Source organism: Triturus cristatus, chromosome 2_2 (assembly GCF_964204655.1).
Source record: "Triturus cristatus chromosome 2_2, aTriCri1.1, whole genome shotgun sequence".
Lineage (NCBI taxonomy): Eukaryota > Metazoa > Chordata > Amphibia > Caudata > Salamandridae > Triturus > Triturus cristatus.
This window is the reverse complement of record NC_140582.1, coordinates 962,621,272-962,765,450: the sequence shown is the minus strand read 5'-3', so window position 1 is coordinate 962,765,450 and position 144,179 is coordinate 962,621,272. Positions and strand designations below refer to the sequence as shown.

The following is a 144,179-nucleotide window of genomic DNA, read 5'->3' as shown; positions in this document are numbered from 1 at the left end:
GTCCAACTAACTATAACGTCCCTAAAACCTATGTTTTTTTCCAGCGAATTTCAAAGGTTTTGTAAAAATGCTAATTTGTAACTATAATGTCACTGAAACCTATGGCTTTTTCAGTGAATTTCAAAGGTTTTTTAAATGCTATTTTGTAACTATATCCTCCTTGAAAGCTACTATTAATAATATTAGCAGATACTTGTGTAAGTAGCTACTCCATTCCATAAGTACATGACTAGTAACTGGAATAATCACAGTGCTGCAAACAGTGCATGGTGAATTTATAAGTGCTTACGTATTGCCTGGATGGGTAATTGGAGAAGTGCATCGGACTCACAGGAGGATTCCTACTCTGCATGGGTAATAACTGCGTATTTAGAGGTGTGTATTAATCAATCAATCAATCATAGCATTTGTAAAGCACACTACATACCCGTGAGGATCTCAAGGTGCTAGGGGGGGGAACGCTGCTACTGTTCAAAGAGCCAGGTCTTGAGGAGTCTGCTGAAGGTTAGGAGGTCTTTGGTCTGCTGTAGTTGGATGGGGAGAGTGTTCCACATCTTGGCGGCAAGGTGGGAGAATAATCTGCCGCTGGCGGTCACTCTTCGGATGCGGGGGATGGTTGCGAGGCCACGGTCTGTGGAGCGGAGCTGGCGGGCGGGGGTGTAGAGGCTGAGTCGGCAGTTGAGGTACACTGGTCCGGTGCCTTGGAGTGCCTTGTGTGCGTGGGCGAGGAGCTTGAAGGTTATCCTCTTGTTGATGGGGAGCCAGTGCAGGTCTCTCAGGTGGGGTGTGATGTGGTTGCGGCGGGGGATGTGGAGGATCAGGCGTGCGGAGGCGTTCTGGAAGCGTTGGAGCCATTTCAGGAGTTTGGCCGGGGCTCCTGCGTAGCGTGCGTTGCTGTAGTCCAGTCTACTGCTGACGAGGGCCTGGGTGACCCTCCTTCTAGTTTCGGTGGGGATCCACTTGAAGATCCTGCGAAGCATGTAGAGGGTGTTGAAGCAGGTGGAGGAGACGGTGTTGACCTGCTTCATCATGGAGAGTGTGGAGTCGAGGATGACCCTTAGGTTTCGTGCATGGTCGGTGGGTGTATGGGGTGCTCCTAGTGCCGACGGCCACCAGGAGTCGTCCCAGGCCGAGGGGGTGGAGCCGAGGATGAGGACCTCTGTCTTGTCTGAGTTCAGCTTCAGTTGGCTGTTCCTCATCCAGTCGGGGACGGCCTTCATTCCTTCGTGGAGGTTAGTTTTGGCAGTGTGGGGGTCCTTGGTGAGCGAGAGGATCAGCTGGGTATCGTCGGCGTAGGAGATGATGTTTAGGTCATACCGTCAGGCGACGTGGGCGAGCGGTGCCATGTAGACGTTGAACAACGTTGGGCTGAGGGATGAGCCTTGGGGTACGCTGCAGATGATCTCGGTGGTTTTCGAGTGGAAGGGGGAGGCGGACTCTCTGGGTTCTCCCAGAGAGGAAGGAGGTGGTCCCGTCCACGGCCTTCTCTTGGATTCTGATGTCGTGGAGGCGTGCTCTTAGTGTGTGGTGGCAGACTGTGTCGAAAGCGGCTGACAGGTCCAGGAGGATGAGGGCCGCGGTTTCTCCGTTGTCGAGCAGGATCCTGATGTCGTCGGTGGCGGCGATGAGGGCAGTTTCGGTGCTGTGGTTGCTGCAGAACCCGGACTGGGACGGGTCCAGGATGTTGTTCTCTTCGAGGAAGCTGGTCAGTTGTTTGTTGACGGCCTTTTCGATGACCTTCACCAGGAACGGGAGCAGGGAGATGGGTCGGAAGTTCTTGAGGTCCTTGGGGTCCACCTTGTTATTTTTTAGTAAGGCGTTGATCTCCGCGTGCTTCCAGCTCTCCGGGAAGGTCGCTGTCTCGAAGGAGATGTTGATGGTTTTTCGGAGGTGGGGTGCGATGGTGCTGCTGGCTTTGTTGAAGATGTGGTGTGGGCAGGGGTCTTCCGGGGATCCGGAGTGGACGGTGTTCATGATCTTGATGGTGTCATCATCATTGATGTTGGTCCAGGCGAGCAGGCGGTTGATGCGGGTGGTGGTATATAGGTGGTTAGAGGTTTTTATGGACAGTGTACAGAATATTGTAGCTGTACTTATATTCATAATTGGGCCATTCCATAAGTACGTGACTAGTAACTAAATGATTATAGTGCTATAAAGAGAGTACATAGTGTATTTATAAGTGCTTGGGTATTAGTGGACAGATTGCATTAGTATATAGTACTGGCTGGGTGACTGGAGATGGGCATGGGGAGTGACAGTGTCTTTGATAGACTGCAGGGGTAGTACCTGGGTGAATTAATCTTACCTGTTTCCAAGAGTATATTAAATTAATAGTAATATATATTCAATTATTTTATTTAATGCAAATTTAAAATATTTTAAACTTTAGTAATAAGGTCTGTAAAAGACAAGAAAAAAATTCTGTTATTACATATAGTTTTATACTTTTTACAACACAACATAAGTATACAATTATTTCAGATATTCAATTTGCCTTTTTTTACTGTCTTCAGAGTCTATTGAATTTCACCATACACAGTGATTTCAATTTTGATCATCAGGAGACAGCGGGCAAAAAAATACAATCAATAAGATTGTTAAAAAAAAACCACATATATCTTCAAAATATCTACTACAAACTCAATTCTCTATTTCCATTTTCACAAATGAACATCCTTATTAACATTGTATATAACACAAAGATTAGATATATGAGCACCTTCTTTCGAACACATTTTTCAAAATGCTATATGAAAAAACAGAATCAATTATTTAAACTGTAATTCTGAACATCTTTCCAAAAGGCCAAATGATGTTTCTGAAAACATTTGCATTGAGGATATCCAAAATAAAATAAACTTCTGAATTCATATTAACACCTTCCCAATAGGCTGAATGATGTTTGTGAAATTATTTGTTGTGAATATATCCAAAATATACTGATTACTACATGTTGACATCTTCTCAGAATTTTGGCATCAAAAATATTAAATATGAATTTGCAACTGAAATGTATACTCTAAATGTGCATCATTACATAGTGTCCATCATTTATTGCATTTTAAATATACAGTATAGTGTCCAGATGTTGAAGTAGTTCCATCGTGGAAAACAATAGCCACTTGTTTTAAAAGTTCTTCCTGAAATTGAAACTTGACCTGCCACAACATTTTTAATTTTGGTTTCCACTTTTATTCCATCTGAGTACATTTCATTTGTTGATTAGCTGATTTTACTAAATCGTTAAAAGACACTGTTTTCAAATCTGGCATTATCAAATATATGAATCGTTCAGTGTCTATTTTAGTAGTAGATGAAAATGAACAGCTGTCATATCTATGATCCATCTGTAACGTAGTCCAAACAGATTTTCAATTTGTATACCTTCATCTTCTAATACTGCAAGCATAAACATAAGAACTTTCTGAGCATCTTGCTGTACATTCTGTGTAAATTGTGAAGATCCAGAACATATATCCAGAAGATTCCGCACATCGGAAGCAGTATGGACTTTCAATTTATCAGTTTTCAACTTCTCAAAAATATAATGTAACAAAGAACAAAATCTTTTTTTCGATTTTCCATAAATACATGCTGTAGATTTTCTAAAAAAAAACACAACGTTGACGATTACATTAGCATAGCAGTTGATACCTGAACTATTTTCAAACTGATATCCTACAATATTAGCAACCGTGTTCTCTTCTATTTTCTTTCCAGACTCATCATTCTTTTCAACCTCGGTAAAATCTTTATCATATTTTTGTTTTGGACATATTAAACGTTTTTCATAAATAGGATATTCACCTAAACTGGCAGCATAGAGTCTTCTTAACCTATTGTATTCTTTTACACAATTTACATCTGCACTAACCTTTTCTTCATCAAAATCAATCAAATGCAATCCGGATAACGTTCTTACTCGAGACAATGCAACATATACCATACCCTCCTTAAACACAGAACTTCCAATATTTACAAAAGCACTGTCTACACTAAAACCTTGAGATTTATGAATAGTCACTGCCTAAGCTAAGCAAAGAGGAAACTGTTTTCTACGAACATACAAATCTTTTACAAGCAAGAAACAAACAGAACAGCATCCAATCTGTTTCGCCTCTTCCATCTGATCATATTTAATCTTCAAAAATTCAATCCTATCTCTATTTGCATAACTAACAAAGTCAACAACTTTCCCCATTGCTCCATTTACTAAACCTTTCTCAACATCTAAATGATGCCGCAATATTACGCGGCAGTTTAGAGATACATATAAGGTTTTTTCCAAACCAGCAGTCTAAGATATTGATTTTTCCAAAGAGTCTAATTTTAACTGCAATTTCTCTGACAAAAGAATAGTTACTCCTTCATGTTCTATTTTATCAATAGCTACCATTTTCATTATCGGTTCATTCTCCAGTTTCAACAGTTCTTCATTCTTTCAGTGTTGGCATAAGGCAAATTATTGATTTCTTTTCTGCAATTCTTCGGTAGATTGCTTCAGCTGCAACATTTTGTTTTGGAAACAAGTTTCTTAGTAGCCGACTTTCTAAAGCATTTTTTCCATCCTTTGTTAAGACACCAATTCTAATATTTTGAAGAATATTTCTTGATAAGTTCCTTATATTCAAAATACCTCCAAATGTTCACATTTCAATACTTCCCAAAGATTTGTTAGTGTCTTCATGAAGAAGGGTTTTAAAAACTGGTTGGCCTTTCACAGGTGTGTGTTGTAGTAGATCACCAGAAACAATTACGTTTTCCTCCAAATAAAACATCATAATTTGTTTTTGAAATCTGCTGCATCCTCAAATGAACAAATGCAAGCATTAAGTTTGAGACCATGCTTACTTCATCAATTACCGGAAGTTTCATTTTCTTCAGTTCTCTTGAAACTTCGAAACAAGCTTCTCCAGATAGCTTGTGGTATTCCAACTTATTTTCATGTTCTACCGGTAACATAAGTAGACGATGTAAAGTAATCTCTTTAATGTTGTGTGCTGCTGACCCAGTTGGAGCAGTTACAACATAAGACAAATGTGAATCCATTGTTTTCTGTAGATAACTTGACAAACATTTAATCAAGAAACTTTTCCCCATTCCAGCTTGTCCACTGATGTACATAAGAATAGGTCTAAATGATGTACATTGGCAATTATTCTTTTCATGCAGTAATCCATGTTGTATCTGTTGTGTAACTTGGTGATATATTTCTTTCTGTTCAGTATTCAGACGTTCCTCCAAATTTTACAAATCAATATTGTCCTGTTGTGCTTGCTGCATCACCGTTTCCACTTCACTCATTGCTATTGCCGCTTCATTTTCAAGTATGGCTTCTCCTAGTGGATCTTGACTTTGTGGAGCAGAACTCTGACTATCTTGTGAACTATCTCTAGCAATTTCAGCTGCAATAGTTTTTTCTTGATTAATCTCTTCATTCAACATCTGGAGATAATTTGGAAAAATTGTACATTCAATGCTATCTTTACATCATTTGAAAGAATGTTCATAGCAGTCAAAATCTCCAAGTAATTCCATTTCAGTCCACCAAGGTTTGAAGAGTTGCAGAAGAACTAAATAGAAAAACTCTCTCCTATCTGGAGTACCACAACTTAATTTCCTGTGATTAATCAAATTTCCTTTGGCATGCTTTACCAAACATCCATCAGGTCCAATTACAGCATATTTTCCTTCATTTATATTTTCTGTACCATTTTTTTTAAAACTATAATGTTGCAGTATTTTATATAGACATATGTTTTCCAGGTATGGGCTTCTATTTGTATTGTATGTATCCAACATATTTGATTTCAGAATATCTGTACTTTCTGGTTCATTCAGTGCCAAGTATTCAATTTCTTGCACAGATTTCAAAACTCGATTTTGTGCAGCAGCCAGGCCTAGACTTATCCAGATGATTCCTCTTTACTTTGAATATAAACTTGCAAATGTCGATCAATCCAAACATTCGTAGGATCCAATTTCCCGATGTGAAAGCATCTCTTCAAGCTGAAGCTGTACAATTTTTTGCTAAGTGTCTTCTCCTGTGAAATTTCCTCCCAAATTTGTTTCAATTCTGTCTTCTCAGACTTGGTAATATATGACGTGACATAGCGAGCAACAGCAATTGAGTTATCTGCAACATATTGTATGTCCATATTTGCATTCCACATCTTCAAAATCACCGGATTGTAATCATTAATGTACTTCGATTCTTCTGTTCTTTTTATATTATAAGTATTTTTGGGTGATTTTCGAGTGATAGTATGCCTCACTGCTGACATAAAACTGTTCACTCTTCCTTTGGAAATTACTGGACGTGGAAAGCCAAATCGACATTTTGTGTAAAATGTATCCTTTGACTTATATTTCCGTTGACAATATTTTCCACATCAATGACTCTGAAACCATAAAACTTGCTGTCTTAAGATATTTTGTCCTCCTGTTTTCGGAATTGCACAGGTAACATACTCTTCAATAAAAGATAAAACAATCTCATCCGAATCAGTTCCAAATTTGGGTGCATCCTTGATCCATAAAAGCATATGTATATGAGGAGCACCTCTAGCTTGGTATGCTTTTCTCCCAATAAAATCAATCGCTTCGCCAATAAGTGGATTTTTTTTATTACAGATGAAAGACATCATAGCTTCAAATCTATGATTAAAATATCAGCAGACATTTATAGGATCTAGGGAACACAGTTCTCTCTGTGTCTTCAATTCAATATTTTCTATATTTGAATTTGCTTCTCGTAGAAAATCCAGTAAATCATCCCATGCGTACTCAGCACAGCTAAGTGTAACAAACCAGATAGGAGTGCCAAGGTTTCTTAACATTCATTTTAATTCCCCATGACGTCGATACCAATATTCATTAGTGCCACATTGACATGCCATCAAATTAATTAACTGTGATTCTAAATATTCGTCTCTTTCTTCTACTTTGTCCTTAAATTCCTTTGCAGAAACATGTGAAAGATGCGTTCTAGTTTTTAATATATGGTTGACTGCATATGAAAGTGCAGACAGATCACTCTCAAATAAAAGATGAAACAAATATGGAATACACTGATGAAATCTTAGTTCTTCTGATTAGAGTCGTAAAGTACGATATTCTGAAGCTGGAATCTGAACTGGTCGTTCATCATATCGTCCACCTTTTCCAGTAAGGAACAGCAGTGGGAAACAACAAGCTTCCAAACTTTTTTCCCACACACTCATGGGAGTTCCTTTTGCTTTTTTCATCTGGAACAAATCAATAGTATCTCCTATCAGTTCTTTTGAATGTAGAGGGTGTATAGTATAATGTTCATAAATTTCTTCTTTTCTTGAATTCTCCACTTTTTCTATTTGTCCACTTGAAATATCTGTTTTATCATCTAAAGTCATTTCCTCTTCTTCTACATTTGCATTTTTATAGCAAATATTGTTTTGCACCAGATAAAATGTAGCCTTTTGGACTTTCCTCACATCTACCAACTCTTGCCATATTTTCCGACTCTTTGTGGGTACACCATTAACAAGAATGACTACTGGTTCAGTATCCTCTCTTTCTACACCAACAGTTTCAAAATTGTTCTTAGAATCTAAAGGTAAATACACAACTCTTCCTTTTAAACCTCTTTGTAGATCTGTTGGAGGCAACTTACATGTTTTAGGCTCCATACAAATATAGCCTGAAAGGGGTGCACAGATTGAATAAGGATGGCCTCATATGTATTTGAATCTTTAAGTTCAGGCGGTATAACTACTAATTCTAAGTCATTATGGACAGCTTTAGCTGGCATTTTGTTTTCTTCTAATTTATTGTAACAATATCTACAAATACATTGTACAGTACCTAACTTAAAACGACCTTCCACATACAGATAAGCAGCAAATTCTTTCCATTTATCATTGTTTTTGTTTTCACCTTTTAAAAACACATCTACATTCCTAGTTTGAATTTTATAATGAGTACGTCGACAACAAATACAAACATAGTTGGGATTTTCACCAGACACTACTTTAAACTTTGTTATTTCTTTTTCAAACTTCACTTCAGTACTATCTTCCATCTCTTCTTTAACACCTACACTTATCAAACTCTCACTTTCTCTACACTCCTCTTGACCAGCAAAGAAACGTAACTCTATATCATCACAAACTTTTGTTGCATCCAACACTGAACCATGCAAAAGAGCTGTATTAATTTAATTTAAACATAATGCAGGACTTTTCACGTAGTATAATCTTCTAACTTTCGTATTTCGGAATGATGTACTGCTAACATTCTTAAATGATGAAAATGACTTTGACACACTTTCCTAGAAGGACAAGCCAGAAAATGACCTTGCAACCCTGTATATTTTCTCATTTTGCAAGGATCTAGTCCTTGTAATATCTTAATCATCTGTTTCACAGTTTTTCTTATATATTCTCTTAAGAAATCAAGTAAAATATCAATAGATTGTTGACGTATACTACAAATACTACTGCAATCCCATGTAAACACTGGAGCCTGGGTACGTCTCCCTTGAACTTCCTCAGCTATTACTTGTTCAACATTTCTAGGAACTATCTTTTCTTTTTCAATTGGAAAGCCATTTTTTACTTCATAAGAACGACCACAGGTATCAACTGCATGCAGTAATCTATTTTCTTGAAAATAACTTTCTTCATTAAAAAAAGGTTCCGTACTAGAAGTATGCTTCTATTCCCTGGAAAATATTTTACAAAAATTAGTTCTGTTTACAATTCTTTTCCTTTTACATTTGTCCTTCATACGCTGCATTATTGTATTTAAAGTCTTCAATCTTTTTATAATGAAGAGAAATAATTTTCTTTTCAATTCAAAGGCTTTTTCAATTTCACTTAGAATCTCCTTTTTTGGCTGTAAAATGCTGATCTCCTTTTATATATTTTAAATTTTTTAGTACATTTTGGAGTACTCTACTTTATAGATTCTTTTTTGAATTTCTGAAAATTGTTTTTTCCTGCCTCCAACATAATTCTTTTACCGATAATCCAATTTTCCACTTTTTTGTACATTTTTCTTTTCCTTTTGTTTCACTGTCCTTGTTGTATATGTCTGTGTTTTATTTTTAAAATTAGAAAATGTTTTTACAAGTTTAAAAAAAAATCTTTACTTTTCTTACCAGGAAACTTTTTCTTTAAAGATCCATGTTGTAGTTGATCTAATTTCTCTTTTCCTTTTTGTTTTAAATCAATCTCTTTTCTGTGTTCTCTTTTTCTTTGCTCTTTTCTTGTCATTTTTACTCGTTCTTAAAAATTATGTAAAATATCTGTAAAATAAGAAGAGTTTTGAAAACAATGTAATATAATTAAAATAATTATATATAAATATTCACATATATAACTATAAAAATACATAGATAGAAACTAGATCAATGATTTCAGCAATGGAACAGTGCTACCTGCATAATTGTAGCAGTGTATGAGTAGTGTGAAAGATACTAGAGCACAGCATTAATAGTACACATCTAATTATGGAACTGCATGGTAACAACCTCTATCATTCATGAATACATGGCTAGTGATTAAAAGATTACAATACTACAAGGAGAGTGCATGAGTGCATTTATAAGTGCTTAGATATTGGCGGAGTGATAGGATAAGTAAATAGTGCTGCATGGGTGATTGGAGAAGTGTATAAGAATGACAGGAGGATTCCTATACTGCATAGGTACTAACTGGATATTTACAGAAGTGTACCAATAGTATGTAGCTGGTTAAAGCTCTGCATGGATAGTGCACAGAATATTATAGTTCTGCTTGTATTAGTGGCTAGGCCATTCCATAAGTACATGACTAGTAACTGGAATGATTACAGTGCTGCAAAAAGAGTGCATACTGAATTTATAAGTGCTTAGGTATTCGCGAAGGGATAGGATAAATAGATTGTGCTGGATGGTTGATTGGAGAAGTGCATGGGACTGACAAGAGGATTCCTACACTGCATAGGTACTAACTGGGTATTTACAAGACTATATCAATATTATGTACCTGGTTAGACATCTGCATGCAAAGTGCACAGAATATTGTATCTATAGTAGTGTTAATGGCTTTGCCATTCCATAAGTACATGGCTACTAACTGGAAGGATTACAGTGCTGTAAACAGACTGCATGTTGAAATATAAGTACTTAGGTTTTGGTGCAGTGATAGGATAACTAGAGAATACTGGATGGGTGATTAGAAAAGTGCATGGGACTGACAGCATGATTCCTACCCTGCACAGGTATTAACTGTGTTTTTATAGCAGTGTACCAATAGTATGCAGCTAGTGAAAGGTGTGCATAGATAGTGCACAGAATATTGTAGCTGTACTTTTCTAACTAGCTACCCAATTCCATAAGTGCATAGCTAATAACTAGAATGATTACACTGCTGCAAACAGAGTGGATGGTAAATTTATAAGTGCTTAGATATTACCGGAGTAATAAGATAAGTATATAGTGCTGGAAGGGTGATTAGAAAAGTACATGGGACAGACAGCATGATTCCTAGACTGCATGGGTACTAACTGGTTATTTATAGGAGTATACCAATAGTATGTAGCTGGTTAGAGGTGTGGATAGATACTGCACAGAATATTATAGCTATACTTGTCTTAGTGGCTAGGCCATCCATAAGTACATAACTACTAACTAGAATGATTACAGTTCTGCAAACAGAGTGCATGGTAAATTTATAAGTGCTTACGTATTGGCAGAGTGATAGGGTAAGTAGATAGTGCTGGATGGATGATTGAAGAACTGCATGACACTGACAGCAGGATTGCTAAACTACATGGCACGCAGAGGGAGAGCTGCGTGCCGGCTAACAGAGGAACAGCTGCAAGCCAAATACTATAGTGAAAAGTAAGGGCTGTCGCCTTGCAAAGAGATGGCTACGACCGCTAATGTTGGAAGAGGGAGCATGAAGGAGATATCGCGCAGACAGAACTACGGTATATTTCCAGTGTTGGCTTGCAGAGGTACAACTGCGGGCCCTACGGCTTGCAGACGAAGAGCCCAACTATGGTTTGCAGAGGGTCAGCTGCGAACTGTCGGGCTGGCTTGTAGAGGGACAGCAGCAGCCCGTGGGCTCGCAGAAAGAGAGATGCGGGCCAGGGTGCACAGGAACAGCTGTGGGCCGACTGCTATAAGAAAAGGTGCAGGCCGTCGGCTTGCAAATTATGCGTGTGGGAAGGTGATACGGGGAGAGGAAGCGTGAAGGTGTTATCTCGTAGACACACACCTGAGGTATATTTCCAGTCTTGGTTTGTAGAGCTACAACTGCGGGTCTGACGGCTCACAGAAGAAGAGCTGCAAGCCGACTACTGGTTCGCAAACGGAGAGTTGTGAGCTGGCGGGCTAGCTCGTAGAGGAAGAAGTGCGAGATCACCAATAATTCGCAGAGAGAGAGCTGTGGGCCGGCAGGCTGGCTCGTAGAGAAAGAGCTCCAAGCCGACTGACTGACTCGTGGAGGGAGAGCTGCGGCCCGTCGGGTCACAAAGGGAGAGCTGTGGGCCGGCTAGGAGAGGAACAGCTGCGGGAGAACTAGTATAGGGAGAGGTGCGGGCCGTCAGCTTCCAAACGGACAGCTGCGGTACGGTGTTGTAGAGAAAGGAATCATGAACGGAGTATCTCGCAGACAGAGAGAGCTGCAGTATATTTCCAGTGTTAGCTTGCAGAGATACAACTGCGGGTTGGCTTGCAGAGAAAGAGCTGTGAGCCGAACAATGCTTTGCAGAGAGAGATCTGCGAGCCGGGGGGCTAGCTTGTAGAGGAAGAGCTGCGAGCTCACCAATAGTTGGCAGAGAGAGATCTGCGGGCCGGCGGGCTGGCTCGTAGAGAAAGAGCTCCAAGCACACTGACTGGCCCGTCCAGGGAGAGCTGCGGCCCGTCGGGTCACAAAGTCAGAGCTGCGGGCTGGCTCACAGAGGAACATCTGCGGGAGAACTGGTATAGGGAGAGGTGCGGGCCGTTGGTTTCCAAACCGATAGCTGCGAGACAGTGAAGTGGAGAAAGGGATCATGAAGGGGATATCTCGCAGACAGAGAGAGCTGTACTATATTTACAGTGTTGGCTTGCAGACATACAACTGCAGGTTGGCTCGCTGAACAATGGTTTCCAGAGGGGGAGCTGCGGGCCGGTGGGCTGGCTCGTAGAGAAAGAGCTCCGAGCAGACTAGCTGGCTCGTAGATGAACAGCTGCGGCCCATTGGCTCAAAAACAAAGAGCTGTGGTAAATTTAAATTACCTAGACTTAATTTATGCGGTAAAATTCAATAAGAATAACTCAGTAAAAATAAGAGGCAGAATCCGTGGTATTTGAGGTTATAAAAGGGAATTTATTCCTTACAAAGGAATGATGGTTCGAACCAGGCAATCGAGTTCCGTCACCACGAAGGTTCAGGAAGGGATCAGCAATACATTATTGACAGGTTATTATATTTATAGTAAAATGCATTACAGTAAAGACATATGCAGAAGGCGTTACAGTTGAGAAGAGAGATAAGAATACACATACGTAATGAAAAAAGGCGTTATAATAGGCGTGCAAAAAGGCGTATACTAGAAACGTCATTATGATGATGACACAAGTGGGTGGATCCATAAGAGAATCCTGCAAAGTCAGCAGAAATACATGGCAGAGATGCGCGTGCAGCCGCATGACGTGTGATTGACGTGTAACTAGAGGGTGAAGGGAACTTGACATTTAGCCCTACATGAGGAGACAGAAGTCTGGGATGTCAGGACAACCTAGTCCCAAATCGTATCTAATATCTTGTGTTTAAGGAACTATATTATCTGGAAGGAAAGGTCTTTTCGGACAGAGCCTATTCTATACTGACTGCTAGTGCGTGTACAAGCGTCTAAGTGTCTAAATGAGATGCGAGGGGGCATGGGCCTACCATGGTAACGAAAGTCATGAATTACTTGCACGGAGACAGTAAGGCCGGGCCCTTTGCTCTGCAGCTGGAGGGATGTTTACCTAAGCTACTAGACAGGAATGCATTTCTCGAGGAGCGGAGCAGATAACTTGAAGGCTGAATACAGTTTTGGCAGGCAACAGGCCGGGCTAGGCACCGTTAGCCGCGCAGGGAGTAAGACAAAGTTCATGGATACAGATGCAGGTCCAGGCTGGAGCATTCAGAGGCAGGAGCAGGAAAAGCTCGATGGCAGAATTCAGGGCCTACCTTGCCAGAGCTGGAAAACGTGAAAAGTATACCATATAAAGACGGTGGCAAGGCATACTTAGGAACGGAATATCTGACCCATTCATGGCAGATCTGAAAGAGGACATATTAACGTTGGACACAATTGTATTTGCGTCTTCATAGCTGGAAGTGGAGGGAACATACATGTACTTGTAGCATGTACATGGAGCCGTTGGGGTCTAGATAGGGGACACAATTGATGATAAAAATTCATATTTCCTCATTCCCTCCTTGTCCCCTACGGACCCTTCATGAAATATCGATCTTCAGGAATCCATCAATCTGTTCATGTAACATCATTTGCTCTTCTTTCTTCTTCCGGGATTTTGAATGAGAACTTGAACGTGGAATACACGATGTGGCACACAGGCCGCAAATCGCTGGACCACATTGTAGACACAGGCAACAACTGAATACTATGAGAAGGCCAATACCTAGGATGGATAGGACTTTCCATCCCCAGGCTGACAACACGCTCCAGAACCAACCGGACCATGTCCAGGTGCCTGGATTCTGATGTATCTGGTTTGCAATCTTGTGAAGACGAGTTATGGCTTTATATACGGATGGCGCGTTTTCTGGAATGAAAACACAGCAACTTGATCCGATGACCCTACAGGCTCCGCCCCTATCGGCTAGGATGAGGTCAAGGACAAGACGATTTTGGAGAACAACAATCCGCATCGCAGACTGCTCCTCTGTTAAGTTGCCTAGGGCAGAGGTAGTTTCATTCACTACTGCTTCAAGGGTTCTGGTTAATCTACGTATCAGTTTACTGTTTGAGACAACACCTATGTAAGGAAAGAGACCTTTATTGAAGTCTGTATATTGTTCCCATGCTGTTTCAGTGTAGTCAACAATCGGGATATCTCTCTGGGGTCTATGGTGTACTAGATTGGTATTTCTATGATAATCAGGAGGGGCTAGGAAAACAGGTGGCAGAAGGAATGCAATGTAACAGGTACCATCCCAATCTAGAGGTAAACGTATATATGCGGTATGACCACATATGAAGTAGGAATGACGGGAAGCTCTAAATGTAGACTTGCCTTTATCACTGAATTCGATCACAGTAGTACATTTACTATGACCCAGGTGTACTGAACCATTCTTTCTTACACATAATTCACCTTTGACTGGTAATACTGACATAGCAGGCAAGACTAGTGCAGCTTCAGATTCAACATTCAGAATCATGAGGTTAAGTGTAAAATTACCTAATCCATATACTTCATTTTCTAGGTCAGTTCCTGTTCTTTTGGGAAGTCCCTCCTTGTTAGGATAACAGGCTTTAAGCAAAACTAAGTTCAGGTTTCCCCATACCCAGTTGCTCTGGTAAACTGCAGTGTTTGAATCTAAAGAGTTAATCAAACTAAACCATGCTCCACAGGAACCATTGTGTGTGAACGGGTACGGAAAGAGAGGCAGAACTCCTTTGTATTTCTGATAGGGAGGGAGTCGGCCACATATCCAACAATTTGTAACATTGCTGGTCTGATGGAAATGGTGTAACATACTAATGAATGTGTTGTTGCGCAGCGCAAATCTATAGGACAACTCATGTGGAGGTAGTTCACTAAAAGAATGTTCGGCAGTAACATTGTAAGCAGAATGAGCACGCTTGAAAATAGGATAGTACATGTGCAACAGTATACTTGCAGCAATAATAAAAAGACTTAGAAAAAACATAATCAACAATGTCACTATACAGTGACTATGAAGTGATTTACAGTATGCATGTTTCTTGAGCTGTTTCTGTCTATTTCTCTCTCTCATTCGGTCTAGAGGATACATGTCAGAGACTTAATTCAACCGATTCACCTTGAAGAGGACTTAAACAATCGAATTGTCTGACTTACTAGACCTTAGTTTCAGTTTATAGTTTTGAGATTCGGTCTTTTCAACCAGGGAGAGTTTTGAATCAGTCTCTGGAAGGGGGCAGGGCTGAGAGTTCAAATCAGATGGTAGTCCATGAAATTTCTTGATATGGCTCGAGTGTAACCAACCCTTGCGACCCTCGACCTTCACTGCTGTCCTCGTGGTTAGAAGTACCAGTTTTGGCGTTTGCCAGCGAGGCTCCAACGGGCTCCTCCTGTCAAAGTTTCTTATGAAGACCAAGTCTCCAGGAACCACTTCATGGGGCTTCACCTCGGTGTTGTCGGGAAAGGCTGCAGCTACCTGTGAACGGCAAGATTGTAGTGCAGACATCAAGGAAGCAAGGTAATCTGTCAGCATATTACAATCAACATCAGTGATTTTACGAGGTATAGGCGTCCCCCACATATTTGGTGGCCTACCGAAGACCACCTCGTACGGGGATAGCCCTGTGCGAGAATGTGCTACCATTCTCATGTAAAAGAGTGCAACTGGTAAGGCTACTATCCAGTCGACACCTTTCTCTCTACAGATTTTAGAAAGTCGTATTTTCAGGGTCTGATTATGACGTTCCACGAGACCTGCTGCCTCGGGATGTCGGACACAGTGGAATTTCCATTGATAGCCTAACAAGAGTGAAATGTGTTTCATTAGCTCGGATGAGAACGGCTGGCCATTATCTGGGTACACGATACGGGGCAAACCATACCGTGGGAAGAATTCACGAACTAACTGTTTGGCATTAGTCGGGGCAGTGTAATCTGAGACGGGATATGCCTCTGTCCAACGGGAAAGAGCGCATACAACTACGAGGACATATTTGAATCCTCGACATTGTTCCATCTGGATATAATCCATCTGGAGGACTTCAAAAGGGTGATCGGGAGGTTGAAATCCACCCTGCTCTACAGGTACGCCTTTACCTGGATTGAACTGACAACAAATCATACAAGTTCGGACTTTCTGTTTGGCTGCAGCTCGTAAGTGTTTGTTGAACCAAATGTGTTGAATACTGTCTAACATAGCTTTTTCTCCTAGATGTGCTGGACTATGTATTGTGTTAATGATAACTTGAACCATTGAGTCGGGGAGAAACCATATAGATTTTCCCTTCGTCATCCATCCCTGATCTGTTTGGATCCCTCCTAATTCAGTCCATTTCTTTATTTCCTCTGGTGTGGCATGTGTCTGTATGTCAATTACATCAAGGGCGGGATCCCTAACTGTCATGCAGTGTGTCGGCATCGGAACTATTGTCTTTGTCAAGTCAGTTGCATGAGTCCTATTCTTTGCTGTTTGCTTAGCTGTTCGGTCTGCTAGGTCGTTACCCTGGGAAATAATATCGGTGACTTTTGTATGGGCCTTACACTTCATGATAGATATTGAAGTAGGCAGATGTATTGCATCTAACAGAGCTTGAATGAGGGGACCGTGTTGAATGTTGGCACCGTGAGAAGTCAAATAACCTCTCTCTCGCCAAAGGACTCCGAAGTCGTGTACAACTCCGAAAGCATAACGTGAATCTGTGTATATGTTAACTTTTCTATTCTTGGCTTGAATACAGGCTTGTGTCAGAGCAATAAGTTCTGCTGCTTGAGCTGATAATGTGTCAATACAATTTGTTTCAATGACATCGGTGTCTGTCGTGACTGCATAAGCGGCCACTAACTCTCCTGTACTTGTTCTCATACATGAACCATCCACATTAAGTGTCAGGTCTGGGTCTGGTAATGGGACATCTGTCAAGTCTTGTCTGGGTTTCGTCGTAATAGTAATGACTTCAATACAATCATGTGCCAATGGGTCTGTTCCACTTAATGGCAAGAGTGTGGCAGGATTTAATGTACTACAACGTCTGATTTCTATGTGTGGCTGAAACAATGTTAGTTCGTAACCTGTCAGTCGTGCTATAGTCAAGTGTTGTGTTTGTGTCCGGTTCAAGAGAACCTCTACTGCGTGTGGTACTTGTACTGTCAATTGATGTCCTAATACTATGGAATCGCTTTGTCTGATCGCTAGAGCTGTCGCTGCGACTGATTTCAGGCACGCAGGAAGAGCTTGAGCTACGGGATCTAATGTGCTAGAAAAGTAAGCACATGGCTTGTGTGATCCTGCTTGTTCCTGAGTGAGTACTGACAAGGCAGTACCTTCACGTTCTGTAACAAAGAGTGTAAAAGGCTTACTGTAACATGGTGTCGCTAAAACAGGTGCTTGGCATAAAGCTTTCTTTAAGTCTTCAAAAGCTTGTGTATGTTCTGGAGTCCAAGGGAGGACAGTCGATGTCGCTGCCTCCTGGGTTGTCAACTGAATGAGTGGTTTTGCTAGAAATGCATATTGGGGGATCCACTGCCTACAGTACGAAGTGAGGCCTATGAAGGCCCGTACCTCCTTTTGTGTCTTGGGTGGTGGCATGTTTACAATTAACTGGATGCGGTCAGGTGTGAGCTGTCTCCCCCCCTTGGACAGAAAGTGCCCTAGGTACACAACTTGCTGGGCACAGAATTGCAGCTTCGAAGGGGACACCTTGTGCCCCTTGTCGGCCAGAAAATGTAAAACCGTCAGTGATGCTTTTTCACATTCGGGTTCGCTTCGGCCGGTGATCAATAGATCATCGACATACTGAAGTAGTGCAGTGTTAACTGGCATGTGGATACTGTCAAGTTGTCTTTTCAGTGCTTGGCTGTAGATGCTAGGACTTTCTGTAAATCCTTGAGGTGAGCGTGCGAATTTAAAACTTCGTCCATTTAAACTAAATCCGAACAAATATTGGCTTTCCGGATCGATTGGGACGCTAAAGAAGGCGTTCTTGAGGTCAATTACAGTAAAGAACGTTGCTTCTGAATCAATAGCTGTCAGTAATGAAGAGATATCTGGGACCACGGGATATTGTGGTACAATGCATTTATTCAATTCGCGTAGATCAATAACTAATCGATATACTGGGGGTGCTTTTGGATCAGTTCGTTTAAGAATCGGAATGATCGGAGAATTACATACATTGGAGTCGGTTTCTACAACCACTCCTTGTGCAATGAGCTTATCAATGATTTGCAGTAAAGCCACTACAGCATCTGGAGGTAACTTGTATTGTCGCATTCGTGGTAATACCACTCCTGCTTTGAGTGTGACTCGATATGGTGTAATGTGCATACAACCTACATCAGTGGGGCCTTTTGCCCATAAATGTGCAGGTAGATTCTGTAACCGGTGATCCATGTCTCTTGACACGTAGTGACCTTTAAAGTCACGCAAAAATAGTCGTACTCCGTCCGGAGAACAACATATTATAGCTCCTAGAGCTTTCAATGTTTTTATACCTAACAAGTTTTCTGGGCATGATTTTGTAAGCAATAGATCTGTAGTCCATGTCAACGGACCAACTGTAAATGCAAGTGGTTGCGATACTTCGTTAATAGTAGGCTTTCCTGAGAAACCAAGGGAAATATTTTGTGAGCCTGAGAGGGGTGCCCCTGGGACTTCGTCGTGACTTATAGTTGTTCTGCTTGCCCCTGTATCAAGTAGAAACTTTCTGTCTTTCCCTAATACTTGACTCTGTACATAAGGACCCTCTTGATCTACAGGAACCTCAATAAGGGGTAAGCCAACTTCCCTCTCTAGGCTATTTCATGTGTAGCACTGATAATCTGGATAGTCATTTTGTGCATACTGGTACATCTGTTGTGTCGTGTTTTGTGTTGCGGCAATAGGCTGTGGCTGTGGTACCACTACGGTCTGTTGTGGAACCGGCATAGGCTATACATGTTGAGGTGCTTGTTGTTGGATCTGGTCCTGTCTAGGCGGACGTGGTCTCTCCTTGGTTTTACCCGTAGAGATATTATGTTTCAGAACTGCACAGTCGTTTATATAATGACCTGGCTGTTTACAATAGTTGCATGTCCCTTTAACGGGAACCGCTGAATTACTGGACTGTGTCGCACCCTTTTTATGACCGTCAACTGGAACTGACTGAGCGACTAGCATTTTCATTTTCGTGTCTTTCATAAGTCTTTGTTCATGTTCTTGTTCTTCTCTAATTCTATTCTGGTGATACTGTAACATTTGTAACATTTGTGAAGGAGTGTTAGCTTGCCAAGTGCTCTCAACTTTCAATACTCTGTTTTTAACCTGCGGCAGGGAATTCTCGACTAGTTTTGTTACAAAAAGATGTGGATATGAATCGCTACTTGCTTTCAGGCCGCTATTAATACCAAAACATTTTTCAAATCGGGAATAAAAATCACTAGTGTCTTCATCGGGTTTCTGTTTACAAGCTGAGATTGCTCCCCAGTCTTCCTTTTTCGTAGTTAATAAACGTGGCAATACTTGTACTAATAATCCTGGCAATGCTTTAGTTTTGTCCCCAAGCCCTACGCCTGCAGTTCGGGCATTTTCTTCGTTTTCTAATGCGGTCCAATCAATCTTTTGGTCTCCCACTTCCCACTCTTTTTCTTTAAGTTTCTCATAAATACCGGCAGGCAATAATACTTTCAATATTTTCATAATGTCAGGATAGGTATAATCACCCATGAGTAACATGTCTTTTAGTTCACGGTGAAACGCTGCTGGATCTTTGTCATGGCTGGGCACTAATTTTTTCATTTCCAATAGTTCTATTTTAGTTATGGGCGTGTACACAAACACGCGTCTAAACGTATTATCATCATTTCTAACTGGGTGTACTTCGCGTAAGGGATTCTGTCTGTCTATGTAATACGTTTTTCTCTCCATGGAAGGAGCTGGATCATATTCTGGACACAAAAAGGCACTCTATCTATGTCGGTATTCTAGAATTACTTTAATTAGATCGGTACCTAGACCTCTCCATTTGTTCATGAGTAGTTCTATCAGTATATCAGGTAGGGGACCAGGATCGGAGTGTTGGCCTTTATATAATATAAGGAGATGTTGTATCATGTATGTACTAGCTAAACGCTGTTCATCTGGGGTGAGATTCAGAAACGTGTGTGCTAGCGCATCATCACTGTATTTTTCAGAGCTGTCAGCCCATTGTACTGCTGACCTGGCTAATTCTTGTTCATCCATAGAATCGAGCACATGGTACCCCCTTCGTTCTCGAAGTAATTTATCAGTAGCCTGGAATAAGTGTTCAGGGGTCCTTGGATTTGAGATAACTGTTTGAAAAATTCTGTTACATTCTGGACGTATCGGACGCATTGGATTATTGAAAGATCTTCCTTTTCCTACATAAGCTATCGTTTGTCTAGCTGGTAATTCTAATTGTCCTGTGTTCATTTCTGACTGTTCCTCCTCCTCTTCCTCTGATTCAGTTTTATCTGCTTCTAATCTTCTTTCATGTATTCGTTCTACTTCTTTTCTGATCTTTCGGCACATGACTTCTATATACTTCTGTTTATCATGTTTTCCGTCTGCTATATTCTGACCCCATCTGGTAAGTACTTGCATTTCCTCTGGATCTACCTCAGGCCTATCTCTGTTTCTGATCAAGCAGTTTATGAAAAAGCGTAACAATAATTTCTGCATATCTACTTTCTGGTATTCCATGGCCTCGCCAATACTTTCAGGACCTTGCCCTGTTTGGACAAAGCGATATATTTTGTCTAGATGTTCAACCATTCCTGGTAATGTCATTAAATAGTTTGCAACTCATCGTAAACGTACTGAAGATAGCAACATTCTGTCGTGTTTACCTGGCACTGGATCATATCTACAATCTGTAAGAGGCTCATTTAATATATTGTCATTAGCTCTTTGGGGTGTACGTTGGTGTGCTAAATCCCTATAAGTCAATCTAGTTGCTGGCGGTGGCGTGGAAAAACCTCCTGTCGCACCTCCTGAGGTGCCAAGTCCAAAAGGATTTGTTGGGTGTAGGGTAGAGAGTGTGGATGCAGGAAGGACTGTAGAAACAGATGGAATGTTTAGAACGTGAGGAGGAGTTTGTTGCTGCGGAGGTGGGTGCAGCTGATCTTGGGGTTGAGCGTCGTTAACAGGTGGTGTGCGTGGCTGCGCACCATTAGCATATTCGGGGGCTGCATCATCTAAATAGGAAGAAAGGAAAATGTCCTTTGCGGTCTTGGGATGTACTTTAATCGGGAGTAATGGAGGTGGCAGATCTTTTGGTACCTCCATGGTGGCCTTAGGCAAACCCTCGGCCAGAAGGGGATACATACCATTCATAAGAGTGTTTCGTTGTCTGTCTACTTGTTCTGTTTTTACTCGGATACCTTCGTCAATTAATATGTTTTCTCGGGCTCTTTCTGAATCTTCCCTACTTTTCTCTTCCTTTCTGAGCGCTTTCTCTGTGCGCCTATGCGATTCTTTACGCCATAGTTCAATGGCATCTTTCTGTGACTGTCTGGCTTTCTTTTTCCATAATACTTCCTCTACTCTCATGATGCAATCTGCATCCCATGTCCCAGCAACGGGCCATCTCTGACTCTCTGCTAAATCCTTGGTGTAGTACACCCATAGATCAAGATATAATACGGCATCTAGGCCATGTTTATGGTACATAAAGTACACCGGAGTGTCCCTAGGTGGAATGGGAACAGCTTCCTCGAGTATCCCTTTTCTAGTTTTTATCTGTCTTAATTTTGAAAATAACGGCATCTTGACCCTTGCTACTTGATTCTTACTCGGTCTTGAACACAATAATTACAATAAACACAATAATGAAGATCGAACAATCACTCATACCACGACACTTAAAACATATCAAAAAACTTTTTTAGAAACGAACAATAATAATTAGAATAAAACTAGTTAACTGCATAATACTAAATATACTGTATGTACTGCTAAACAGTACAGATACACTGCTAAAACAGTGCAGACCAGGTCTGTGTACCCAAACCCGTCTTGACCGGCACAAACTAATGTGCACGTCTAGATGCGTCCCCAGCAACGGTACTCACCGGGAAGCACGGAACGGAAGGCCTCGGAAGTCTGGACTGGACTAGACCAAACTGGACTGGACTCGACTCAGATACTTCGGAACTTCGGAATCAGGTGGGCCTCTGTATACCTCGGATCTTGCTCTCTCAGCTAGGCTCTGGTCGGGATTCTCCGCACTCCTCACCGCCTCGTCTGGGTGCTGATCGCAGCCTCAGTCGCCCCCATTGGCCTGAGGGAGATACAGGAAATCCTGCGGGTACGCGTAATTGTCCGTCCGGCTGTGGCAGGAGACCGGGTCTGCAACGCACCTCCGGCGCGTGGGGAGTGAGAGGTGTCCCTGTTCGGGCGCCAATTATGTGGTAAATTTAAATTACCTAGACTTAATTTATGCGGTAAAATTCAATAAGAATAACTCAGTAAAAATAAGAGGCAGAATCCGTGGTATTTGAGGTTATAAAAGGGAATTTATTCCTTACAAAGGAATGATGGTTCGAACCAGGCAATCGAGTTCCGTCACCACGAAGGTTCAGGAAGGGATCAGCAATACATTATTGACAGGTTATTATATTTATAGTAAAATGCATTACAGTAAAGACATATGCAGAAGGCGTTACAGTTGAGAAGAGAGATAAGAATACACATACGTAATGAAAAAAGGCGTTATAATAGGCGTGCAAAAAGGCGTATACTAGAAACGTCATTATGATGATGACACAAGTGGGTGGATCCATAAGAGAATCCTGCAAAGTCAGCAGAAATACATGGCAGAGATGCGCGTGCAGCCGCATGACGTGTGATTGACGTGTAACTAGAGGGTGAAGGGAACTTGACATTTAGCCCTACATGAGGAGACAGAAGTCTGGGATGTCAGGACAACCTAGTCCCAAATCGTATCTAATATCTTGTGTTTAAGGAACTATATTATCTGGAAGGAAAGGTCTTTTCGGACAGAGCCTATTCTATACTGACTGCTAGTGCGTGTACAAGCGTCTAAGTGTCTACATGAGATGCGAGGGGGCATGGGCCTACCATGGTAACGAAAGTCATGAATTACTTGCACGGAGACAGTAAGGCCGGGCCCTTTGCTCTGCAGCTGGAGGGATGTTTACCTAAGCTACTAGACAGGAATGCATTTCTCGAGGAGCGGAGCAGATAACTTGAAGGCTGAATACAGTTTTGGCAGGCAACAGGCCGGGCTAGGCACCGTTAGCTGCGCAGGGAGTAAGACAAAGTTCATGGATACAGATGCAGGTCCAGGCTGGAGCATTCAGAGGCAGGAGCAGGAAAAGCTCGATGGCAGAATTCAGGGCCTACCTTGCCAGAGCTGGAAAACGTGAAAAGTATACCATATAAAGACGGTGGCAAGGCATACTTAGGAACGGAATATCTGACCCATTCATGGCAGATCTGAAAGAGGACATATTAACGCTGGACACAATTGTATTTGCGTCTTCATAGCTGGAAGTGGAGGGAACATACATGTACTTGTAGCATGTACATGGAGCCGTTGGGGTCTAGATAGGGGACACAATTGATCATAAAAATTCATATTTCCTCAGAGCTCCAGGCCGGCTCGCACAGGAACAGCTGTGGGCCTACTGCTATAGGGAAAGATGCGGGTTGTCGGCTTGCAAATGCATACATGCGGGACAATATTATGGAGAGAGGGAACGTGAAGAGGATATCTTGTAGAGAGACAGCTGCGGTATAATTCCAGTGGTGGCTTGCAAAGGTACAACTGTGGGCCCCATGGCTCGCAGACGAAGAGCAGGGAGCCGACCGGTGATTCACAGAGGGAGACTTGCAAGCCATTGGACTAGGTGATAGAGGAAGAGCTACGAGCCAACTGGCTGGCTCGTAGAGGGAGAGCTGTGGCCCGTTGACTCGAAGAGGGAGAGCTGCGGACCGGCTCACAGGCGAACAGCTGCAGGCCTACTAGTATAGGGAGAGGTGCGGACCATCCAGTTGTAAAGAGATAGGTGCAGGACAGTGATGTGGGGAGAGGGAGCGTAGAGGGGGTATCTCATAGAGAGAGAGCAGCGGTATATTTCCAGTGTTGGCTTCATGAGATACAACTGCGGGCCCGAGAACTCGCAGAGTTAGAGCTTATTCCTAAAACCATGTAATCTTTCAAACATATGTCACGTCACTTTTGTACCATCGAAACTGATTTCGACCTTCTCATTACACCACACATCCCACAATCCTGCCAATAAAAGTATAACTACTATTTTCATACTAGATAAAGCTCTATTACTTAATTTTTACAAACATTAATGGAAGTGTAATTCCTAAACTTTTATTGTACCATTCCTTTAATATACATATATTCATGGCTTTAAGTGGGATGAAAAAAATGGTGGTTGTCTGAAAGGGGTAGCAGTGTTCAGCACCGGTAAGACCTGGTCCACTTAAAGGCCTGCATATATTCAGCATAGAGACACAACCTAACAATTTTCATCACTTATAATCACAGTTAGTTTACTAGTGTGAAAAAATCGCACCGAAAATTTACTAAGAACATTTGTTTTTCTTTTTTATCTCTCACACATTTATAAAATATCTCTTGAAAGAAACACCCTATTCCACCTTTATTTCATAAGAAGGAGCATTAAATAATCCCTTTAGCAGCATCTTGTCACTAACTACTAACACGGTGCAGTGTACCCAATTATCAACCACAAACACTGTTTAGATTATATCTCAAAGTATCATCAAATGATTCTAACCATGCATACATACAGAAAACAACGTGCACATTCTGAATGGGTTTGCAGTATAACACCTGTCTTCACTTATATTCAAATGTACCTCACAGTATAAAATATAACATCACAACTTATACATATGTAATGTTTCCAACATTACACAGTGCAGTTTTATACCATTAAAACTGATTGCAACATTCTCTATATAGTACAAACCCTACCAATATGGCAATAAACTTAGAACTGCTATTTTTATAGTACCGCTGGGGGCACAAAATGGTGGTGGGAGCTGGACAGAATAAATAAAGGTGTACTTCGCAAACTTTTTATGTATCGTCCCTTTACTATACGTATAGTAACAGCTTTAAGTGGAAAGAAAATTTGGCAACTGTCTTAAATGGGTGGCAGAGCGCAGTAGCGACAAGACCAGGACCACTTAAAGGCCTGCGTATATTCAGCAGACAAACACACTCTGACAATTACCTTTACTAATAATCACATTTACTTTAGCACTCTGAACAAAATCGTACTGAAAATATACATAGAACATTTTCATTTATTTTTTTATCTCTCACATATTTACAAAAAAATATCTTCTGAAGAAACGCTCCCCAACAAATTCCATTTGATAACAACACCAAAATTCAAAGCCTCCCAGTAACACACTTCACTGATATTGAAATCTACCTCTCAGTATAAAAAATTAGACCACAAATTGTCCACATAACATTTCTGTTTTTTGTTCCATTTCTGTTAAGTCAATAACACATGCATTTTCTACTCTTACCCCTTCCCCATTATTTCCACACTAAGCATAATTTAACTTACGTTTGTATTTGGTATGCAGATTCCAAATGTCACAAACGCATGTAATTCTTTCTTTGTCAAACAGTACATGTAATGCACCGCTCTCATCAAGAATGGAACAGTAATGGCACAATTTCCCTGTTGCTCCACACATAAATACATGTAAAGAACAAATCAGAATAGTTCCTTGATTTTTTTCAAATTGCAAAACTTCTCTCTAGTGGTTATTTTTCAACTTTCCATATAAACAGTTTAACATTTTTTTTAAGAACACATACAGATGAGACGTTGAACGAATTCTATCAACACACTTTCTAGAACATTCTACGACACCTGCAGGTTAAAAGTTCATAATTTTTTCAAACCTGCCAATATTTTTTTGCAACATTTTCTCAAACATTTAACGCACCTGCAGGTTAAAAGTTCACCATTGTTTTCAGTTCAAACAGTGCCTTCCAAATGCAACTAGCAGGTGTGGTTGAACTGAGCAAATTTTATCCTATCATATGTACTCCACTTTGGAACTGCTTTTTATTAACCAATGACAAAGATGCTTTTCGACAAACTAATATGCACCCTACTTTTTAGTAAACAATGCTTCATCACCCAATCAGTTATCCTCTTGTATGAGACTAAAAACTAGTTCCGCATCTTTACACTTATCTCTTATTCTACGAATGGACTGCATGAGCTACAGACATCTATCCATATCTTCCAGCTATACCTTCAAAATGCTAGTGTGGATCGTAGGACATAGCTATGTTTTCTGGTACAAGAGTTATGCAGAAAAGAGATATATTGACTTAGACCTAGGTTTACAAAATGTGGACATTAAATGGTTTGGACAAAGAGGATTAAAGTGTCACCAATTGCTCCCTTTGGGTAAAACCTGTTTGCATCTCCAACACCCTGACTTCATGATTGTGCACGAAGGTAGTAACGACCTAGGCACATTGACTGGGGTAGGTTTGGAAATGCTAATGAAGGACACCTTTAGACAATTGATGTTGCTTTTGCCACAAACTGTCTTTGTATATTCCAATATATGCCAAAGACAGAAGTGGAATTGGTCAAACCAATTTTGTCCTCAGATTGAAAAATCTAGGAAGAATGTCAACAAAGCTGTCTCTGCATACCTCAGAGACCATAGAATGGGATCGATCTACAACAACAACATACATTTTCATATGGCTGATATCTACAGAAGTGATGGAGTCCACTTCACATGTCAGGGAAATCGAGTTTTTCTGAATAACCTGAAGCTGTGCATCCGCACTTATATGTAGCTCCAACTAATAAACACAAAGGCTCTTTTTAGAGCTGCCTTATATTCCCAATATTGGTTTGCAGAGTGACAGCTGAGATCCAGCTACCACAGGGAGACCTGCGGGCCGTCGAGCAGCCTCGCAGAGGGACACCTGCGGCCCGTGGGCTCTGCTCGTACACAGAGAGCTACGGGCCGTCGGCTCCCAAACGCAGAGCTGTGAGCCGGCGGACTGCTAGTGTTTTATGGTTTAGGGTAGTGCAGTGGTGTTCGGGTAGTGTAAGGGGTCGAGCTGGGGGTAGATTTAGGGTTTACAGCAGTGCAGTGGTCTGTAGTGTAGGAGATCGTCCTGTGGTTACTGTTTTAGGGTTTAGGATGGTGCAGTGGCGTTTGGGTAGTGTACGGGGTCATGCTGGGGATAGCGTTTTATGGTTTAGGGTAGTGCAGTGGTGTTGGTGTAGTGTAGGAGATCGTGCTGGGGTAGTGTTTTAGAGTTTACGGCAGTGCAGAGGTGTTTTGGTAGTGTAGGCGGTCGTTCTGGACCACGACCTTTCTCCCTCCCAAATTTGGCGTAATTCCGTTCAGCAGTTTGACGTGTAGCCTTGTCTAAAGTTTCCTATGGAAAATCCATTGAGAAAACACATTTTGGTACTCCCCTTTTTTCTCAGCCCTCCCTAGACCAATCACCCCTAAACTTTCAAGATAGGAGCTGATCAAAAAAGAGAAACTTTTTGGAAAATTTCGTAAAGAATCGTTAAACGTTATAAGCAGATGGAGGGCTCCAGGAGGGGGGCCGTGCAACCCCCCTCCCAACATGAGTGAAGCCCCGAGACTGCGGGGACCCCAGCGGGCCCCCGTAGCTCCAACGAGCCCCCGCTATTATTTTTTAAGAAATGCCCCCGAAACCTAGCCCACTCCGGGGTCTCATTAAAATAAAACACGGGAACCTGCGACCCCAGCGCGAATTGCGCTGATTTTATTATTTTTTAAAATGTTTTTTTTGGCCCTGGGTGTCCTTCTGGGACCCCCTGAGCAGGCCTTGGGGTTAGGGTTTTTCTACCCTGCCCCCTTCTCTTGTTTTATACCTTTGTTTCTCTGTTTTCTAGTGACTCGATTCTACAAAGCCACAAGATGGCTGCCAACACTTCCTGGTTTGGAGTATTGACAGCCAATCACAGTGAAGCTTGTGCACGGGACTTAGGCTCTGCCCAGATATCGAACTTTTATTTTTCTAATTTCTCAGCAACTACTGAACGGATTTACACCATTTAAAAAAAAGGTCGCTTTCTGATCCAAGCACTACCTTTTTGCCAAATTTGGGGTAATTCCGTTCAGTAGTTTCGGCTCTAGCCTTGCACAAAGATTCCTATGGGAAATTGATTTTTTGACTCTTTCTTTGAATTTCTCAAAAACTACTGAACGGATTTACACCATTTAAATAAAAGGTCGCTATTTCCGTTCAGCAGTGCGGGCTGTAGCTCGTCGCAAAATTACATATGGAAATTAACATGGGGAAAACGCGTTTTGGGACCCCCCTTTTTTCTCAGCCCCTGCTTGACGAATCACCCCCAAACTTTCAAGATAGGAGCTAAGCTAAAAAGTGGAACTTTTTGGAAAATTTCATAAAGATTCGTCAAACGACGCCAAAGTTGTTAGCAAATCAAAAAATGCTTTTCCTATGGAAACTAGGTTGTAACTATAACTACCAAGTGGCGACCGCCAGTAGGTAATATATATATATATATATATATAGATAGATATAGCTATATATATATATTATCTACTGGCGGTCGCCAGTAGATAGTTATAGTTAGGACCCTGTTTCCATAGGAAATCCGCAACATTCTATTTGGAATAACTTTGGCGCCGGTCGATGAATCCTCGCGAAATTTTCAAAATAGGTGGGGCGCTACGCTACGCTCCTACCCTGAAAGTCTCGGGGGGATTCGTCAAGCGGGGGCTGAGAAAAAAGGGGGGTCCCAAAACGCGTTTTTCCCATGCATTTTTCCATAGGACCTTTAGACACAGCTACAGCCCGAACGGCTGAACAGAGTTACTTGAAATTTGGCAGAGAGGTAGTCCTCAGGTCAAGGAAGTGCCTTTTGTAGGTCTGGTGTAAATCTGTTCAGTAGTTCCTGAGAAAATAGCATTTAAATCAATATATATATGTGGGCGGAGCCTAACCACACATCTCATCCTGAGATCTGATTGGCTGTCAGCACTTCATCCAAGAAGTGTTGGCAGCCATCTTGGGACCAATATACATGATAGCACCTCATTAAAAAGCATTGCAGTTAATAGAAGATTTTAAGACTTTAGTTACATTATAAATCATTTGTTGATGGTACCATACTCATTTTAGGAATTGTGGTATGTTCTAAGGTGATTTCACCATGTGAAAAAGCCTTCTGCTGGGATATCATGATTGAGAGAAAAATATTTTCTCATGCTTTTACCACAGAGGTTTGGAAGGTGATCTATAAGCTAAACTGAGAGCTTATTTTCTGTAAATTCACATTATCTTTCTCAGTCATGTGAGAATGAAGTCTGACATTCTCAGTAAAACATGTACATCCAACAAGGGCAGAGACTGTCAGTTGATTCCTTTGTGTTCTACTGCAGCTTTCCAGAGTGTTCCAAAGAACTACTAGAGCGCTAACCGTCCTACTTATGATAAATGTATGGCACACCTGAAGCCATCTTGCTTGGATTAAAGTGGTAACTCTTAAAACATTTAATTTAAAAAGGAACAAAATGAGGTGGTTCATTTTTCCATAAAAAGTATGATTAGTGCTGCATAAAGAAAAATTAGGGCACATTTTGAGTGACTTCTCAAATCCTGGCATGCAGACTGAAACATGCACTTTCAATACCAGCAGCAGTTTTCCCTGGTGAGCAGTAGCTTTACTACAGTGATCTAATGAGCAAAAAGAGTGCTAACATTCTGATTTTATGGCAAATGTGTGACACATTTGAATGCCTTCTTGATGGAATCAAAGTAAAAAACTGAAAGTATTTCCTTCTGAGGAGACTGCAGTAAATGAGGAAATTAGGAAACTTCATAACAAATAAGTCTCCCAAGATGGCCACCAGAGACAAAAGAGCCCAAATGTAGCCCAAATATCACCCAGATGTAGCCCAAGTATAGCCCAATGACAGAATGTCCAAGAATGTTCTTAAAAAACAACTAGAGCACTTACTGTCTTCATTATGACAAAAGTATGGCACACCTGAAGCCATCTTGATTGGAATAAACTGGTAACACTTAAAACATTTAATTTAAAAAGGAACACAATGAGGGGGTTCATTTTGCCATAGAAATTATGATTAATGCTGAAGAAAGAAAATGAGGGCACATTTTGAGTGACTTCTCAAATCCTCTTCTATTTCATTAAAAAATTCTGACATGCAGACTGAAACATGCACTTTTAATACCAGGAGCAGACTTCCATGGTGAGCAGTAGTTTTACTACAGTGATCTAATGAGCAACTAGAGTGCTAACATTCAGAATTCATGGCAAATGTGTGACATATCTGAATACCTTCATGATGGAATCAAAGTAAAAAACTGAAAGCATTTCCGACTGAGGAGACTGCAGTACATGAGGAAATTAGGAAACTTCATAACAAATAAATCTCCCAAGATGGCCACCGGAGACAAAAGAGCCCAAATGTAGCCCAAAATCACCCAGATATAGCCCAAATATAGCCCAATGACAGAAGTGTGCAAAACACTTATTATTTTGTGTTTTTGCAGTGTTATATAGTGCAGACTTGTCAGGTATTGGAGTGCTTTACATGAGCATTGGTTACATCACACAAGAACAAATTCATTTTGGTTGTAGACATGGGGAGACTAAGTGATTTGACCAGAATCACAGAATGTCGAGCTGAAGCAGAAACTTCAACCTGGTTCCCCAGTTGCAAAGTCTGCAGTTCTGAAAGTAACACCACATCCTCTCCCCTAAGTGCAACATTTAATCAAGTTGTCAACTAGATAAAAAAACATAAAGATAACAAATAATTTAAAAGTGCTTTGTCGCTATTTGAAAACTCAGAAAATATGTCCTTATTTTAGTCTTTTAGAGCACTAACCATAATTTTGATGCAAATAAGACCCTCTCATATATGTAATTTCTAAAGGAATGCTCTAGGTATTACAGTTTTGATTACATCAAGATGATGTCAGGCGCTCCACACTTTTGTAATAAATATAGAATGTTAGCAATCTAGTTGTTCATTAGGATACTGTTGAGAGGCAGAGGCCAGGGGCACGGACTCTGAAAATTGAAGGCAGGTAGGAGGGTGCAAAGGCAACAATTTAACCACACTGAGCAGGCAGGAAGGGCCGTGGAAGCACAACAGACTATGGAGGGCAGTGGAAAGGGGGGCAGGGGCAACAAACCAACAATACAGGACTTGCAAGAGAGGCTGTTGGAGGGGAGATCTATTACGGGTCAAGGAAGCTAGGGGCGGTCCCCAGAGCCCCGGGAGCCACCACAGAACTGAGCAGGAGAGTGAGTCAGGGACAAAAGGGGCACCTTAATTTGAGCCGGGGTGCCTAGGAACGCTTGCTCCAAAAATGAAGAAAACAGACATATGAGACATGGAATTGGAGGCAGAATACAATGGCAGTTTAATGAGAAGATGCAACTTCAAAGAAACCGCAGAATAGAGACCTAAAGTACAAAATACAGAATCCAGATAATCATACAGCTGTCATGATATTCTCTGTATCTCAATTAATGGACTGACAGAGAGAGAGAGAAAACACATCTATAAATGCATCATGAGAAACAAGTTACACCAAGGAAAATGTTACCTAGGGACACTCACATTTACTCTTAGAGCAAGCATTCCTGCAATTACAATACAACATCTTTTAAATGCAAAAGTAAAGAGAACAATGGTTAAACATAACATGACATTTCATATAGGTAAAATAGAATAAGATACTTCAAGCAAAGCCGAGCAAGACATTTTAAGCAAAGGAAGACAAGAGCTCCCAGTTCTTGGGGAAAACCTGCACAGCCTGTTAACCTACATACAGACGGCGAGGTTGTCCGTCGATATCTGTGGGTGCTCCCTTTTTATATCATTTTGTGGGCTCCTTTGCACGCTACATCTACCTACGTATGCTACCCAAAAGCTTCGTCTGCAGATTTTACCAGACATTTCGTCATTTACCCACTTAATGCTGACAATGGACTGGGTGAAAAGGTCAGTCTCTCAGGCCAATCGCTTATCGTAAGTTCCATAGAGCAAGCAGAAAATAATGGGTATTGTACAGGAATTGAATATATTCATGTATAAAATCTCCTCAGTTCTCCTAACTTGACGCTCTGCGGTTGCCACTTCCTTAAAAGCGGGAAACCTGCCCAGGAAGCAAGTACCAGTCCAGGATGCAGCCTACTGTATGTCGACAGCTTCAGGGGGATGTTGAACTTTGATACCGAGCACGGAGCACTCGGGTAGGGTGGGGGCTACTAGTTTGGAGCAGAAGGCCTCGCAGACCTGCCTTCAGACTGCTATACACTAAAATTGCAGAGCTATGGTCAATTTAACAAAGAGGCCTACATATTGAACAGAAGGGCCTACACAGGGGTTTTATGCTGGCTGAGTGGTAAGGATGTCTCAGGATAATTATATAGCAACACAGGACCCGCTGGTCAATTTAATACGGCCTACAAATGCGGCTGGCAGGGCAAGGACAAGGGTCTCATACTTCAGGTGTGGACAGAACGGGCCAGGGGCCCCCTGTGATACAAAATCTACCCTCCTTCAAGGCTGTGGCAATGTAATAGACCATTGTGGGCAGAAGGAAGAGGCAATGGTAGTACAACCATACATGCCAACAGACCCGATTCAGCCAGGAAACGTCCAATGTTTTTAAGCTCAAATGGGCTTTATTTGATCTGTCTCCTGTCTACAATATCCTCTTTTTCAATGTAACTCAAAGGGGAAAATCAATACCCCAGTTTTTTTTCAAAATCTCCCTCTTACCAAGTTCAAAATGTTCGCAAGTATGGTACATTGGATCATGGAAGGAAATGGGATAGGGACATGGACTTGGATAACAGAGGACAGGAGAGACATGGAGAGGTGCACCAAACTGACCCTGCAGGGCAGGCATCAGGGTTTGCAGCAGCACAATACACCACACAGGGCATGCAGGACGGGAGTGCAGCACAACAATCCATAGAAAGCAAGAGGGAGGGGACAGGACCATGCACATGGACAACAGAGAACAGAGGGGCAAGAGGTAATGGTAGCTAGCTGACCATAATGGACAGACAGGAGAGAAGGCTGCAGCATAACAGACCATAAAGGGCAGGAGGGACGGATCAGGGGCATTACAATGGAACAGACAAGCCAGGAGGGAGGGAGTAGGGGTCTGCACATGTAAACAGAGGGCTGGGGGCAAGGGGGCAGGGCAGGAGCAGCAAGATGGCCATGGAGGTCAGGCAGGATGGGCACTAGAAGCAAGACACAACATGAAGAGCAACAGTGAGACTGTGATGGCATACACACAGACCATGGAGGGAAGGTGGGAGGGGGTCAGGGGCAGCTAACTGACCACACAGGGAAGGTGGGAGGGGCCATGGCAGCACAGAAGACCATGTATGGCAAGTGGGAGGGTTAGTGGCAGCACAATGGCTATGATGGGCAAGAAGGAGGGTGCAGGGGCATGCACAAAGGACGATGGAGGATAGAAGGGAGGGTCAGGACCTGTGCACAGACAAGAAAGTTCAGGGGAAGGGGCCTCACAACAGACCACACGGGGCAGGCAGGAGGAGCAGTTGCAGCACAACAGACCAGGGAGGGCAGAAGGGTGTGGCAGTACAATGGACCATGTAGGACAGGAGGAAGAGGATAGAGGCATGGCATGTGGACAGGCAGGGTGGAGGTGGCAGGGACAGGTTACAGTCATCTGACAATGCTAGGCAGGTGGGAGGGGAGTGGCAGCTCAACAGAACACTTAGAGTAGATAGGAGTGGCAGGTCCATGGGACATGGTGGGCAAAAAGGATGGAGCAGGGGCATGCACAAAGACATCGGAGGGCAGGGGGAAGGAGAATAGGGGCAGCAAGCTAAGCACAGAGTTTAAGCAGGAGGTCAATGATGGGGCATAGAATTGGGCAATGGAGGGCAGGAGGAGTGGACTGGTACATCATACTAAATTGAGGGCAGTGGCAGCACATCAGACCATGCATGGCAGGAGGGAGGAGGCTAGTCCATGGATTCACACAACAGAGGATAGGGAGGAGGGGGATGGGGCAGCAAGCTAACTGTTCAGAGAAGGCGGGTATTAGAAACTTTATTGTTTTTAAAACATTTTGTCTGTGCAAACTACTTAAAATATGAACAAGTATGCAGCATAATCTCACTTTTATTCAGGAAGAAGAAGACGTTAGTGACTGTGACTCCGGGCTCACTTGGCAAAAACACCCCCTGACCCTCCACCCCCTATCGCAAAATGTAATGCCCGTAAAAAGGGTAGGTGAACACAGTGTTATATAGAACATAGTCCTGAGAGCACGATTGAAAATGAAAACTAGATATAGTGTATGGTATAAACTATGCACCAAAAAGTGTGATGTAAGATGAACCAGGCGTGAAATATAATATGCAATACATTGTGCGCAATGACAGATTCATTGGAGAGCGCGAGATAGCACAGGCACTAGCGTGTGCTATGCGATATGCGCCTTGGAGTGTAATATGCACAGGTCAGTGTTGTGTAACCTAACTAGTCTCTAAAGTTGTAATATAAAATATGTGCTGGGGAGTGTAACGTTGCATATGCACTGTGACAAAGATATGGATCCCAAATTGTAATATGTATGGCATAGCACTGTGCGTTATAACATAGGTATCGAGGAAGGCACGTTAGATGGGGCAATATAACCCGTGCGAAGACAAGTGTGGCATGACATTTTCACGGAGTGGTGTTACAGTGCACATGGGCTAGAGAGTGTCATAGCATATGCACTAGCTAGTGGAATACAATACAGAGGTGTGTGGCACTCGGCAGGCAATGGTGGGTGTAACACAGCATTGGGCTCTGTCAGGAGCGCGCTGTGACTCGCAAGTGATGTTCGTCCCCTTTCCAGAGAGTAAAATAAAAAGTATTACACATCCGGCAGTGGATGTGTGTTTTATTAACTGTGAGGGGGGTTTCTTGCATAGTTTTGGTCGAATTTTTGTCGAATCCCCTTTGAATGGCTTGGTGTGCATGTGTATTAAATGTGCCCGTCAATAGCTACCCATGTTTGTATAAATAAACGACAAGGGTGTCTACCGGGAATAGGCACGGTAGAGCATCAGACATGTCAGAGCTTCACTAGTGGTGTAAATACATTCCACGTGGATTAATTGCATGCATAGTCGCCTTTTAATGAATATCACGCAAATCGTCATGGTGATAGGTACGTACGGTTTGTCCAGCATGTCCTAGGTGTGTCTATAAATATATATTTTTTAAAAATAATAAAAAACAGTGGCCGGCCCTGGGGATTGGGGTCAAAAAAATATAATTAGGAGACAGGCCCTGGGGGATGGGGTCATCAGGGCCAATAAATTAGAATAAGAAGGGGAACCACACAGCCCCCCTTCTTAAAAAAATAAAATAAATAAAAGACTGGCATCGTGCCGGGGGCCATGCCCCCTCCATGCAGCACTCTGCAAACGCGCCCCCAACAGGCATCTCCAGTATGCGCCAGGGAGCTGCGCTGCAGACAGGTGTTCTGAGGCCAAGCCCCTTTTTACACCTCTCTGCAACGCAGCTCTGTGGCGCTTACTGGAGGTACCTAGTGGTCTAGTGTGACCCTAGGGACCCTTAGGATTCAAGGGGACTTAATCTCTCAACTTAGAACAGCCACAGGGCGCGTTTACACAGTGGTGAAGGGAGGGGACGGGGCCTGAGGTGACGTGTGCAAACACGCACCATGGCACGTTTTAAATTGGGGATATAATTTCCCTTCAATACTGAGGGCCCCTGGGGGCTAACTAGCCCACCAAGTGCTTCCAGTAAGCGTCACTGAGCTGCATTGCAGAGAGGTGGTCCAGGCCGTGCCACTTTTTACACCTCTCTGCAACGCAGCTCTGTGGCACTTACTGGAGGTACCTAGTGGGCTAGTTGGACCCTAGGGACCCTCAGGACTCAAATGAACTTAATCTCCCAACTAAAAACGGACACAGGGCGTGTTTACACAATGGTGAAAGGAGGGGACGGGGCCTGAGTTAACGTGTGCAAAAACGCCCTGTGGCCTGTTTTAAGAGGTAGTTTTAATCCCCATGCCCTATTATATACTAGGGGCTTATAGAGGAGGTAAGGCTAATCACAGGGGGACCCCAACGCATAATGTTCCCTAGTGTATGTAGGTGTTTTCACTGTATTCTAAGTGTCTTTTAACATAGCACTGGCTCTAGGACTGGTTAGTCAGACTCAGTTACCACCAGTATCCGTCTGAAAAAGTTGAGGGTACAGGATGATTTTGCAACAAGGCTTCTTTCTGCTCTTCTTTTTGTTCTTTCTGCACGTTATCCTTCTTCCTGCACTTATCTTCGTATTTGAGGACTTCTGTTGCTTCTTTCTGCACTTCTTTTGTTTCTTTCTGTGCATTTTTTCTTCTTTCTTCACATGTCCTATCTCTGTAGGCATAGTTAGAAATTAGCATTTAAAAAACCTTTGAAATTAACAGAAAAAACCATAGGTTTCAGGCACGTTATAGTTAGGAATTAGCATTTAAAAAACCTCAGAAATTCACTGAAAAAACCATAGGTTTCAGGGGTGTTATAGTTAGCTGGACTTTTCACTTGTACAAAACCATTGAAATTCCCCCGTTATAGTTAGTTCAGCTAACTATAACTCGCGCGCCCGCAATGCACTGCTGATGACGTCACATATTACATCACTCATGACATGGTCAGTGACATCACTCATGACATCTCAAATGACATCACTGATGACATCACTGATGACATCATCCTTGTGATAGAGTGGCAGACCTCCTCTCACCCTAATATAATCTTTGATACACACATTCAAAAATAGAGACTAAAATTTTCAAAACAATGGACATACCAATACCAGTTACAACAACCTCTTCAGTAATTCTAAGATCCACATACACATCCACTCATTCACCAACAGTCCAATACAGTCACTCATACATGTACTCACTCATCATATGTACTCATACACCTATACATCCTGTTACACAATGCCACTCATCCATAGTTACTCACACACATAGTCACTCATGCTAATAAAGAATCAAACATACATTTACTTGCATATACAGTTATACACACACCACCACACTTACTTCTACGGAAACTTACACATACTTAGTCTTTTAAACAATCACTTATAGAAACACATACTTATTCATACAGGAACTCTTTCAATCTCTCACTCTCACATATACTCACATATATACACCAATAGTCACATATACTAGTTTAAAACATATGTAGTTAATCATAAAGACACTATTGAGACAGTCATTCACTCACTAACACACCCATACACACACTCATCCACCCATACAGTCCTGCACACATACTGTGTTCAACACATACAAACAGTGAGTCACTCATTCATGCACCTATGCACTACGTAATTCCCCCACCGAACCATGCAGACACTCAGACTGATACTCAAAAAACCAACTAATAACCTATATAGACACCCATGTAGCTACTCACCAACCCATGCAGCCACTTATACACAAAGTGAGAGACTGATACAGATATTTACATATTTAAACATTACTCACTAAGCCATGTATTCACTATGATACACTTAATCAGTCAGTTACACAATCAATTTTTCAAAAACAAATCATCCATTTAGACACTTATATACCCATTTATTCCTCCATCGACCTTGAGATATACATATATAAAACATATTTAATTTTCAGAATAACACACATTCACTGGATGATGTCATCAGTGATGTCATCAGTGATGTCATTTGAGATGTCATCAGTGATGTCATGAGTGATGTCACTGACCATGTCATGAGTGATGTAATATGTGACGTCATCAGCAGTGCATTGTGGGCGCGTGAGTTATAGTTAGCTGAACTAACTATAACGGGGGAATTTCAATGGTTTTGTACAAGTGAAAAGTCCAGCTAACTATAACACCCCTGAAACCTATGGTTTTTTCAGTGAATTTCTGAGGTTTTTCTGAGGTTTTTTAAATGCTAATTCCAAACTATAACGTGCCTGAAACCTATGTTTTTTTCTGTGAATTTCAAATATATATATAGCTATATCTGTATATTACCTACTGGCGGTCGCCAGTAGGTAGTTATAGTTAGGACCACGTTTCCATAGGAAAACCTCAACATTCTATTTTGAATAACTTTGGCGCCGGTCGACGAATCCTCGCGAATTTCTCAAAATAGGTGGGGCGCTACGCTCCGCTCCTACCCTGAAAGTCTCGGGGGGATCCGTCAAGCGGGGGCTGAGATAAAAGGGGGGTCCCAAAACGCGTTTTTCCCATGCATTTTTCCATAGGACCTTTAGAACGAGCTACAGCCCGAACGGCTGAACAGAATTACTAGAAATTTGGCAGAGAGGTAGTCCGTAGGTCAAGGAAGTGCCTTTTGTAGGTTTGGTGTAAATCAGTTCAGTTGATTTTGAGAAAATAGCCTTTAAATCAATATATATATCTGAGCCCGCTTACGGTACGCTTACCGTACGCTTACGGTAAGCGTACGGTGGCGTGCGCGAGCGCGATTCTGATTGGCTCTTAGATCTTAGTAAACATTCGAATCGGCCGAAACCAGGAAGCGGCGGCCGCCATTTTGTGTATTTCACTCTGAAAAAAAAGAGTGAAAACAAGGAAAGGGGGCAATGAGGAGAGTTACAGACCCCCTAACAATTGTAAGGGGGTCAAAGAAGGACAGAAAAGTACAAAAAAAACATTTATTGATTTTAAAAAAAATCACGGGGTACGCGTACGGTAAGCTCACGGTAAGCGTACGGTAAAAAAAATAAAAATAAATAAATGAAAATCAGATTTAAGAGTTTAGAAATTAGGGAGCTCTAAAAAGAGCTGTTGTGTTTATGGAGTCATTTTTTTAGTGGTACCTACAAGTAAGTACCGATGCAGAGTCTAAGGTTCAAGAGGAAGACTCTGTTCCCTTCATCATTGAAGTGCACACCATCTCCTCTATAAATGTCTTGCATGTCGTAACGCAAGTTGTTGTGGTAAATGGCACCCATACCATAGTCACGGAGGAAAGCAGAAACAGATTTGTTGACGTGCTTTCTTGCTTTGTCAATCTGTGGACAGAAATGATTGGACCAGTTCCATTTTTGCCTTTGGCATATGTTGGAAAACACAAAGGCAGTTTTAGGGAAAAGTGTAAACAGTTGTGCAAAGGTGTCCTTCATAAGCATTTCCAGACCTACCCCAGTCAAAGTGCCTAGGTCATTGCCACCACAGTGCACTATTATGAGGTCAGGGTGTTGGATTTGCATGAAGGATTTCACCAATGGCATCAATTGGTGCCACTTTAACCCTCTCTGACCAATCCATTTAATGTCTACATTTGGCAAAGCAAGGTCTCTCACCATATCTGTTTTCTCTGCAAACTTTTCACTCCAGAAGACATAGCTGTGCCCTACAATCCACACTGTGAACATCTTCAAAGGAGAACTGGATGCACTCAGGAGGTGTCTTTCAGTAGAATGGCAATATGAAAAGAAAGACAGTTTGGAAATGGAGGCATACATATTTTTTACAAAACAAAAAGAACTGATTGGCTGTTTCACACCATTCTAGAAAAAAAACTAGGCTGTATGTGAAAATTAATAGAAGCATGTTTTGTATTGGTACAAAAAAATGTGTAACCAAAGAACAGTACTATGGATTTGCAGTTAGGTTTGAAAAGTCAAGCACTCTTGCTCTGTGGAATTGAAACATTGTGTGTCGAACTTCTGACCTAACTGCACACAGCAGTGTTCCATGAGCTGTTGCTATGGTAGCAGGCAGAAGTCAAGTTGGGGGAAGGGTACTAGGCAGAAGTCAAGTTGGGGGCAGGGTACTTTTGGAAAAGGGTTGGTTTTCAACCAATAGAAATGTGTCATTACATTTGAAAAAAAGGGGGAAGCACTGAGATTTGAAACTTACATGTATATGTGTGGAAAAATAGAGGGAAAGTTTGCCATTATCTGGTTCTGCTGAGAGGAGAGAGGTGTACAGAACAGAGATCCTGGCTCTGATAATCTGCTGTTTGAGTGACACATTTCTTTCACAACTAACTAATTTTAAAGGTGAGTTTACAGTTTGAGAGGGGATGTATGTGGTAACTTAAGAAATGAATAATAGAAATGGGAATTGTTTTTGTTGTAGTTACACATGGTGGATTCATAATGTGTCAGTCTGTAAAAGAGATTTTCACTTGGCCCGAAAAAAAAAGAGCAGTAAGTGTGCTTTCAAATTGGCAAAGAAATTTCGTTTTGGCACTAATGTGAAAACATGACTCTGTGTGCATAGAAGAATTATAGGCAGAAATGTATTGCGTCTTGCTCTGGTGATTTCACAGTTGCAGTAGATGGAAAAGAGGAGCGAATTTTTGGGGGAAGAAGCAGAGGTTTAGCACACACCCATGTGCTTGCCATGTATAGTCATGCACAGTAATTAGAAGCGAGTGGGGTTTTCAGGTTTAAGTCTGTAATGCAAATACATTCAGCATCACTAAGGCTGGTTGCCCCTGCTGGAGTGTAGGCAGTCACAGAGAATACACACGGTGGTGGTCTGAAAAAAAAACTGCTTGGACATGTGCATTTAAATAAATTAAAAAAAAAGGTTTCAGAATGTGTCAGTCTGTAAAAGTGATTTCAAATTGAAAAAAGAGATATACACTTGCCCCCGAAAAAAAAAGAGCAGTAAGTGTGCTTTCAAATTGGCAAAGAAATTTCGTTTTGGCACTAATGTGAAAACATGACTCTGTGTGCATAGAAGAATTATAGGCAGAAATGTATTGCGTCTTGCTCTGGTGATTTCACAGTTGCAGTAGATGGAAAAGAGGAGCGAATTTTTGGGGGATGAAGCAGAGGTTCAGCACACACCCATGTGCTTGCCATGTATAGTCATGCACAGTAATTAGAAGCGAGTGGGGTTTTCAGGTTTAAGTCTGTAATGCAAAAACATTCAGCATCACTAAGGCTGGTTGCCCCTGCTGGAGTGTAGGCAGTCACAGAGAATACACACGGTGGTGGTCTGAAAAAAAAACAGCTTGGACATGTGCATTTAAATAAATTTAAAAAAAAAGGTTTCAGAATGTGTCAGTCTGTAAAAGTGATTTCAAAGTGTAAAAAGAGATTTTCACTTGGCCCGAAAAAAAAAGAGCAGTAAGTGTGCTTTCAAATTGGCAAAGAAATTTCGTTTTGGCACTAATGTGAAAACATGACTCTGTGTGCATAGAAGAATTATAGGCAGAAATGTATTGCGTCTTGCTCTGGTGATTTCACAGTTGCAGTAGATGGAAAAGAGGAGCGAATTTTTGGGGGAAGAAGCAGAGGTTTAGCACACACCCATGTGCTTGCCATGTATAGTCATGCACAGTAATTAGAAGCGAGTGGGGTTTTCAGGTTTAAGTCTGTAATGCAAATACATTCAGCATCACTAAGGCTGGTTGCCCCTGCTGGAGTGTAGGCAGTCACAGAGAATACACACGGTGGTGGTCTGAAAAAAAAACAGCTTGGACATGTGCATTTAAATAAATTAAAAAAAAAGGTTTCAGAATGTGTCAGTCTGTAAAAGTGATTTCAAAGTGTAAAAAGAGATTTTCACTTGGCCCGAAAAAAAAAGAGCAGTAAGTGTGCTTTCAAATTGGCAAAGAAATTTCGTTTTGGCACTAATGTGAAAACATGACTCTGTGTGCATAGAAGAATTATAGGCAGAAATGTATTGCGTCTTGCTCTGGTGATTTCACAGTTGCAGTAGATGGAAAAGAGGAGCGAATTTTTGGGGGAAGAAGCAGAGGTTTAGCACACACCCATGTGCTTGCCATGTATAGTCATGCACAGTAATTAGAAGCGAGTGGGGTTTTCAGGTTTAAGTCTGTAATGCAAATACATTCAGCATCACTAAGGCTGGTTGCCCCTGCTGGAGTGTAGGCAGTCACAGAGAATACACACGGTGGTGGTCTGAAAAAAAAACAGCTTGGACATGTGCATTTAAATAAATTTAAAAAAAAAGGTTTCAGAATGTGTCAGTCTGTAAAAGTGATTTCAAAGTGTAAAAAGAGATTTTCACTTGGCCCGAAAAAAAAAAGAGCAGTAAGTGTGCTTTCAAATTGGCAAAGAAATTTCGTTTTGGCACTAATGTGAAAACATGACTCTGTGTGCATAGAAGAATTATAGGCAGAAATGTATTGCGTCTTGCTCTGGTGATTTCACAGTTGCAGTAGATGGAAAAGAGGAGCGAATTTTTGGGGGAAGAAGCAGAGGTTTAGCACACACCCATGTGCTTGCCATGTATAGTCATGCACAGTAATTAGAAGCGAGTGGGGTTTTCAGGTTTAAGTCTGTAATGCAAATACATTCAGCATCACTAAGGCTGTTTGCCCCTGCTGGAGTGTAGGCAGTCACAGAGAATACACACGGTGGTGGTCTGAAAAAAAAACTGCTTGGACATGTGCATTTAAATAAATTTAAAAAAAAGGTTTCAGAATGTGTCAGTCTGTAAAAGTGATTTCAAATTGAAAAAAGAGATATACACTTGCCCCCGAAAAAAAAAGAGCAGTAAGTGTGCTTTCAAATTGGCAAAGAAATTTCGTTTTGGCACTAATGTGAAAACATGACTCTGTGTGCATAGAAGAATTATAGGCAGAAATGTATTGCGTCTTGCTCTGGTGATTTCACAGTTGCAGTAGATGGAAAAGAGGAGCGAATTTTTTGGGGAAGAAGCAGAGGTTTAGCACACACCCATGTGCTTGCCATGTATAGTCATGCACAGTAATTAGAAGCGAGTGGGGTTTTCAGGTTTAAGTCTGTAATGCAAATACATTCAGCATCACTAAGGCTGGTTGCCCCTGCTGGAGTGTAGGCAGTCACAGAGAATGCACACGGTGGTGGTCTGAAAAAAAAACTGCTTGGACATGTGCATTTAAATAAATTAAAAAAAAAGGTTTCAGAATGTGTCAGTCTGTAAAAGTGATTTCAAATTGAAAAAAGAGATATACACTTGCCCCCGAAAAAAAAAGAGCAGTAAGTGTGCTTTCAAATTGGCAAAGAAATTTCGTTTTGGCACTAATGTGAAAACATGACTCTGTGTGCATAGAAGAATTATAGGCAGAAATGTATTGCGTCTTGCTCTGGTGATTTCACAGTTGCAGTAGATGGAAAAGAGGAGCGAATTTTTGGGGGAAGAAGCAGAGGTTTAGCACACACCCATGTGCTTGCCATGTATAGTCATGCACAGTAATTAGAAGCGAGTGGGGTTTTCAGGTTTAAGTCTGTAATGCAAATACATTCAGCATCACTAAGGCTGGTTGCCCCTGCTGGAGTGTAGGCAGTCACAGAGAATACACACGGTGGTGGTCTGAAAAAAAAACAGCTTGGACATGTGCATTTAAATAAATTTAAAAAAAAAGGTTTCAGAATGTGTCAGTCTGTAAAAGTGATTTCAAAGTGTAAAAAGAGATTTTCACTTGGCCCGAAAAAAAAAGAGCAGTAAGTGTGCTTTCAAATTGGCAAAGAAATTTCGTTTTGGCACTAATGTGAAAACATGACTCTGTGTGCATAGAAGAATTATAGGCAGAAATGTATTGCGTCTTGCTCTGGTGATTTCACAGTTGCAGTAGATGGAAAAGAGGAGCGAATTTTTGGGGGAAGAAGCAGAGGTTTAGCACACACCCATGTGCTTGCCATGTATAGTCATGCACAGTAATTAGAAGCGAGTGGGGTTTTCAGGTTTAAGTCTGTAATGCAAATACATTCAGCATCACTAAGGCTGGTTGCCCCTGCTGGAGTGTAGGCAGTCACAGAGAATACACACGGTGGTGGTCTGAAAAAAAAACAGCTTGGTTTCATAATGTGACAGTTTGTTATACAGATTTTCACTTGCCCAAAAAAAAAGAGGAGTTTGTGTGCATTCAAATTGGCAAAGAAATTTCGTTTTGTGACTATTGTGAAAAGAAATGTAGTAATATATTTAAATACAATAAAGAATTTTTTTTTTAGTTTTTTTGCAGGTATTGCTGAAGAACAGTGAACAAAATTTAAGATGCCTACAAAATCTCGAGTTCAAAAAACGCTAAAAAAAAAACTATATTTGAGGACAACTGGAGGACCAAAGTTAGTAGAAGATGCTGATGTTGGGAAAAAGAAAAAATCTTCTGGTAAGCAAAAAAGACAATTCCTAAACAAAATATTGAAAACAAACAAAAATGTACAAAATGTCTGTTCTCGGAAAAATGTAACAAAACCTACAGAACAGCAAAAAATTGAGGATTTAGTTAATGCAAATATACCTTCTGCAATTGAAAAGTTTAACATAAACAGAAAAACAGCATTTAAAGAGATACGTAGAAAAATGTTTCAGAGAAGAGTTATGTCCAATTTGATAAAGGATATAAAGAAATATAAGCAAAAGGCTAAATATTATAAGAGAAAAAAAGAAATTGAAGCCATTGCAGCAAAGGCATTAGAATTAAAAAGGAAACTATTCATATTAATTTTGAATAGGATGCGTACATTAGATAAAATGGTTAATGTACTGAAATCACAAAGCAAAAGCAAAAGAGTAGTGAACAGAACAAATTTTTGTAAAGTGTTTTTAGGAAAGTGGATGCATAGCTCAAGTAGTGAACCTTTTTTTAATGAAGAGAGCTATTTTCAAAGTAATAGTTTGCTGCATGCAGTTGACACCAGAGGTCGTTCATACGAAGTAAAAAATGGTTGCATAATGGAGAAGGAGATAATGGTTCCAAGAGATGAGGTACAAGTGATGGCAGATGAGGCAATGGGGAGACGTCCTAAAGCCCCAGTGTACACTTGGAATTGTAGTAGTATTTGCACTGTGCGTCAGGAATCTATTGACAGATTTCGAGAGTTTCTAAGAGAATATAGTAAAAAAAGTGTAAAACAAAAGATTAAGGTGCTTCAAAGTCTGGATCCATGCAGAGTGAGAGAGAATACTGGTTTGCAGGGTCATTCTCTTGCTTGTCTATCTAGAAAAGTGTGCAATAGTGTTTTCCATCATTTTAGGATGCTGGCTGTTCATCATACTGAAATGAGAAAGTTTGTGAGACGGTTGTATTTTGCCAAAAGTCCAGCAATAAAGTTAAATGAATTGAATAGGGCTCTGTTCCGAGGAACGGTATCAGATGTAGAGAAGGTTGTTGATGAAATTCAGTTTTGTTACTTTGGTCCTGAACAAAACAGTGCAGAGAAGGACACAGTAAATGAGGCAGAAGTGGAAGAGAATGTAGAACCTTGTGTAAGTAAGACATTTAATGATCACATAACAAAATTTGCAATAGTCTCTAATGAAAGACCAAATGTTACTTGTATTTGTTGCCGCAGAACTCATTATAGAAAACAAACTAGGAATGTTGATCTCTACAGAAAGAGTGAAAATGAAGATAATTATAAGTGGATGGATTTTGCAACATATATATTTCTTGAAAATTGTTTTGAATTGGGTGAAGATCAGCGTATTTGTAAATACTGCTACAACAAGTTAGAGGAAAATAGAATGCCGACCAGAGCTGTACATAATAATTTAGAATTGGATGCTATTCCTGCTGAACTTTCTGAATTAAATACATATGAGTCTATACTCATTCAATGTGTTCATCCGTTCCAGACCATAGTACGTATGGAGCCCAAAACTGGTAAATTACCTCCTTCAGATTTACTGAGAGGTTTAAAAGGTAGAGTGGTGTATTTGCCCTTGGATTTGAAAAAAAATATGGAAACTATTGATGCGGATACTTTGGAAACTGAACCATTAATTATTCTGGTTAATGGTGTACCTACAAAGAATAAGAAGATTTGGCAGGAGCTGGTAGATGTGCGGAAAGTACAAAGAGCAAATTTGTATTTGAAAAAAAATAACAAATGGTATGAATCAATTTATATAGTAGAAGAAGAAGAAGAAGAAGATTTACAAGGAGATACAGAAACACCAAGTGGACAAATTGAAAAAGTGGACAAGTCAAAGGAAGAAGAAATTTATGAACATTTTAGCATACATCCTCTCCATTCGAAAGAAGTTATGGGAGACAATATTGATCTCTTTCAGATGAAGAAAGCAAAAGGAAATCCCGTGAGTGTATGGGAGGAGAGCTTGGAAGCTCGATGTTTTCCACAGCTGTTTCCTAAAGGAAAAGGAGGACGATACGATGAACGTCCGGAACAGATTCCAGCTTCTGAGTATCGGACTACAAGACTATATGCTGAAGATCCCAGATTTCGACAAAGTATCCCTTATTTGTTCCATCTTTTATTTGAAAGCGACTTGTCTGCACTGTCTTATGCAGTAAATCACATTTTAAAAAGTGGAGTACATTTACAAAATGTGTCTGCTAAGGATTTTATGGAGAAAGTGCAGCACCGAGATGATCATTTGGAAACACAACTGATCAATCTGATGGCTTGTCAGCGTGGGACAAATGAATATTGGTACCGACGCCATGGTGAACTAAAATGCATGTTACGCAATTTAGGAACACCAACATGGTTCCTTACCCTAAGCTGCGCCGAGTACGCTTGGGATGATTTACTGGATTTTCTACGAGAGGCCAATTCAAACATTGAAAACATCGAATACAAGACAGCAGGAGAACTGTGCTCATTGGATCCGGTTAATGTTTGCAGATATTTCAATCATAGATTTGAGGCTATGATGTCCTTCATCTGCAATAAAAAAAATCCACCCCTTGGAGAAGTAGTGGATTTCTTTTGGAGAAAAGAGTACCAGGCAAGAGGTGCTCCTCATATTCATATGCTGCTGTGGATCAAGGATGCCCCAAAGTTTGGAACAGATACTGATGAAGCAGTGTTATCTTACATTGAAGAATATGCAACATGTGCTATACCTAAAAGCACAGAAGAGTACAAGTTAAAGGAGCAAGTTCTACGTTTCCAAATTCATCGGTGTGGAAAATACTGTCGACGGAAATACAAGAGCAAAGAAAAATACTACACTAAATGTCGATTTGGATTTCCTAGACCTGTTCTTACAAATGGAAGAGTCAACAGTTTTATGTCAGCTGTGAGACATACTATCACAAGAAAATCACCTAAGAATACCTACAACCTTAAAAGAAAAGAAGAATCAAAAAATATAAATGACTACAACCCAGTCATTTTATCCATGTGGAACGCTAACATGGATATACAGTATGTTGCTGACAATTCCATTGCTGTTGCTCGATATGTAACGTCTTACATTACGAAATCAGAAAAAACAGAATTGAAGGAAATGTGGGAAGAGATTTCTCACGAGAAGACTGTCAGTAAGAAGCTGTACAGTTTCAGTTTGAAGATGTTATCGCATCGAGAAATTGGATCCTACGAATGTTCAGATAGATTATCTTCTGCAAGTCTCTACTCGAAGTCAAGAAGAATAATTTGGGCAAGTTTAGGCCTTGCAGCAATGAGAAATCGGGTACTGAAATCTGTTGGAGAAATTGAATATTTGGCACAGTTCGAACCTGAAAGTACAGATATATTGAAAACAAACATGTTGGACACATATTATCCCAAGAGAAGTCATCATCTGGAGAACATGTGTCTCTATGAAGTGCTGCAGAACTACATTTATTCACGGAAAGCTGCAGAAGACATCAATAATGGAAAATATAAAGTCGTTGGTGAAGAAGGATGTTTGGTGAAGCAAACCAAAGGAAGTTTGATAAATCACCGGAAGCTGAGTTGCGACACTACCGACAAGAAAGAATTTTACTACTTGGCTCTTTTACAGTTGTTTAAACCATGGCGTTCAGAGGATGAACTACTGGGAGAATTCCAGAGCTATGAAGATTCTTTTAATGCTTGCAAAGACAGCATACAATGCAGTACATTCTCAACTTATCTGCAAATGTTAAATGAAGAAATTGAACAGGAAACTACAATTGCAGCAGAAATTGCTAGAGACAGTTCTCAGGACAGCCAAAGTTCAGGAACATACAGTCAAGATCCCCTAGGACAACCAATCGTTGAAAATGAAGCATCAATAGCCATGAATGAAGTGGAAACGGCTATGAATCAAGCTCAAGAAGAATTTATAGACTTAGAAAATTTGGAAAGACAACTGAATCAAGAGCAGCAACAAATTTATGAAGAGATCAAAAACAAAATTGATCACGGATTTCTACATGAAAAAAAAGAGTGCTCATGCACATCATTTCATCCAATCAGGATGTATGTAAGCGGACAAGCTGGCACTGGAAAAAGTTTCCTAATTAAAGTCATCAGAAGCTACCTAAAGCAAAAAACAGATTCTACTTTGTCTTGTGTGGTTACTGCTCCAACTGGGTTAGCAGCATATAACATAAAAGGAATCACCTTACATCGTTTGCTAATGTTACCAGTGGAGCATGAGAACAAAATACAATTCAACAAGCTAACTGGAGAAGCATGCTTGGAAGTTTCAAGAGTATTGAAGAAGATGCAAGTTCTCATTATTGATGAGGTGAGCATGGTATCAAACTTAATGCTTGCCTTTGTGCATTTAAGAATGCAGCAAATTTTGAAGACAGACTATGACGTGTTATTTGGTGGAAAACACGTCATAGTTTTTGGGGATCTTTTGCAACTTACTCCGGTTAAAGGACAACCAGTGTTTAATACTGTGACACATGAAGACACGAAGAAGTCATTGGGAAGCATTGGAAATACAAATATTTGGTCCTTCTTTGAGTACAAGGAACTTACAACTAATATGAGGCAAGCAAACGATGAAGAATATGGAAGTATTCTGAAAGATATCAGGATTGGACTACTCACAGAAGTTGGGAAAAAAGCATTACAGAGTCGGCTGTTACATAACTTATTTCCAAAGGAAGAAATAGTTGCAGAGAAAATATACAAGAATATTGCAGAAAACAAAAGTGTCATCTGCTTAATGCCAACTCTACGTGAATGCTCAATATTTAATGAGGAGCTTTTGAAATTGGAAAAGGAAGAGATCAGGAAATTGGAAGCAGTGGACAAAATTGAGGATGGAAGAATTACTGTCACAGTAACAGGCAAACTGAAAAATAAATTGGACTCACTAGAGAAGAACATCTCCAAAACAGCAGGATTAGAAAAAAATCTATATGTTTGCATGAACTGTAGAGTGTTTTTAAGGAGAAATTTGGATGTTGAAAAAGGCTTAGTAAATGGAGCGATGGGAAGAGTTGTGGGTTTTATTAATTATCAGAAAAAAAATGGAATTGAATGGTTAAAAATAAAATTTGATCAGATAGAGGAAGTTAAAGACATTTGTCGTTGTTCAGTTCGTTTCATGCTTGTGAAAGACTTATATGTACGTAGGAAGCAGTTTCCGTTTTCTCTAGCATATGCTGTAACTATTCACAAGTCTCAAGGATTGACTGTAGATTGTGCATTTGTGAACATTGGATCTAGTGTGTTCAAAGAAGGTATGGCATATGTTGCTTTGTCACAAGTCAAAACATTATCAGGTTTATTCATGATAGACTTCGATGACTCAAAAGTTAGTGCTGATACAAACTGTGTAAAGGAGTATAATAGATTAAGAAGAAGCTATGCTCCTCATTTAGGTCAGTATCCTGTGTTGGAGAAACGTGTAGTTTCTCGTAAAAGGAGAAATGAGAATATCTGTAATGAAGATGTAGAGAAGAGGAAAAAAAAGAGGAGTGATGTAATTGCAAGCAAAAAGAATAAGGAAAATGAAGAACAGGTTGTAGGATGTCATTTTGAAAATAGCTCTGGTGTCAACTGCTACGCAAATGTAGTGCTGAATGTTGCTTTTTATCTGGAAAGTTTGCAAGAGCAGATAATAATAAATCAGGGAAAAAGATTCTGTTCAGAGCTCAGTCTCCTTTTTCAAAAGCTGAGTAAAGATAAAACTCAAATAGAAAGTGCTACTGATATTAGAAAACTTTTAGATGTATGTTCAGGACGAACACAGTTTTCTCAAAATGAACAGCAAGATGCTCACGAATTTTTGATGTATTTTCTTCAGGTAGTGGAAGAAGAAGGAGTTCCCATTGACATTTTTTTTGGTCTCTCTTATAAATGGGAACATAGTTGTGATAATTGTTATAATATAAGTGGTTCTATTGTTGATAATGAAAGGTTTATTTATTTGACATTGCCAGAGAGTAAAACAGTCACTTTTGCAAACTTAGTTAAAGATGCTAATCATAGCATGAAATGTGGTGAGTGTAATTCTGACATGTTATCAACATTAATTTTAAGGGAATACGGACAGTATGTAATTTTAATGATGCAACGATGTAGAGCTGATGGATCAAAATTGGATACTTTAATAAAGAAGTTTACAGGACAGCAATTATCAATTTCAGGAAAAACTTTTGTAACTGTTGCAATAATTTTCCATGATGGACCTACTGTTACTTCTGGACATTACACAGTTTATCTAAAATGTGAAAAAGGATGGACACTGTGTAATGATTCCCAATTGATTTTCAAACAACGTTTGCCTTTTGATTTAGCAAATTCCTATCTAATCTTCCTGAAACCTAAATTTTAGAGAGACTTGGCAAGATCTGGACAAAATAATTTTACCATTTTACAGGATTACCATTGCAATTTTGTAGAAAAAAGATTTTTAAAATTATCATTTGGCCTAAAGGAAAGATAACCAATTGTAATGTGGACTTTTTAAATTTTTAATGCAATTTTGAAAAACCAATAATTTAGAGATTATCGGTAACTTCTGCACATTTTAAATTTTGGAATGTTATTGGACTGCCACTGGAAATTTTTTCAAAAATGATTTCAAAAATTACTATTTGGCCATGTGGAAAAGTAAGCAATTCTATTGTGGACTAAATAAATTATTCGAAAAATTTTCGTGAACCAAAATGTTACAGAGAATCGGTGAGATCTGGACAGATTAAACTTTAGAATTTTAATGGTTTTCCCTTGGAAATTTATTCCAGGGAAAGAATAAAAAATACTATTTGGCCTAAAGGAAATAAAATCAGATGTATTTTGGAGTTATTTGAGATATATTATTGTGAATGTACTTCTGAAACAAAAATATCAGACGGTATTTTAAAGAAAAAAGTATTGTTTTTAGATGACATTTTTTAAGAATAATATGCATTTCTGTAATGATAAGTTTAAGTGAGAAGAGATTCTGGGCTTTTTTAATACAATCTTTGAGATTGTTATTTTTTTTTGCCCGCTGTAAAATGATGAATGCAATTGCTTTCACAATTTATAGTGAAATGCAATATATTCTGAAAACAGCAAAAATAAGGCAAAAATATTTTTTGGAAAAAAATGTAAATATGTGTACTGTATTATAAAATGTTTTAAAAATATTAATACTTTTTTCTTTTTTTTCAGATCGATATAGAAAATTTTCGTAAACTACAACCATTTTAAAAACTATTTTTTAAAAAAACAAATGAATAAATATTTTTTTCAGTGAGTATGGTAAGTCAATAGTAATAATTGTAGTCTTTCAAGGACCTTGTAATGTGAAAAATGATTTTTAGTGTTTTTTTTAAAAAATTAAAAAAAAGGTACGCTTACCGTACGCGTACGGTAAAAAAAAAAAAAAGTTTTTTAAAAAAAATGTAAAAAAAAGATGAAAGATAAGGTTGGCTCTTAAAAGAACCGTTGTGTTCATGCAGGGACAGAGGAAAGGAACCATGGGAAAATCATTCAAAGCTACAAATGTGCTGATCTATTTTGTTATTCACTAGGGAAACACTGGTCTCCCTATAACAAATTAGAGCTTTACAAAATGTGCAATGAATATCAACCTTCCGAAATCGAGGGTTCATTTCCAGAGGGCCAGCAAAAGGAGATTCTCCCCCCACAGATGAAGGGCTCACCTGAGCTGCAGAAGAAGGAGTAAGCTCTGCAGGTGATGGTCCAGGCTGAGCTGCTGTGGATGTACTGGCTCGTCTTTCTGAAGAGTTACCTCCAAAAAGTTGAGCATGTGTCCTTTTGTGTACATCCTTGAGGTGCCTCATCATGGTGTGATTCCCAAAGGAATACTTCCTGTCAGGATTACCTCTAGAAAGTACACGCTTACACAGCTTGCAAGTAACTAAGGGTGCATTCACCTTTTGCTGGCCTTCTGGAAAAGTAAAATAATCCCAAACATAAGAAGGTTTTACTTTCCTCGCTCTCTGCCTCAAGACAGTGCTGCTGGTGCTAGCCTCACTCTCAGAAGAGCTCTGCTGTTCTGCCATCGTATCCCAAAGACAAACCAGCTCCTTCTCCCAAGGGATCACAAGCAGAAATGAGGGGAATGGGTGTGGTGTAGGAGAGTTCTAGAACTGAAAGTAGTTTCAACCAATCAAAAGTTGTGTTTCAAGATCACATGACCTACCGTACGCTTACGGTACGCTTACGGTGCGCTTACGGCAAAAAGTACGCGTGCGCGTAAAAAAGACACGCGCTTGCGCACATGCGCATAACAGTCATTTCCCGGCACTTCCGCGTAACGTGCGCGTGTTGCGTAAGCGCGCACGCGTCCCACGCGCAGTACGCGCGGCTACGCAAAGTGCGTAACTATACGCAAGCAGCGTAGATAGATTACGGACGTTGCGTAAACCGTACGCTTACCGTGAGCTTACGGTACGCGAACTATAAAAAAAAAAAAAAAAAAAAAAAAAATCTGGAAATAAATTTTACATGTTTATTTTAAAAAATATATATAAAAAAAATATTTAAGGATTTTAAAAATTAAAGCATAGTCTTTATAAAAGATAAGAAAATTAAAATAAAAATATGTTTGAAAAAAATGAAGAATATAAAAAAAAAATAGCATTTAAAAAACCTTGCAAATTCACTGAAAAAACCATGGGTTTCACACACGTTATAGTTAGGAATTAGCATTTAAAAAACCTTGCAAATTCACTGAAAAAACCATGGGTTTCACACACGTTATAGTTAGGAATTAGCATTTAAAAAACCTTAGAAATTCACTGAAAAAACCATAGGTTTCACACACGTTATAGTTAGGAATTAGCATTTAAAAAACCTTAGAAATTTAGTGAAAAAACCATAGGTTTCACACATGTTATAGTTAGCTGGACATTTTACTCGTAAAAAACCAATGAAATTGCCCCGTTATAGTTAGTTCAGCTAACTATAACTCGCGCGCCCGCAATGCACTGCTGATGACGTCACATATTACATCACTCATGACATGGTCAGTGACATCACTCATGACATCACTGATGACATCTCAAATGACATCACTGATGACCTCACTGATGACATCATCCTTGTGATAGAGTGGCAGACCTCCTCTCACCTTAATATAAGCTTTGATACACACATTCAAAAATAGAGACTAAAAATTTCAAAACAATGGACATACCAATACCAGTTACAACAACCTCTTCAGTAATTCTAAGATCCACATACACATCCACTCATTCACCAACAGTCCTATACAGTCACTCATACATGTACTCACTCATCATATGTACTCATACATCTATACATCCTGTTACACAATGCCACTCATCCATAGAGTTACTCACACACATAGTCACTCATGCTAATAAAGAATCAAACATACATTTACTTGCATATACAGTTATACACACACCACCACACTTACTTCTACGGAAACTTACACATACTTAGTCTTTTAAACAATCACTTATAGAAACACATACTTATTCATACAGGAACTCTTTCAATCTCTCACTTTCACATATACTCACATATATACACCAATAGTCACATATACTAGTTTAAAACGTATGTAGTTACTCCTGAAGACACTATTGAGACAGTCATTCACTCACTAACACACCCATACACACACTCATCCACCCATACAGTCCTGCACACATGCTGTGTTCAACACATACAAACAGTGAGTCACTCATTCATGCACCGATGCACTACGTAATACCCCCCACCGAACCATGCAGACACTCAGACTGATACTCAAAAAAACAACTAATAACCTAAATAGGCACCCATGTAGCTACTCACCAACCCATGCAGCCACTTATACACAAAGTGAGAGACTGATACAGATATTTACATATTTAAACATTACTCACTAAGCCATGTATTCACTATGATACACTTAATCAGTCAGTTACACAATCAATTTTTCAAAAACAAATCATCCATTTAGACACTTATATACCCATTTATTCTTCCATCGACCATGAGATATACATATATAAAACATATTTAATTTTCAGAATAACACACATTCACTGGATGATGTCATCAGTGATGTCATCAGTGATGTAATTTGAGATGTCATCAGTGATGTCATGAGTGATGTCACTGACCATGTCATGAGTGATGTAATATGTGACGTCATCAGCAGTGCATTGCGGGCGCGCGAGTTATAGTTAGCTGAACTAACTATAACGGGGCAATTTCATTGGTTTTTTACGAGTAAAATGTCCAGCTAACTATAACATGTGTGAAACCTATGGTTTTTTCACTAAATTTCTAAGGTTTTTTAAATGCTAATTCCTAACTATAACGTGTGTGAAACCTATGGTTTTTTCAGTGAATATATATATATATATATATATATATGTTATCTACTGGCGGTTGCCAGTAGATAGTTATAGTTAGGACCGTGTTTCCATAGGAAATCCGCAACATTCTATTTGGAATAACTTTGGCGCCGGTTGTCGAATCCTCGCGAAATTTTCAAAATAGGTGGGGCGCTCCGCTCTGCTCCTACCCTGAAAGTCTCGGGGGGGATTCGTCAAGCAGGGGCTGAGAAAAAAGGGGGGTCCCAAAATGAGTTTTCCCCATGCAATTTTCCATAGGGACCTTTTGTAACGCCCTGAACGTCTCAGGATCGTTTAACAGACACGATAATGAGAACGCAACCACTTGTGAAGGTTTAGTTATTTTAATGAAGGCAAAAATAATACAAGGAATAAACAAAGGTTATAGTCACTGGAATCCTCCAGGCTAAGTACGTTACCAGCCCACAGCACGGATGGTCCTAACCGTCCTCTGCATATACGCCGATCCCGGCGTATGCCAACAGAGGGCAGAAATGAAATGGCCGACAATGCCAATCGGTAGGCTGTGAGGGGCACAAAGAGTGTTGGGGAGAATCGAGGAGTCAGGGAAACACCCAGCCAGGGTCTCTACCTGAAGGGAGCAGCCGCTCAACCTCTTCCTCAGACTGCACCGGGACGCGGAGTCACCTCCTGGTGATGCGTCACCGATACCCCAATCACAAGCAAAGAAGACTGAACCGAGAGCAGCCGCTCGATCGATCCTGTGGACTTCCGAGTCTGTAACGCGGCAAACACCACCTGGTGTGCGTTACAGCTGGCAGTCCCTGTATCTCTGGTCGGGCTGGGAGTTACGACTCCAACCAGCAAAAGCGCCACTGCGCTTTGACTCAGCCGAGTCAAAAAGCGAAGCTCAATGGTTATCCGGTAGAGCTTCCGGGTCCTTCACAGGTGACGATGGGGCAAGACACGGCCCAGGGAGTAACGACTCGACCTACCTCCGTTCTTGCCTTACTGGAGCACCACTCCGGAACACTGCTCTTCACTAAGCAGGTACGTCGGTTGTAAACACAATATCCGACAGCGTTGTACCTCCCGGTTCCTCCCTTTATAGGGCGTTTTCCTTGAGTTATGTAACAGCTCTCCTGTTTACATAAGGGCGTGTTTTCCTTGAGTTATGTAACAGCTCTCCTGTTTACATAAGGGCGTGTTTTCCTTGGGTTATGTAACAGCTCTCCTGTTTACATAAGGGCGTGTTTTCCTTGAGTTATGTAACAGCTCTCCTGTTTACATAAGGGCGTGTTTTCCTTGAGTTACGTAACAGCTCTCCTGTTTTACATAAGGGCGTGTTTTCCTCCCCTCGCATGACAGGAATTCTTGACACCTTTAGTCCAAGGTACAGCCCGAACGGCTGAACAGAATTACTTGAAATTTGGCAAAGAGGTAGTCCTCAGGTCAGGCATGTGCCTTTTGCATATATGGGGTCAATCTGTTCAGTAGTTCCTGAGAAAATCAAAAGTAAAATCATATACATATCTGGCGGAGCCTAACCACACATCTCATCGTGAGATCTGATTGGCTGTCAGTACTTCATCCAAGAAGTGTTGGCAGCCATCTTGGGACCAATATACATGATAGCACCTCATTAAAAAGCATTGCAGTTAATATAAGGTTTTAAGACTTTAGTTACATTATAAATCATTTGTTGGTGGTACCATACTCACTTTAGGAATTGTGGTGTGTTCTAAGGTGATTTTACCATGTGAAAAAGACTTCTGCTGTGATATCACGAACCATGTTTGAGAGAAACAGGGGTGGGGGAATCATATCGCCCGACGCCCGAACCATGTTGTTTATATTGACGGGCAAGAAGATTTATTGTCTATTTATGTCCGACGGACATGTAGACATTAATCACGTTTTAATCACGTTAAAAAAACAGGCTGTGGGCACTCTGGGGCTCACAGCCAATCCGAAGCTTGCAGAGAGCCTTTGGCGGCATCTGATTGGCTAGCAGCCCATGACTGGGCTCTAGCCAGTGGTTGGCTGGGGGAGTGAAACGTCACTCAGCCTCTGCAAGCAGTAGTCCGTGGCCGCCACAAGGCTTGCAATAAGCATTCAGGTAAAATAAGCAGTTTTGCCCGCTTGAATTGTGTGATATTGTGACGGAGGTGCTGCGATTTTCTTTTATTTATATTTTTAGCAACCGTGCGTGGGTAGATTAATTAGTACAAATGCCTAGGCCTGGCCCGCCTCGGCGCCTCAGATGAGGACGTCAAAAAGCGTATCGCAAGCAGGCGCGCTGCGCTACCGCCGCTTCATGGAGGAAACACCCATTACAACGAATTCAGATTCACGCGCTGCCATCGCAACGCGGGTTTAACATCGCGGGTCCGGAGCCTTCATACCGCAGATGGAAACAGATCTGCAGATTAATGCTTTCAAAAGAGACATCCGTTGGTGACTTGCAATTTATAACTTAAAGTCCTAATATAGAATAGTGAACTATTAACTTTCAGCCCAGAACTGCATAAACACACCGACAAATATACATTACAAAATTTATTAATGTTGCAAAGAGGCTACATTTGGCGAAAAAACGATTCTTATTATTAAAGGAAGCTCCCAACTTTGCTGTTTCTTTTTCGACTGCGTTTGTGCTTCTCCACACCAAGCACTCTTAAACTACTGCCTACCAGTATGGGTGACATGTGACTCCTACACTTTCACTCCTTTGGCTTATGGGCAAAAAAACATTGTCGCACACGGCGCAGTCAGCACTAAAAGCTTTCGAAGCACCTGCTGCAGCGTTTCTTTCCGCCGGCAATTACCAGGCCTCACAGAAATGTGTAGGAAACTTGTGTGATGAATTACCATCCTGGAAAGAGATCCGTGTTTTGTATAGTTGAGGTTGTGACCTCGGTGAAGTTAGTGCAGAGGGTTAATATGCCTGCTGCAAAGAACATGTACGAAGTCGATTACAGAGTGCATAGGATGGGAACAGATCTGCAGATTAATGCTTTCAAAAGAGACATCCGTTGGTGACTTGCAATTTAGTCCTAATATAGAATAGTGAGCTCTTAACTTTCAGCCCATAACTGCGTAAACACACCGACAAATATACATTACACAATTGATTAATGTTGCAAAGAGGCTACATTTGGCGAAAAAACGATTTTTATTATTAAAGGAAGCTCCCAACTTTGCTGTTTCTTTTTCGATACAACTTACCGATTCGCAAGGAACGTAGGGCTCACGTCTGGCCAGCTGCAAAAGTGAGGGGGAAATGGCAGGAGGCGCGCTGGCTGACACCTTTTATATCCCACCCATACGTTTTTACAAGGGTGACGGTAAATTAGTACATTATGTATGGTTAGAAATGTACGTATTTTGTGGGAATAAATACACAGCCAAAAAAAATGGAAAAAAAGGGGAAAAGAAATAAAAGAATTGCCGTCAGGGTTAAGGGGAGGGGGCGCAGGGGGGCAGGGACGCGATAATATCGCTTGACAAGTTTTCCTTTAGCATTATTATTGCACAGCATTGAATGGTTTACTGATTTTAATAAAGCAAAAATATATTAATGTTTCTCTGTCAGCCGGAGCCCTTAGGTTTGATGTGGAACGGGGGTAGGTGGGACAAGTGGATTTTACAGGACATGTAGATCTCAGTGGCATTTTGTCCCTTGGACAACTAGATTATTTGGAAAATTCCACACCCCTGAAATAAAAGACCGGCATTGCGCCGGAGGCCACGCCCCCTCCTTGCAGCACTCTGCAAACGCGCCCCCTGGCCAATTGTAAGTTGAGGAATTAATTCCTCTTCAATACTGAGGGTCCCTGAGGGCCAACTAGCCCAACAGGTATCTCCAGTATGCGCCAGGGAGCTGCGTTGCAGACAGGTGTTCTGAGGCCACGCCCCTTTTTACACCTCCATGCAACGCAGCTCTGTGGCGCTTACTGGAGGTACCTAGTGGGCTAGTTTGACCCTGGGACCCTTAGGATTCAAGGGGACTTAATCTCTCAACTCAGAACGCCCACAGGCCCTGTGGCGCGTTTTTAAGTTGGGGAAATAATTCCCTTTCAATCCTGAGGGACCCTGGGGTCCAACTAGCCCACCAGGTGCTTCCAGTAAGCACCACTGCTCTGCGTTGCAGAGAGGTGGTGCAGGCCGTGCCACTTTTTACACCTCTCTGCAACGCAGCTCTGTGGCGCTTACTGGAGGTACCTAGTGGTCTAGTTGGACCCTAGGGACCCTCAGGATTCAAGGGGACTTAATCTCCCAACTTAAAACGGCCACAGGGCGTGTTTACACAGTGGGGAAGGGAGGGGACGGGTTCAAACACGCCCTGTGGTGCGTTTTAAGAGGTAGTTTTAATTCCCTACCCTATAATATACTAGGGGCTTACAGAGGAGGTCATGCTAATCACAGGGGGACCCCAACGCATAGTGTTCCCTAGTGCATGTAGGTGTTTTCACGGTATTCTGAGTGTCTTTTAACATAGCACTGGCTCTAGGACTGGTTAGTCAGACTCCGTTACCACCAGTATCCGTCTGAAAAAGTTGAGGGTACAGGATGATTTTGCAACAAGGCTTGTTTCTGCTCTTCCGTTTGTTCTTTCTGCACGTTATACTTCTTCCTGCACTTTTCTTCGTCTTTGAGGACTTCTGTTGCTTCTTTCTGCATTTCTTTTTTTTCTTTGTGCGTTTTTCCTTCTTTCTTCACATGTCCTATCTCTGTAGGCATAGCTAGAAATTAGCATTTAAAAAACCTTCGAAATTCACTGAAAAAACCATAGGTTTCAGGGGCGTTATAGTTAGCTGGGCTTTTCACTTGTACAAAACCATAGAAATTCCCCCGTTATAGTTAGTTCAGCTAACTATAACTCGCGCGCCCGCAATGCACTGCTGATGACGTCACATATTACATCACTCATGACATGGTCAGTGACATCACTGATGACATCACTGATGACATCTCAAATGACACCACTGATGACATCACTGATGACATCCTCCAGTGAATGTGTGTTTTTCTGAAAATTACATATGTTTTATATATGTATATCTCAAGGTCGATGGAAGAATAAATGGGTATACAAGTGTCTAAATGGATGATTTGTTTTTGAAAAATTGATTGTATAACTGACTGATCAAGTGTATTAGTGAATACATGGCTTAGTGAGTAATGTTTAAATATGTAAATATCTGTATCAGTCTCTCACTTTGTGTATAAGTGGCTGCATGGGTTGGTGAGTAGCTACATGAGTGTCTATATAGGTTATTAGTTGGTTTTTTGAGTATCAGTATAAGTGTCTGATGTCTGTATGGTTCGGTGGGGGGTATAGGTGCATAGGTGCATGAATGAGTGACTCACCGTTTGTATGTGTTGAAGACAGCATGTGTGCAGGACTGTACGGGTGGATGAGTGTGTGCATGGGTGTGTTAGTGAGTGAATGACTGTCTCAATAGTGTCTTTATGAGTAACTACATATGTTTTAAACTAGTATATGTGACTATTGGCGTATATAAGTGAGTATATGTGAGAGTGAGAGATTGGAAGAGTTCCTGTATGAATAAGTATGTGTTTCTATAAGTGATTGTTTAAAAGACTAAGTATGTGTAAGTTTCTGTAGAAGTAAGTGTGGTGGTGTGTGTATAACTGTATATGCAAGTAAATGGATGTTTGATTCTTTATTAGCATGAGTGACTATGTGTGTGAGTAACTATGGATGCGTGGCATTGTGTAACAGGATGTATAGGTGTATGAGTACATATGATGAGTGAGTACATGTATGAGTGACTGTATAGGACTGTTGGGGAATGAGTGGATGTGCATGTGGATCTTAGAATTACTGAATAGGTTGTTGTAACTGGTATTGGTATGTCCATTGTTTTGAAAATTTTAGTTTCTATTTTTGAATGTGTTTATCAAAGGTTATATTAGGGGGAGAGGAGGTCTGCCACTCTATCACAAGGATGATGTCATCAGTGATGTCATCTGTGATGTCACTGACCATGTCATGAGTGATGTAATATGTGACGTCATCAGCAGTGCATTGCGGGCACGCGAGTTATAGTTAGCTGAACTAACTAGAACGGGGGAATTTCTATGGTTTTGTACAAGTGAAAAGCCCAGCTAACTATAACGCCCCTGAAACCTATGGTTTTTTCAGTGAATATATATCTATATATATATATCTATATATATATCTATATATCTATATATATATCTATATTCACTGACAAAAACCATAGGTTTCAGGGGTGTTGTAGTTAGCTGCACATTTCCTTCGTACAAAACCCTAGAAATTCCCCCATTATAGTTAGTTCAGCTAACTATAACTCGCGCCCCCGCAATGCACTGCTGATGACGTACGTCACATATTACATCACTCATGACATGGTCAGTGACATCACTGATGACATCACTCATGACATCTCAAATGACATCACTGATGACATCACTGATGAAATCATCCAGAGACTGTGTGTTTCTGTAAAGTTTAAATATGTTTTATATATTTATAGGGAAAGGTCTATGGAAGAATGAGTGGGTGTATAAGTGTGTGAATGGATGATTTAGTAGATGCGTGACTGACTCTATAACTGAGTGATTAAATCTATGTAACTGCGGACTAGTGACTAAACTGTGTGAATGTCTGTATCTGTCTGTCTGTTGGTGTGTAAGCAGCTGCATGGCTTTGTGAACAGCTACATGAGTGTCTATATGGGTTATTGATTGGTTGTCTAAGTATCTGTATGGGTTTGTGTGGGTGGAGTGTGTGTGACTCTGTGCATAGATGTGTGAGTGGGTGATTCAGTGGGTGCATGGTTTTAAGAGTGCATCTGTGATGGACTGTATGGGTGGGTGAGTGTATGTATGGTTGTGTTAGTGAGTGAATATATATTTCATTAGTGCATGTGTGATTTACTACATATGTGAACGGCAGTATATATGTATGTTGGAGTACAGAAATAACTATAACTGAGAGTGTGGGATAGTGTGATTGGCTGTATGGATGAGTGTATGCTTGTATCATTGATTGTATAAGACCATAGGAATTTGCGCTAGTATTTGTATGAGTAATTGACCTTGTGCGTGTATAATTGTATAGGTGAGTAAATGGCAGTGTGATTAATTGCTTGCATGACTGAGTATATGTGTGAGTAACTCTATGGATGAGTAGCGGTGTGGGAGTGTCTATATAGGTGTATGAGTGCATATGATAGTCCTGTATTGAGTGACCATAAGTATGAGTGACTGTACGGGTGAGTGAGTGGATGAGTGTTTAGACGTAAGAGTCAGTGATGGGGTATCTACTTACTGGTGTTGGATTGTCTATGGTTTTGAGAGTGGCAGTATGCAATTTAGTTAGTGTGTGAAAGTTTAGATGAATGTATGTGTAGTACGTAATTGACTGAATGAATGCATTAGTAGCGTATGGTGAATGTATAAGTGCAGAACTATGAGGAAGTGCTGCAGCATCAGACAGTAACATGTTTAACTGCAGTGTGCTGTAGTACTTCCGAAGCACAGGGATGCAACATATGTACATAAATATGTTGCAAATCTATGCTTCTCTCTGCACGGCTGCTTAAACTGCAGCCATGTGGTGACACAGGCACCCTTGCACCATGGTGCAAGGATATCTGTGTGATGTGGTGTTTGTTTTTGGGCAGGAAGACACACCTTCCTGCACAAATACAATCAGAAAACGCATTTTTCTCCTTCAATGTATGCTGAACATTTTAGCATGCATTGAAGATTAAAAAATGAGGAGAAATGAAAACAATTCTCCTTGTTGTGCTTTCCTACACCAATTGGAGAATGGTGCAGCATTCACACACATATCGAGATTTATGATTTATGATAAATCTGGAGATGTGTCTTGTTCTATGAGCATTCAGTGCAATCACGCACAACAACACTTATAGAACACCCTTTCAACGCAAAGTGGTGTGTATGTGAGGTTGTATTTACATGGAGTAGAAAAAGTGCACAGAGTGCCTTTTCCTCTCTTTGTAAATATGAAAGAGTGTCTTGCGCAATAACTATGTTACAAAAAGTGACATATTTCTGTTTGGAAAATTGCTTGCGAATGATAGAAGGTAAGCACAGAGTTTTGTCTGCAAAGATGCTCAAAGAAGAATGATTGAAATGATTGTGGTCCTTCAATAGGTACAATGGGAAATATTATGAACCACTCAAATCTGTTTTTTTGGAGGTCACCTGATATCCGATGACAGAGAGATTTCAAAACTACATAGGTATAAACAGAGTGTTTTTAAAAACGTGTTCAAACTTTGTAGCTTCTTGCAGATCTGCCCATTCTGCAGTTTAATACTTAGTTAAACTTACCTTCACAGTAATAGAAATTAAAAATGGTACACATTTTTTTTCAGATTTTTTTTGTAATGTAAATTGGGGTAAATTGCTTATTTTAGAATTAGGATCTGTGAAAGAAAAGAAAAAATAGTTATAACATGTAATAATACATGTTTTACAACACAGAATAATTTAAACAAAGTAATTTGTTTGCCTTTTAAGCTGTTCTCAGAATATATTGAATTTCACTAGAAATAGTGATTTCAATCGTACTCATCACTTAACAGCGGGCAAAAAAAAAACAATCAAAAAGATTGTTTAAAAAAAACCAACATGCTATCCTCAGTAAAATACCAGAAAATACAAATCACACATATATGTAATGCTTATGGCTAACAAAATTTTATAACTTTAACTTATAAAAACTGTAAATGCTATCGCTTTAAAATATTCACCGAGTCAATGAGCACGAAAAAGTCCATAATTCAAACATATACCTTTCCTTGAGGCCAAATGGTATTTTTGCACTCCTTTTTATGTAAATTGTCCAATGGTAATTCTATTAAATTATAATAATAAATTCCTCAGAGAGTGAATTATTTTCCTAAAACTTTGACTTTAAAAATATTAGGTAGGAATTTGGTAATTCCCTAGGCAAACATTGTTTGAAAACCAACTGGGAATCATTACAAAGTGTCCAGCCTTTGTCACATTTTAGATAGGCAGTGTAATGTCCAGATGTTGTTGAAGGACCATCATGGAAAATTATTGCAATTGCTACAAAAGTCCTTCCTGATATTGATAGTTGTGTTGCTACAAATTGCTTTATTAAAGTATCCAATTTTCTTCCATCAGCTGCACAACGTTGCATCATTAAAATTATGTATTGTCCATGTTTTGTTAAAAATAATGTGGATAACATTTCTGATTTACATTGGCTACACTCCATGTTTTGATTTGCACCTTTAACTAATTTATTGAAAGACACTGAATTACAGTCTGGTAATGTTAAATACAGAAATCTTTCAGTGTCTTAGTGGTACATGTATACATTCAATTTTCACAATGATGTTGCCATTTGTAAGAAAGGCCCAAAAATATTTTCTATTTCTACACCTTAATTTTCAAAAATGGTAAGCATATACATTAAAAATTCCTGAGCATCTTGTTGGATATTTTGTGTAAATTGTGTAGAACCAGAACACACATCCAAAAGATTACGAACATTGGAAACAGATTGTATTTTACTTGTATCTGTTGTCAATTTTTCATAAACAGAATGCAACAGAGAACAAAATCTTTTTTGCCGATTCTGCATAATTTGTTCTTGCAAACCTTCAAGATAAAAAACAACCTTGACCACAACATTAGCATAGCAGTGGACACCTGAACTATTTTCAAACTGATAACCAACAATCTCTTCAATTGTGTCCTTTTTCTTTTTACACACAACATTATCTTGTTCTTTTCCCTTCTCTACACATTCAGTACAGATATTCTCAAACCTTCTTTTTTGACCAACCACACGCTTTTCAAATACAGGATATTGGCCTAAATTGGGAGCATACGCCCTTCTTAACCTTTTATACTCTTTTACACAGTTTGCATCTGCAGTAACCTTTGTCTCATCAAAATCAATCAAAAACAAACCAGATAATGTTCTGACTCGCGACAAAGCAACATATGCCATACCCTCTTTAAATACGGTAGATCCAATGTTCACCAATGCACTGTCTACACTTAATCCTTGAGATTTATGAATAGTCACTGCATATGCCAAAGAAAATGGAAATTGTTTCCTACGGACATATAAATCTTTAACAAGCAAAAAACAAACTGAACAACGACCAATTTCTTTAACTTCTTCAATCTGATCAAATTTAATTTTTAAAAATTCAATTCCTTCTTTTTTCTGATAATTAACAAAATCCACCACTTTACCCATTGCTCCATTAACTAAACCTTTTTCTACATCCAAATTACGCCTTAAAATTACCCAACAGTTTACACATGCATATAATGTCTTTTCTAAACCAGCTGTTTTAGATATTTTTTTTCTAAAGAATCCAGTGTTGTTTTCAACTTTCCCATCAAAATAATAGTGATTCCTTCATGCTCTATTTTATCGATGACTTCCATTTTTATAATTTCTTCATTTTCCAGTTTCAATAGTTCTTCGTTGAATATAGAACACTCGCGCAGTGTTGGCATTAAGCAGATTACTGATTTATTTTCTGCAATTTTCATGTACACTTTCTCAGGAACTACATTTTCATTTGGAAACAAATTGCAAAGTAATCGCTCTCCAAAGCATGTTTGCCATGTTCTGTCAGAATTCCAATTCTTATATCTTGAAGAATACTTCCATATTCGGCATCTTTGCCTGTCGCATATTTGTTGTCAGTTCTTTGTATTCAAAATAAGTCCAAATGTTAACGTTACCAACACTACCAAGAGACTTTCTGGAATCTTCATGTGCAAGTGTTTTAAATACCGGTTGTCCTTTTACCGGAGTCAGTTGCAGTAGATCTCCAAAAACTATGACGTGTTTTCCTCCAAATAACACGTCATACTCTGTTTTAAGAATTTGCTGCATTCTTAAATGCACAAAGGCAAGCATCAAGTTTGAGACCATGCTTACCTCATCAATAATGAGAAGTTTCATTTTCTTCAGGACTCTTGAAACTTCACAACAAGCTTCTCCAGATAGCTTGTGGTATTCCAATTTGTTCTCATGCTCTACTGGTAGCATTAGTAAACGATGTAAAGTCATTCCTTTAATGTTATGTGCTGCCAACCCAGTTGGAGCAGCGACAACACAAGACAAATGTGACTCAGTTGTTGTCTGCAGATAACTTGTAATTACTTTAATTAAAGAAACTTTTTCCTGTTCCAGCTTGACCACTCACATACATTCGGATAGGTTGAAATTATGTACATGAGCACCCTTTCTTTTCATGAAGTAATCCATGGTCAATCTGCTCTTTCACTTGTTGGTATATTTGTTTCTGTTCAACATTCAGTTGTTCGTCCAAGTTTCCTAACTGTATTACATCTTCTTGAGCTTGATACATTGCTGTTTCCACCTCATTAGTGGTAATCACTGCTTCATTTTCAACAATTGGTTGTCCTAGTGGATCTTGAATCAGTGCAGCAGAACTTTGACTGTCTTGAGAACTGTCTCTAGCAATCTCAGCTGCAATTGTAGCTTCTTGATCGATTTCATCATTCAACATTTTCACATAATATGCAAAAGCACTGCATTGTATGCTATCTTTACAAGCATTAAATGAATCTTCATAGCTCTGAAAATCTCCAAGTAATTCCAGTTCTGAACGCCACGGTTTGAACATTTGCGAATGGGCTAAATAGTAAAATTCCCTTTTGTCAGCAGTGTCGCAACTCAGTTTCCTGTGATTAATTCAATTTTCTTTCCTTTGTTTCACCAGACATCCTTCGGAACCAATCACTGCATATTTTCCATCATTGATGTTCTCTGTAGTATTCCGTTTAAAAGTGTAGTTGTGCAGCACTTCATAGAGGCACATGTTCTCAAGATGATGACTTCTATTTGGGTAATATGTGTCCAACATATTCGTTTTCAAAATATCTGTACTTTCTGGTTCTTTTTCTGCTAAATATTCAATTTCTTGAACAGATTTCAGTACCCGATTTCGCATTGCTGCAAGACCTAGACTCACCCAAATGATTCTTCTACTTTTGGAATATAGACTTGAAGATGATAACCGATCTGAGCATTCATATGCTCCAATTTCACGAAGCGATAACATCTTCAAACTGAAACTGTATAATTACTTACTTAGGGTCTTCTCGTGAGCAATCTCTTCCCACATTTTTTTCAATTCCGTCTTTTCTGATTTAGTAATGTAGGACGTTACATATCGAGCAACAGCAATGGAATTGTCCGCAACATACTGAATATCCATGTTAGCATTCCACATGGATAAAATAACTGGATTGTAGTCATTTATGTCTTTTGATTCTTCGCTTCTTCTTAAGTTGTAGGTATTTTTTGGAGACTTTCTTGTGATGGTATGTCTCATAGCTGACATAAAACTGTTCACTCTTCCTTTCGATAATATAGGACGTGGAAATCCAAAACGACATTTGGTAGAGAACTTATCCTTTAACTTGTAGTTTCGTCGACAGTATTTTCCACACCTATGGCTTTGGAATCATACGACTTGTTGTTTTAAGTTTTTATCTTCTCTGCTATTGGGTACGACACATGTGGCATAATCTTCAATGAAAGACAAAACAGTTTCATCTGAATCTGTTCCAAATTTGGGGGCGTCCTTGATCCATAACAACATATGTATATGAGGAGCACCTCTTTCTTGATACTCCTTTCTCCAAAAGAAATCCACAACTTCTCCAAGAGGAGGATTCTTTTTATTGCAGATGAAAGACATCATAGCTTCAAATCTATGATTGAAATATCTGCATACATTAACAGGATCCAAAGACCACAATTCTACAGGTGTCTTGTATTCAATATTTTTTATATTGGAATTTGCCTCTCGAAGAAATTCAAGTAAATCATCCCAAGCATACTCAGCACAGCTTAGTGTAACAAACCATGTAGGAGTTCCCAAGTTCTGTAGCATACATTTCAGTTCTCCATGACGACGGTATCAATATTCATTAGTCCCACGCTGACATGCCATCAGATTAATCAACTGAGATTCTAAATGATCATCTCTCTGATGCACTTTATCCATAAAATCCTTTGCAGTTACATTTTGCAGATACATTCCAGTTTTTAAAATGTGATTTACTGCATATGAGAGTCACTTTCAAACAGAAGATGAAACATATAAGGGATACATTGTCGAAATCTTGGATCTTCTGCATATAATATTGTTGTCCGATATTCAGATGCAGGAATCTGCACAGGACGTTCATCATATTGTCCACCTTTTCCTGTTGGAAACAACTGTGGGAAACAACGAGCTTCCAAGCTCTCTTCCCATACACTCATGGGACTTCCTCTTGCTTTTTTCATTTGGAACAACTCAATCGTATTCCCCATCACCTCTTTGGTATGAAGTGGATGTACACTGTAATGTTCATAGATTTCTTCACATCTGGACATGTCCACTTTTTCAATTTGTCCATTTAATGTTTCAGTATCTTCTGCTAAATCTATTTCTTCTTCTCCTACAGACACATTTCTATAGTACTCATTATTTTTTTATCTGATACAATGATGCCTTTTGCACTTTTCTAACATCCACTAACTCTTGCCAGATTGTCTTATTCTTTGTAGGAACACCATTAACTAGAATGACTAGTGGTTCATTTTCTGCATGGTCTACACCAATAGTTTCAATATTTTTCTTTAAATCTAACGGTAAATATACAACTCTTCCTTTCAATCCTCTTTGTAACTCTGATGGAGGTAATTTACCTGTTTTAGGCTCCATACGAACAACAGCCTGAAACGGGTGCACACATTGAATGAGAAGAGACTCATACGTATTTAAATCTATCAGCTCTGGAGGAATAGCAACCAACTCTAGATTATTATGAAGAGCTCTAGCAGGCATTTTATTCTCATCTAATTTGTTATAACAATATTTGCAAATACGCAGCTCAGATCTCAAATCAAAACAATCCTCTACCAACAAATAAGTTGCAAATTCCTTCCACTTATCATTATCTTCTATTTTACTTTTTAAATACAGATTGACACCCCTTGTCTGATTTTTATAGTGACTTCGCTGACAAGAAATACAAGAAACATTTGGTCTTTCACCTGAAATTACCTTAAAATTTGTGATTTCATCCTCAAACTTTTTTGTAATCACGGGTTCTAGATTGTCTTCAACATTTTGTTCTACTAATGTGTCAGGTTCTGCACTCTCTTGCTGAGGACCAAAGTAACAAAACTCAACATCATCACAAACCTTCTTCACATCTGATACTGACCCATACAAAAGAGCATTGTTTAACTCATTTAACTTTAGTCCTGGACTTTTTGCATAATACAATCTTCTCACTAACTTCCGCATTTGAGTATGATGTACTGCCAACATCCTGAAATTGTGAAAAACACTTTGACAAACTTTCCTAGAAAGACAAGCCAGAGAATGACCTTGCAAACCAGTATTTTTTCTCACTCTGCAAGGGTCTAGTCCTTGCAACACCTCAATCTTTTGTTTAACACTTTTTTTACTATATGCTCGTAAAAAACTACATAATTTATCAATAGATTCTTGTCGTACACTACGAATACTACTGCAATCCCAAGTGTACACATGGTGTTTAGGACGTCTCCCTAGAACTTCATCAGCTATCACTTCTTCTTCATTTCTTTCAACCATTTTCTCTTTGTCAATTGGACAACCATCTCTAACCTCATTACCTCAATCACTGGTGTCAGCTGCATACAATAATGTTTTGCTCTGTAAATAACTCTCTTCATTAAAGAAAGGCTCTGGACTGGAACTGTGTTTCCATTCTCCCTAAAAAAATCACATTTTTTTCTATTAATTACTCTTTTCCTCCTACTTTTGGCCTTCATTAAATGGATTAGTTTATCTAGTGATCGAATTCTGTTTAATACTAAAATGAATAGTTTCCTTTTTACTTCAAAAGCCTTTTCAACAATGGTTTCAATATGCTTCTTCTTTTTATAAAATAGAGCTCTCTTTTTATATTTCTTCACATCTTTCAGCAAATTATGTACTACTCTCTTTTTTTGCGTATTTCCTTATACTGATTTTGCCTTCTTTTACCATACTTTGTCTCCTTTGACTGTCCATTTACTTTTTTGCTTTTCCTCTTATTTTGATTTTTTTTCTAGTTGAAGCATTCTCAGAGGTTTCAGCATTCTGTACATTCTGTTTGGTCCTACAAACATTTGTAATAAATTGCTTTGTGATCTTACCGGAAGATTTTTTCTTTTTAGCCACATTATCTTCTTCATTCAATACTTGTGGTTGATGTTTCTTCAAGTAATTCTCCTGTCTCTGTTCTTTTCTTTTTCTTTTTTTTCTGGCATGTTTTCTCTATTTTAACGGTGAAAAACAGTATCTGTAAAAAATAATCACAAATAAATGTATATTAATAACTTTCAAATTTTTCCTATTCTATTACTGCACAAACACATTTTATATAAATACTGACTAAGAAACTATAGCCCTGAAGCACAAGTGTGACGATGGTTAAAACACTACATGCATAGTGCATACTACTTTGAAGCAGTTCATGCCCTAAAGCCTGCCTCACTAAAAGACTACATGCTAACTGACTGAATAATTACAGTACTATAAGGAGAGACACTGGGTGAGTGACAGGGTGTTTGCTAGAAGTGTATGGATATTGACTGGGATATTGATGGTGTGAAAGACAAGTGTGTAGGTGATTAGAGACTTACATGCATAGTGGATACGTGTTTGAATCCATCCATATGTTAAGGCCTGTCTCAGTCCAATAGTACTTGGATACTGACTGAATGTTTTGAGTATTGCAAGGAGAGTGCCAGGATGAATGTATAAGTATTTGTATTTCGGTGCAGTAAATACATTAGTACATGGTGCTGGAGAAGTATAAGGGGAGTGACAGGGTGTTTGCGGGAACTGTATGAGTACTGTCTGGGATATTGAAGGTGTGAAAGACAAGTGTGTAGGTGGCTACAGGGCTACAGACCTACATGCATAGTGGATAGACGTTTGAAACAGTCCATAGAGTAACACTTGGATCACTGCAAAACTACCTGAGTCCTAACTGAATCATTATAGTACTACAAACAGACTGACTTGGTGAATCTTTTTAAGTTTTTGGGTTTTGGTGCAGTGAACAGATTAGTAATTAGTGCCAAATGAGTCAGTGGAGGTGTGCAATTGAAGTGACAGAGTGTTTATTGGAGTTTATAGATACTGACTGGGAATTTAAAGGTCTGAAAGACAATTGTGTTGGTACTTAGAGACCTCCATGCATAGTGGAAACATGTTTGAATCAATCCATGTGCTAAGGCCTGCATCACTCCATTAGTACTTAGGTACTGACTGAATGATTAGACTATTGCAAGAAGCGTGCCCGGGTGAGTTTATAAGTGTTTCAGTTTTGGCGCGGTGAATGCATTACTACATGGTGCTGAATAAGTCACTGGAAGAGTGCAAGGGGAGTGACAGGGTGTTTGCTGGAAGTACATGGATACTGACTGGGGAATTCAAGCTGTTAAAGACAAGTGTATAGCAGGTTAGAAGACTGCATGCATACTGCATAGACATTTGAAGCAGTCCATGTGATAATGCATGGTTCACTACATGAGTACCTGGGAACTGACTGAATCATTAGACTACTGCTAGGAGAGTGCCTGGGTAAAACTTTTATGTTTTTCGATTTTGGCGCAGTGAATAGATTAGTACATGGTACTGGATCAGTCACTGGATGAGTGCAAGATGAGGGACAGGGTGTTTATTGAAGTAGATAGATACTGGCTAGTTAATTACAGAAGTGAAAGACAAGTGTATAGGTGACGAGAGGCCTGCATGCATACTGGACAGACGTTTGAATCAATCCATGTGCTAAGGCCTGCCTCACTCCATTAGTACTTAGGTACTGACTGAATGATTAGATTATTGCAAGAAGAGTGCCTGGGTGAATTTATAAGTGTTTCAGTTTTGACGCAGTGAATGCATTACTACATGGTGCTGAATAAGTCACTGGAAGAGTGCAATAGGAGTGACAGGGTGTTTGCTGGAAGTACATGCATACTGACTGGGGAATTCAAGCTGTTAAAGACAAGTGTATAGTAGGTTAGAAGCCTGCATGCATACTGGATAGACCTTTGAAGCAGTCCATGTGGTAATGCACAGTTCACTGCATGAGTACCTGCGTACTGACTGAATCATTAAACTACTGCTAGGAGACTGCCAGGATGAAACTTTTAAGTTTTTCGGTTTTGGCGCAGTGAATAGATTAGTACATGGTACTGAATTAGTCACTGGAGGAGTGCAAGATGAGTGACAGGGTGTTTATTGAAGTATATAGATACTGACTAGTTAATTAAAGAAGTCAAAGACAAGTGTGTAGGTGACTAGAGGCCTGCATGCAAAGTGGATAGACGTTTAAACAGTCCATGAGCTAAGACCTCAGACACTGCATGATTACCTGGGTACTGACTGAATCATTACACTACTGCAAGGAGAGTGCCTGGGTTAATCTTTTTAAGTTTTTGTGTTTTGGTGCAGTAAATAGATTACTACATAGTGCCAGATGAGTCAGTAGGGGTGTGGAAGTGGACTGAAAGAGTGTTTACTGGAGTTTATAGATACTGACTAGTTAATTGAAAAAGTCAAAGACAAATGTGTAGGTGACTAGAGGCCTGCATGCATACTGGACAGACATTTGAAGCACTCCATGGGCTAAGGCGTGGGTCACTGCATGAGTACCTGAGTACTGACTGATACATTAGAGTACTGCAAGGAGAGTGCCTGGATAAATCTTTTAAGTTTTCGGGTTTTCGCGCAGTGAATAGATTAGTACATGCTGCTGAATGGGTCACTGGAGGTGTGCAAGGGGAGTGACAGGGTGTTTATTGGAGTATATAGATACTAACTGGGCAAATGAAGGTGTGAAAGACAATTGTGTAGGTGGTTAGAGGCCTGCATGCATAGTGGAAAGTCATTTGAAGCAGTCCATGTGCTAAAACCGGGTTCACTATATAAGTACCTGGGTACTGACTGAATCATTAGAGAAGTACAAAGAGAGTGCCTCAGTGAATTTATAAGTGTTTGGCTTTTGGCGCAGTAAATAGATTAGTACATGGTGCTGAATGGGTCACTGGAGAAGTGTAAGGGGAGTGACAGGGTGTTTGTGGAAACTGTATAAATACTGACTGAGATATTGAAGGTGTGAAAGACAAGTGTGTAGGTGGTTAGAGGGCTGCATGCATACTAAACAGACATTTGAAGCAGTCCATTATCTAAGGCCTGGGTCACTGCATGAGTACCTGAGTACTGACTGAATCATTAGAGTACTGCAAGGAGAGTGCCTGCATGAATCTTTTAGGTTTTTGGGTTTTGGCACAGTGAATAGATTAGAACATGGTGCTGGATGAATCACTGGAGGTGTGCAAGGGGAGTGACAGGATGTTTATTAGAGTATATAGATACTGACTGGGCAATTGAAGGTGTGAAAGACAATTGTATAGGTGATTTGAGGCAAGCATGCATAGTGGATAGACGTTTGAAGTAGTCCATGTGCTAAGTCTGGGTTCACTACATAAGTACCTGGGTACTAACTGAATTGCTAGAGTACTACAAGGAGAGTGCCTAGGTGAATTATAAATGGTTGGGTTTTGGTGCAGTCAATGGATTAGTACATGGTGCTGAATGAGTCACTAGAGGAGTGCAAGGGGAGTGAAAGGATGTTTGCTGGAAGTGTATGGATAATGACTGGGGAATCGCAGGTATGAAAGACAAGTGTGTAAATGGTTAGAGGATTACGTGCATAGTGGATAGGGGTTTGAAGCAGTCCATGTCCTAAGGCCTGGTCACTGAATGAGCACGTGGGTACTGACTGAATGATTAGAGTACTGCAAGGACTCTGCCTGGGCGAATTTATAAATGTTTGGGTTTTGGCGCAGTGAAAGGATTAGTACATGGCGCTGAATGGATCAGTAGAGTAGTACAAAGGCAGTGACAGGGTGTTTCCTGGAAGTGTATGGATATTGACTGGGGGATTGAAGATATGAAAGACAAGTGTGTAGGTGGTTAGAGGACTACATGCATAGTGGATAGGTGTTTGAAGCAGTCCATGTGCTTAGGCCTGGCTCAGTACAAGTACTTGGGTACTGACTGAATGATTAGAGTACTGCAAGGACACTGCCTGGATTAATTTATAAGTGTTTGGGTTTTGGCGCAGTGAATGGATTAGTACATGGTGCTGAATGGGTCACTAGAGGAGTGTAAGTGGAGTGACAGGGTGTTTGCGGGAACTGTATGAATAGTGACTGGGGTATTGAAGGTGTGAAAGACAAGTGTGTAGGTGGTTAAAAGACTGCATGCATAGTGGTTAGGCGGTTAGGCGTTTGAAGCAGTCCATGTGCTAAGGCCTGGCTCACTGCATGAATACTTGGGTACTGACTGAATGATTAGAGTACTGCAAGGAGTGTGCCTTTGTGAATTTATAAGTGGTTGGGTTTTGGCACAGTGAATGTATTAGAACATGGTGCTGAATGGGTCACCTGAGGAGTGCAAGGGGAGTGACAGGGTGTTTGCTGGAAGTATATGGATACTGACTGGGGAATTTAAGGCGTGAAAGACAAGTAGGACTGCATGCATAGTGGATAGGGGTGTAAAGCAGTCCATGTGCTAAGGCCTGGCTCACTGCATGAGCACTTGGGTACTGACTAAATGATTAGAGTACTGCAAGGAGAGTGCCTGGGTGAATTTATAAGTGGTTGGGTTTTGGCGCAGTGATTGAATTAGTACATGGTGCTGAACGGGTCACTAGAGGAGTGCAAGGGGACTGTGTAGATGGTTAGAGGACTGCATGCATAGTGGATAGGCGTTTGAATCAATGCATGTGCTAAGGCCTGCCTCATTCCGTTACTACTTGGATATTAACTGAATGTTTACAGAATTGCAAGGACAGTTCCTGGGTGAATACATAAGCAATGACTGCCTTCTAATTCTACCAAAACTTGAGAACAGGAAAGGTTTTTAAGCAGTTATGTGTATGCAAAGATATGAAGTACCCAACTGCTTCTCTCACAGTGGTTCCCAAATGCACACAGACTCACAGTGTGATTCTAGACAAGCAACACTATCCCTAGAAGTTTACCAAAACTCATTCACTACTCTGGAAGGGGTAAGGGGACTGCACAGAATCTACATATTTCAGTACTGCACTTTAGTGTCAAAGCCTAACTCATTTTATGAATGCATAAGCAATGACTGGCTTCTAATGCTACTAAAACTTGACAACATGACAGGTTTTAAAACAGTTATCTGTCAGCAAATACACAATGTTACCAAATGCTTCTATCACAATGGTTACCCAAATGCACACATACTCACAGTGTGATTCTAGACAAGCAATACTATCCTAGGAGTTTACCAAAACTCATTCACTACTCTGGATCGGATAAGGGTACTGCACACAATCTACATATTTAAGTACTACACTTTAGTGTCAAAGCCTGACTCATTTTATCAATGCATAAGCAATGACTGGCTTCTAATGCTACTAAAACTTGACAACATGACAGGTTTAAAACAGTTATCTGTCAGCAAATACATGATGTTACCAAATGCTTCTCTCACAGTAGTTCCCAAATGCACACAGACTCACAGTGTGATTCTAGACAAGCAACACTATCCCTAGGAGTTTACCAAAACTCATTCACTACTGTGGAAGGGGTAAGCGGACTCCACATAATCTACACATTTCAGTACTGCACTTTAGTGTCAAAGCCTGACTCATTTTATCAATGCATAAGCAAAGACTGGCTTCTAATGCTACCAAAACTTGACAACATGACAGGTTTTAAAACAGTTATCTGTCAGCAAATACACGATGTTGACAAATGCTTCTCTCACAATCCTTACCCAAATGCACACAGACTCACAGTGTGATTCTAGACAAGCAACACTATCCCTAGGAGTTTACCAAAGCTCATTCACTACTCTGGAAGGGGTAAGGGGACTGCATACAATCTACATATTTCAGTACTGCACTTTAGTGTCAAAGCCTGACTCATTTTATGAATACAAAAGCAATGACTGGCTTCTAATGCTACTAAAAATTGATAATATGACAGGTTTTAAAACAGTTATCTGTCAGCAAATACACAATGTTACCAAATGCTTCTCTCACAATGGTTTGCCAAATGGACACAGACTCACAGTGTGATTCTAGACAAGCAACACTATCCCTTGGACTTTACCAAAACTCATTCACTACTCTGGAAGGGGTAAGGGGACTGCACACAATCTACATATTTCAGTACTATACTTTACTGTCAATGCCTGACTCATTTTATCAATGCATAAGCAAAGACTGGCTTCTAATGCTACTAAAACTTGACAACATGACATGTTTTAAAACAGTTATCTGCAAGCAAATACATGATATTACCAAATGCTTCTCTCACAATGCTTACCCAAATACACACAGACTCACAGTGTGATTGTAGACAGCCAACTATCCCTTATACAAAATACATTTACTAGTCGACAAGATCTAAGGTGACTGCACACATTACAGAAAATGTTCAACTACTCCTTAGTACCAAAATTTTTCTCTCAAAATGATTCCTAAATGCACACAGTCTCACTGTGTGATTCTAGACGAACAACACTATCCCTTGCACTATACCAAAACACATTTATTAATCTACGAGTACTACATTTTAGTGTAGAAACATGACTCATTTTGCAAATTCATAAACAATGACTGGTTTCTAATTGTACAAAAATATAAAAACAGCACAGTTATCTGTCTGCAAACACATGAAAAACACAAATGCTTATCACAGAATGGAATAGACCACATACATCCCCTCACAATTACATAACTCACCTTTCAAGTTGTTTTGTAGATTAAGAAGTATATCAGTCACACACCAGATTTTCTTATACAGAATCTCTGCACTGTGCACCTGTCAGCAAAACCAAAGAATGGCAAAGTTTCCCTCTCATTTTCCACACATATACATGCACACATCAAATCACATTCCTTCCCACATTAATTCAAAAGCTAACACACATTTCTATTGGTTAAACATTTCAACCCTTTCCATATGACATAAATTTGAACCCTACCCCCAATCTGCCTTCTGCCTGTTACCATAGAAACAGGTCATGGAACACTGAACTGAGCACACAGGGTTCAGCGGACAATGTTGCTAATCAAATCAGCAAGTGTGCTTGACTTTTCAACATATCAGCTTATCATATATAATGTTGCTTTCAATCAGTTTTTGTTAACCAATAAGAATAATGCGTTTAAAAAACAGAAACAAGCACCCTAGTTTTCAGTGTAGAAGATTGTCAAACAACCAATGATTTCTTGTATTTTTTCAAAACTGCATCTTAGCCACCATTTTAGAAAAATCTTACTTTTCAAACTGCCATTTCATTTACAGAGACCATCTGGGTGCACCCAGACCTCCCTTCAAGATGCTTAGAGTGTGGATTGTGGGACACAGCTATATTTTCTGGAGCCAAAGGTATGCAGAAAACAAAGGCATTCACAAAGACCTAGGTGTACCAAATGTAGACATTAAATGGATTGGACAGAGAGGGTTAAAGTGGCACCAATTGATGCCATTGGTAAAATCCTTTATGCATCTCCAACACCCTGACCTCATAATAGTGCACTGTGGTGGCAATGACCTTGGCACTTTGACTAGGGTAGGTCTGGAAATGCTTATGAAGGACACCTTTGCAGAATTGATTTGACTTTTTCCCAAAACTGCCTTTGTGTATTCTAACATATGCCAAAGGTAGAAATGGAACTGGTCCAATCATTTTTGTCCACGGATTGAGAAAGCTAGGAAACATGTGAATAAATCTGTTTCTGCTTTTCTCCGAGACTATAGAGTGGGGCCCATTTACAATAACAATCTGCGCTTTCATATGCAAGAGATGTATAGGAGAGATGGAGTACACTTTACTGATGAAGGAAACAGAGTCTTCCTCAACAACTTTAGACTCTGTATAGGTACTTACTTATAAGTACCAAAAACTCTCAATGAACACAACAGCTCTTTTTAGAGCCAATCAAGAACGAAACACTTCAGCTTAATGTTTATCTCCCAAAAATGTAAGTTTTTTTTCCTTGGATCCGCGCACCCAACGCGCTGGGAACCGCGCACCCTACGCAAGAGAAATTGTGCATCCAACGCGTTAGGATGCGTGACTCCTAATTTTTCCGTAAAAAAAAAAATAGCCCCTTTCACTAATTTGTATTATCCCTGGAGACCCCATCCCCTGGGGTTTATTAAAAAAACATAGGGGACCGTGGGGGGAGCCCCAACGCCCCCACGGTCCCAGCCGGCTCCCCGCGTCCTTCGGGACCCGGCATTGCTTTTCCACATGGGGAGCTGCTGACATGCATCTCCCCGTGTGGAAAAGCAATATTGTTTGGATTTTGAAAGAGAGAGCAGGTTTCCCTGCTTTCTCTTTCACAATCCTAACAAAGTTTGCTATGGGAGGGTGGGAGACTCCCGCCCTCAAATAGCAAACAACAGTGTCCTGGGGGGGCACCCCAGGACACTGTAGCAGTAGGCCCTGGGGGTGGCAGTCCCCAGGGCCCTCAAGTGCTCCAGGAGGGGGGCCACGCAGCCCCCCTCCCTCAAACAATAAAGCCCCGGGGGTGGTGGTCCCCGAGGCTTGGGGTGGCCATTCAGCCCCCCCACCCTGTCTATTTTCTCACCCCAGGGGGTAGCGGTCCCCGGGGCTGGGGGGCCCCCCTGAGCCCCCCATACATTTTTACAGATTTTGCCCCCAGGATTTGGCCCCCCCGGGGGCTATTATTTATTTTTTTTGCGGCCGGATCCGCGCACCCTGCGTGCATTTTGCTGTTTAAAAAAAAAAAGGGGGCCCCAGGGGGTCCTTTTCTAGCAACACTAGAGGGTCAGAGTATTTCTACCCTGCCCCCTTTAAATCTTACACACACTTATTTCCCTTACTTAATCAGCCTCGCCTCTACCGAGCAACAAAATGGCTGCCAACAGTTCCTGGTTTTGAATGTAGACAGACACTTGATAGCCAATTAGCATTCAGTGCGTGATCAGGAGGGTGCGCGCTCGGTTCGCAGAGGGTGCGCTCACGGTGCGCATAGGGTGCGCGGATCCTCTGAGGCCATAGATATATCTATCTTTTTAACTCTAATTTTCTCAGGAACTACTGAACGGATTTACACCATTTATGCAAAAGGCACGAGTCTGAACTGAGGACTACCTCTTTGCCAAATTTGGTGTAATTCCGTTCAGCAGTTCGGGCTGTAGCTGCGTCAACATGTCCTATGGGAAATTGCATGGGGAAAACACGTTTTGGGACCCCCCTTTTTTCTCGGCCCCCGCTTGTCGAATCAACACGAAGCTTTCAGGATTGGAGCGGACCGGAGCTGGCCAAAAGTTTGGAAAATTTCGCGAAGATTCGTCAACCGGCGCCAGACTTATAAGGAATAGAATGTTGCGGATTTCCTATGGAAAATAGGTCCTAACTATAACTACCTACTGGCGACCGCCAGTAGGTAATATATATGTGTGTCATGGGAACAAGGCTCTTGGTGAGCCGAAACGTTATGGCGACAATTCTGCGAACAAGCGAATAAATTTGCACTAAGGAATCTGGTCCGTGTCTGTGATCTCTTGGTTTGAGGCTACAACGATTCAGCCACTCCTGGGGAGCATTACTTGTTGGATATATATATATATATATATAATTCACAGAAAAAACCATAGGTTTCAGGGGTGTTATAGTTAGCTGCCCATTTCACTCGTCCAAAACCATAGAAATTCCTCCGTTATAGTTAGGTCTGCTAACTATAACTCACGCGCCCGCAATGCACTGCTGATGATGTCACATATTGCATCATTCATGACATGGTCAGTGACATCACTGATGACATCTCAAATGACATCACTGATGACATCACTGATGACATCATCCACTGAATGTTGTTTAGTTTGAAATGTAAATATGTATTATATATATACCAATCTGTATTGAAGATTGAGTGGATATATAACTGTCTGGATGGAGGATTTAGTAGCTGTCTGACTGTCTTTTTAAGTGAGTAATTAAAAGTGTCTCACTTAATACATGTATTAGTAACTAAACTATGTGAATGTGTGCAGCACTGTCTCTGTTGTTGTATAACATGCTGCCTCAGTTGGTCACTAACTACATGAGTGTGTATATTAGTTATTGATTAGTTGGGTGAGTATTTGTATGGGACACTGAGTTTGTGTGTGGTTGGATGGGGTGTGTGTAACTCTATGCATAGATGTGTGAATGGTTGATTGACTAGGTGTATGGGTTTAAGAGTACATGTGGAAACAGTTGTTTGGGTGACTGAGTGTATTTATTTGTGTGTTGGTGAGCGAATATATGTTTTAGTTGTACATCTTCAACAAAGTAAAAAAATAACAGGCATTGCATGTGAGAGTTGGTGTATATAAATAAGTTTGTGTAAGAGTCAGTGATTGTGAGAGTAAATATATGAATGAGTGTATAATTGTAATGGTGCTTTTTTAACATATTAACGATGAGTTACTATGTGTTTGAATAAATGAGGTGTCGTTGGATAATTGTGTAAGTGAGTAAATTTAAGTGCGATACATTTTTTTCATGAGTGAGTAGGATGACTGCATAACCGACTAAGATGACTGCTGATGTGTCAATGTCTATATATGTGTATAAGTGCATTTGATAGTGTTCTATTAATTAATGACTGCATGTATAGATGATTCTGTTGTTGAATGGGTAGTTGTGTGTGTAGACTTAGGAATCAGTGAGTGGGTATGTAGTAACTGGTATTGGTGTGTCAATGGTTTCAAATATGGTACTCTGTATTGTACAGTGAGTGATGAAAGGTTATACTAGTGTATGATGTGGTGTATCGGATTGTCAAGTGGATGATGTCATCAGTGATGTCATTTGAGATGTCATCAGTGATGTCATCAGTGATGTCACTGACCATGTCATGAATGATGCAATATGTGACATCATCAGCAGTGCATTGCGGGCGCGTGAGTTATAGTTAGCAGAACTAACTATGACGGAGGAATTTCTATGGTTTTGTACGAGTGAAATGGGCAGCTAACTATAACACCCCTGAAACCTATGGTTTTTTCTGTGAATTTCTAAGGTTTTTTTTTTTTTTTTTTTTTGAAACCGTTTATTGCAATCTCAAATATATACAGGTAGGGGCCTACAACCTTCTGGCCGGCCGCTAAAGTGACGATAACAAATGATATACCTACAATGAGGCACTTAGCTTTACATAGACACTAAGGCAGGAGGTATCCACAACGCGGGCCATATGGCTCTGAGCCCACAATACGGTTTCATTTTATACAACACAACAACATAAATAAACACACACCCGCAAGGCAACCCACGATCGAAAGTGGCAGCATGTGCTCCTCAAATGGGGGACCCCAAACCATCCACTGAAAACCCCCGAGAGGGGAAGGGAAACAGGTCTGAGACCGGGAGAATACTGTGCTCGGAACTGAGGGAGGGAGCAAACTAGGGGGACGGAGCTGGTGAAGCGGGAGGCAACAACGGCGGCTCGCAGATATTCCCGCGGTAGGCGTTCCAGGGGCCCCATATCTTCACCCATGCCCCAGGCTTACCCCGCGCCACATACACCACCTTTTCTCGGAACATGCACCAATCCATGTGTTCTTTCCAGGCCGACACCGCCGGGGACCTCTGGGATCCCCACAGCTGTGCAACGTCCCGTTTAGCCACCATATAGCCCAGAGTCACCCATCGCGTCTGCGGAACCGAGTAATCGGTCGGTTCCCACACATTCAGCAAACATCTCCTCGCTTCAGGCAACAGCGCGACATGCGTAACCGCTCGCAGGACCCCATGCACACCACGCCAGAATCGCTCCGCCCTCGGGCATTCCCACAAAATGTGCAAAAAGGTCGCTGAAGCACCACACCCACGCTTACACAATCCGTCCTCGGCATAGCCCATACGCAGAAGCCTCGGCCCCGTCATGTACACCCGGTGGAGTATCTTAAGCTGGACAAAACGAAGGCGAGCCGGGATGGCCACCTCCTTCGGAGAGGCCACCGCGGAAATCCAGTCCTCGTCGTCCAACTCCAGCCCATCGGCAACCCAGGCCTCGCGGAGGCCAGTCAGTAAGCCCAAACGATCATTTATCAATTTCTTGTAAATGAGGGAGATCGTGCTGTCCGGAACATGGCCATCTAGCACTCGATCCTCCAGGGGGGAGGACTCCGGGATGGAGGCCACGTCTGGGAAGACGGAGCCCAGCGCGTGACGGACCTGCAGGTACCGAAAGTATTCACTGCCCCGCAGCTGAAACTCCGCCTGCAACGTCTCGAATGTTTTAAATCCTCCCCTCGTCCAGAGATCCCCCACTGTACTGATGCCTATAGTGTCCCACTGCTCAAAGCCCTTCGAAGTCCACAGAGAGCCCAACCTCTCAGACGCATACAGCGGTGACGCCCGGGTCAAACGGTCCTTCCAGCCCATAGCTGCATTAGCCGCGTGCCATACTCGCACCATGACACGCGTGGGTCCCGTCAAGCGGGAATCGGGCACACTAGCGTAGAGCGCTCGATTGTAGTCGCCACCGGGCAGGAGCATCTTGTCCATTTCAAACGCCGGGTTTAGGGCGGGCCCATAGAGGCCCTGATTAATTGCAGCCAACTGGGAGGCCCAGTAATACCGTTTAATATCCGGGAGGGCAATCCCTCCGTCGTACCACGGGAGCGTCAACTTTGCCAAGGCTATACGCGGCCTCCCATCCCAGAACAGGCGGCGCTGTAAACCTTCCACTTCACGGAAGTAGCGCGCTGGGACCAAGTCCATAGTGTTCTGGAGAGCGTACAGGAAGCGCGGCAGTGACATCATCTTGAACAACGCCGCCCGGCCGAGCGGCGAAAGTGGCAAGCGCCTCCAGCGCGCGACATCCTCCTTCAAGCGCTGGAGGGGGGGAAGCAAATTTCGCTCGTAGCGGGCCACCGGGTCCAGCGTAATGTAGACACCCAAGTATCGAAATCCCTCCGAGGCAATCTGGATCGGACAGCCCCGCGGGAGGACAGGAGCTTCCCCGGAAAGCACATAGACACAGGATTTGGCCCAGTTGATGACAAGGCCTGAATTGCGGCCAAAAGAGTGCAGAACATCAACCAGGACAATCAGTGATTTGCGCGGGGAGGCTAAGTACAAAAGGATGTCGTCTGCATAGAGAGACACGCGGTCCTCATACTCAGGGGTCCAACGGAGACCTCGGATAGAAGGGTGCCACCGCAGCCACTCTGCCAGGGGTTCCAAGGCCAGTGCGAACAGGAGCGGCGACAGGGGGCAACCCTGTCGCGTGCCCCGTCCCAGCCCGAATGGGGCCGAGACTCGACCATTCACCACCACCTGTGCAAGTGGGTCCGAGTACAACAATTTGACCCAGCTGATGAAACCCGGCCCAAAGCCAAATTTCGCCAGCATCGCCCAGATGTACGGCCACTCGAGTGTGTCGAACGCCATAGTGGCGTCCAAAGACGCCAAGATGGCCGGCTCCCGCACGAACGGAACACGCGCTAGCACGCCGTGCAGGCGTCGCAGATTAAGAGCCGTATTGCGGTGGGGGATAAAGCCGGACTGGTCTTGGTGGACCAGGTCGCCCACCACGCCGACCAGCCGGTTGGCGAGCACCTTGGCGAGGATTTTAGGTTCCGCATTCAAGAGCGAGATAGGCCGATAGGATGTGACCCGATCTCGAGGTCTCCCCTCCTTGTGGATGACCACGATGGTAGCCAGACGCTGGTCCGGCGGGAGGGAGCCCCGCGAGTGGGCCGCAAGGAACATTGCGCGGAGGTGGGGTGCCAGTACATCCGGTCGCAGCTTGTATAACTCGATGGGAATGCCGTTCGGGCCCATGGCCTTGCCAGAAGCGACCGAGCGGATGGCGAGGGCGATTTCGTCCGAGGTGGGGGCGGCATCCAGCAACTCCCTGTCCTCCACAGAAAGGGAGGGGAGCGCGATGTCACGCAGCAGGGCATGGGAATCCTCCTCCGAGCAGGGAGAAACCGGGGAATATACCTCGCGGAAATAATCCGCGAAGCAAGAAACAATGCCTTCCGGCTCAATGACACGCACACCATCCGTCCTCTCAATCAGCGGGACCACACGACTCGCTCTCTCCTTCTTATCCAACCACGCAATCAACTTGCCCGCCTTATCTCCCACATCATACAATCGCCCCTGTTGCTCTCTGCTGAGGCCCCTGGCCGCCTCCGTGACGAGGGCCCTATAGGCCGCCTGCTTAAGGTGCAGAACGTGGAGCGCAGCGTCAGTCACCCCACTCCCCAAATCACCCTCCAATTCAGTAATTTCGGCCTCCACCCGGGTCACCTCCTCCTGTGCGCGCCTCCGGGCATGGGAAATAAAGGAGAGGGCCTCCCCTCTCAGCACTGTCTTGAAAGCCTCCCACAGGGAGATAGCCGACAGGACTGACCCCACATTCTCCTCGAAATACCGTTGCAAGGATTTAATCAAGTCAGCGCGAATAGTGGGGTCGCGCAGGTACCAAGCGTTGATTGGAGCTACCCTGCCCTCCCCCCTCGGGAAGACACCAAAGTGCAACAGGAGCGGGGAGTGATCTGAAATGCCCCTCGCCAAATGGCGCACCTCCCCCACCCTCCCGGCATAGGCCGCAGGGACGAGGATATGATCAAGCCGCGAAAGGCTACCATGGGCACCCGAATGGAAGGTGTACTGCAGCTGAGTGGGATGCTTTAAACGCCAGCAGTCCACCAATCCCAGTGTGTCCAAAAGGCCCGATAGCCACGCCTGTGCCCGGGGGAGGTCCCTAGGGGGATAACGATCCATAGTCCCAGAAACCACCGCGTTGAAGTCCCCCCCAACCACCAGAAGCCCCCCCGGAAGGTCAAGAAGGAGGCGTCCCAGGTCCGCAAAGGTGGTGGACTGTAACCCCGGTGGGACGTACACTGAGACAAAGACGACTACTTTGCCCTCCATTCTCCCCACCAAAACAGTGTAGCGTCCCCTCTCATCATGGCGCACCTCGTCTATTTCTAGCGGGAGCGAGGTCTTGACCATAATGCCCACCCCTCGTGAGCCTGACGTAAAGCCCGAGTGGGCCACCAAACGATAACCACGTCGATTCATGGCACAAAAGGAGTTACCAATAAGGTGTGTCTCCTGCAGAAAGACCACATCAGGCGAAATCCGTTTCAGATATTGCAGGACCACACCCCGCTTAATCCTATCCCCCAGCCCGTTAACGTTCCAGGACAACAAAGTCAGGTCCCTACCCCCCATCACATACAGAAGCCATCATTTGTCCCCCCGAGAGCAACTCAAAAACACCAGTACAATAAAGGGTTTGCCTTGCGGTAGAAACGAACCACACCCCACCCCAACCCACCCATCCCAACAGAACTCCCCCCACCCTGCACCCCTGCATGAGCCCAAACAGCCCCCCCAAAGTGCAGTGTGCCTGTCGCCCCATAGAAAGAAAACTAACTAGCCCCCCAGAGGAGGAGGGAGATCCCCCAAGAGACCCCACACGACCTCCACAGGAGGGGAACTTACCCTAACAGTCAATGGTGACAATGGTGACAATAACACAGCCCGGAGCAAGGCTTACCATTAGTCCCTTAGGCCTGATCCGGCGGGCCCTCCCCATCAACCGCACTCCCCCCGCCCCCCCGGCCCCGATCTCCGGGCAAAGTGTCCAGCCAGTCCCCGGCCGCCTCGGGACGATCAAAAAAGTGCGTGCGGCCATCTACCTCCACCCTCAGCTTAGCTGGAAAAAGCATTGAATATTTGAGATTCAGGTCTCGTAGGCGACGTTTGACACCCAGAAAGCTTAGTCTCTGCTTTTGGACTGCCGGGGTAAAGTCAGGATAGAAGTTAATATCCATGTTGTCAAGTCTGACTGGCCCTTGGAGCCTAGAGGTCTGCAGGATAGCGTCTCTGTCCCTAAAATTGAAGATCCGGGCGATGAGAGGCCTCGGAGGGGCGCCGATCTTAGGCCTACCCCCGGGGACCCTATGGGCCCGTTCCACTGCAAAGAATTTGCTCAGCCCCCGAGGCTGTAGGTGGGTGAGGACCAGGTCCTCCACGAACAGATCCGCTGCCTCCGCCTCTCGTCCCTCCGGCACCCCGATAATGCGGACGTTGTTTCTCCGGGCCCGACCCTCGGAATCCTCCAGTCGACGATTCATCAGGGCGCTCGCCTGGCCAAGCCTGCGCACCTCCTGTTGGAGGGCCGCCACGTCAGTTGTGAGGCCCGAGGTAGAGTGGGCCAAAGAATCGACCCGGTCATTCGTTTTAGACAGATCGGCTCTCACGAGGCCCACGTCCACGAGGACCGAGTCGATCTTCTGCGCCAGAGTGTCAAAGCGCTGGTCCACCGAGGCCTTCATCTCGGCGATGGCGCCCATGACGTCCCGGAGGGTCAGGTCCGTGGGCGGAACAGGAGCATCAGTCGGGCCCGTGGGGGACCTACGCAGCACCTCTGGAGATCCCTTCTGGAGGGTGTAGCGGTCCATGTTATTGGATTGTTGGGCCGTGCCACGACGGGTCGACTTCACCTTGGCCCGGTCGCCATCTTGTTTTGTGGCCATGGTCGCAATCCCCAAATCGAGCCAATCTCCTCAGAAAAGGGGCAGACAATCCCGTTCAAGGGCTCCGGGGGGGGGCGACCACCACTCCTCAGAACGGTTCGCAGCCGGCGGGCCGGCAGGGCAGCCCAACGAGGCCACAGCACCGCACACCGCCCCGCAACCCAACCTCGCCTGGCAGCAAGGAGGGCGCAAAAGCGAAAGTGAAAGTGCGGGGCACGCGAGCCACCCAGCCTTGTCCGCCGCTGTTGTTCACTTTGTGTCCGGATCGCCCCACAACTCCAATACGGGGTGCCGGCGTGGAGAAGGCCGCAAACCTCAATCGATGCTCCTGCCGGTGTCCGAGGTCCGATTTAAAAACGGAAAACGGGCGTCACCTCTGCTCGGGCTCACAAATACAGTCCCCTCATCTGAAACAGGATTCTGTCAGGATTTATGCAGGAGGTCGCAGAGGTCCTCGGGAGCCTCGCACCTACGCGGCCATCTTGGTTGCGCGCTAGGCTCCTCCCCTCTAAGGTTTTTTAAATGCTAATTTCTAAGTATAACGTCTCTGAAACCTATGTTTTTTTTCAGTGAATTTCAAAGGTTTTTTAAATGCTAACTTTTAAGTGCGATAGTAGTTATATCTATTTTTTGTACTGATTTTCTACAGTTTTTTAACTGTTTATTTATAAATATTTTATTCATTAAATAACTATATATTTTTCTGAAAATTGCAAAAAAACATTTTTTTATTAAAACTGAAATATTGATTAATGTTCTTGTTTTAATTTTTTATTTTAATATATTTATATCATTTTCTTTAAAAAAAAACATTTTTTTTTTCGCAGTCGCGCACTCAAAGTGTACACATCACGGTGGGTGCACGCATTCTAGCCGCCATTTTAGAAAAGTCATGAAGGATCCGTGTATGGTGTGCGACGGCTGCGCGTTTTTCAGTTACATCATATACATTTAATATCACGTGATATGCGCGATTGGTATGCGACCAGTCTGCAACTCCTGCTCCTGCGCATTCGCGACACATGCGCATTACGGTACGAGATGTTTGCACGCTTGCGGGTCCCGCGTGCCATCATATACGTGCTGGGGCGCGCTGGGTGCGCGACTCCCGCAAAAAAAATTATGTTCCAAAATTATATGTATGTGTCTTTAATATACATATTAAGGCAAGAGATTATGTAAGATATTCATCAAAATAATATATTTGTACTTATAAGAAACTTATATTATTTTTAAATATATTTTCGCGAAGTCGGGTGCGTGCGTCGTGAGTGCAGAAAACCAGGTTACCAGAGCTGCTGTAGAGCCATAGAACCAGGTCAGCAGAGCTGCTCTAGAGCCTAAGAACTAGGTCAGCAGAGCTGCTCTAGAGTCAGAGAACCAGGTCAGCAGAGCTGCTGTAGAGCCAAAGAAACCAGGTCAGCAGAGCTGCTTTACAGGGAGAGAACCAGGTCAGCAGAGCTGCTTTAGAGCCAGAGAACCAGGCCAGCAGAGCTGCTTTAGAGCCAGAGAACCAGGTTAGCAGAGCTGCTTTAGAGCCAGAGAACCAGGTCAGCAGAGCTACTCTAGAGCCAGAGAACCAAATCAGCAGAGCTGCTTTAGAGCCATAGAACCAGGCCAGCAGAGCTGCTTTAGAGCCAGAGAACCAGGTCAGTAGAGCTGGTCTAGAGCCTAAGAACCAGGTCAAAAGAGCTGCTCTAGAGCCAGAGAACCAGGTCAGCAGAGCTGCTGCAGAGCCAGAGAAATCAGGTCAGTAGAGCTGCTTTAGAGGGAGAGAACCAGGTCAGCAGAGTTTCTATAGAGCCAGTGAACCATGTCAGCAGAACTGCGTCAGAGCCTTAGAACTGGGTCATCGGAGCTGCTTTAGAGCCAGAGAACCAGGTCTGCAGAGCTGTTGTAGAGCCAGAGAACTAGATCAGCAGAGCTGCTCTGTAGCATAAGAACTAGGTCAGCAGAGCAGCTCTAGAGCCAGAGAACCAGGTCAGCAGACCTGCTGTAGAGCCAGAGAAACCAGGTCAGCAGAGCTGCTTTAGAGAGAGAGAACCAGGTCAGCAGAGCTGCTTTAGAGCCAGAGAACCAGGTCAGCAGAGCAGCTCTAGCTGACACTGACTGACTGACACTGACTGACTGACACTGACTGACACTGATTGACACTGACTGACACTGACTGACTGACACTGATTGACTGACACTGACTGACTGACACTGACTGACTGACACTGACTGACACTGATTGACTGACACTGACAGACTGACTGACACTGACTGACTGACATTGACTGACATTGACTGACACTGATTGACTACTCTCTACTACTCTACTACTGACTCTCTACTACTCTACTACTCTCTGTCTACTACTCACTCTCTACTACTCACTCTCTACTACTCTCTACTGCTCACTCTCTACTACTCTACTACTCACTCTCTACTACTCACTCTCAACTACTCACTCTCTACTACTCTACTACTCACTCTCTACTACTCACTCGCTACTACTCTCTACTACTCACTCTCTACTACTCACTCTCTACTACTCACGCTCTACTACTCTCTACTACTCACTCTCTACTACTCTCTACTATTCACTCTCTACTACTCACTCTCTACTACTCACTCTACTGCTTTCTACTACTCTCTACCACTTACTCTCTACTACTCTACTACTCACTCTCTACTACTCTCTACTACTCTCTACCACTCACTCTCTACTACACTCTCTACTACTCTCTCTCTACTACTCACTCTCTACTATTCACTCTCTACTACTCTCTCTCTACTACTCACTCTCTACTACTCACTCTCTACTACTCTCTCTCTACTACTCTCTACTACTCTATACTACTCACTCTCTACTACTCTCTATTACTCACTCTCTACTACCCTCTACTACTCACTCTCCACTACTCTGTCTCTACTACTCACTCTGCTACTCACTCTCTACTACTCTCTACTACTCACTCTCTACTACTCACTCTCTACTACTCTCTACTACTCACTCTCTACTACTCTCTACTACTTTCTACCACTCACTCTACAACTCACTCTCTACTACTCTCAACTACTCACTCTCTAATACTCACTCTCTACTACTCACTCTCTACTACTCACTCTACTACTCTCTACTACTCACTCTCTGATACTTTCTCTACTACTCTCTACTACTCTCTACTACTCACTCTCTACTCTCTATTACTCGCTCTCTACTCTCTACCTCTCTACCTCTCTCTCTACTACCTCTCTACCTCTACCTCTCTACCTCTACACCTCTACCTATACACCTCTACCTCTCTACCTCTCTGTACATGCACACATATGCACACATATATATATATATGCATATGCATTTATATATATGTATGTGTATATATATATATATATACATATATAAACATATAAATATAATCTGCATATCTATATAAATATAAATTCATGCAAACATATACATATACATATATGCATACATATGCATGGTATGTATATGAAAGTTTGAAAAACTCTAATACAAGCAAAGCTAAAAAGCCACCTAATTAGAAACAGAATTGCTTTAACTTAAACGAGGGCGAGACCTATTGCATTTTCAATGCTTGTTTACTTTGATTCCATCAAGAAGGCATTCAGATGTGTCACACATTTTCCATAAATTCTGAATGGTAGCACTCTAGTTGCTCATTTGATCACTGTAGTAAAGCTACTGCTCACCAGGGAAGTCTGCTGCTGGTATTGAAAGTGCATGTTTCAGTCTGCATGGCAGAATTTTTTAATGAAATAGAAGAGGATTTGAGAAGTCACTCAAAATGTGCCCTACTTTTTCTTTTTTCCTCACTAATCATAATTTCTATGGCAAAATGAACCTCCTCATTGTGTTCCTTTTAAATTAAACTACTCACTCTCTACTACTCACTTTCTACTAGTCTCTAGTACTCTAATACTCTCTACTACTACTCTCTACTACTCACTCTCTACTACTCTCTACTACTCTCTCTCTACTACTCCCTCTCTACTACTCTACTACTCTCTACTACTCTCTACTACTCACTCTCTACTACTCACTCTCAACTACTCACTCTACTACTCTCCACTACTCACTCTACTACTCTCTACCGCTCACTCTCTACTACTCTCTCTCTACTACTCACTCTCTACTACTCACTCTACTACTCTCTACTACTCTCTCTGCTACTCACTCTCTACTACTCTCTACTACTCACTCTCTACTACTCACTCTCTACTACTCTACTACTCTCTGCTACTCTCTCTACTACTCACTCTCTACTACTCACTCTCTACTACTCTCTACTACTCTCTCTCTACTACACACTCTCTACTACTTGCTCTCTACTACTCACTCTACTACTCACTCTACTACTCACTCTCTACTACTCCCTACTACTCACTCTAATACTCACTCTCTACTACTCACTCTCTACTACTCCACTACTCTCTACTAATCACTCTCTACTACTCACTCTCTACTACTCTCTACTACTCACTCTCTACTACTCTCTCTCTACTACTCACTCTCTACTACTCACTCTCTACTACTCTCTACTACTCTATACTACTCACTCTCTACTACTCTCTATTACTCACTCTCTACTACTCTCCCTACTACTCTCTACTATTCACTCTACTACTCATTCTCTACTACACATTCTCTACTACTCTCTCTCTGCTACTCAGTCTCCACTACTCACTCTCTACTACTCACTCTCTAATACTCACTCTCTACTACTCTCTACTACTCACTCTCTACTACTCTCTACTACTCCATCTACTACTCACTCTCTACTACTCTCTACTACTCTCTACTTCTCACTCTCTACTACTCACTCTCTACTACTCTCTACTACTCACTCTCTACTACACTCTCTCTACTACTCACTCTCTACTACTCACTCTCTACTACTCACTCTCTACTACTCTCTCTCTACTACTCTCTACTACTCTATACTACTCACTCTCTACTACTCTCTATTACTCACTCTCTACTTCTCTCCCTACTACTCTCTACTACTCACTCTACTACTCATTCTCTACTACACATTCTCTACTACTCTCTCTCTGCTACTCAGTCTCCACTACTCACTCTCTACTACTCTCTACTACTCACTCTCTAATGCTCACTCTCTACTACTCTCTACTACTCACTCTCTACTACTCTCTACTACTCCCTCTACTACTCACTCTCTACTACTCTCTACTACTCTCTACTTCTCACTCTCTACTACTCTCTCCTACTCACTCTCTGCTACTCTCTCTACTACTCTCTACTACTCTCTCTCTACTCTCTATTACTCATCCTCTACTCTCTACCTCTCTACCTTTCTCTACCTCTCTCTCTACTACTCTCTACCTCTCTACCTCTCTACCTCTACCTCTCTACCTCTACCTCTCTACCTCTACGTCTCTACCTCTACACATCTACCTCTCTACCTCTCTCTACCTCTCTCTACACACACACATATGCACATATATGCATATGCATTTATATATATGTATTTGTATATATATATATATATATATACATACATATATAAACATATATATAATCTGCATATCTATATAATACAAATATAAATGCATGCATACATATACATATATGCATGTTATGTACATGAAATTTTGAAAAACACTAATAAAAGCAAAGCTAAAAAGCCACCTAATTACAAACAGAATTGCTTTAACTTAAACGAGGGCGAGACCTATTGCATTTTCAATGCTTGTTTACTTTGGTTCCATCAAGAAGGCATTCAGATGTGACACATTTGCCATAAATTCTGAATGGTAGCACTCTAGTTCCTCATTAGATCACTGTAGCAAAGCTACTGCTCACCAGGGAAGTCTGCTGCTGGTATTCAAAGTGCATGTTTCAGTCTGCATGTCAGAACTTTTTAATGAAATAGAAGAGGATTTGAGAAGTCAAAATGTGCCCTAAGTTTTCTTTCTGCAGCACTAATCATAATTTCCATGGCAAAATGAACCCCCTCATTTTGTTCCTTTGCAAATTAAATGTTTTAAATGTTACCACTTTATTCCAATCAAGATGGCTTCAGGTGTGCCATACCTTTGTCATAAGTAAGACTGTTAGCGCTGTAGTTGTTCTTTAAGACACTCTGGGATTTCTGTCATTGGGCTATACTTGGGCTACATCTCGGTGATATTTGTGCTACATTTGAGCTCTTTTGTCTCTGGTGGCCATCTTGGGAGACTTGTTATGAAGTTTCCTAATTTCCTCATTTACTGCAGTCTCCTCAGTAGGCATACTGTCAGTTTTTTACTTTGATTCAATGAAGAAGACATTCAGATGTGTCACACATTTGCCATAAATTCAGAATGTTAGCACTCTAGTTGCTCATTAGATCACTTTAGTAAAGCTACTGCTCACCAGGGAAGTCTGCTGCTGGTATTGAAAGTGCATGTTTCAGTCTGCATGTCAGAATTCTTTAATGAAATAGAAGAGGATTTGAGAAGTCACTCAAAATGTGTCCTAATTTTTCTTTCTGCAGCAATCAATCAATCAATCAATCAATCAAGGCATTTATACAGCGCACTACTCACCCGGAGGGTCTCAAGGCGCTTGGGGCGGGGGGGGTGGGGTGCCGCTACTGCTCGAACAGCCAGGTCTTGAGCTTCTTCCTGAAGGAGAGGTGGTCTTGGGTCAGACGAAGGTCGGTCGGGAGGGTGTTCCAGGTCTTGGCGGCCAGGTAGGAGAAGGACCTTCCTCCAGTTGTTGCTCTTCGGATGCGGGGGACGGCGGCGAGGGCGTGGTTGGTCGATCGGAGGTTGCGTTTGGGAGCGTAGAAGTTGAGGCGGTTGTTGAGGTAGCTCGGGCCTTGGTCGTGTAGGGCTTTGTGTGCGTGGGTGAGGAGACGGAAGGTGATTCTCTTGTTGACGGGGAGCCAGTGCAGGTCTCTCAGATGTCCGGAGATGTGGCTGCGTCGGGGGATGTCGAGGATGAGTCTGGCTGAGGCGTTCTGGATCCGCTGGAGTCTCTTCTGGAGCTTGGCGGTGGTTCCGGCGTAGAGGGCGTTGCCGTAGTCCAGTCGGCTGGTGACGAGTGCCTGGGTGACCGTCTTCCTAGTCTCGGTGGGGATCCACTGGAAGATCTTCCGTAGCATGCCCAGGATGTTGAAACAGGACGCGGAGACGGCGTTGACTTGTCTGGTCATGGAGAGTGAGGGGTCCAGGATGAAGCCCAGGTTGCGTGCGTGGTCTGTCGGTTTGGGTGCGGTGCCCAGGGCGGGGGCCACCAGGAGTCGTCCCAGGCAGAGGGCGAGGAGCCCAGGATGAGGACTTCCGTCTTGTCTGAGTTCAGTTTCAGGTGGCTGGTCGACATCCACTCGGCTACGTCTTTCATCCCTTCGTGGAGGTTGGTTCTGGCGGCGGCGGGGTCGTTGGTCAGGGAGAGGATCAGCTGGGTGTCGTCGGCGTAGGAGATGATGTTGAGGTTGTGTTGGCGTGCGATGGCCGCAAGGGGGCTCATGTAGACGTTGAAGAGGGTGGGGCTGAGCGAGGAGCCCTGGGGGACGCCGCAGATGACTTCCGTGGCTGCAGATCTGAACGGTGGTAGGCGGACTCTCTGTGTCCTTCCAGCGAGGAAGGAGATGATCCACTCCAGTGCCTTCTCCTGGATTCCGATGTTGCTGAGGCGCTGCACTAGGGTGCGGTGGCAAACAGTGTCGAAAGCTGCGGAGAGGTCTAGGAGGATGAGGGCCGCTTTTTCACCGTTGTCCAGCAGGGTTCGGATGTCATCGGTGGCAGCGATGAGGGCGGTCTCGGTGCTGTGGTTGGCTCGGAAGCCGGACTGTGAGGGGTCGAGGGATCCATTCGTCTCGAGGAAGGCGGCCAGCTGCTTGTTGACGGTCTTCTCGATGACTTTGGCTGGAAACGGGAGGAGCGAGATGGGGCGGTAATTCTTGAGTTCGGTGGGGTCCGCTGTTGGTTTCTTTAGTAGAGCGCTGAGTTCGGCGTGCTTCCAGCTCTCAGGGAAGGTGGCGGTGTCGAAGGAGGTGTTGATGATGTCCCGCAGGTGGGGTGCGATGACAGCGTCGGCCTTGTTGAAGACGTGGTGGGGGCAGGGGTCGGTCAGAGATCCGGAGTGGATAGAGTTCATCGTGCAGATGGTGTCATCTGTGTTGATCTGGGTCCAGGCGCTGAGGGTGGTGGTGGGGGGCGTTGGTGCGGTCGTGGGGAGCGTTGTTTGTGGGCTGAAGCTGTTGTGTATGTCAGCGATCTTGTTGTGGAAGTAGGAGGCGAGGGAGTTGCAGAGGTCTTGTGACGGGGTGATGCCGTTGTTTCCGGCGTTGGGTTGGGGAGCTCTTTCACGATGTTGAAGAGTTCCTTGCAGTTGTGCGCGTTGTTGTCCAGCCGGTCCTTGAATGCTGTTTTCTTGGTGGCGTGGATCAGTTGATGGTGCTTCCGGGTGGCGAGCTTGAGGGTGGTCATGTTGTCCGGTGTTGGTTCCCTTCTCCAGGCTTTCTCGAGGGCTCGGCAGTTCTTCTTGGAGCTCTTGAGTTCGTCGGTGAACCATGGGGCCTTCTTGCTGCCGGGTCTGCTAGGTGGGGTCTTCAATGGGGCGAGGTCGTCTGCGCAGTCGCTGAGCCACTTCGTGAGGTTGTCGGCGGCCTGGCTGGGGTTCGCTGAGCTGGCGGGAGGGTGCTGGCTCAGGGAAGCGGCGAGCTGGTCTGCTGTGATCTTGTTCCAGTATCTTCGGGCAGCCTGTTGCTGGTGGTGGTGGATCGTGAATCTTCTGAAGGTGAAGTGGACGCAGCTGTGGTGCATCCAGTGGAGTCCGGTGGCGTGGCTGAAGCCGATGTCCTTGCTGGAAGAGAAGACAGCGTCGAGTGTGTGTCCGGCGAGGTGGGTGGGGGTGGTCACCAGCTGCTTGAGTCCGAGGTTGGCGAGGTTGTCGAGCAGGGTGGTGGTGTTGCGGTCGTTGTTGTTCTCCAGGTGGAAGTTGAGGTCCCCGAGGAGGATGTAGTCAGCGGAGGGGAGGGCGTGCGGGCTGATGAAGTCGGCGATGTCTTCGCTGAATTGTGTGCGTGGACCCGGGGGTCGGTAGATGAGGGTGCCTCTGAGGGTGGTCTTGGGGTCCGTGTGGATCTGGAAGTGCAGGTGTTAGGCGGTTGTCAGGGTGTCGTCGGTGTTGGTTGTGATGCGGATCGTGTCCCTGTAGATGATAGCGATCCCTCCTCCCGTCTGGTTGTCGCGGTCTCTTCGGGTGATCTTGTAGCCCTCTGGGATGGCGATGGCGATGTCGGGCGCTGAGGAGTCGTTCATCCAGGTTTCCGTGAGGAAGGCGACGTCAGGAGCTGTGGTGTCGAGGAGGTTCCAGAGCTCGATGGCGTGTCTGTGGACGGAGCGGGTGTTGAGTAGGATGCACTTGAGGTGGTTGCTGCTGGTGTTCGGCTTGGCGAGTGCTGGTGCGGGGCTGGACCGGATGCAGTTGAACCTGCAGGCGAGGCAGCTGAAGGGTCCGTGGGTTCGTCTCGGGGTGGCTCGGTAGCATCCCGGGATTCGGCCGGTGTTGAGTGCATTGAGGGTGGTGGCGTCGTACGTCCGGCGGGTGGGCTGGGGTCTGCGGGGGCCAGGGGTCCTGGCGCTGGGTGCGGGCCGGCCGCGGACGGGTGCAGACGGGCTCACCTTCGGCGCACAATCGGCGCTCCCGCTGCGCGCGTCCGCTGCGCGGTCGCTCTGGGGGCGTCATAAGTAAGGAGCCGGGAGGGAGGGTCAGCTGGGTGGCGGGAGCGGGGCGGCGAATGGGAGGACACGTGGGCGTGGCCGCCGTGGGCAGCGGTGGAAAAACGGATCAGCTGGGCAGCGGCGTGCGGGCTGAAGCAGGCAGGCAGGAGGCGGCGGAGTCAGCAGGGCAGCGAGCAGCGAGCAGGCAGAGGTGGCAGGAGGGAGAGGAGCGACGGAGCTCAGAAGCTGAGCGGTCACACTCTGAGGGCGACTGCGGTCCCCTTAAGTAAGGAGCAGGGAGGGAGGGTCAGCTGGGTGGCGGGAGCGGGGCGGCGAATGGGAGGACACGTGGGCGTGGCCGCCGTGGGCAGCGGCGGGAAAACGGATCAGCTGGGCAGCGGCGTGCGGGCTGAAGCAGGCAGGCAGGAGGCGGCGGAGTCAGCAGGGCAGCGAGCAGCGAGCAGGCAGAGGTGGCAGGAGGGAGAGGAGCGACGGAGCTCAGAAGCTGAGCGGTCACCCTAATCATACATTCTATGGCAAAATGAACCCTCTCATTTTGTTCCTTTTTAAATTAAATATTTTAAATGTTACCACTTTATTCCAATCAAGATGGCTTCAGGTGTGCCATACCTTTGTCATAAGTAGGACTGTTATCGCTCTAGCTGTTCTTTGGAACACTCTGGGAAGCTGCAGTAGAACACAAAGGAATCAACTGACAGTCTCTGCCCTTGTTGGATGTACATGTTTTACTGAGAATGTCAGACTTCATTCTCACATGACTGAGAAAGATAATGTGAATTTACAGAAAATATGCTCTCAGTTTAGCTTATAGATCACCTTCCAAACCTCTGTGGGAAAAGCATGTGAAAATAGTTTTCTCTCAAAGATGATTCATGATATCCCAGCAGAAGGCTTTTTCACATGGTAAAATCACCTTAGAACATACCACAATTCCTAAAATGAGTATGGTACCATCAACAAATGATTTATAATGTAACTAAAGTCTTAAAACCTTCTATTAACTGCAATGCTTTTTAATGAGGTGCTATCATGTATATTGGTCCCAAGATGGCTGCCAACACTTCTTGGATGAAGTGCTGACAGCCAATCAGATCTCACAATGAGATGTGTGGTTAGGCTCCGCCCAGATATGTATATCATTTTACTTTTGATTTTCTCTGGAACTACTGAACGGATTTACACCATATATGCAAAAGGCACATGCCTGACCTGAGGAGGACTACCTCTTTGCCAAATTTCAAGTAATTCTGTTCAGCCGTTCGGGCTGTACCTTCGACTAAAGGTCCTATGGGAAAATGCATGGGGAAAACGCGTTTTGGGACCCCCCTTTTTTCTCAGCCCCCGCTTGACGAATCACCCCGAGACTTTCAGGGTAGGAGCTGAGCGGAGCACCCCATTAGTTTTGAGAATTTCAAGAACATAAGTCAACCGGCGCCAAAGTTATTCAAAATAGAATTTTCAGATTTCCTATGGGAATTCGGTCCTAACTATAACTATCTACTGGCGACCGCCAGTAGATAATATATATATATATACATATATATATATATATATATATATATATATATATATATATATATATATATGTATATATACATATATGAAAGGCCTTTTCAGCGTCTAAAGCTATGGCCACTATAAAATACTTACACTTGTGGGCTTTACTTAGGATATTAGGAAAAACACATGAATGTTCTACTGTAGTTCTATTTTTAACAAAGCCTGAGTCTTCGATGCCTACATGATTGGAAATGTGATCATTACGCTGAAGGGATAATTCTTTGGAAAATATGTTACCATAGGCATTGATCAAACATATAGGATGATCATTTTGTCATAGGGATCAATCATGGTCCTTTTTTTGGAATAAGACAGTTCATAGCTTCCGTAAAGGAACCAGAGGAGTTTCTCAAAGCGAGAAAGTGATTAAGCAGTTTGAATAATTTAGGGAACAGTAACTTGAAAAAGTTCTGAAAGATTTTGACTGTGAAGCCATCTGGGCTGGGCGCTTTACCTGTAAGTTGGCGTTTGGCAGCTCTAAATATTTATTCTATAAGTAGGGGTTGTTCAAGAGAAGTTAAATCAGTATATGTAGAATTATGTATTGTGAGGTGAGAGAAAAAGGACGCAATGGACTCCTCAGAAGGCCTGTATTCTGTAGTGTACAATACTTTATAGTAAATGCAAAGCAGCGAGCAATGCCTTCATCGCGAAAGAGGATATTTCTTGATTGATTGGTAATTGATTTAATGTATGATTTTTCCTTCCTACATTTCAAATAATTGGCCAATAGAGAATCTGTTTTGATTTTGCCACCATTATATCTAGCATTGATTTCTAAAAGAGTACCAGGTCTGTGGTTTATTTATTAAATTAAATCTTAGCAGCTACTAAAATATCCAAATCAGTTTTATTATGTTTAGAGGTGTAGTTTTTGTGTTCTAACTGTTTTACTGTGGATAAAATGGAAGCAGATTCCTTCTCCATAGTTTTCAATTATTAGAAACATAGTTAATAATGAAACCCCTAGAGGCAGCCTTAAAAGCATCACAAACAAAGTGAAAGGAGGTCTTTCCTGTGTTGTTAGTGGCAAAAAGGTAGTGAACATAAGTTTCATAAGAAGACCTTGTCTAAAAATAAGTTAATATTAAATCTCCAATGAGATCTGGGAGGGTTATTTGGGAGGATATCTACATCGCTACAAACAGGAATTAGGTGTTGGGTCAGGTGTGTACTGAGAAAAACATAATCAATTCTAGTTTGGGAATTGAGAGGAGACAAGTAGAAAGAACATTCTTGGAGAGTAAGGTTAACTAGTCTGCAGGAGTCGGATAAAGTGTTGTATGTAATAGTGTTCCTAAAAGATTTGTGGTCTTTATGGGGTAGGAACTTAGTAGTAGAATGTCTGTCAAGGAAGTGATCAAGGATTTTATTGCTATCACCTCCCAAAAAGAAGTTTGCAGTGGAGTATTGTGTAATCTTTTGAGAGATTTTCCTCCAAAAGTTTTGGTCAGGGTGTGTAGGGCCATAAACATTCATAATTGGAAATGATATGTCATTGATTTTTAGTCGAACCAAAATCCATCCACCCACCACGTCATTTTCCTAAGTAACAAGTTAAATATTTAAACGTTTATCACACAATATTGCCACTCCACGTATTTTGTGCATGATAGAGGGAGAGAAATAAAGTTCGTCCATATATTGTTTCTTGAGCTTGGTAATGTCTGCATTAGTGAGATGGGTCTCTTGGAGTAATGCTAATTGGCATTTTAGCCTAGAGAGGTGAGACAAAACATGTTGCCTCTTGATGGGATTTTTCAATCTTTTGACATTCCATGTTCTTATTCTGAGAGGCATTTTATAGAATCTCATCAGTTAACATCAAAATAATACATACACCACTTAGTTCTAAACATAATGAGTATCCACTTGAGAAACATTAGGTCGAGGAAAACAAATAGGAAAAGAAGATTCAGAGAACGAAGAATAAGGGGGAGAATCCCTAAGGGAAGATAAAAACAAGTAGACAACACAGGAGAAGGAAAAGTCCTTGGTTGCAGAAATAACACTAGTGATGATAAAAAATCATCCCTGGAGCTGTGGAGAGTGTGAAGCACCTAAAGAAGATAAAACCAAGCTCTGTCCCAGCAAATATGAAGGAATACAGTGATCTTAGGAAAGAAATTGAATTACAATTTGAAGGGACATGAAGAACTGAGAGATATATTACAATTTGATGCCCTTACTGGGCAAGTAAAAACAAAAGGATAAATAGTACAACATAAAACTTAACATGAAGTACAAAAGGAGGGAATCCATAAGAGCACTACACAACAACATCAGGGCAGGGAGAACAAAGACAGGTGCAATACTCTATACGAGAGTCTGGTGCTACAATAGAAAGAGAGACCACAGGAGGTTATATGAGAAATTATCCTAAAGAAACATAGTACCTAAAAAAGAAAAAGCAATGGCTTGATCATAAAAACAGATTTATCAGAACAACAGTCATGTTTTGGCCATAGCGCCAATCTCCATGTCCTCATGGTTATGACTGAAGCTAATATAGATCTTGAAAAGTGTAAGAGTTCTCCTCATAAGTAATTTTGAAGAAACAAGGGTGAACTAAGCCTTATTTACTGTTCATAAACTTTAGTTGTGGACAAAATTCAAGTAAGAGTCTCTGTCTCGCAGCTGTTGCATTGGGAACATCCTGTGAGAAATTTACCTCATGGCCAGACCATTGCAAGCTCCCAGCTTGTTTGACAGCAGAAAGAATGCGCATTAAGTCAGTGTGCTGCAAAAAGAGAATAATTATGCCCCTGAGTCTAGAATGACAAGCTGTAGCAGAAAGTTTGTGACCCAGGCGATGAGCTCTTTTAATGTCTAGGGAATTGTGCTCCTGTAGATGAACTATGGAAGCGAGTGCCTTTTTGCAAAAAGGAAATCATTTTAGAACCCTCTGAGTTCTCCGGTATGCCATAAAGTCGTTCCTCGTCAGTTGCTCGATGACTTTTATCAGCTGAGATACATCTGGGATAGAATTCTCTACCTCACTAATACGCTGCTCTATAACTGTATTACGTTGGTCATACTTAGACCATTTCTCCTCAGTACTTATAAGGGCAGCATTAGTTTACAACACAAAAGTTTTTAGATCATTTTATATTTCTTCCATAACATCTTCTAATGTGAGAGGGGGCGGTGATTTGGAGGGAGAGTCCAAGTCCTTCTTAGGTCTTTTGACCGAGGGAGGCCTTTTTTTTTGCAAAGATGTGGCGACTGTCACAGAACCGACCATGCCGGACTTATTGGTGCCATCCATTAGAGCTGAGAAATTATTGACGATTCTTATGGCGAATAGTAAGTTTGGTTGAGGTTGGTAGAGATTTGCCCTTCTGCCCATGCTGCAGAGATCTGCCCATAAGTTTGAATTTGCCAAAGTCATGTGAAGATGAGTGGGAAGATAAAATGAGTAGAGGCACCACTTGTGTGTATGGGACACACCTCCAGGCACGCAGAAGGAGAGGGACCACCGGGTATCAAAAACAGATGTACAGCTTCGTTTAGGAAACCTGCGCTGCACCTTCCATAGATATCATGCATGAGATGAAATATAATAATGCCCAGGTGGCAGGTAATAGCAGTCAACAAAACAACGCCAGTAATGAGGAGATGCCAGAAAGGCAACCCCATGCACTAATTAACAACAGCAATAGTGCACCTACATTAGGTCTCAGAAGAATGTCCAAAAGAAAAAGGCCTCTTACTTTGCCCAAAACTTTGAAATTAGAATGTCCAGGACGTGAAGGGAGACATCTCCGGCCTCCGTGAGGAAGCGTTCATTTCTCCTCATTGGTCGAAAATGGCGGCCGTCCCGATATGCACAGCACCGCCTGGTATATAAATACAAACTAAGTTGTCAAATGTGTTCAATCACAGTGGATGGAAATTAGAACAGAGCAGTTAAAGCGGCAATATAGAGGCACCGAAATGCACGTCGCCTGCATGTGTCTTCGGATTGAAGGGGATCAGATGTGCTAAAAGTTGTTTGCTAACACTCAAATGTAGTATGTAAGCTAAAGTTTTCTAAGCGATAGCTATATGGAACAAATGTTTACGAAGAGTGCAGTTTTTAATAAAAAAAATATTTCTATGCTGTTCATTCAATCTAAATTCATATTAAAATACCTCATGGTTTATCTTATCGTTCACATATCTTGGTTTGTGATTTAATTTGCGCTCCGCGTTTATAAAACAAGGTTTTCAGTTGATGGAATGGACATTCACTAAGAACCACTTCACAAATGCAAAACACATGGTAAAATCGAAAGAAAAGTAACTGTTAAAAATGTGATTAGTCCTTCTCTCTGGCTGTTTTGTAGTCGGAGCGCCTTCTCTGAGTCTGTGATGTGTTAACTTGTCAAGAATGCAAATGTTTCCAACATACCCTGTGGCAAACATTTTTTTACAAATGCTGTTAAACCTAATGTAAAAACATGACTGTTTGTTATTTCAATTGATTCTAGAATGGTATCTAAATCAGTCCAAGTCATTCTTCAATCCTTTAGGAGTGATGTAAAGAACGGAAATATGGGCAGAGATTTTAAATTATTAAGGGTTTTCATTTTGAACTTGAAAGTGTACAACATTTACAGATTGCATTTATTTGTGTTTTTTCGGAATGTTTGTTGCATCTAGCATCAACTTTTTCGTTGAACGTTGCTCGAAGCACATTTTACGATTGTGAAATAAATTCCACTAACTTCAACAGCTTTTGAGACACTAAATCCAGCAGTTCAGTGGTTGGCAGACTGGATGCATATGTTTATGATAATGCCGATTGTCACTGGGGAATAAACGGTAGGGTAGAGGCCAAGCTGGGAAACCTAAAAAAAATAGTTGTACATGGGAAATCCTTTCAAAGGTAATGGAAAAAATATGGTTAAAAAACGAGGCCTTCAGTTGCGTCCAGCCTGGTGTTTTGCATTCATCGTTTGGACCCAAAAAAAAATGCTGTATTCATACCTATAGCAGCCATAGGCAATATTTGCCGTCATCTTCATTAAATGTAATGCATGACCTTTGAACTCAGGGGAGTTTATTGATATGGAATATGTCAGGCAAGCTGACAACATGTACTCCTGCCTGGTCCTGAGTTCATACAGGGGTCATACGCAAGACTTTGTGATTTTCTATAGAATAGGGTTGGCTGTTTGCATGCATTACTTCTCATGATTGTTAAAGGCCCTTTTACCGAAACTGCCTGATGGAGATATTGAGGGCCATAGTGCTCTATAGTACCATATTCTACCATCTAAGCGTGCATTTGTCTATGTCTATGTAGACCAAGAGAAACATTGAATTTTACTATTGCAAATGAACCCAGACTTCGAAACAATCAGAGCTATAAAATGCACCTTTACAAAATGAAATGTAGTGCTAAATAGTACTTAATGGATGAAATGTAACCATTAAGGTAGATGTGAAAGGAAATATTTGACTGAATATGCATTTATTTATTTATGTTTATATTTATTTACTTATACTTGTATTCGTTTATTTATGTATGTGCTATTTTTAAACATTAGCCAGGCCTCGTTGGAGTTATGCAATCTTCAAAGAAGGGTTTAAGCGCACACAAGGCAATTATGTTGCTTACATGCAAAAATATATCCATCATATTGTCTCATGCCCTTAGTGCTCGTTTCTCCTCATCTGGGAGCAGAGTGTGCGGTTATCACACCCACACATGCAGGCCACCTCAGCCAGGGGAGTGTCAGCACATTGCATTGATGATATAGCAGATAAAGATGGTGTGTGCACCATACAAACGGTGCAAATCTCAAATCTCAGCTATACCCAATTTGATGGATCTTTGACTCCAGCTGAGGCCCAACATGATCAGTGCGATGGCATCTCAATAACAGTGAAGCACATTTTCTCCCACAAGAATGACAGAGAGCAATAGATTTGCAAACCTTACAATTTATTACCAGAATAGCTAATACAAACTCAAATCAGACAAATGAATCTTAAATCAATATTCATTTTGTTACAGCAAGGCCAAGTTTTCTAAAGATTATTGTTAGTTAATCGTAAAAGATTATTATTCCGTGAAGGGCAACTTTCTAATGCTAAGCTAAGGTTTCAGAAGTGAAGCCAAGGAAGTTGTAAGTAGTGGGTGTCAGCAAAATAACGTCTCCAAGGCAGAACCAAATAAAGGCACCAATAAAGGTAAAGAGGAAAGGGTTGTCATGAGAGATTATCTCTGTGAGCAGAAATAAAAGAAGCATGCTGTCGCAAGAGTGGCAAAGGGAAATCCTGTCTTCAAAGGTGGACAGAAGCAACTCTAACACAAAAATACAGAATTAAATCATGGAATTCAACCAGAAAGACACTACCATTCCTACAGAGAAGGATCCAATACAAATTGAACATTTATGAAATTCTGTGTATCAATCCTCTTCTCATGAGTTATACAATAGAAGATTTTCAGCGCCTCGACCTTCACCGATATTGACAAGAGAGGCTTCTTCTCCACTGAGACGTCTCAGGCACTGATTTACAGTTCAGTTAAATAAAAGATCGATTTTGCGGCCTTCACAGATAATCTAACAATGACAGTACAGTTAATGAGTACACTGCTTGAACTTGGTTTCTGGGATAAGAGAAAAGCTTATGCTCAACAAGCATAAACACAACATTTGATTTAACATAGGCCTTTCAAATCAAGGGCTATAGTTGCTATGGCTAACTTAAAGTGAATACACTCTCTCTATAGTTAACTGTTAATGTGAAATCACTCAATATAGGCAATCTAAACATAAATTCACACTGAAATATGAACAAGTAGAGGTTATATGTAGATCGAAATACCAAGTAGTCAAACAAAAATGAAAAATAATGACAAAACCATCACCAATTCCCCCCTCTAATGGCTCACAGACCATCACACAAAACATTCACCATTTCCCTTCATGACAGTTTCAGATACCTGTTGTTGCCTTCTGCTTGTTACATTTGGACTTCTCTGGTTCCTACAATTCATCACAAAATTGCATTTTCTCTTCTCTGGTTCTGTCTCCTCTCAATTTCTTTTTTAGTCCCTTACTTTCCTTTGATTTTCCTCCTCCTCTAGTGTATTCTGACCTTTTATTGGCTTCATCAGCTTATATCTGTTCACCATCAAAAACAAACATACCACACACACACACACTAAAATAATCAATATGGGCCTTAATATAGTGCCTAAAAGCCCACTACCTATTCTGCTAAGCTAGTTACCTACAGTGGAATATTCTTTCTCAATTGCTTCCCAGGCTCCTGTCTCTTCAAGCTCATTTAAGCCTTTAGATAGAATGGTGATATTCTTTATATACTTGCTGATTTCCCTGTGCTTATCTGACACATACTTGCAACATTGCTGGACATGAAGCATTTTACAAACGTACACTCTTTTGCAAGCAAGATGTCTAAGGCAAGCCTATTTTGCAAAACCATTGCTCTAATAGCTACCAATTATGTATTATTGGATAAAGATGCATCAGCAGTGTTGGCCGCAAGGCTGTCGAACAATGTAGAAAACTTTCTAATCTTCAAATCATTTAAGACTACTCCTATATAGGGGATTATAGCCCCCAAAATGTCACCTACTATTTGTGAAGCACTGCGTTTAATTCTTCCATGAAACCCAATTCCCTTGTCACCTATTTTATGAACATGATACTCCTTGGGGAACAGTAGGGCAAAATAACAGCTCCCAAACCAATATGTATAAAGCTCTAAATATGCATTATTTTCACACCCATAATAAACTGTATAAATAACAGGATTATTCCCTGCAAATATCTGATCGATATGTGCAGGCATTCACTCCAACCCATCATCTGATAATTTCAAACATTTTTCGTTATATTCCAGCTAATTTATATTCTGCTTCTTCCTTTAGCCACACACCTATGGATTCATCCTTTCCATTCTTTGCTTTCAATGCAAGTTCTTCCCTTCTATCTTCAAGATTCTCAATGAAATCCTTCTCGACTCTACTCAGTTTGCAAGTCAAATTCTGTCCATTGACATTGTCAAGCTTAATTTGAGACCTAAAGAAGTGCCACACAGTGTACATATATTTAGCAATAGAATGATGATTTGTATGTTTGTACATGGGCACCTCTGAGAAAATTAAATAATAGTCCTAAAAATAATATTCAAAATGACTCTGGTAGTATAAAGAACTAAGAATTATATTACAGGACAGTCCATTAATAAGTGGAATGAGATGGTAGGTAATGCCCTCTGCCACATATGCAGGCAGATGGGTACAGACATACCAACCCTCTGCATGCATCATGCGAGAGACTGTGGTGTACCTCAAAAACCGCACCAAGCACACATTCTTTCGCTCTCCACTTAGGCATTTTCATTGTGATTGATCAGACCCTGGATCTCGGAAATTACTGAAGACTGGTAACTGTTGAAAAGTGTCAGAATTTGTGAAGCGGTTATGTTGAGCTCTGGTGTTTGAGTTCACATACAATCCTGGGTTATTTAAGTTGTTCTGCATTAATAAGGCTTGGGGTATATTAGGGTTCTGGGGTCTTGGCATTTGCATGTTCTGACCTGGGACATTTACATTAGGCATTTGACAATCAATTTGCATCCAAAGTGGGTTTGATCTACACTCTGTCTTCCAATAGCCCAACTTGCTACAGAAATAACTGGGCATAGTCTTCTTTAATATGGATATATTCATCCCTGAAGTAGAATCACTGGGCATTCCTCATCCTTTACCCTGTGGGACAGCTTTCACATTCTGCATCATCTGACCACCACCTTAATATCCACCTCCCTGCATTTCAACACCAAAACCAGAACCATCAAATGGATTTCCCATATACAGGTTGTTCGAAATTCCTTTGGCTCATTTTGTTTGAGCCAATATGAATTTCTCTTTGGTCCAAATCATTTCTACGATGCTTCGCATATCGCTGGATTGCATCTAAGGTCTTAGACTCCATCAAATCCCATTCTGCTGAATATTAAGGGTGGGCGTAGTTCGCGAAGTAGCACTTCGCGAAGCTACGCAAAGTGAAGTTCGCACTACGCGAGCTACGCGTAGCACTTCGCGAACTGCGAAGTAACATGTTCGCACTGTGCAAGATGTTGTTTTCAATGATTGCACAGAGCGGACAAGCAACCGGCACTGTGCAATCATTGAAAATGGCATCTTGCACAGTGCGAGCTGTAGTTTTCTGCTGCTCGAGTAGATTTTTACTCGAGCTGCAGCTTTCTCAACGCGAACTGGTAGTTTCTCATCGCGAGCGGTCGCGAGCATACGCGACCCCTCGCAATGAGAAACCTGACCTTCTCGCGTTGGGAATCTCGCCGGGAGGTTTATTTTCCATGCTCGCGATCGCGAACAAGGAAAAAGTCTCGCCAGGATGTCATTTTGCTTGCTCGCGGTCGCCAACTTGACGTTGAGGACCGCGAGCAAGCAAAAAATGACCGCAGCACTACGCAACACTACGCTACGCGTGTTCGCACTGTGCTACGTGCAGTTCGCGTAGCGCGAAGTAGCGCGAACTTCGCAAACTACGCGAGCGTAGCGTAGTGCTTCGCCCAGGCCTACTGAATATGTGAGCTAATCTCTAGGCCCAATCCAATTGCAAGCTAGGACATAAAATGGCATTCACACCTAGCATTCTCTCCACACAGGAGCTCTTCTTTGTTATACCCCTTTATGGATTCCATCTTCAGAGTTCAATTTGACTTACTCTTCAAACTCTATATTTGTTTTCCCAAAATCTAACGCCCTTGCCGCTGTCTCCTCATTTTCTGGGGTATCTGACTCAGAAATTTCATCAACCGCTGCAATAGGTACACTCACAATGGGAGTTGTTACAGTTCAGGGTCTCCCCCCTATATCTAAAGTGGCACTTGTATTTGGGGCAACAGGGGTGGTTATGACTGGAGGAACAGCTGGGGAAGGGATGACAACAATGGTGCTCAAAGTCACTAATGGTGGAACAGATGTAACTGCAGGCAAACCTGTAACAATAGGTAATCCTCCTTCCCTCACTCTGCTTATACTCTCACACCTAGGTCGAAAATGGGTGGGCATCCTCTGCTTCCTTACAACTGGTGGATTCCCTCCTCCCGGCTGAATAGCATTATAGCGGGAGGTCAAAAGGCTAAGAAGTCATCTAAAAAGTAATTGCTTGAGTCATTGTTGCTAGTTTCATCATTCTTTACTTCAATCACACCCCCATCTCACTCATGCTTTCTTTCTCCCTGTTCTTCAACTGATTAGCACAAGGTACATTCTGACTGCTTGCTGTTCCGCATTTCACTTCACTACCATCCAATCATGAACTGTCTTTCTGTGTTTAATCTGAAATTTCTCCTTCTCCTTCAAATGGCTGTACGATCCTATGCATTCAAGGCATCATATTGAGCTGTTCTATGTGGGGGCCGCATCTCATTCAGCATTCCCCTCAATTCTCAGTTATTCTCAAATTAAAGGTACCATGTAGGGGAAACTGCAAGGACCCTTCATTGTTAGTGATATTATTTCACTGTTTGAGCCAGATACCTGTGTACATCAACATTGGTCTCATATATTAAACAGGCATGACTCGGAAGATTGTCCTCCTTGGCCTCACGGAGAGATATTCTCACATCATCACAGAGCAAAGCTTTCAATTTATTGAAACACAAAATTCATTAACTTCAATTGAAATGACCCACAGTTCTCAGCAAATGACAAACCAATACGCAACAACTTTAACATCCAATCTCAGTGCGACACAACTGAACTGGTCACTCACAGCGCAGTACCCTCTAATGTAATGATATGTCCCAGCAAGGCACACAGACCAACTGACCAATACCAGTGCTGTACCCTATGATGCAAATCACAGGATCTCATGGCAGCTCTCACTCAAAGCAATTAATTGTGCACCAACAATTATTTAAACAAAGTGATAACTCTTGTCTGTTCCACTAAACCGAAATTTCAAAGTACACAGTAACTCTATGGGAATCAGGGAATAAAGCCATCCTGTGCTCACACAAGCGGAAATCACCCTGGCTAGTGCGGTTTGCTCAACTGCACAAAAGAAATTAACCAGGTACCAATCTCAGTTAGTATACTCTCATAAAAGAAGTACCTGATAGCACTTCTTTTCAGTTCAAAAGATTTTATTAAAAGACGAAATACAAGGTGTCACAATATAGTTCAACATAGTGAATGCATGTCATACAAAGAAGAAAAATACATTATAATTACCAGATCGGGCTGAAAGATAAATTAACGATTATAAAATGCACACAAAGTCATGTATAGTTCTAAAGAGAGAAAAAACATTATAGGAACGATTGGGGCATTTCATGGAGGCTTAGAAACTTCTTGTTGAACTGGATGCAATGAGAAGGAACGAGCAGCACAAACATCTAAGTAAATTGTAACAGGAGACCACAAATCCAACCTTTCGCTTTCATATGAAGAGTATGTACAAAGGAGGTATCTAATCTATGATTATGGCAAACAGCATACCACCAAGCCTTAAAAGAAATTTTTGAAAAATCTTTCCAATTTGCTGTGATTTGCTGGAATGCAACAGCTAATAGTAAATCAACAATTTTAACATTGAGCATAATATTCTCCCAACAATCGGAAAGACTACCAAGAAAAATATGAATTCAAGAGAAAGAAACTGTAGTGTGGAAGATCAAATTAATTTGAGATCAAACTTGTTTCCAAAAACTAGACACAATAGGACAAAAAAATAACATGTGAAATAAATCCGCTTTTGGAGATGAACATGACCAACAAATATCAGCAACAGTAGTAAAATTCCTTCTCAAAGCACTAGGCGATAATAAAAGTCTGTTGTAAACAAAAAACAACGTTTGCGTTGTACTAGCAGCTCTAGAGGACTTACGAATCTTGGCCCATATTTTGTTACATATAAATATTGACCAAGAAGTGTCGAAATCACTTTCCCAAGCCTCTTCAGTTTTAGATTTCTGTCGGACCTTTCAGTGCCGCGTAAAAGGTCATATATTGCAGAAGCTTTGGGTTTTGCTTTTAATAGGGTTTGGAATTGTGTTGATGAGTCTGGAAGAATGGGGGCAATGAGCGTCGCTGTTAAAGTGGTATGTGTAGTCATCACAACACTTTTGAGTAAAAGGTATTTGTGAATGAATGAAGCCGGTAAATTGAATGAGCAACTGAGAGAGGGAAAGGAGAGAAATTCTGAATGTGAAAACAACTGGTGGATCCAGATTACGCCTCTTTGATACCAAGTTTTCCAGTAAAATGGCTTATTTTGAATGAGTAAGTTTTTATTATGCCATATTGTGGAGTTGAGAAAGGAGTCTATGGTGAAAGAAGAGGAGAAAAGTAAAGGCGATAGAAGTTTAGAGGTTAATTTAATAATAAGTGTAGATAAGGCTTGTGGTTTACGCGTAAAAGAAAGGTATTCGTCAAAGGAGTAAGGGGATGAAAAAAGACGTTCAAGTGAGACCCATAAAGGACAATCTTCACTGGGGTCACGTGACCACAAAGAAGCTTGTCGAAGGAGGAATGCTTTTTGGTATGATGGAAAATCAGGAAAATTGACTCCACCTTCAATTTTGGGGCGGGTAAGCCTAAATATAGACATTCGAGGTTTCTTATTGTTCCAAAGGAAGGAAGATAGAATGGAATTAATCTTTCTGAAGAATTTATTTGGAATAGGAACTGGAGTATTGGATATGGTATATATGATTATGGGTGACAGCATCATCTTTATAGTGTCCAAACGACCCCACCATGAGAGATAAAGAGGGTGCCATTTGGCAGTTAAATCCGAGATCTTTTGTATGCATTTAGTCATACATAATGTTACTGTGTCAGGAATTGAAGAAGTAATATGTAAGCCTAAGTATTTAATGTAATTGGAGCTCCGTGTGAAATTGGAAGCATTAAAGTCAGGTTTAAAGGTATATTTTGTTAGAGGTAGAATCTCACATTTATCATTATTTAGTTTGTAACCAGAGATGTGGGAGTAGGCTTGTACTTCAGTTAAAAAGGCAGGGATTGAATCATTTGGATTAGAGATAAAAAGCAAGATATCGTCCGCATAAGCAGCAAGTTTAATATGGGAATTTAATGTTTGGAAGCCGTGCAAGTTTGGATTCTGGCGTAATTTGGAAAGAAATGGTTCCAAAGCCAAATTAAAAAGAAAAGGGGAGAGAGGACATCCCTGACGCACACCTCTTCCTAAATCAAAAAATGGAGATATCAATCCGTTAGCGCAAACCGCAGCTCTGGGACTTGAGTAAAGAAGAGAAATTAAAGTAATACATTTAGGACCAAATCTAAACCATTTAAGGGTGTAAAACAAGTATGGCAACTCAACCCTGTCAAACGCCTTCTCAGCATCCAGCGCTATTGCTGCCAGGGGTTCTTTAAAACGTGAGGATTTTTACAGAACGTTGAACAGGAGTAGCGTATTATTGGTTATGTAGCGACCTTTAACAAATCCTGATTGTTCAATGCCTAATATGTCTTGTAAGAAAGAGTCCAATCGTATCGTTAATGCTTTGGAAAAGATCTTATAATCAATGTTTACCAGAGATATAGGCCTATAGTTCTTACAATATTTGGGGATTATGCAAATATGAGCATCTGAGAATGAACCAGAAGAGTGGCCTAACCTGCTAACGGAATTTATTAAAGAATGAAGTTTAGGCAATATTAATTTGGAAAAGTGTGAATAAAATTCAACAGTGAAACCGTCAGGTCCTGGTGCTTTGTCGTGCTTGAGAGATGAAAGTGCTTGCAGCAATTCTTGTTGTGTTACCTCCAATTCCAATGAGGATACATCAGGGTGGTTAGTTTGCTTTTGTTTAATGTTAGAGAAAAAATGCAATAAGGAGCGGTCAGTAGGTTGTGTTTCAGAAGTATATAATGATTTGTAAAAAAGAGAAAATTCATTTAAAATATCCTCATCCTTAAACTTGAGGTCTGAGTTTGCATCATAAATAGATTCAATATTTAATTTGTTGCACTTAACCTTCAAATAATTGGCTAAGATTTTCCCAGCTTTATTTTTGCCACCATAGAATTTGGCGCTGGATTTTGACAGGTACAATGAGGCATCCTCCGTGGATTTTTTATTAAATTGCAGTTTAGCATTAATGAGGGCAGTAAGACAATCTTTGGAGCGCGAGTAGCAGTAAGAGTGCTCCAGTCTCTTAATGTCTTGAAGAAGAGCCAAAGTCTGTTTATGAGCATTTTTACGCTGCTTTGCAACAAAAGACAGTATAAAATCTCTTGCTGAAGCTTTGAAAGCATTCCAAACAGTGGAGAAGGGCATAGAATCAGTTTGGTTAAACATGAAAAATTCATGAAAAAAAGTGGTAAAGGCAGCAGTGAATGCTGGGTCTAAAAGGAGGGCATTATTAAAACGCCACCTTCTGGGACCTGTGGTTTTAGGTAGGACATCGAGACCAATTGAAACTGGAGCATGATCTGATAACAAAATAGGGCCAATTTCCGCATGGGTGAGAGTTTGCGAAATATTATGAGAAACAAAAATATAATCAATTCTAGACTGGGAGTGGTGGGATGGGGAGTAAAACGTAAATTCTCTAGTACTTGGATTACAAAGCCGCCAGGCGTCGAGGAGTTTGTGCTGATTAATGGTGTGGACAAAAGATTTATGGGGCTTATTGGGTATAAAGGAAATAGTGGAATTCCTGTCAATAAAGGGGTCAATAACCTGATTGCAATCACCAGCCAGGATGAAATTATCCTCTATACAATGAGAAATTTGCTTGGCAAGTGTGGGCAAAAAGGAGGGTACTCTACTCGTGGGGGCATAGACATTTAGAAGAGAGACTGGAACACCCTTTAAAGACAATTTAACATTCAACCATCTGCCATCACTGTCTGATTCATGAGATAAAAGTAAAAATGAAAGAGATTTGCAGCAAAGTATCATTACCCCGTTACGTTTGCCATCTCCTGGAGAGAAGAAGACCTCCCCTACCCAGCCCCTTCTCAACTTGGAGGATTCAACCTCTGAAAGGTGAGTTTCTTGCAAAAAAGCAATATCAGCATTCAATTTGGCTAAGTGAGTTAATACCCGTTGCCTCTTAATGGGGGAGTTTAAGCCCCTCACATTCCAGGTAATCAATTTCAATGACATAGGTAAATGAAAACAAATTGACCTACAGTTATTAAGTGAAAGCCCAATCTAATCAAAAAACAAAAAAGAGTACGAGAGACGAGCAGATTAAAGAGGAACTTAATTATAATAAAAGAAAGTGGAAAAGAAACACATAAAGAGAATTGAGAGTGAGAATTAAGATCAAAAGGTGAAGAAAGTATAACAACAGAATAAAAAATAAGTTTTAGAAATAAGAGAGAGGAACATGGTAAAATAACCAAAAAAGGACATGCAATGTTTGGAACCAAAACAAGATAAAGAGGAGAAAGAAGGAGATAAAAACTAAGAGGATCAAAACAGCAGGCAAACGAAGATTGTGAGACAGATTGAGTAAAGAAGGGTAATGCACCACATAGAAAGAAAAACAAAACAAGAAACATACCTACAAAAGGGAGGTGTAGAGGGGGGGGGAGGTGAGGCCACGTGGATAGACGGAACATCCAAGCGTGGACAAACAGGAACCAGGGGAAGACCACGCCATAAGAAGGAGAAATCTGCGAAAGCGAAAAGAAAAGACAATTAGGAAGATATATGATAAGGCGTACCACATAATAGGAAACAGAAAGACAAAAATACACATATTAAGCTAAACGTATCTAAATCCAGTATAAAAAACATTTTGAGGTAAAACAAACAACTATCCGTACTATTGGAAAAAAAATGTCACCGAAGTAACACAAAGCTTATGCAGAACTTTGAGAATGGATGCATGGCATTATGCCACAATATAACATTAGGTATTGAATAACAAAGAAGAAGTAGAAGAATCCATGTTAACTGGTTTGCAGGAATTAATGAAACTTTGAAGTCTCATCGGATCCTCGTATGTAATTGTTTTGTTATTATAGGTAACCTTAAAGAGACATGGGTGGAAAAGTCCATAACGGGCTCCCAGTGAGCGAAGATCAGATCTCATATTGAGAAAAGCTTTGCGTCTGTTAGCTGGGGCTTTGGCATAATCCTGTGCAAAAAATAAAGTATAGCCGGACCATGTGATGTTTGATGGATTTGGCCGCCGATAGAACTTTTAGCAAGTCCGTATACTCTAAGAAGTATAAGATCACACCTCTTGGTCGCTGTGTAGAAGACGCACTAGAAGGAGCACGACCCAGCCTGTGTGCTCGTTGGATATTGAGTACAGTACCGTCAGGCATATGAAGAAGCTTAGGGAGAAAGGATTTTAAAAAAGCAAGAGCGTCCGACCCCTCAAGTCCTTCCCCCAGGCCATAAATTCGGAGGTTGTTCCGCCGATTCCGATTTTCAAGGTCCTCGACTTGTCGCTGAAGGACGGAGACTTGAGAATGAAGTTGTGATACACTGGCACACGACTCTTTGAGTGATGAGACGCTGTGCTCAACTGTTGAAACTCTCGCTTCTAGTTGTGACCAATTATCCGTAAGAGTTTGCAATTTAACATTCGTCTCCTCCATGAATGGTCGGAGAGCCCTAATGTCTTCTAGCAAGAGCTCCATAGAGACCGGTGAGGTTGACTTGGGGGGAGAAGGAGGATCCTTTTTTAAGCGTTTTGTAACGGATTTTCCTGAGGCTGTCGGGAGAGGATCCATTGTAGACTTCGGAAGTTGCGATGGAGACAAAAGAGAATCCCCAAATTTAGAAAAAGCTGTGAAGATTTTCGAGTTTTTGATAAAAGATTGCTTAGCTCTTGGGAGTGTGGAGAGGAGTGCCTTGGTTCTGCCCATTAAATACACCAGGAATGGAAAAAACGTCTGTGAAAGGACTAATATATGGTTAACCCAATTAACTGTACTTGAGGTAAGTTTAATCCAAGTGGAGTGTATCTTCCTCTGAGCGATTAGCTAGAAGTTAAACAGCACCTCCGGCAAGAGGTATAATGGCAATTGGACCAATGAGTCGGCTGACAGATAATCTGGTGATGCGTCACGAATGAAGAGTCCGCAAAATGGCCGCCAAAATCATTGCTGGATCAGTGACAGGCAAAGCATTATAAAAATAAAGGTTGAGGGCTTAAATGTAGAAAGGAGGCTGCCAGGAAACAATAGTAACCTCAAAAACTGCAGTTGAAACGAAAGCAGCGCATGTGGGGAGTTGGCTTCATTTCCCTCAGAGCTTCGTTCGCCTCGAAAAAAAAAAGAAAATGGCGGCCGCTATGACAAGATGCATCCCAAGAGTTAAAATAAAGGGAAAATACTACATTTTCAGCGTGCGCACATCAGCGTTCAGGTGCGCAGCGCTGACTCCATACCTTTCCGACACGTTCTGGAGCAAAAAGGCGTCGCGGTAAGTTTTCCAAAAGCGCGGCTTTGCCGAGGTGAGCCCGGAGCCTCACTCGGACACCGCCATATCCTTCGGCATCAAGCCACGCCCCCCCCCTGATAGCACTTCTGATACTGTCTGGTAGCACTGCATGTCTGACACCACAAACCTTAGCAAAAAAGTTAAAACGTAATATACTCAAAGTTTATCCTGGGATCTTAGACTACGACGAGTAGAATAACCAAAACTTCAACTGCTACAACAAGCCTGTTTCTCTTCATAAACATAAGCAATGTACACAAATCACCATTCCATATCTTACATGAACATGGAGCCGTGCTTGACTCAAAATAGGCACTCACTGCAAAACACACTAACTCATCAAAACCCACAAACACAACAACATTCGACAACACACAAAGACACATAACCCTAATATACTGACACTTCTAGGACACTGCAACTACTTCAGGAACGCCGGAACACTGCTCCAAGTCAGACCATGGAATCTCAGCGATGTGGACAGGGCTAGGGAATATTATAACTGTCTATGGGCCAAGTTCTAACTTTATACGCCTCTATGAGAAGCATCCTCTGCTACCATCTAAAATAGAAGATAAAGAAGGTGTTTGCACCATGCAAACATTGGTGTAAATCTCAAGTCTCAGCTGTACCCAAGTGGATCGATCTTTGACTCAAACCGAGGCTTATTATTTTCAGTTCAATGGCATACTAATAACAGTGAAACACATTTTGCCCCTCAAGAATGACAGAAAGTAATAGATTTGCTAAGTATAAAGGTTTATTAGAAGATTAGCAAATTACAAATACAAATCAGTCAAATTAGTCGTAAGTCGATAATCATTTAGTTACATCATAAATCAATTATTCCATAACAAGTCAGAACAGTATACAACGCCATGTTATTGAAGGATTATTGTAGGCAAATTGTAACAAGCATTTGAAATGCAATTGGTCTCGCCTTTAGGACCTTATACGTATTTAGCTATGCAGCACATTAGCCTGGGTGCTGAAACATCTATTGTTCTTTAACATGGAGGGAAAGTAAGCACCAAACTGCGTGACACGCCAGGTATGGTAACACATGGAGAGAAATATTGCCTTTCAGCTGGGAATGGTATAGTCCAAAGCTCTGTTTTTAATATAAAATCAGGGCCTTCGGTGGTCACTAATAATACAAGATTTAATAAAAATCGTATTGTCTACGGGTGCTCGTGGAAGACAATTGCTATGGACTGGAATCTAGAGAATGCTAAAGTGATTTTGGTATTTTACTGACCTCTGCTGGTCGTGTTCTATCAAGAAAGTTAAATAGAAGCAGTTGCCAGAAAAATTAAAAAAAGAAAGTCCCTCAGCAGAAAGCAATTTTGGTGTTTTATTGACCTCTACTGGTCGTTTTCTATCAAGACAAATAAATAGAGGGAGTTGACCGGAAAAAAAGTCCCTAAATGGAAGCAGACAAGTCCTAGGGCTGATCTCCAGAGCTTACAAAGTACATACACATATAAGTATATACTAAAGTATATTCAAGAGGTCTCGAATGCTCGACCTAAAAAATGTAGTTTTCTTGAAGGGAAACTCCCTAATACTAAGAAGGTTTCATAAGTGAAGTCAAGGAAGTTTTAAGCAGGTATCAGCAAAATAAAGTCGGGAAGGCAGAAACAAATTAAGGCTCCAATTAAGGAAAATAGAAAAGGGTTTGTTTGAGAGATTGACTCTATGAGTGGGAATAAAAGAAGCATGGGGCCTCAAGAGTGACAATGGGACATTCCCCTTCGAAGATGTACAGGAGCAAGTCTAACTGCATAACAGAAAATTCTTATTTAAATCATGAAATTCAATCAGAAAGAGGTTTTTACAGTTCCCACAGAGAGAGGTTTAGCTCCTCAACCTCCACAGATATCGCACAAGGGAGTCTTATTCTCCACTGGGTCATCTCATGCACAGGTAATAAGATTTACTGTTTAGATCAGTAATAGTGATAGTTACTTTTTGCGGCCTTCACACACAATCTAACAATAACAGTACAATTCACAAGTGTACGGCTGGAACGTGGTTTCTGGAACAAGAGAACAGATTGTGCACAGCAATCCGAAATACAACATTTCATTTAAAATGGGCTTTTCAAGTCAAGGTTTACAGTGACTAAAGCTAACTTAACATGAACACACTCTAACTATGGTTGCAAGTTAATGTGAAATCACCAATTATGGGCAATTTAAATATAAAATTACACTGAAATGTGAACAAGCAGAGATTGTGTGATAATGTGTAGTCAAATGAAAATGAAAAATAGTGACAAACACACTTCACCGTAGCGCAGCTTTAATTATTTTAGGACACCTATTTAGAGGTGCTTGTCTCACAGTAGCGTCGATGCTCTTCATACCCCCCTGAGAGTTCATGATGTGGTTTGGATTGGCCATCAGACTCTACTTACTAAAATCTCAGAATTGTAAGGGGCCAAGCTATTTAAACTACCCTAATTCAATATGGCTGACCTCTATTTATATTTGGTATCCTGCAGTTGGGTTTATGAGCAACGTACAGATCTTTTGAAGACTAGCTCAAGAAGAAATACTTACACAACTCCCAATTGTCATTGTATATGAGAGGCCTTAATACAGTAGATGCATCCAACGTCCAGAATATTAAACATATTTTATTGTATACGAAGTATTCGTTGTTTGAATCATGACTAATGTTCTAAAAAAACAAATATATTCTGGTAGTAGTGCTCATTCGATGTAAGTAAATCGGATGAGCACTACAACCAGAATATTGAACATATCTTTTTTTAGAACATTAGTCATCATTCAAACAACAAATACATTGCCTTCTCCCATACCTTAGACATTGTTAAAGATTGCCATATTGGCATTTGTGATATATATATATTATATAGCTCTGATGAAGCAACATCTTGTCCTGAAACAAGGGTTGCCCTTGAAGATACTCTCAAATCAAAAATAATAAATAAACTCATGGATAATTCAGTCAATTTTGATTACCGTGTTTCACTCATCAGAGTCTAAGACCTCAAAACACAGTTAGTGTTTATTAAATCAGAGGGTGCATATTTAATATGTGTGTGCTCAATTAAACATAAACAATCATACCTTCTTTAGAACTTTAGTTCGCATTGCATTCGCATTCAATAATTATTCATATTTCTCAATAGTAAGTATGACTGACACCTACATTTGAAACTACCTACATGTAACATTAATGCATACATTGAACAATCATTTTTGTTTTTATTCAAAACATATTCTACACTTGTGAGAATGGGTGAAACCTAATATTTATGACAATGAAAGTTACACAGACAATTTTGCACACATTTAGAAAGGATAAGCTACATGTTAGCAATGAAACCCAATAACGTGAAGGAAACAATTATTTTCATTCCATCAAAGGATTATTTCTAAATCAATCATATTGAATGCATGTCTGTTGATGAAGGATGGATCCTCAATTAATATTTCAATTATCATGGTTAAACATTATATGAGTAAATTCATAAATCCTAAAGTAAAGGCACTCTTTAATAGCAATGTCGAGTTTATTGTATCATTCACCAATATGCTATATAAGAAACATGCAAAGTGCACCTTCAAATCAGATATCTGTTTACATTTTACTGTCATGATCTGGTATGTGTAAAGAATGCACCACTGTTGTCTGGCATATCTTTAGGGATACCTTCCTTGGGCTAGTTCACTAGATTAACCGGCTTAAAGTGTGATTAATCAAAATAATGAAACGTGGATGATAATCACATCTTTTCAAAGTCTGAGCCACCACGCTGTCCTGCATATCTCCAAAGGGAGAATATTAGGTTTTAAATAATTTAAAAATCATACCTCCAGAAACAGACTCGATGTCTGCTCCAAGCAGTTCTTTTGCTGCTCTCCCACGTGATTCATTGCTATTCAGAAAACAGCTGGGTACCACCGTTTCTGTTCCCTTGCATGCAGAATGAAGAGTAAAACAAAAAAATGTGAATACAAATGAGCCAGACACATAATGGAGCAGTTATTAATACCAAAAGTAATGATTTGTACCAAGTGTACAGAGTACAGCACATCTTAAAACAAAACAGCAACAATGCTGCTCAAAATCTGTGACTGACTGACTGAAGGCAGTCTTTGTAAGGCACTACAAAGGTAAGCAATCCTCGATGCCAAAGAAAGTCTAGTTCAAAACACTGATGTGTGCAAAAAGGTTGAATTTCATTTCATGTGTTCGATCCTTCTGAATGGATTTAATAATGACATAGTTCTGAAAATGTGCTGCTGCTGGAAGGATTATAGATGCTTTAAGTCAGATCAAAGTTGAGCTCAGTTTAGAGTTTGCTAGAAAAGAGTAAGGTCTTCATGGAAGGCAAGATGGATGGGCCATAAGCAAAAGGTTAGGAGAAATTCATAGAATCATGTTTGCGCTCCTCACCAGTGGAACATTCTACTGGATGGACTAGGGCATAAGTGTGTGTCAGGACAGGAAAAGGGGGTAAAATGATATGTGGAGAGGGAATGCAGTGGCCAAGCAGATACCCATGAACATCCACAAAGCAATAGCTTTTAGGGTATTCTTAAGAGTTTCATAGCATTTCCTAGTTTGGCAGCATGCCGAATTAAAAGACTCAGTAAAGGAAGAATATACTCATATTTAATGTGGGTTAGTCTAGAAGGGGAATAGAAAAGAGGATTTAACAGAAAAGTGAAAAACATTCTATTAACCTTTTCTTGAAACAGGTGATGGATAAGGTTGGGGAGCTACAAGGGATTAAGACACAGTGTCTCGCAGGGCTTGGCCCTCAGCCCAACCCTGTTTACTATATACATGGCTCCTCTAGCAAAGGTGATGGAATATAGGGGCTTCAATATAGTGTCATATGTCGATGGCACTCAATTGATGCTCTCCTTGCACCAGGTTGAGGAAACGGAGGTTGTAAAATTCCAAAGATGTTTGAGTGCAGTGACAAGTTGGATGCAGAGGAGTTGCCTAAAACTTAACTTTGGCAAGTCCAAGAAACTATTGTTCGTAAGCTCTCAGCCACTGGAGTTACATAGTTGATGGCTGAAGGACATATGGAAACCCCTATCCCCATCCACCACTGTGGGGAACCTGGGAATAAAATTTTACCATGAGCTTTCCTTCAAACCCCATACTCAGGTCATCAAAGGCTTCTGTTTTTGCTCTTCTAAAATATTTTAAGAACACCCATAATCTTTTGCCAGCCTGTGCATGCTCTGCTGAACTCTAGATTAAATAATGCCAACTCTTTCTATCCAGGGGTAAGGCTGGTCTCATTTATAAGCCACAGACGGTCGAGAATGTGGCCGCTAGCTAGAATCTTAACCTGCCCGAGCGGCAATCCATTTCTCCATAATTGAAGCAACTTAATTGACTGCCAGTGAACCAAAGAATCACTTTCAAGGCTCTATTTATCACTTTTAGAGCTTTCCATAATAAGGACCCAGCCTACCTCAGTGGCAGGGTCAGACAATATAGGCGCTCCAGGTCTATACGATCAGCCAATCAGTGTATTTTATTTGTCCCCTGAATTCGCCGAGCTAAAAGGGGTGTGTGCTCCTTATCCTTTTGGGCAGCAAAGCTCTGGAACAAACTTCTTTTAGCCTTGAGAAAATCCACCTCTGAACACCGGGCGCCGATTACGATCCGGTAAAAAAATAGCCCGTACGACTCGTATCCGGTCTTTTTACCGTACGAATCATACAAGTGCCGTACAAACTGGCAATCACGATTCGCATGGTAAAAAGTCCATACGAACCGCATTCGGAATATTTCCCCACACGTCCTCGGGTCGGAAAATGTGTCCGACACGTCCTCGGACGATTTACCGTACAAATGTGAAAAGTCAAGTCCGACCGAGGAATCACGATCCTACCCGTGCGTCTGATCTCACAACGGTATGGTAAAAACACCGTCCGCACCGAACTCCCATTGCAACCATGGAGACATGTCCCCGCATACACGCCCAACACTCCCCCCAGCACCCATACGTTCGAGTCGCACTCCCCGTTAATGTACACACCCCCCTGTATGTACACCCGTGTACGTGTCGAACCCCCACCCGTGCATGTACACCCCAGTACGTTCGCATCGTACCCCCACCCCTGTACGTGTCCTACCCCCGTGCATGTACACCCCAGTACGTTCGCGTCGTACCCCCACCCCTGTACGTGTCCTACCCCCGTGTATGTACACCCCAGTACGTCCGAGTCGTACCCCCACCCCTGTACGTGTCGTACCACCGTGCATGTACACCCCATTACGTTCGCGTCGTACCCACACCCCTGTACGTGTCCTACCCCCGTGTATGTACACCCCAGTACGTCCGAGTCGTACCCCCACCCCTGTACGTGTCGTACCACCGTGTATGTACACCCCTGTACGTTCGCGTCGTACCCACACCCCTGTACGTGTTGTACCCGTGTATGTACACCCCAGTACGTTCGCGTCGTACCCCCACCCCTGTACCTGTCGAACCCCCACCCGTGCATGTACACCCCATTACGTTCACGTCGTACCCCACCCCTGTACGTGTCCTACCCCCGTGTATGTACACCCCAGTACGTCCGAGTCATACCCCCACCCCTGTACGTGTCGTACCACCGTGCATGTACACCCCATTACGTTTGCGTCGTACCCACACCCCTGTACGTGTCCTACCCCCGTGTATGTACACCCCAGTACGTCCGAGTCGTACCCCCACCCCTGTACGTGTCGTACCACCGTGTATGTACACCCCTGTACGTTCCCGTCGTACCCACACCCCTGTACGTGTCGTACCACCGTGTATGTACACCCCAGTACGTTCGCGTCGTACCCCCACCCCTGTACGTGTCCTACCCCCGTGCATGTACACCCCAGTACGTCAGAGTCGTACCCCCACCCCTGTACGTGTCATACCACCGTGCATGTACACCCCATTACGTTCGCGTCGTACCCCCACCCCTGTACGTGTCCTACCCCGTGTATGCACACCCCAGTACGTCCGAGTCATACCCCCACCCCTGTATGTGCCCTATCCCCGTGCATGTACACCCCAGTACGTCAGAGTCGTACCCCCATCCCTGTACGTGTCGTACCACCGTGCATGTACAGCCCATTACGTTCGCGTCGTACCCCCACCCCTGTACGTGTCCTACCCCCGTGTATGTACACCCCAGTACGTCCGAGTCGTACCCCCACCCCGGTACGTGTCCTACCCCCGTGTATGTACACCCCAGTACGTCAGAGTCGTACCCCCACCCCTGTACGTGTCGTACCACCGTGTATGTACACCCCTGTACGTCAGAGTCGCACCCACACCACAACCTCCTAAGTACGGAGCGCACCCCAGGCCCCAACATCACAACCGCATGTACGAGTCGTACCAAGCCACACACAAGGACAGCACCGTACAACCAAATGGCCCATCTACACACCGTACACACGCTCAAAACGCACGTACACAACCAGGACAAACCAAAACAACACAAGAATACAGCATTCGAATGGCACAAAGCCACTAAACATGTCCAACAACCACTAAAATAACACATTCACTGACCTGCAACTGCCAAAAACAAACAGAGGGCCAATACACCACCACTCCTTATAACACACCCACCCAAACTTCAAACACAGCCACACCCACCAATGGACCAATAAAAAGGGCCCACACACACACAAACCATGAGCCTTTGCAATAGACTCACTGCTGCCAGACACCACAGACAACCTACAGCACCATACTACAAGCTTCACCACACCTTACACTTGCACACCTTCACACAACCACCTTCACAAACACCCCCTCATCACATTCACACACACACACACCTGCACAACCACACCCACACACCCACAACCATCCACACACCCCCCCCACCATCCACACCCACACCCCTCACCATGCCCACTACCAAGAATCCAAAGTTCAGTAACCGAGAGTTGGAGGTCCTTGTCGATGAAATCCTCAGAGTCGAGCCACAGCTCTTTGGAACATTGGTCAGACAGACCAGCATGGCAGCAAAAACAGCCATGTGGCAGACCATCATCGATGCTGTGAATGCTGTTGGGGACACCAGAAGGACCAGGCAGGAATGCCAAGCCAGGTGGTACGATCTGCGGAGGAGGGTCCGAGCCAAGATGCTGGAGGAACACAACCAGGCCAACGCCACTGGAGGAGGGCCCTCCCGCAGACCCGTACACTACCAGCCCTGGGAGGAGAGGGTGATGGCCATACAGCCGGTGGAGGCAGTCGAAGGATTAGGAGGACTCCGAGACCCGGGTGAGTACACAAACAACGCACCTCACATGGGGGGAACGTCATCCACAACCAAAATCACTAACAGGCACGCAACCACCCCAAGATATCGCATGACTCAACCACACTCCATGAACACGCACATGCCACTGCCGCCACCATGCCCCATGCACCCAGCTGGACAATGTCAAGTCACAAGCCACAGAAGACACCAACACATGACACGGGAACCCGGATGGCGGGAGGGTGGGCCCCAAAATTCACATAGTGCAACTCAGAAGCAGACAACAATGCCCTCTGCCCATATGGCCTAGGTCACAGCCAGACAAACAGTGTGTCCCCACACAGGAAAGACTCGCCAGCAAATGGCGGACGCCTTGCATCAACACATGGGGGTGAAGGCACTGTTTTGCACATGACAGCAGCTAATGAACAGCCAACATTGTGAAAGAGTGGCAGCACACACCACCACAGCAGCAGCGCAGAGACACACACTACACCCAATGGGTGCCTGGAGATCAGAAACAAAATCACATCAACAAGGCAAGGGCCACTCAAAGATCTGCTAACAGTGTGTGCCCAGGAAGCTGGGCTGAGGTGACAGAGGGTGACACACAGAGGGAGGGAGAGGGGGACAGAGAGGGAGGGAGAGGGGGACAGAGAGGGAGGGAGACACAGGGAGACGGACAGAGGGAGGAGGCTGACACACGGAGGGAGGAAGAGGGGGACAGAGAGGGAGGGAGACACAGGGAGACGGACAGAGGGAGGAGGCTGACACACGGAGCGAGGGAGAGGGGGACAGAGAGGGAGTGAGACACAGGGAGACGGACAGAGGGAGGAGGCTGACACACGGAGGGAGGGAGAGGGGGACAGAGAGGGAGGGAGACACAGGGAGACGGACAGAGGGAGGAGGCTGACACACGGAGGGAGGGAGAGGGGGACAGAGAGGGAGGGAGAGGGGGACAGAGAGGGAGGGAGACACAGGGAGACGGACAGAGGGAGGAGGCTGACACACAGAGGGAGAGAGAGGGGGACAGAGAGGGAGGGAGACACAGGGAGAGCAAATCAGCCGTGTGGTGTGTGGGAATGTCTGCTCGTCAGCAGGTAGACTGCGTGCATGTAGCCAAGGGTGGCCAGTGCCAGAACCCCCCCCTCTTCTCCATGGCAAAACACAGGGCCATGTCACAACCTGTTCACGAGCACAACGACAGCTACCTGCATTATATTGTTATTGTTATTGTTATTTGGGTATTTATAAAGCGCAACATTCGCTCCGGAAGGAGCATCTTGGCGCTGCCATATAAGTGTGTGGATCCACTCCATGTGCACATGTACAGTGCTACACGGAAGGCGCCAATGCATGGCTCGCCACACCTGCCCACTCCACTGCTGACTGCAGTCACACTTGACGCAGCAAGTAAGACTGTGCCACACATAGTTAAAGGGGCCAAAGTGGTGCCCAAGGGACACACCCATGCACAAGTGCACTGTGAGTGGAATGCAAGACAGATCCTAATTCCAAGAGGAAAAGTGCCAACTTTGAAACTGATGAAACATGGATGTTGCATGGACCTAAATTAACATTGTCTCTCTCACACACAGGTCAACGTCGTGGTTCACACTGGGGGGGAAGACTCACAGGACCCGGATCTGCGGGAGCCCGATCCCACCGTCAGCGACGACTCTCACCACTCTGTGGACGACCCCGACCGACCTGGCCCCTCTGGTGTCCAACCACCTGCAGCGCCTGCGTCAGGTACAACTGTGCCAACCACCACCCCCACTCCTGCCACATCCCAGGAGACGCCCAGGATCCCTGCCCCACCACCACAATGCAGCCAGGCTGGCCAGGAGGGACACGGTGTCCCGGGCACCCAGGAGGAGGCAGGCGACAACGCCAATGCCACCCCTCAGGGGTCCCGGAGACCCGATGTACCCACAAGGGCAGGCCAGGTGCAAGTGGGCAGGGGTGGTGGGAGTGGAGGACGGCGGAGGCGCGAGCCTGACCAGTTGGCTGGGAAACCGGTATTTTCCCATGTCCGTAACATCCTGGACACATACCGGCAGGACACCACGGGCCTGGCCCAGGTTGTGTCCGTCCTCGAGGGGATCAAGACCCAGCAGGCCCAGCAACATGCGGAGCTACATGCCTGTCTACTGCAACACCAACGGAGGATGGAGGACGGACAGGCTGAGCTCGTGACGGCGTACACGGGAATTCACGATACACTCCGTCGGATGGCCGACAACATGGCCGACCCTCCCTGTGCCAGAAGGCGGAGAACATCACCACCCACAGGGAGGGATCAGGAGGAGGAGGAGGAAACATCCGATGGAGCATCCCAGACGTCGTCACGGCCTGCTTCTGAGGGTCCCCGCAGGAGGGCGGGTCGTGCACAGAAAAGACCATGAGGGTCGGCGCAACATCACCATCTCCCAGGACACCTGGCCTGGCACCTGGCCCACTGGAGCAACAGCATCACAGCATCAAGAGACATTCTCTGCCACATGGCCTTGCTGGTCACTGTCTGACCAATGTAGACAAAGACTGTGGCATGGACTCTGAGGACTTCCAATGGCAAGGACACCAACTCCCCTACTGAACTTTGGATTCCAAACTCCCGGAAAGCCCCTCACGTCATACCCCCCCGCCCCCCAAATAAAAATTCACACCATGAAGAGAAGATGCCTGCTGGTTGCATTATTACCTTACATGTGTCTTGTAAAGTCTAAACATGCCAGAGTTCTCTTTTGACTTCAACCATCCACACCCTGGGGCCTGAGTCTGGCACAGGACACACGGGCCACAGTGTATTAGGCAAGACAGACATGGAGCACCACACACACCCGTGATGGGCCCAACCAGCTGAGGGGGTGGCCGAACAACCGTGCTGACAGACACATTGAGTACAGCAACAGTCATGCGCAGAGGTCAGGGATCATGTCCAGTGTCCTGGGGGGCACCCAGGTATGTGTAGACAGGTGGCAGAACCCTGTCCTGCAAGCTTGAGTCCGGTGGATGCAGAGAATGGGGGCCTGGCCAACGTTGGATGCATGGGGATGGCACATGTCACAATACCCACACAGTCATGGACATCATGCATAATACACAGTCTCAGCCCACACACACAGCTTGCATCTTGCTACTCAACACATAGATACATAGCCTCTATCAGGGGAAACCATGCCAAACATGCTGGATGCACCGTGGCAACACACCAGCATTGACTGAGAAGAGGCACCTTGGAGGCATAGGGACACCTTTATTAGTCATGTTTTCGGGATTGCAGAGGCAACTTGAAGTACACATGAACACTTCATGTGGAGTAACATGTGGGTCCAACACTGGCACCCCCCTTCTGCAGCACAAATGTGTGATAGCCATGGAACTGGCACACAATTGTCGGCCAACAGCTAAACACCCACAGCTGCTCACGGAGATCCTGCCATACACCATAGATCCGCTGATGTAGAAGTCCCACACCATGTCAAGCCAATGCTAACCGTATGTGACCGAGGGCAGTGTTACACACATTGATGCCATCATCACAATCCACTATCCCATCACTGATGACTGTCAACAAGTGTGACCATCTATTCAGGTGTATCCAGCTGCATGTTATGTGTACCATGGTGATGCTACATGTCTGCAGAGGAACCAAACATCAACAGGGGCAGTGTGCATACATCGTGAACAACTGCCACACCCAATACACCCCTGATGCATCCCTTACCCTATGGAGACTCCCAAACGTGTCCGTGCCTGTAACGCTGAGTCAGCCCACGATGACGTGTCCATGAGGAATAGCAGTGCCACAACAATGCAACCAGCAGACGGCATGCGCAAGTACCTGGGGAAGAGAGACACACAAGAAGTCAGCCACAAAAAGCACAGCCACTTGCATGTGCATTTACTCGACACATGTATGGATGACAACATGCTAGGTCACAATTATGACTGGGGAAATACACTCATCACTGGCACCATCACTCCAGTGACACACCCACACACACCTCTGACTCACGTGCCATACATGCAGGTGGAGACACACATCACAACACATGCCACACGGGGACCAATGCGTGCACACTCAGACACTGGTACTCACCACTAAGCAAAGAAGTCGCGTATGAGCCGAGTCCGGATGTCCTCTTGCGGCTCCACATCCTCCACATCACTAGCCCCATTGCCAAGACCTTCGTCCTCCACGGGTGGATGGTCCTCGTCATCTTGATCCAGGATGAGTGGCACAGCTTTCTCAACTGCCATGTTGTGCAGCATGCAGCAGACCATGAAGATTTTGCAGACCTTTGCAGGGGCATATGGGAGCGCGCCGCCGGTCTTGTGGAGGCACCAAAATCGGCTCTTCAGCAGGCCAAACATCCTCTCTATCACTCGCTATGTCCGGCCATGGGCGGTGTTGTAGTGGAGCTGGGCCGGCGTGATGGGGTTGCGGAGAGGTGTGAGCAGCCATGGCATGTTGGGATAGCCAGCGTCCCCTACATGGGAAGCACATGGACATCGTTAGAAGTGGTGAAGCGGTCGTGCTGGTAGGCTATGCAAAATACAGGACAGACAGACTGTACCCACCAACAACACATTCTCGTTCGTTGCGCAGCTGCATCATCATTTCAGGCATCCTGCTACGCCTCATGATGTAGGCATCGTGTGCTGATCCTGAAAAACGAGCACAGACATGTGAAATCACCATGTTGGACAGACACACCACAAGGGCATTGATGGAGTGGTAGTGCTTCCGATTGCGGTACGCTACCTCCCGTGCGTGTGGTGGTACCAAAGCTACATGTGTCCCATCTATGGACACAATGACATGGGGCATCCCTCCCAGGGCATAGAATCCACGCTTGACCACAGTCATCTGTTCAGGGGTTGGGAACTTGATGAAGTCATCCAGGTGAATCAACCTGGCCTCTAAGAAATCATGCAGCACACGGCAGAACATGCTCTGGGACATGCCACCAACATGAGCAATGGTATTTTGAAAGGTACCCGTGGCTAGAAAATGTAGGGCTGCCATTACCTTCAGCTTGGGTGTCAGTGCCGTAGGATACCTGTGCAGCGGTTGCAGGTGTGGTGCCAGTCTCGCTGTCAACTCCAGAATCAACTGTCGTGGGAAGCGGTAGCACCGAATCCGATCATTCTCCCACATGGCAGCCAAGTCCGGCATTGCTCGGGGAAGAGGCGGCGCCCTGCAGTAATTTGGAAGTGACAAGGAAGAGTGAGTGCACCACAACAAATCATTTGTACTGCGCACATGTTATTCTGTCTATACACATATGCTACATACAGAGTGAGGTATGTGCCACATGCCCTGGACACGTATGCCTGCCAGGTGACACTCCTACCAAGAGCCAGCTACACACGGAGATTGAGAACCTCCCCATGCCATGCCATGGGATTAGCTGTGTCCCAGTGCAAGTGAACAGCCAGACGCAAGACAGGAGTGACATACACCCACACATCAGCAGAAGTAGGAGGCCGATTGCAGAGACTGGTAGCGGAACACTAGAGCCACAGGTCACATGACATTACACTAGGACAGCCCAGACACCTTGCCATGAAGGTGCACATGTGATGACTCACCACACATTCATTGAGAGGATGCAGACATGTCCTTGTCACGCTACTCCATGTCCCATGCATACATGCGCACCTCACATCCGAAACCACATGTGGCATGGTGTGCGGAACAGTGTGCGATGTCAATCTACACACAGACACATGTTGGTTGCTGCAACAGCTGCAGCTTTTGAGGGTGCTCCAACATCAACCAAATGGGAAGCCCCCACACATACATGACATAGTCACATCGTGCACCGTGGGTAGTGACAAGTCAGGTGTGGTAACCCCTGTAACGGGCATCAGGGGACACTTCCGTGTGTTGGTGTCCGTGCCATGCCAGTGTCGGTCATCCCAAGTGTGCAGTACGACATGCACACATGTCAAAGGAGTCAAGGGCATGCCTGGCACACATTGCACCGTCACACATTACATCTGTACACATCTCATCATACATCTGGTGCCTTCTCAACTCTGGAGTAATGTGCCACATCACAGCCTGTCACACCTGTGCCCCACACATGTAGTAATGCACAGACAATGCCTTGATGTCCATTCATGGACAAGTATGTCCATCCATGGACAAGTATGTCCGCCCTATTCCTTCCTGTGTGCTGCCTGTCACCACTGTGATGTGTGAAAACCATTACTGCTGCTAAGAGGGCCTGTGTACGTTCCCATATCACTATGGGAGTGCTGCCGTATGTGTACCCATCGTGATGGCGAGCGTAGCGGCATGTGTACGGTCCGTACCACTACGAGTACGCATACGCAAGAACCCCCATAGTGGTACGGGCCGTACACACGCCTGTACTCTCCGTATCACTACGGGTGCCCTCGCGTATGCATACACGTAGTTGTACGGGCCGTACACACGCCTGTACGCTCACTATCACTATGGGTGATCTCGCGTATGCGTACTCGTAGTGGTACGGGCCGTACACACGCCTGTACGCTCACTATCACTATGGGTGATCTCGCGTATGCGTACTCGTAGTGGTACGGGCCGTACACACGCCTGTACTCTCCCTATCACTATGGGTGTCCTCGCGTATGCGTACATGTAGTGATAGTGAGCGTACAGGCGTGTGTACGGCCCGTACCACTACGAGTACGCATACGCGAGATCACCCATAGTGATAGTGAGCGTACAGGCGTGTGTACGGCCCGTACCACTACGAGTACGCATACGCGAGATCACCCATAGTGATAGTGAGCGTACAGGCGTGTGTACGGCCCGTACCACTACGAGTACGCATACGCGAGATCACCCATAGTGATAGTGAGCGTACAGGCGTGTGTACGGCCCGTACCACTACGAGTACGCATACACGAGATCACCCATAGTGACAGTGAACATAGGCACGCGTGTACGGGCCGTTGCTATGCATTTGGGGTGCCCTAGGGCCCCGGAACGCACCGTACCTATGTGGGAAGCTCCTAATTACATAGGGGACACATGAGGGACAAGTATTAAGGCGTACATGCATGCTGGTTGTCATGGAGACCAAGTTCAAATTTTGATTTTGTTCAGGAAGGTGCACAGCAGAAGTCAGTTGGAATGAATCTACATTGTTGCAATGTGTTTGTGGGGCTGACATCATGCAGGAGAAAAAAACTGATTGAGAACCCACAGACTGCTAGATTTGAAGGGATTGGAGGAAACATAGGATGCATATGTGAGTGACCAATCACTCTGTACTCCTGTGCATGAGATGGGCCAGCAAGGCAGATATAAGGCAGCCAGGTCCCATGAGGGAGCACTTGCCTGCACATCTCTGTATTCCACGAACCAGCTGCTGCTACTGATTCCCTGGAACCATGTCAAGGGCTGTGGAGAGGTCTCAGCCATTCACCCTGGAGGAGAACATGGCTTTGGTGGATGTGATCCTCCCACGGTACCCCATGCTGTATGGGCGACCAGGTTATCAGGTGAGTTCAGTGTCCACTGGCACAGACTGTGTCCCTTTTTTGTGACTGTGACTTCTGCCATTGTGTCCAGGTGTGACACACATGCTATGTACTGTAGGGGGGTCCCGGGGGGGGAATGCCTGATGTCTCCCAGCAGTGCCCAGAAACAGGAGGGGTGGGGGCCTATCACTCCCAGCAGTGCCCAGAGACAGGAGGGGTGGGGGCCTATCACTCCCAGCAGTGCCCTGAGACAGGAGGGGTGGGGGCCTATCACTCCCAGCAGTGCCCTGAGACAGGAGGGGTGGGGGCCTATCACTCCCAGCAGTGCCCTGAGACAGGAGGGGTGGGGGCCTATCACTCCCAGCAGTGCCCTGAGACAGGAGGGGTGGGTGTGATTTACAGTGTGAGCCTGGAGCATTGCTTGTGTAGTTGCCCTCATTCCACCTGTGTCCTTTAAATGGCACGTACTGCTTTTGGCCTTCCCCCATTGGATCATGTCCCTATGACAAAGGTGCAATGCGTTGGATGTATACTATGCCTTGTTGGAAACAGCAAATGTGTTATGATCTGTGTCCCTGTGACATGTGCCAGGTGTATTGATGTAGTGTCACTTGTCCATCCTCACAGGTAGACGCCTCTGCCAAGGAGAAGATATGGCTGGACGCCGTCAGCGCCGTGAGGAGTGCGGATGGTCGGAAGCGGCGCCTGCCCCAGGTGAGGAAACGCTGGCAGGATATCCGGTGCTGGACGCGGAGGATCGCACGGGTCCTGCTGGGGGACTCACCTGAGAGCCATAAGAACCGCGGGCGCCGCCGTCTCTCCCACATCCAGAAACGTGTGCTGGCGGTTGTCTTTCCTGACTTGGACAGGCGCCTACAGGAGATGCAGCAGCCGGAAGGGGGTAGGTACATGTGTGTGTTTGTTGTGTTTCACCAGCATTTGTAAGTGCACTGTTCCATGGATACACTTCCAGGGTTTATGGTGCTGTGCAGATCCTGTTACCCACAGTGTTGCAGGCCTCTCCTGCCTCCCTTCCCCACCTTGCAATGTGTTCACTGGTCTCTGTGTAGTCACTCCATCACAAAGTTATGTAGCCTGACACATTCTCCAAGTGTACAATGCCTGCAGCATCATGTGTGGGGGTGGTGTGTAACAGGTTTAGTGACCTTGCCTGTGCCCTGCCCAGTTCTGGACTTGTGGGTTCCATGTCAGTTGGCACTAATGCTGATTCCAGACATGGAAGTTAATCTCTCGAGTGCGAGGCCTTCCAGCAGGCATGTCCCATGTGGTGGCCTGTGACATGATGTGCATGAGTGTGTGTTACGCATAGTGCAGGGATGTTAGCGTGTGTCGCAGTCATTTCCATTCAGGAGCATGGAGTTGTGTGGCCACTACTGTCCCCAGGGGCATCTTTTCCTAGGTATCATGTGTGTAATCCGAGAATGTCGACAATCTCTGTGTCTACAGCATAGGTTATGCTCTGTGCCATTGTCCCCTGTTTATTGACGTGAGATGTATTTCAAGTGTCCACTGTCCAGCCTGACCTGATTTTCCAAGTACATACTCACGGTGGCCATTGCCTGTGTGTCTTGTAGCAATCATCTGATGATGCCCATTTGTACATGATTCTTTGGACAGACGCACCTTGGGTATTTGGTGTGCAATCTTGAATTATTGCATCCCATGTGTATTTCACCCAGACTAAGAGATGTAAGTGCTTCCTGTGTCTCCACAGATTTGTCTCATGTAGGGGGTGGGTGGGGCGGCCATGGCCTACATGTCAAGACCTGTCATCTCCTTGCTCGGACTGGCCAGTGTGTGATGTTTGTCTGGACATACACTCAAGGTGCAGCGTGCCACTCAGGGTGGGCATGTTATCAGTATTACCTATGCTGCATGTGCCTCTAGTTCCTGGATTTGGTCCCTGCTCATCCCAATTTCCTGCCACGCTGTTGTAGTAAGTGTGTATTTAATGTAATTCATTTATAATGGTTGTTGTTGCTTTAAGATGTGGAATTCATGTGAGTGTTCTGTGTGACTTAGTATGATTCTGGAATGTCAGTGTGTGACATCCAGATGAAGACTTGGTTGCGAATAGAGCACGTCGTGGGTCTGCTGTACTTGGATTAAACCTCTTAACATTTTAACGTCTTCCTGTGTTCCTGGAGTCCTTTATGATCTTTACTTCTGGAAGACGCATACTACATATTTTGGCGACGCTAGGATTGGGATTCATTTGGCAAGAACGCTGTCGATTTAAGGAAGCGTTTAACCGATTTTCACACCCAAATTGACAAAGAAGAGGAAAAAAGACCCACCGACTGATGCATCCTGTGTGTTTTGGCATTTAATGCAACTTGGCACTTGTGAGTACGATTATTTCACTCACCCGTCTTTTCAATTCAACGGCTTACTTCGTGCCGGTTGGTTGATTGGGCATGATTTGAATTGCTCCCTGGATTCTGTGCGCATGCTGCTGCGTGGTCTGCGCTGGTATTCTAATTCCAGATGATTGTTCGAAAGCCTGCTTTCCTGCTTCACGTCGAACGTCAGTGACACGGCAACGCGTGATTACATCATCACGTTTGGGCGGCCATTTTGTTGGATTGGGATAGTTTGTATTGGAAAGCATTGGAGCCACGTCATACTTTTCGATCGTTTTTTTTTCTTCTCGTTTTTTTTTCTTTCTCTGCATATTTCCGGACACAGTCTGTGAAAGAACAGTTTAAAAAAAAAAAAAAAGAAACCTTTAATTTTCACAATGCCTAATTCCAATGAGAGCATTGTGGCTCCACCAGCTTTTTTGAAGGTTGCAGGTAAGCCACCTACACCTTGGCACAAGTGGTTAAGAGTGTTCACTAATTATTTGGAAGCAATTGATGCACTTGAGTACTCTTCTTCAAGGAAAAGAGCTATTTTATTTAATCATCTTGGTGATGCCGGCCAACAATTATTTGATAGCCTACCTTCTGTTCAACATCCGACCTCTGATGACTCTTGGAATGTATATTCGGAAGCTTTAGCTCGCATGGGTAATCAATTCAAAGATGAGCCCTCCATAATGGTTGAGAGACATGTTTTTTTTAAACGAAAGCAGTCATCAGAAGAATCTATAGAGGATTATTTGGCAACGTTAAGGGTTTTGGCTACAAAATGTGATTTTGGCTCCTATTTAGATACTGCACTCAGGGATCAATTAGTATTTAACTGTTTCAACAAAAAAATACAGGAGCGCATTTTGACTTGTAAAAACCCAACCTTGGATGAAGTTGTGGTTATTGCAAAAAGTATTGAGTGCTCTGTTACATCACAAAGAATTTTATCGGAGACTGCTTGTGCACCAAATAACACCAATGTTATGAGTTTATCGTCTGACAATAGTAACCAAATGGAGATTAATGCTGTAAAAAATCGTTTTAAAGATAAAAAAGTGTATGAGCGTAGACCTAACATTTTTTGTTACAGGTGTGGTTCAAAATTTCATGTGGGTAATTTTCCTAATTGCCCAGCTCAAGGCAAAAGATGCAATAATTGTAAAAAAATTGGTCATTTTTTTACTATGTGTAGGGCACATAAAGACAAAAACACAGTGAATTATGTGTACACAGAGGATGAAATTTGCGAAGCCTTAAATGTTTCTTCTTTATTGGTACATATTAATTCACTAGATGATAAAAAAGTTAAAGGTCCCAATTGCAAGGTTTTGATAGGTCAAATTGATATTGATGTAATGGCTGATTCGGGTTCGCCAATCACCATTCTAGATGAGAAGACATTTTACAGGTTGTGGCCAAATACTGATTTGATTTTTACTGATGTGAATCCCAAAGCGTTTGGTGAATACGATATCATCATGCGCGGGTACTTTAATGACACCATTAATTTTAAAGGACGGGTTATTGACACAAAAATTTATGTAGCTTTGGATGGAAGGGACATCTTGGGTTGGCGTGACCAAGCAGGGTTAGGTATATTTTTGAAACCTGGTCATCCTGAACCTGTTGTTCTGGGTGATTTTCCTGTTCTATTTGTTGATGATAATACAACACAGGATTCTATTCTGAGTGGATTGATTGAAAAATACAGGTCTGTGTTTAGTTCAGAAATTGGCTTAGTTAAAAACTTTGAACACACCATAAAATTGAAGGAGCAGGTCTGTCCCGTCATTCAAAAGGTACGTCCTGTCCCACTCTCGGTTAGAGATGATCTCAAGAAACATCTTGATGAGCTGTGTTCCCAAGATATTATTTGTCCTGTGGAGTCGTCTGAGTGGGTTTCGGCTGCGGTTGTGGCACGTAAGCCCTCTGGCGATATTCGTCTGTGTGCGGATTTGAGGGTTCTCAATCGCAACATTGTGGTTGATGCGCATCCTTTACCTAAAATTCATGACATGCTTGCAAAGTTGGGTCGCAGTACATTTTTTTCTACTATTGATTTGCGCTCCGCGTATCACCAGATTCCGTTGTCAGTTAAATCTCAGCCTTTAACTACTTTTGTTACTCCTTTTGGGGTTTATATATATAAGAGACTTCCATTTGGGTTAGCTTCAGCTGCTAGTATATTCCAGAGGTTGATGGATACAATTTTTGGTAACTGTCCTGGTATTCAGGCGTTCCAGGATGATATATTAGTGCATTCTGAGTCTTTAGAGCAACATTACATTTTAATTGAAAAGGTGTTTAAGGGGTTACAAACACATGGCATGACTGTCAACATGAAGAAGTGTAATTTTCTTGCTCAAAATGTGGATTACTTGGGTCACAATCTATCTAGTGAGGGTATCAAGCCTAAAAATTCATTATTAGATGCTATAAAAAATGCACCAGCTCCTGCTGATAAGGATTCCTTACGAGCATTTCTTGGGTTAAGTGAGTATTATGCTCGTTTTGTACAAGGGTATGCTCTCGTTGTGCAACCCCTTAGGAGTTTGTTAAAAAAACATGCAAAGTTTGACTGGTCTTCAGATGTTGATGAAGCCTTCACATCAGTTAAAAGATTAATTCTCAATGCACCTGCTATTAAACCATTCACATATGGAGTTCAAAGTATCATAACTGTTGATGCTAGTGCAAAAGGTCTTGGAGCTGTTTTGAGTCAGATTGTGAATGGTCAAGAGTCCACGATAGCTTTTGCTTCGCGTACGTTGACCTCTGCTGAACTCAACTATAGCACCATTGAGCGTGAGGCATTGGCTTGTACTTGGTCAGTGGAAAAGTTTCGCATGTATATTTGGGGAACTAGGTTTCAGCTTTTTACTGATCATAAACCGTTAATGTACATGCTTGGTGACAGTTCTTCCAACAAAGCATCTTCACGGTTGGTGCGGTTGTTAGCTAAACTTCAGGAGTTTAACTTTGAGATCAAATATATTCCTGGGGGCAAAAATGTTAGGGCCGATTGTCTCTCACGCATTCCTCTTCCTCACTGTCAAACAAACATTGATTCTGAGGATGAGCTTGAATGTGTCTTTTTAGTTGAAGATGTTATTCAAAGTTACAAAATCACACAGGAGGATTGGATAAAAAGTTTTGAGTGTGATGATTGCTTGCAGAATGTTAAAAAGTTTTTAGTTAAGGGTTGGCCTTCGGACAGGAGTCTTTCTGTGGAGGAAAGACATTTTTCACAAATTGCTTCTGAATTGTCCTTTTCTAGTGATATTTTGTTACGACAGGATAAATTTGTTCCTCCTAGGGGTATTCGGGACAAGATTATTCTGCTTGCACATGAGGGACATCCTGGTATCACTGCTACAGTTAACAAAATTAAGCAAATGTACTGGTGGCCTGGTATTGACAATCAAGTAAAAACTCATATTAATCAATGTCCTCAATGTCTTTGTTCTGACAAACATTGGAAGTCTGCAAATTCTCCCCTGTGTCCTGTTCAATGGCCTTCTGCAGCGTGGAAGAAAATTGGGTTAGATTATTCTGGTCCATTTTCTATTTTCAATTCAGATAAAAAGTATCTTATTGTCGCTGTTGATTATTTTTCGAAGTGGATTTATTTTTCTTTTGTTAAAAATGCGGATTCTGGTACGGCCATTTTATTTTTGCAACGATTGTTTTACACTGAAGGAACACCTGATGATGTGGTTACGGATAATGGTTCTCATTTTACTGCTAATGATTTTAACTTGTTCTTAAAAAACTTTGATGTTAAGCATACATTAGCTCCTTTGTACAGCCCAGCTACTAATGGTCTGGTTGAGGGTGCTAACAGGGTCTTGAAAGATGCTGTACAAACAGCTGCTAGTAATGGTTTAAACATTCCTTCTTTCTTGTTTCAGAGAGTATGGAACTATAATACCACACCACACACTACCACTGGTGTTTCACCATTCATGTTGTTGAGAGGTCGCATACCTACCTCTAAACTTAATCCGTCATGGTTATTGGAGAAAACTTCTAATGTTCCACTTGATGTAAACAAAATCAGAGAGAATGTAATTAAGAAACAAGAGAACTATAAGCATGATTATGATAAACGTATGCATGTTACTGATCAACCTTTATATCCTGGTGATTGGGTTTTGATTCGGAAACCAATTAGAGTTTCTAAAGGCAATTCTAAATTTTCATCTCCTGTGCAGGTTCTAAAAGTTTCTCGTATGTGTGTTCTTTTGCAAGATCGGGGCTGGTGGAATAGAAATGCTCTGATTAAAATAACCTGTAAACAAGCTGACATTATTCGTAGTAATAAGCTTAACACTCAGGTGACTGAAAATTTGAATTCTGATTGGTTTGGTGTTTGTGACGATATTGGTACTCGTTCACGGGCTCTTTCATCTGGAGATTCAGGTCCATCGGATAGAGGTGATTCTAATTTCACTTTATCTCATCAAATCTCTCCTTCTTCTTCACCTCAAAAAGGAGAAGGTGATGGTAGTGGTGTAAGGTCAGTTCCTGGCTTTTCTGTTAGTTCAAGGGTTAGGTCAGCTCCTCTTCGTTTCCGTGATTATGTTATGACTTAGCTTATTTATTTTGTTATTTTTGTTCTCTGTATGGATTATCTTTTATGGTTATGTTCTTTTAGTTGATATCTGTTTCTATTTTGTTAAAGGGGAGGATGTGTAGTAAGTGTGTATTTAATGTAATTCATTTATAATGGTTGTTGTTGCTTTAAGATGTGGAATTCATGTGAGTGTTCTGTGTGACTTAGTATGATTCTGGAATGTCGGTGTGTGACATCCAGATGAAGACTTGGTTGCGAATAGAGCACGTCGTGGGTCTGCTGTACTTGGATTAAACCTCTTAACATTTTAACGTCTTCCTGTGTTCCTGGAGTCCTTTATGATCTTTACTTCTGGAAGACGCATACTACAGCTGTGTGGTGCAGATGCAGTGCTGTATTGTCTCCAGGGCCTTGCTCCTCAGTCAGAATACCATGTCATCTCATTTGCTATTGTGTCATGCTCTCCATAGTTTTTCCATGGCATGGTGGGTCACACAACTGTGTCTTGCAGGGCCTACATATGTACCTTGTTTAGTAGTTGTGACTCATCCTTTGTTTCAGGCTATGCACTGTAACCTACGTAGATTTCACTCATGTGACATATGTATACAGGTGTATGATTGATTTCTGTCTCTTCACCCTGCCCACAGCATCGTCGGGGGACACGGAGGGAGACGTGGACACAGACGGCGCGGAAGGACCGAGCACCAGTGCCAGCGGTGACATCGGGGCTGGCACTTCGAGTGGGACAGAGGCGGAGGAGAGTGAACCCGGGGACCTGTCGACTGGCACAACAGAGTATGAAGCTGACGGGTCCGAGGATGATCTCTCCGAGTGGGCGGTGGCTGCACCACCATCTGACAGCAGCCCTACATCTGGCACCGCCCCCTCCATTGGCATCAGCCGCCTCCCACGTGCTCGTGCCCCATCCCAACGTGCCCGGTCACCACATGTCTCCTTCCTGCCAGGCACCGCACCCCCTGCCCCTGTCTCCACTGCTGCCGCCAATGCTGAGTCTGTGGACATCCAGCGGCAGTTGCAGATTGGTCAGACTGCGATCCTTAATGTCCTCCATGGCCACAGCCAGGTCCTCAACAACATGGAGGCATACTTGGAGGGCATTCATTCATCGCAGGCTGACCAACGCAACTTGCTGAGGTCCATAGACTCCACACTGACTGCAGCAGTGGGTCTCCTGCAGCGCTACGTCCCACCCCCTACCCCTGCTCCTTCCACAATTCCCACTCCCATGCCTGTCCCACATACACACAGACGTAAGCATGCACCCACCACAACAGACACAGGCACCACACCAGCAGGGAAGGTCCGCCGCACACCTCCTGACACGCACACACAGGGTGCAGTAGGCACACCCACTGGGTCGGGGGGCAAACGTGTGACACGCAGCCAGAGTGGGAGTCCGCATTCCACCCAATCCACTCCCTCCAAATCCCCTCCCCTCAGCTCTCCTGGCCACATCTCCCCCAAAGACTCGTTCATGGCCGCTCTGTCCCTGAGCCCCACATTGACACCACCCCGCAAGCGGTCAAGGAGGTCCCCGGTCAGGGTGCTTGAGTCCCCCCCCTGTCCACATCCTCCCCCAGTGGCGCTGCGACCCCTCCCTCTGACCCCACCCCCTCCTTGGGGCCTGTGGTTCCTTCGGGTGCAGGGGAGTCCCTGGAGGACCTTGCTAAGGTGTGCAGCGAGATCCTGGCCTCCGCCTTTGGCCCTGCCCCACCCCCTGTGGTGGAGTCCTCCATCCCTGCACCCACGACGCCTACCCTTCACCCTCTTGTCCCTGCGGTGCCTGTTTCTTCCCCCCCACATGATGCCCTCACCCCTGTGGAAGACAACGGATTGTAACTGTGCAGGCAAGCTAGGGGACACGCATCCCACTGTGTCCCCCATCCAGCTGGGACTCCTGGACTGCCCTATGGCCTTTGTTAATATTGGACTTACGTCATACTAGTTTTTTGCTCATGCTGAATAAAGCTATTTATTTTTTGCCCTTGGAACACTCCTGCATTGCTGGCATTGCTGTTGGTGGGGCTGCTACATGGTTGTGGGTGTTGGTCATGTGTTGGGTGTGTGGGAAATGTAGTAGTGTGCTGCTCATAGGGGGGACCCTGGGATCTGTGTGCCATCACACGGTGTTAGCTACCTTTCTCCATTCATGTAAGCAGTTGCTGCATGTTGCAATTGTCCCAAGGTGTTTTCCTTCCTCTGTGTACCATGACTTCTTCCCTGCAGGGTGTCCCCTGACTTTAGCGCAGAGCTGTGTGTCCATTAGCTGGGTGTGTGACGTAGTCCTTCACCTTTGCACATGCATGCTGAGCGATGTCTCCACCTGCATCATTCGTGGCATCCTTGGTAGTCATTGTACTTGTGTATGTGGCCTATTGACATGACTTCATGTGTACATGTTTTCTTTTCTGCGCTATGCATGCGTATACTCCCAGCCTCGCACACATGTGGTACATGTACTGCAGGGTCTTTGTGCACCTGACTGAAATTTGTGGGCATGGTATCTGTGGCTACTCCACCCTTTGCGTTCCCTTGGCACTGCTGTGAGTGTTAGGCACACACCCCTCTTGTGACTGGGCACTGCTGGGAGGCCTCTGCACCCACCCCTCCTGTCTCGGTGCACTGCTGGGAGTGATAGGCCCCCACCCCTCCTGTCTCAGGGCACTGCTGGGAGTGATAGGCCCCCACCCCTCCTGTCTCAGGGCACTGCTGGGAGTGATAGGCCCCCACCCGTCCTGTCTCAGGGCACTGCTGGGAGTGATAGGCCCCCACCCCTCCTGTCTCAGGGCACTGCTGGGAGGACTCTGCACACACCCCTCCTGTCTCAGGGCACTGCTGGGAGTGATGGGCACCCACCCCTCCTGTGTCTGGGCACTGCTGGGAGGACTCTGCACACACCCCTCCTGTCTCTGGGCACTGCTGGGAGTGATAGGCACCCACCCCTCCTGTGTCTGGGCACTGCTGGGAGGACTCTGCACACACCCCTCCTATTTCACAATATGTACGCTCATGGCATACACGGATGTGGGTACGCTCCATGCATTCGAGGTGGGGGTAGGGGTCGTACTTACACTGTTGGGGTGGTGGTACGCTCCATACGTACGCGGGTGAGGGTACGGGTCGTACTTACACTGTTGGGGTGGGGGTACGCTCCATATGTACGCGGGTGGGGTACGGGTCGTACTTACACTGTTGGGGTGGGGGTACGCTCCATACGTACGCGGGTGGGGGTAGGGATCGTACTTACACTGTTGGGGTGGTGGTACGCTTCATACGTACGCGGGTGGGGGTACGGGTCGTACTTACACTGTTGGGGTGGGGGTACGCTCCATACGTACGCGGGTGGGGGTAGGGGTCGTACTTACACTGTTGGGGTGGGGGTACGCTCCATACGTACGCGGGTGGGGGTACGTGTCGTACCTACACTGTTATGGTGGGGGTACGCTCCATACGTACGCGGGTGGGGGTAGGGGTCGTACTTACACTGTTGGGGTGGGGGTACGCTCCATTCGTACGCGGGTGGGGGTACGTGTCGTACTTACACTGTTGGGGTGGTGGTACGCTTCATACGTACGCGGGTGGGGGTACGGTCCGTACATATCCGTCCCCACGCTATGTGATGCTTGTGCGGCCCGTACCCAGGCCTTTGCCACGTGGGTACGAGCCGTCCCGCCATTGTTGGGGTGACGTAGGTATGGGCGTGGTACGACTCATACCCACGCTCTTCAGGCGTGGGTATGGGACGTACCTGTCTGGTTGTGTTGCCGGTTCGCGTCGTGACGGACTTCCGTTGTGGCGGTCGCTGGCTTAGCTGGACACGCCCCCACCCCCTCGTAGTGACCAGGGCCTGGGAGTCAGGTATGTCCAGGGCATGTGTGCTGTGTGGCTTTGGTGGGGGGTTTGTGGCCTGCCCTGGTCCTGCCACCCCCCCCACCCCACTTTCCCCCCTCCCTTAGTTGTTCTGACCTTCTGCGGCGTCTGCGTCGGAACCTGTAGAGGAGGTCGACTGCTATGAGGGCCGGGATGACACGTAGGTTCGGGTCCATGTCTGGCCGTCGCGTACGGGTCCTCCTTGTTTGCGTCGTCCTGTATGTCCGTCGCGTACTGGTCCTCCTTGTTCGCGTCGTCCTGTATGTCCGTCGCGTACTGGTCCTCCTTGTTCGCGTCGTCCTGTCTGTCCGTCGCGTACTGGTCCTCCTTGTTCGCGTCGTCCTGTCTGTCCGTCACGTACTGGTAGTCCTTGTTCGCCTCGTCCTGATTTCCCGGCTGTTTTTGGCTGCCGGAAAATATTCACCGTGCGGGATGAGGTCAGTGCGAATCGTAATTCCTGGTTCGTGAATGGCAGGCTGCGAGCGTCCCGACGTCAGGTCGGCGCTTTCCCGGATCGCATTTGTAGGTTTATTTTGTTCGGTCGGGGTTTTTTACGATTCGTACGGAAATGGTGTTCCCGTGCGAATCGTAATTCCATGTTTGTATATTTTGACGACCGGGTACGCGTCGGACGGAGAATATGCTCCGTCCGACGGTTCGTACCCGGTTTTTACAGGATCGTGATCGGCGCCCAATTTATAAAAGGATTAAAAACCTTCCTCTTTAGGTAGCTGCTGGATAGAGTTGACTCTCTTGCTGGTAGCGCTGGAACGCTTCACAGGAAGTTGCTGTTTGAACTTTATAAATGATGATCACTCATAATTGGGAAGGGTACATTAAAGAGGATCATGGCTCAGGCCTGAAAATTCAGTAGTACCATAGATGGCTTTGTGTAACATTATGCATTTCCCTGAAATCTCAGAAAAGAGGAAATCAAGGACTTTGGTTTTTCAAATCCCTGACGTATCATGATTGTGTGCATCAAATGAAAGAAGCCTACATTTTGACCCGTGTGGACGGGAGTGACTGTTCTACCTTGGCATGCGTGAGATTGCTTATGAAGGGTTACTTTGTGTCCCAACTAAAGGAGGGTTGTACTACATGGATTGGTCAGAGTTCCCCAGGGCTGTTAGGGGATGCTACAACTAAGAGATAATGATTGCACCAAAGCTAATTATTAGCTGGCTTTGCGTGTTTCACACAGTCGCATAGAAGAATCCTAGAGCTGAAGGCTCAGATCCTATTCTTTCTGATATAAACTCCCATGAGCCTACACTGCCAAACAGAGAGGCTAGCAGTAAATTGCAAAAAATGTGCACCGAACAATCCCGGGGAGGTGGGTGGTTGGGGGCATCAGATTGAATGATATTTTAGATCCAAGTGAAGTTTAAAAGAATATAGGTGAAGTTAATTTATGAATTTCCCAGATTATAATTACTAATAGTAAAGTTAGAATGAGAATACCGGTCCAAAGATATATGCCTAAATTAGAGTAATTTTATGGAACAGCATGCATGCGGCCACCTGTGGTTTATAAGGTGCATTATAAAGAGCAACAACATTAGGCCTTTAGGTACATTAAATAGAGGTCAAAATGGGAAATGCTGACAAAACACAAATGCAGGACACCACACAAAAGAGAAATGCACATGACCACCTGACCAAAGCAAGGCTTATCACAGAAGGAGACACTAACTTACCAAAATATTGCAGAACAGAGAGCATGTCTTTTATAACTATTAACCTCAGCTAATGATACAAATGTTCATCAAGAGCAGTATTTCAACAGACATAAAGGTGCAATATAGACTACGGGACATATTTACAAAAGAATGGCGGAACGGAGCGTAAAGCCAAAATTGCTGACGCCGCGATCGGTCATTCTGAAAACGCAATGATATGGTTCCCCCCTGCGTTTTCCCTAGAGTTGGCGCAAAATTCAGCTAGCTACTGCCAATGCAGGCAGCCTTGCACCATGGTGCAAGGGTGCCTGCGTTGAGGAAATGAATGAATGTTTATGTGCAGGAAGGTGTCCCTTCCTGCATATAAACAATCATGAATGGAGATTTCTAATTCCTATGTGTGCTGCATTGTGCAGCATACATAGAAGTTGCACATCATAATTTTTTTAATGATTGTTTATGTGCAGGAAGGGGCCGTTTAATGAGTGTTTATGTGCAGGAAGGAAAACCTTCCTGCACATAAACAATCATTCATGCCCATTTGCTGTTTCTATGTGTGCTGCACAATGCAGCACACAAAGTAACAGCAAAAACAGGGAGAAATTAATCATTACTCCTCACTTCACCATGTTAAAACCAGGGGTATATTTACGAGGAAGTGACGGAGCGCGGCGTTAGACTCCTTGGCTTAATGCTGCGCTCCGCCACTTCTGAAGCACAGGGCTGTACCGTATTTACAAGGATACAGTGCCCTGTGTTTCCCCCTGCGCTGGTGCTAATTTAGTCACCTAGCGCCAATGCAGACACCATTGCACCATAGTGCAAGGGTGCCCGCTAAGATTGGTTTTTTACAGGAAGGTGTCCCTCCCTGCACATAAACAATCTGAAATGGCATTTTGTAACTTCTATGTGTGCTGCTTAATGCAGCACACATAGAAGTCGCAAAACGTCATTTTTTTAATGATTGTTTATGTGCAGGAAGGAACACCTTCCTGCACATTGACAACCAATGTCATTTTGCTGTTTCTATTGGGCTGCACAACGCAGCACACATGGAAACAGCAAAAACGAGGAGAAATTAAACATTTCACATTGAGTAAGACCAGGTTTTCCCT

At 43.1% G+C, this 144,179-nt stretch overlaps 1 protein-coding gene across 1 annotated transcript; it reads left to right on the top strand.

Moving 5' to 3' along the window:
- Nucleotides 1-42,206: 42,206 nt before the first annotated feature.
- On the top strand, nucleotides 42,207-132,667 carry LOC146863003 (uncharacterized). Its single transcript, XM_085643137.1, has 4 exons — nucleotides 42,207-43,215; nucleotides 43,681-45,834; nucleotides 113,888-114,281; nucleotides 132,581-132,667. The coding sequence occupies exons 2-4, from the start codon at nucleotides 43,994-43,996 to the stop codon at nucleotides 132,665-132,667; spliced, it is 2,322 nt and encodes a 773-aa protein (XP_085499263.1). The 5' UTR covers nucleotides 42,207-43,215; nucleotides 43,681-43,993.
- The last annotated feature ends 11,512 nt before the right edge of the window (nucleotides 132,668-144,179 follow it).

Excerpts from the sequence above, each read along its gene's own strand:
- LOC146863003 (XM_085643137.1), top strand. The coding sequence starts at position 43,994 with ATGCCTACAAAATCTCGAGTTCAAAAAACGCTAAAAAAAAAACTATAT. Across the intron at positions 45,835-113,887 it reads TTGAAAAAAAATAACAAATG|TTGTGACCAATTATCCGTAA; the intron begins GTATGAATCAAT and ends TCTCGCTTCTAG. Across the intron at positions 114,282-132,580 it reads CCCAATTAACTGTACTTGAG|TATGATTCTGGAATGTCAGT; the intron begins GTAAGTTTAATC and ends TGTGTGACTTAG.